The following is a 116,978-nucleotide window of genomic DNA, read 5'->3' as shown; positions in this document are numbered from 1 at the left end:
GTTCTTTGCATCTCAGAGAGTAAAGTTTGAGAACCTGCAGGTGTGAGAAGCCAGGCCATGCAGATCCCGGTTGAATGGATAAACACAGCTGTGTAAGAATGAGCAGGGCTGTTGGGTGCTCCTGAGGAGAGACTCCAGGTCTTATTCACCTTTATTTACAATTCACTGGGAGCTAAGGGCAGAGTGGACGAACAGAGAACAGCAAAGAACTGCCTGGAAAAGAGTAAGAGGAGAGATCCTGGAAGTGGTCAAACCTCAAAGACAATATCATATGGGAAGCAGCCCGGTGCAGCCGAGTGAAGGACTTGGGGCTGCTGGTGGATGAGAAGGTGGACATGTCCTGGCCATGTGTGCTGGCATCCAGAGTCCTCTCCGTGTCCTGGGCTGATCCCCCAGTGTGGGCAGCAGGAGTGGGGGGCGGATTTGCCCCTCTACCCCACTCAGGGGAGACCCCACCTGCAGAGCGGCCTCCAGCCCTGGGGCCCAGCACAGGACAGATGTGGGGCTGTTGGAGCACATCTGCATCTCCTTTAGCGCCTCCCACAGGCTGACCTGGGGCCGCTGCTGTTCAGCCCCGTCAGTTGCAGCACCCATCCCGCAGGGAGGTGGATGGGAGAGGACCCTCCCTCGGGGACTGGAGTTTAAATATCATGAGGCTGGTGCAAGGGGCAACATCCACAGCTGCTCCAGCTGCCAGGACCAGCAGGGCAGCTGTTCTCACCTACACTCTGCTGGGAGCTGTGCTCCAGCTGGCTTCCAACGTCTTCCTCCAGTGGTCTGTTGGATCTGTCTCTCACACCAGCTCCTTTCCTGGACAGAGGATTCCCTGCAGGTGTAGGACAAGAACAACACAGTGAGCTGCCCTAAGTCAGGCAAGCCCTAAGTTTTTTCAGTGCCTTAACCCTTTTCTGCTGTGCAGCGCAAAGGAAGTAAAATGAGCTGAGGAACAGGAAGACACTGACCAGCCAAAGGACCATCAGCTCCTGCCTTTGCCTGGAGAACAAGTCTGATGGAATGCTCACGGTAAGGCACAATTTCCTGCACTGCTCAAAGCTTCCCTTAAAAACAAACTTTACAAATGCCTCCACCTCAAGTTTTTCTTCCCAGATGAGGAAGTTTAATCAAAGAACAAGAGATTCTACACAGGTAGGGCAAGGACAACCATGTTTCCTGTGTCACTATCCAGTGCTCTGTTCTCTAAACCAATCTTCCCCCTTTGTCCAGCCCCTCAGTCCCAACCAGCTGCTCTTCCACAGCTTGGATTAACCAGCTCAGAAGCCTGGGCAGGTACAAACACACCAGTAAACATGGGGAACACACATCACATTTGATACACCAGACATTAACACAGACAAATGAGATGGGAACAGAACATTCCTACAAGACACAACTTGAATTGATGTTTATTTTATATATATATTTATATATATATATATATATATATATACCTTTGTATAGATTAAACTGGGGGGGATTTTATCATATACATTTTTTTGGTATAATACATGAGAAACAGGGACAAGAACATAGCAAATATAAATCAGTACATTCCTTCAGTGAACTCCTTGACACACTGAGACTGAAAAATTGCATGCAATGGGGAGACAGAGAGAAGGGAAATCAATTTTATTAGAAAAAAAAAAAAAGCCAAGATAATCTAGGTACAATCGTCAACAGAGGAGCAGCACTATAGATGGCAAACCTGTATAAATTAAAAGAAAATTCCACTCTGACATCTACTATGCTTTAAAGTGCAATGAAGCCTGATTTATTTACCTACAGAATACAGGAAAGTTTCCCCCTCTCCCCATTCCAATCTATCCCTAAAAAAAACACAACCAACCAAACCCAAACAAACAAACCAATAAAACAAATCTAAAGGATATACATTATCCACAGTCCTACAGAGACGCCTACATCTACTCAGTAGCACCAAGAATCTGATATGGGTGTAATTAAAATCAATTAAAACTCGGGAGCAATGGTAACATCTGTTAGCTGCTTCTGCAGACCTCCTGCCCTTTATGAGTGCCTGGGGGAGAGGTGGCTCTCCCTGTGCTGGGGTGACCGTGGCCCAGCGGGTCTGGCAGCAGCAGAGCACACACAGCACAGCAAGAGCAGCGCGGGGACACGGGGACAGGGGGCCAGGCCCCACGTGGGGTCTGCACGGCTGGCTGGGGGTGTCACACACCTGGGCTGGCGCCTGGGGGCAGCGGGACTGACCTACACAGAGGGGAAGGGTTGTGCGAGTCCAACACACGCCATGAGCCTCTTTGGTGACAGGGTCATGGGGAGGGAGGGAGGGAGAGGAAGGGGGTCAGCACAGCCCCCCTCTTGTGAGCCTCTGGCTGTGTTGTCTTCTGAGGCCAGGGGCCTCTGTGCCACAGTTCATCTGTCTCCACATGCCAACTCTCAGCAGCCCTCAGAAGCCAAAGGTCTCCTGGGAAGCATAGACCATGTAGAGGAAGCCATCCTCGTCCTTCTCCTGCTCGTAGATCTCCGAGATGGGGGTGGACACGCTGACCATGCTGTGCTGGTTCACCAGCAGGAAGAACGCCTGGGTGGGATTCAGCTGCAAGCGGCGCCTGTGGGGGAAAGGGCAGGAGAGGCAGGGTCAGCCCAGCTGGGGTGGGTGTCCTGACAGCCAGTTCCTCCTCCCCAGCAACGCTATTCCCTCGGGCCAGGCCTGCACAGCCAGGGCCTCCTCCCACCACTTAGGACATGGTATCCATGAGTCCAGCTGAGCGCCTCCAGGGCCTCCTGAGCCAGGATTCTGCAAAGCCCTCTTTTTCCAAGTGCTACCGGCAAGGGCAAAGCAGAGGGGCCTCTTCCCTCTGAGCAGAAGAATAAAAAGAGGGGATGGGACCCCTTCACTGCTCATGAGTGTCCCCTTGAGGGAGAGACCCCAGCCCTCCACAAGGTGCTAAGAACCTGCCCTCCCCTGCCCCCCACAATAGTTTGTACCACACACAAGGATGCTGCTGCTGCCACATCCCCATCCCTGCCCTCAGCAGCTGCCTCTGCCTCACCCTCACCCCACCACCCTGCAGTGAGTGGCCTGTGGGTGAGCACAGGCTCTCAACATGCCAGCTGATACCACCCCACTCACCGGATTATTTTGACCAATTCACTCATGTTGACATGGTCTGGGACAAGGAACTTGGTCTTATCCAGCACCGGCAGCTGTTTCTCCCCTTTGTAGCGTTCAATGATGACCTGGGGGGAAAGCCAAGGGTAAGGTTAGTCATGTTCATAGTGCCCCACACACTGGTCCCAAGGTCAGATACAAATCCAACTAGCATCGGTAGAAAAGCTGAGGTACAGCCTCACTTTGCTTCACCCTCACAGGAAACAAAACAAAAAAAGGACAGGAGCAGTGACCACCAGGCTGGCTGCAGGTGGCTCTTCATCAGTCATCTGTGCTTGAGCCAGGCAATGAACAGTGTCCAAAACAATGAACTAAAGCACCAAGTGCTCTGGCTGGCAGAGAAACAATGGGCACCCCTGGACTGATATAGATTCTTGTCCTCTGGCATGCAGGACATCTGAAGAGGAGTGAAGTATTTAACAACACTTTCTGACTGACCAAACCCACAGGTTTTGCTGGCTTGAGCTACAGACAGCTCATGATGGAGTTTCCTTCCTGCTGCCATTCAGCATCCCTCTGCCTGCTCAGGAACAGCTGTGGATATTCCCAAGCAAGCAGTTTTCAGAAGTCCCAGTGAAGCCATCCAGGCATTCCTTCAGAAAGGGGGCGTTTGGATTTCACTAGTCCCACTCCTTATGTTAAGAGGCAGACACACTGACTCTGAGAAGGATCAGAAACCCAGGGCCACTCCAGCTGTCACTGAGCTTCCCAGGCATTCCTGCATGGTGTCACCACATGGACAACCCAGCCCATCCTCCTCTGCCAGACATCTTGCTTGGAAAAGTTCTTACCATCCCTACATTCTGAAATGGCTGAATGATGATTTCTGATCCATTTTCCTGCTATTACAGTTAATGATTTTCTTCTGTGAAGCTGTTTGCTGACAGCTACAATTGCTGTTCTAAACCAGCCTGGAAATGCACCTTTTGTATTCTGAGAAACAAAGTGGCAGGAAGTTAAAGTATGGAATGTACTTTTAAGAAAAATGAAAATAAGTGAAAAATATACAGCTTAGTATGTACCCATTGCAGTGATGCTTTCTCACATCTCTCCGGCAACCTGCTGATTTCCCCACAGAGAGACTCCTGGATACTCATCAGCCCATTATCCTCTCCCACCTGAGACTGAACACTATTTTTCACTACAAGGCAATTTTTACAATTGCCGTAATTTTTATTTTCCCAAGTCCTTTCCAAAAATACTCGAGACTGCAAGTGGCTTTTGGCAGCAGAGGGACGGAGCAGCGTGCAGAGAGGAGGATCCCCAGGAGATGGCTCTGTGGAGCCAGAAGGACCAGGGAACCTCTGGGAACGCGGATTTCCCTTCCCTTTGATCCTTCCTTGACACATCAGGCCTCCGGCAGCAGCAGCAGTGGAACTCCTGCCAGCCTCCCCCAGAGGTGGATCAGACACACGGCTGGAACACTGTGGAGTCACCAGTGAGCTGGGAATGTCTGAGGAGCACCCCAGGCCGTGGGGCTGATCTGACAGGGCTGGGCTGCAGGCACTTCCCAGAGGAGCAGGGGGTGAGGTGCCTTGCTGGGGCTCTGTACCAAAACGGCCTCTGCAGAGCCCACCCTGGAAAAATCACACCCAAGGGGAGCCCAGCACCTGGGCAAGCAGCATGCGAACACTAGGTAGCTCTCTTTGGCAAAGGAGAATCTGATTAAAGAACCACTTTCTGCAACAGACTAAATAATGCATTGGGACATCCCCCACCAACCTGTTAATGGCCCTTCATCCCTCCAAGGAGGGCACAGGGAGGACAAGATGAGCAGAACCATCCTACTGCATTTAACTTGAATCTTACAAGGAGAGGCGAGTATTTTGACTCTGGGGAGAGGAGTAGTCTTGAGGGGCTGAGCACTCACAGCAGCCACATACAAGGATGCTGCTGGGAAACACACGGGCAACAGTGGCCCTTCAGCTTTTTGGTTTGCACAGAGAAGCAGCTACACAGCTGGTGTTTGTACCTTTACCTGCAGAGAGGGCCCTGCACACCTGGATGATGCCTCAGTTTTCACAAGAGCAGGACCAGAGGCCAGCATCTCTCATTACCAGCCAGGTCCATCCCAAGAAGAACCACCTTCAGATTAATCCAAGAATGGGATACAATGGCTGTGCTGGCTCTTGGAGCAGCAGCTGCCTTGTGCCCTGAGCAGACACAGAGCCTCTCATGTAGAACAACTCCAAGAGTTTCTGTTCCCAGAACATGAGCTGCTATTTGGGTAACCCAGCTATGAGAACAGGTGGCCAGTGGACAAAACGTTCTTGTGTAGCTCTGGAGGGAAAAGCATGATCAAATGCTAAAGTTACATCCCTGCGGGTGTACACAGCCACCTCCCATTCCATATCCTCTTCCAAGCTGCTGCCTTGAGCCAGGGGCTCCTCAGCATGGGACACCTGCTCTTGCAGAAGGAACAGATCTCTGCAGAAATCATGAGTGGGCACAGGTGGGGAGGGGAAACACTCAGGGCAGAGCCTGAAGTCCCAGTCCCGCTGCAAAGGGGGCTTGGACAGCACTTATGAATACAGCCTTTGTTCTGGGGCCAGTCTGGAGAGATGGAAAGTTTGGTAGGGAATATGGCCAGATGTGGTGGTCAACAGAGGCAAGGAGTGAGGTTGGGAACCAGGAGTGAGGTTGGGAATGTATTCCTAGCAGGCACAGAGGCTCAAATGTGTGTATGTAACACCTCCCTGGCATCCATGGCCAGGCACAGAGACACAGACACACACAGACCTCACACGAGCACAGACTGCACCAGCCTCACCCTGTCCCCCTCTGGCAGAGCAGGGTGCAGGTGCTTTAGTCACAGCAGACACAGGAGCCCTCAGTCAAAAAGGTGCTCTGGGGTTGATCCATCCAGAGTCATGTCAGTGCTGGACACTGGATTTGCAACTCCCCAGAAGAGCCCTCCCAGGAGCCCAGAGAAGGCTGTCCCTTCCTCTGAATCCGTAATTTGGGTTTCCATCCACGCCTGTGCCAGGGCTGGGCATTATGTGGGATCTCCCACCTGCCACTGTCTCTCCATGCTCCTCTGGGGGTGCTCAGATGAACCCAGCAGAGCCCTCTCTGCATAGCCCAAATACCCCCTCAGCCCTCCCTGCCAGCACCAGGGGTGGCCCTGCCTTCAGCCCCCTCTACAGCCCACAGCTCACCAGGCCTGCCTGAATTTAGCACTGCAGGGCTTTGGGAAGTAGTTTGCTCCCACTGCTGCCCAGCACAAGCTGCTCCCCAGCAATTTCAGACTCGAGGGTTCAGTCATCTCCAGAAAGGTCCCTGGGGCTGAGAGCAGGCAGGGACAGTGCAGGGGGGACAGCTCCCTGTCCTCTAACAAGACAGAAGATGATTTTGAAAACATATATTGAGGCTGTGGATGGGGGTCCCAGTGAAAAGGCTGGAAGTTCTCTGCTTGCTCTGACTGCCCAAAGAGGAACTGCCCTGCGAGGAGCAGCTGGGGATTTCTTCCCAACACAGCTGAGCATGAGCAGCCCCTGCTACCAGCACAACAATCTCACCTTCTCAGCAGGTGTGCCTGTGGTCAGCATCTTCTGCCAGAGCAGGCAGCTCAGGGAAATGCAGAGACAGCAAAGGAGCCCCTGGCATGAGGTGGACAGGGGACCTGGCTCCTGCCTGTGTCCTTATTACATGTGCCAGGGGGGCAACCTGGGATGTGACATCCCATGAAAGAGAAGCCAAGAACTCCACATCAGTCCCTTCCTCAGCTTTCCCTGCAAGTACACTCATGGAAACAGGAGAGACGTGCTCTTCCCTGGGCACACAGCCAGGCCGTGCCTTCTGCAAATCCTCCTGGCCCCCTCTCAAGGCAAAAGGGACTCGCCCAAGGACTCTGGCTGGAAACTGGAGATGCAGGAGGGCAGCAGGTGCTGCACAGCTTTGCCGTGGTTTCCATCAGCAGTAAGGGTGTGACCTTGGATCTCCCTAACTCCCCTGGGCTGGGCACTCAAACCCCTCTTCTGATTCCAAGTGCCTCTCCAGGGAAGCCAGTCACTTGGAAAACACAGCTCCTGTCTTTCACAGATGACCAAGACCTTCCTACAGCTGATGAGCCTATAGTGCTTGGACCCATGACAGTGTTCACACCACACTCCTGCACGAGGCTCTGGTCACTGCCCAGCACTGAAACCTGCCCTGGGAGAGAAGAGAGACAGCACCAAGCTGCTCTTGGGGTCTAACAGGAACCAGGCCTTTAGAGACAGCAGTGACACAAACACAGCTGGACCCCACAAGCCTTCATGACCCTTCTCACCTCCTGATTATTTTTACCCCTCCAGCAAAACTTGCAAAACTTGTGGTGTTGACTCCAACACAAAGAGCACTCCAGCCATGGGAGCTCTCCCACCATGTCTCAGTAATGCCATAGAACTCTGCCTGTGGATGCACAGCTGTGGCTCCTTCTGTCCATTCCCCAAGCAGCACACATTTGTATGCAGGCACCTGATACATGCACACGTGACCATTTTATGTACAACTTATTTCGAGCCTGGCTTTACTGCCAGAGCCTGAATGCACTGCAATTAGCTCTGCCACAGCTCTGGAGAAATGCAGAGCCAGTCTAAGCCATTAATACCACATTAAAAGCAGAGGTCTATCAAGATGTTGACGACCTGGAGGACTGGTACCCAGGGTACTGTGAGGGGCAGGCCCTGCTCTGCTGGGCTGGAAACACGTGAACATCACGTGAACACCACAGTGGTGGCGGGAGGAGAGGAGAAGAAAGAATTCTTCTGGCTAGAAGACACTGTGCTAAAAACTAAACAAGAGTGAGGCAGAAGTGGACTAAGATGGGCCAAGAGCAGTTTGAGTCTTGAAGGCCAAATGCTGATAGCCTACAATTTTAAGACAAGGTTGATGTTCATCCAACACTAAGAGGGAGCTGAACTAGGAATCCTGTATTTTTGGTCACAGATTCTGTGATATAGCAAACAGTAAGATGAGCAAGCCCCAAGTACATAATTTCATAGAATCATGGAATGGTTTGGGTTGGAAGGGACCTTAAAGGTGAGGAGGGACACCTTCCACTAGACAAGGCTGCTCCAAGCCCTGTCCAACCTAGTCTTGAACACTTCCAGAGATGGGATGTTCCTCCAAGTTCTCCAACTTCTCAGGAAGAGCAGCAAATACTAAGGTGGGAACTCAAAAGCACACTCATAGCCAAAGAGCAACTCAGCATATTAGGTGTGACATGGGCAGGAAGAACTGCAAGTTCATGGTGTCTCACCTGTGCCTGTCAACTACAGATGCTGGGACAGCACAGAATGGGTATGAATGATCCTGGAAGAGACTCTGTGCTTTCAGTGCAGCAAAGATCAGCCCACACGTCTTTCTCTGGGCACAGAAATCCTTACCAGGCTATCCAAGAAAAATTAGGTAGCTACTACAGCCAAAACAAAAGCCATTTCAGAGTTTTCTCCTACTGCACTCGCTTGGAAATAGATTTGAGATTAAATCAGTCCCCTCCCTCCAGGGCAGCATGGAGCTTTAGAGCCAGACTGTCCTTTGCACTGCAGAGAACACGTCTGCTATTGAGCAGCTGGCACACACAAGGCACTGGAGGCTCATGGGGACCATCCTGTGTTGATTCCAGGTAGCAAAGTTTTGCAAGCTCTATGGAGGCCACCCAGGAGCACAGAGGGGTCCTGAGAACAAAGCCTGACACAGAAGAGTGAGAACAATTCACTTACTGGGATTTTGTTTGGATGCTGCTCTCGGATCTGCTGCACTTCTTTACAACGATCCGCTGCAGAGAAAGAGGTAAAGAAATCAAGTTAGAAACACTTGTGTGTGGTAGGGCAGGCAGAACTGGGGTACCCATCCTTCAAGCCACAGCCTGACCCAGAGAGAGGGACATTTCCCAAGGAATGCACATTCTCCTCACCAGGCCTTTTCTGAGCATGGTCTGCCAGATGTCACCTCCAGTGACCAGCCCTTCACGGCTTCCTACTGCCCCAGCCACCCCCCAGGCTGGGACACGCCACTCTGCCTGGTGAAACTGGGCAGCACACCTGGAAATCAGGACAGTGAAAGGAGACCATAAAGCTAACAAAATTAACTTTATTCCACCCTAAGCACATGCAGCTCCTGGCAATGGGTGCAGGGCAGCAGCACAGCTTTAGGGGCTGTGCTCTGCAAGTTCAGGCTCGATGTGTCTCCTGGATGCTTCCCCCAGGGAGACAATTCTCCAGCTGGGGTGGGTTTTAGCCATTTCCTCCTGCCTGTTGCGCACTTCCAGGCACTCTCTGGCACAGTGCCTGGTTCCACAAGAGCTGCATCTCGCCAAGGAGGACTCCTTTCCTAGCACAGAGCTATGGAGCAGCTACAACAGCTCTTGGCCTGACAGAAAGCATTTCTAGGCCTGGAGGCAGGAAGAAAACCTTAAGCAAGGAGATGACCCACATACAGATGGACTTTTCCTGCAGTTGTTCTCACACTTTCTATTTCTATTCCATTTTCCTCCAGAGTTTATTGACACACACAACAGGCAGCACAAAGCTTGTGCACTCTTCCAGTTTACAGGAGAATTCCTATACCCCTCACTGCTTTACTAGAGGGCTCTCCTCTTTCTGCCACCCAAAGCAGCAGAAAGCAGAGGCAGAAGCAGTACCAGAGCCAGGGAGGGCTCTGTGTTTGCTCTTCCAGGGACACTACAGACCTGCCCTCCTCCTGGAACTGCCACTACTCTGGGAAGTGCTTCACAGCCTACAGCTGAAATGCCCAAAAACTACCCCAGGGGGTGAAGGTCAGTGACTACACACTGCCTAGAAAAGAGAACTGGGTATTGAAGGATCTTCACGGGATCATCATGGCAACAGCTCCAGCCCGACTCCCCTCACCAGCTGACACAGCCCCAGCTCCCCATGGCCCACTGGGATAATGGAGGGCAGGATAAATGCATGTGGCTGAGTGCTTTCTCCTCAGAAACACTGATAATTTCTCCTCAGAGCACTCAATAAAACCTTACTGCTTATATGTTGAATTTGGCTAGATATGACTTCGGGAGGAAACTGGAGTTTCTTTAAAAGCCACAAGACTACAAAATCACCAGATCACAGAAAGTTTTGAGCACCATTTCTGCCTCCTCTGAGAGGAAAATATCGTTCTACTAGGAACTGTTGGATCTTTTATTCCGTAGGACTCCATAGGCAAGCAACACAGAGCAAGATTATTTGGATTTCATGAAAAATTCAGGCATGTTTGTTTTGGGTTTTATGACTGAAGATGCAACTTCTCATGTTTCCTTTTTATCCAATCCAGTGCTCCAGGGATCCAGAGTTATTCTTGTGATACAAACAATTTTCCCCTGAGGTACCACTCAGCCAGGGAGTCACACAGACATCAGCAGCACACGTGACACTGGTACAGAGACACCTCCCTGGTAATGCCGAAGGACATGGTTCCAGCAGCACCCAGCCCACATCACCCAGCTGGAGCAGAAGCAGCTGCCCCCTCCCACAGAGCCCCATTCCCACTTGTGTCCAGGATGGAGTATCCAAAAGACTGGAGATCCAGAGCTCAACTGGACAACACTGATCACCATGGAAATTCCAGCAGCTTGCTCAGACTTCTGGGTGTTAACAGAGCCTGCAGAGCTGTGTCCTCATGTTTGGCCAGTCATCCTGGCTTCAGTGTCCACCCTAGCCTGCTTCTCTCTCCATGTAACCGATGGCCATGTGGATGAGCTTCCCAAACACCATGTGCTGCCCTGCAAGGTCACAGGACTCTTTGTACAGGAAGCCCCAACAATGCAGGTAATTGTGAGAAGGTTCAGAGAAGGAATTTGCGGAAGGCATGTTATGAAGGCTAGTAAATGAAGATAATCTTGGAGCATCCAACTAGGCCAGGCTGCGTGTGCCAAAGGGCAGCCACATGCCAGACATCCCTTCCTGCTCCCTGGAAGCATCACCAACTACAGCACAAGATGACACAAGCCATCACCACCTCCATTTACACAGTGGGAACAGAGGTGCCTCCTGCTCATTACACTGAAAAAGGTGCCACACAGAGAGGAAGAGGGTCCATCATGACTCCAGCTGCACATCAGTGCCTCAGGATCCCACCCCTGGGACCACAGTCCTCTGTCCTCCACAGGGAACAGATGGGTGCCTTGAACAGAGGTGGCTGCTGCAGAAAGATCCTTCCAGGTCTTGCTGACTCCATGCTCAGGAGGAATCAAGGGCACGAGACACCAGTGACAGAGCTCCCAGCAACTCTCAAGTCTGGTGGGCCACAGTGGAAGCTCCCCTGTCCCACCCTTTAAAACCTGCCACATGCCCAGGACCTGTTCCCTCTGGCCAGCAGGATCCAGGGCATTCGCAGCCTTCCTGACCTCAGGGGACCCTGTGGCAGGAGGCTGATCTGCAGGTGACCACAGGGGAATGGCAGCAGGTGCTGCTTTACTCCAGGGGCTGCTGGATCTCTCCAGAACGTCCATGGATTGCAACTACAAACACCTCAAGCACTGCACTTCTTCCTCTGGCCTGGAATCACTCACTTCAGAAACTCCATTCAGGAAGGCAGTTGGCAGCAATCCCACCTAAGGTGCTCAGGCTCCTGAACCTACAGGCAGAAGTCTGCAGGACACCTGAAGCACTGCTAAAGAGCACACTCTGTCCCATCCTAGCCTTGGAGAGCCAAGGAAGCAGGCTTGGCAATCAGGAAAAGCTGCATCAATCCCTGGGGGATTTCTGTGCACACAGGAGTTCAGGCACAAGAGATCTCCAGCAAGAGATAGTGATGGTCACCCACACCCTCCTCAGCCTGGGGTGGGAGCCAGAGGCTGAGCCTGTGACTCATGAAAGCATCAACATCACACAGCAGGAACAGGTATAAATACCAGCCTTAATTCAGTGTCTATACAGTCTAATCTAAGTCACAGGAAAACAGAAAAAGGGGTTAAAGGGCACTTCAGAGAAACCTGGCTGGAGGTGCCAGCCCAGCACCCAAGCCCCCACAGTGCTGACGACAGGCAGGTTGCCCCCACCCCAGCAGGGTCTGCACACTCACATTCATACACCACAGGCCTGGTCTTACAAGCTTTGTTTTCCTCCTGCAGCTCTCCCAAACTGTGCTGAAGTTGAGACTTTCCCCATCCCTGCAGCACCTGGCCACAGTTAATGCTTAGCCAATGTGCAGAGCAAACCAGAGCTGTTCACACAGTCCTGTCCCCATCCATGTTCTCCTCCTCTGCTCCCTCCTCGCTGCCAGGGCAGCAGAACACCACACCTGACTGTAGCAGCTCAGAGGCTCCACACGAGAGGGGCTAGAAGGGCTCCAGCCTCCTGCTGCTCCAAGGAGCTGAGCAAAGAGTGATGACCTGCATGAGAGGGAAGAGCCCCACCCATGCTCCAGCTGTGGGCACCACATCTCTGCCTTGAGGGAAGCCAGACTTCTCCCTAGTGCCAGGATGTCAGGCCTCAAGATGGCAGCAAGACAAAAAACACACAATTTTATTGGTTATTCCCAGGGAAACTTCTCTGCTAGGGCCTACTGAAAGACAGGAGTATTTTTGTAACATTGCATATGTCGGGAAATTGCCTATTTCTCCTCCAACTGCTGTTTCAACTGTTAAGTACCAACAGCAAGGCTTGCAAATTGCCCAAAACACCAGAATCTTGGCTATTTTCTTGACTGAGGTCCTTCCCAAGCTGTGCTCCAAAAGATGTGAGCACACAGTGTATCCCATGGCAATGCAGGATGAGATCATTATGGCAGTTGAGAAGAGTGGAAAATTTTAAGCCACACTTTGCAAACATTAACCTTTTTTATCAGCTGTGCCCAGGAGCTCTGGCCACGGGAGCCAGGTCCCTGCTGTGCTGGGCGCTGTGCAGACACAGGATGAAAGGACAGTCCTGGATGCAAAACAGCCTCAGCAGACAAAAGATACAGATGGTGGGACAGAAGGAAAACACACGGCAAGTCCTCCAACAGTGCTGTTGCATAAGGGGCACCATTTTTCAGGAGATTCTAGACAAGCACTGCTCAGGCACTGGTGCTGCCCCAAGGCAGCAGATGGGCGATAGGGAGAGGCCCTGCTGCCTGTGACCAGCAGGAATGCTGCTAGGAAAACACCAGTAAGAACAAATACCACCTGGAAACCTCATCAGCTACCAGATCAACAGCTCCTGAGCTGGGCAAGGGCTGTGTGCAGAGAGCAGAGACCAGAAATGCAGCCGTGAGCTACTGCCTCTCCTGTGTCCCACAGCTCCGGAGTGTACAGACATCCCTGGCACCTCCAGCAGGCTGCTGGCCCTGTGGCTTCTCTCTGCCATCCACACAACACCCTGCCAGCCAGCCCGGAGAGGGATCTGCCTAAGATTTGAAGCAGATGCAAAAATGAACGTGTTTCTTCAAGAAGCTGCTGTGGTCAGTCCCAGGGCAGAGTGCTGCTAAAGCATGGACTTCTCTCCAAGAGATTTTCTGCCAGGAGAGGAGGAATTGGATGGTTTGAAGTCAGGATGTGTGTGGGATGAGCTGGCAAGTGCTGGAGACACAGGCCAGTTATGCAGGTCATTCCACATGAACATCAATGACTATTTCTGTAATATCACACCACGCTAAGGCCACGCACCTCTAACCACCAGGAAACACCCAAATTTGTGAGTGTGTCATGGCTCACCCAGCACCTGACCTGACCTGTCCTTGCCCAGTACTCCTCCTCAGGCCAGAGGTGCTGCAGGAGGAGTGAGAGACTCCCACATCCAGGAAGGAAGGAGGTTGTGCCCAGGCCAGGTGTCCTCAGCACCCCAGAGGGTGCTTGTCCCAGGCTCCATAGGACAGCAGCACTGCAGAGACCTGACAGTGCTTCTGATTGTCAGGTTTATTTTATTTGACTGTCTGCGAAGCTGGGTGCTCCGGACAGGACAAATGACTCAGGACCAAACCCACACTGCCCTGAACCTAAAAACTTTGAACTGATAAAAACATATCTCTGCATCATGGAATAGGTGGAGCCTAAAGCTCCACTGTCCCTGGAAGTTATTACCAGCATAAGCATGGAGCAGTGGATGCTCTGTCTTCATGACTCTCCATCCCACCACCACAGCTGCAATACCAGATGTGCAGTGTCTGGGAGGAGTTTGGAATGCCAGGTTCGTGGAGCCCTGTCACTGCAGAAGGATCTTAGCAGCCTTATTCATTTGCAAAAATTCCCAATCTTCCTGGCTCCAGAACAGAGCTTGAAAATGGATTGTAAAACACAAACAGGAAATACCTTCATTTTTCTTAGCAGTTTAAAAATGTAGCAGGAGTATGATTTTGAGCCTGGCTCCAGGAATGAGCATTTGCATATGGCAAATCACGATAAGGGCTCAGCTCGTGATCAAGCAGAGCCACACCACAACTGTGAACTCTAAATACATGTCAAGACACTTGTCCTCTGGTTGTACAGTATCACTGGAGTGACAGGACAAGGCAGAATGGCATTAAACTGCCACAGGGCAGGGACGGATGGATACTGGGAAGGAATTCTTCCCTATGAGGGTGGGGAGGCCCTGGCACAGGGTGCCCAGAGCAGCTGTGGCTGCCCCTGGATCCCTGGCAGTGTCCAAGGCCAGGCTGGATGGGGCTTGGAGCAGCCTGAGAAAGTGGAAGGTGTCCCTGCCATAGCAGGGGGTGGGATGGGATGGACTTTAAGGCCCATTCCAAACAAAACCATTCTGGGATTCTGTGATCCACCCCTGCCATGGACTGTGTAGGATGAGCACTGGACCTCCAATCATCCAAACAACTTAAAACTCACTGCACCCTCTGGGAATGAGGGGGAAACGGGCGGCACCTTCTGTGTCATGTCAGGACGGCAAAGGGAGTATTTACATCACAGTTTCAGATAAGGAACTGGTTTTTTGCTCAACATTCAATCACAGTTTCACTATCCTTGGTAAAGCAACACCAAGTTCCCTCTGTATCCTTGGGAGGCTGCCATGCCAGGGTTTCCCTCTGCCTGCTGCATGACCTTCCACCTGGACAACCTTCCCATCCATCTCCAAGACAGCACATTTCTCAGAACTACTCAGGACACTTCAAACTGCTCAAAGAAAGACCTGGCACTGCTGGCAGGACTATATTTTGGTGCAGCCCACTGTGCATCTGCATGCACCAAGAGCCTTTGCCCAGCACAGTTCACGGCTATTTGTGCACCAACAGGCCTGGACATGCACAGATGCTTTGAGGACACATGCCAGACACCAGTCTTGACTTCATTCCTGCATTTTCTCTCACAGCCTTAAACCACCTTCTGAGGACAAAAGGCAGCAAACAAGAGCATGACAGAGCTGGTAGTGTTTACACACTGCCAGTCAACCACAGAATGTCACCCGAGCAGGTGACACACTGTGAGACCTCCCAGGTGACTCTCCTGGCTGTGATCCCTGCTGGGACTGACCACAGAAGGAACACCAAAGCCAAGGGACATAACTTATCCATGGCTCATGGCTACTCAATGACAGAGGTGGCAAGGGCCTAGCACGCTGACAGCCTCTGGATTCACCAGTCTCCACCCTTCTGGCTCAAAGGAAGATCTGAAGTTTTCATAGTGGAAAAAGAAAAAATTAAGTCATGAACAAAACACACAAGTTTTATTATCCCTGGCTGCCAGTCAGGACCTTGTGTTATATGAAAGAATAATAATAAAAAAAATCAAAATTTGTGGTCTACATGTCAGTCTGGCTTTTGTTCTGGAAGCCTGTTCAGTTCTTCAACGCTGATAATTACCCCCACATCCAGTCAAGTCACAGAATGTCCTCAGTAATTAATCCAAGACGCAGGCAGCTAAGCAGCAACTTGGAGCAGCATCCTCCTCTCAAGGAATCCCAGCTCTCAAAGCACAACTGCCAGAACAGACACCCAAGAATCAGCCAAGGGCTGACCTCACATCAATATCCAGATGTTTTTCCAAGCCACCAATGAGCAGAACTGTTGTGATAAGCACAGGATGGTGTGTGAGGCAGACAATTCAGCCACTGCTGGTCTCTCAGTGGGTACAGGCAGGCTGGCTCGCACTGGATGAGTCCCCAGGGACGCCGCTCCCCAGAGCCAGCAGGGGTTTGCTCCACACCCACCACTGCCTTTCCTCTGAAGAGGAGTGGCTTCCCACAACCAAAGGCAGATCTCCCAGAGGATGGAACCTGGGATAGGATCACTCTGTCCACAGAGGCTGAGGTCAAACCTCTGTTTGTCACCAAGCCAGGGGCTCCAGCTGAGCCACCAGACACACGCAGGTGTGTTCCTGCCTCTGTTCTTGCCGGACACGGGGGCACGGGACCGAGGTGCTCTGGGTCATCCAGGCCGTGTCCATCACCACACTGGTTTTGTGCTGCACTGAAAACACAGCTGGCAGCTGCTGCCAGCCCCATGCAAACCCCGCTTCAGGAGCGGTGGGACAATGCTCCCAAGGACTCGTGTTCCTTTCGGGAAGTGCAACGGTGTCGTCAGGCTGCTGCATGCTCTCACTACTGCCAGGACAGCCTGTTCCTCTGACACAGACCACAGCTTTGTTCTGGGAATTGTTCTGGACTCCTGCAACAGATCTGAACATGCCTCAGCCTCTGGGTTCAGCAGATGGATGCAGAGGGTGGTGCCACATTTTACCCCCTGCACCCACAGCAAGGACATCCTGCTGCCAAGGACCTGCTCTCAGAGCTCAGCTGCCCACCAGGGACAGCACCTGAGCTCACGGGACGAGTCACTGCTCCATGCCCTCCACACACCTCGGATCAAACCCCTGGTGTTTCCCAGCCAGTCCCCTTCTCAAGTCCTCAACAATGATGAAGAGAAATCAGGAAATTTTACTCAGGAGAGACACAAGACCAAGCAGATGAACAAACATAAGGAATTCACAGAAAAATTGCAAAAATACAAGAAGGGGGAACACAAGCACTGAGGAAAGCAGAATCTTCACAGAGGAGCAGCAGCCCAAGACCTAAGGCAGCCACTTGCCATGAAACTGGAGCCTGGGTGCCTTTTGTAAACAGCCATAGCCCTGACTCTGCCTTTTCACTGCTTTTTTGGAACTGTTCCATTTCTGTAAAGTTTTGAAGCCTTAAAAATTAAGCCATTCTGAGGGTACAGAATCGCTGGAGATGTTTTCCACCAGCCCTCTCCAACTGCATTGTAAACAATCGCTTCCTGCTCCTGTTGTGTAATGATTCAAAGACAAAAACAAGCCGTATTTACTTTCTCCAACAGAGTAATTCCAGCCCTGACCCAAAGCAACTGCGGGGGCTGCCAGGCCTCCTCCTCCTCCCCTCCTCCTGGCTCAGCTCTGCAGCCCAGTCAGCTGAGAGAGCAAAAGGGCAGAGGAAAGTACAGAGAAACAAGGAGCACTTGCAGTTGCCGGCACCGAACTCCCTCACTCCCCTGTCCCTCCTGGGCTATTTTAATCCTGCTTTCTTTCAACTGCTCTGAGCCTCAGATTTTGTTTTCCTTCTGGCTCAAAGAAAGTCTGAGCAATCCACAAAGGCAAACCAGTCTCCTCTTAACCATAATAAGCTGATTCTCACCAGTGTAACAGTAGGTAGTTACTAAGGGGCTGATTTAGGACTTTGCTGGTTTTAAGACATAGCTTAGGAGAACACAGCAGGGTCCCAGCAAGGATCCCAAGCTCCCTGGCTTCGGCTGGTTCTTGTTTGTGCGTGTTCCCTTGGCTCGGTCCTGTGGCAGGCGAGGGCTGGGTAAGCATTCAAGGCCAGAAAGGTTGTGCCAATGAAATACCAAATATTTACAGTTTCCAAGAGAGAAGCAAGGGGCTGGATCAGCAGTTTTCAGCAGGCAAAAGCTCCAGTTTTAAAACTCATGTAGGAAACGCCCTCACCTGCGTTTGGACAGTCTCTGGCACAATATGAGGTTTTTTTATGCCATGAAAACACTGCTTTCAGCATTATACAGCGAGTAAAGCTCAAATGCTACCCCCTCCCCAGGAATTTAACCTGCCAGAAACACACACCTCTCTGCGCCAGCTGGCAAAGGTCAAGGGAAACAGCAGCTGGTGCTTCCTCGGATTCCGCTGTCGGGTCTGGAGATAAAAATATGGGACTTTCTACAGTCACCTCCTCACCTTTTGAGCGTCCCCACCAAGCACCTCTGACAAAGGGGTGGGGAGGATGTGAGCACTGACTGCCCTGTCTCCACAACCGTCACACAGGGCGTGCGACATCCTGGGACAACAACCGCCCCAACGCCGCCGAGATGGGGAGCGCGGAAGGCGGTTTTTGGGGAGGTCTTTGTGTTCTGACAGTGAAAAGGGACACCCGGCCACCGCCCTCGTCCCGGGCATTCCACGGCCCCTTGCGGCCGCCACCGCGCCCCAGCGACCCCGGTGCCCGGGAGAAGCGGAGACACAGCGGGGATAGCCCGGGGACATCGCCGCGCTCGGGCCGGGCGCGGTGCCGCCCCCGCGGTGCGGGGCCGGCCGGGATGACATCACCGCGCGGCGGCTGCGGCACCGCCGCCCCCGCCCTCCCTCCCTCCCGCGCGGCCGCTCCCGGCCGGCCCCGGCTCACCGAAGGTGCGGCGCTGCTTGAAGGGCCGGTCCGAGGGCATCGCGGCGGGACCGAGACGGCACCGGGACCGGGCGGCTCCGTCTGCGCTGGGGCTGCGGCGGAGCGGCGGTGACGTCATCGGGCACCGCCCATAGGGGGCGGGGATTGGCCCGTCCGGGGCCCCGCCCACCCCCGCGACCCCGGAGCTGCGCCCCGGCGGGCCCTGCAATGGCCCGGGGGCCGCGGAAAGCGCGGAGCCACCCCCGGGTTTGGGCTGGAAGGGGCAGTACAGCTCAGCCCGTGCCACCCTCTGCCGTGGCAGGGACACCTTCCACTATCCCAGAGTGCTCCAAACCGCGTCCCACCCGGCCTGGGACACTTAAAGGATGGGACAGCCACAGCTTCTCTTGGCACCCTCTGCCAAGCCTCACCACCCTCACAGGGAAGAATTCCTTCCCAACATCCAATCGAAATCTCACCTCTTTTAGTCTAATTCCCTCTTGTCCTGTTACTATCTGCCCCTCTCTTTTTTATAAGCCCCAACATGGGAGAGAGCAGCTGCTGACACGAGGATGGCTGTGCCATAGGAGCGCTGTGGCAGAGCATCCCCATTTCCTGATGGGACATAACGGTTTATTCAGAGGTGACCCCAAACACGAGCATTTTTTCCAGTTCTGATGGAGCAGAGTGCCTGAGGGCCTTGCTTAAGGCAGCAGAAGTACACCTGGGCTGGGATTTCCGGAGGTGCTCAAAGCACAGAGGTGTCCATGACTCTGGCCTGCAGTGGCGTCTGCTGGACATCTTCCAAGTGTCACTGCCAGCTTTGGGCAGCAAACGTGGCTGTTGTGAGCAGGGTGGAGGAGAAGGAAGGATTGTGGGGATGAAGCCACAACAGCTCAGACCACAGATTCCAGCCAACAAACCTGGGCATGAACTACTCTCTCACAGATGCTCCGACATTTGCAATTCCCACATCTACCCCAATCATCTCCCTGCTAATGGGCCCGTTGTTTTCCCTGCTGCATTAACAGCCATGGCTATGCTGAATATATTAAAGCCTGCAGCACAACTACAAATAGGGCAGCTATTTCTGGAGCTGGTAAATGAATCAAAAACAACTGCAAACAGAGCATCAGTGTTTCACCAGGTCTAATCTCCCTCCTCACTGCACGCCACAACAGGAGCTGTATCGTGCAGAGCACTGTCTCATTGTTACAGTGAATTGGCACAAAACAGGAATGAACACAAAATGTTAAAGGATTAAGTACAACCTTGGTAAAAAAAAAAATACATTAGAGATGTAGTTTTGAAAGAACTGCTCCAATTATTATGTCACCAATTTAAACAAATATATATTTAATGAGAATTGAAGAAATTCTTGTTTCCTTGTTGAGTTTACCCAAGAAAGAAAACACTTTCATGGCCAATATAATGGATTTTCCTTGACCAAGCAGTAGTTAAACAAGCACATACTGGTAAGGAAGTATAAACTCTTCAGATTCACTTTCATAATTAAGATACAAGTAGAGATATTAATCTCTGATATAGGTCCTGTTTGTCAGAGAATACTGAAGGGAAAGCAGTAATGTTGAATCAGACATGGCAAGTGATGACCCTTACAGACTTCATCTGTATGGGACTTGTTACTATTGCTATAAAGCATGAACCTCTTTTCAATGAGAGGAATGTGAAAGTCTTTCCAATTTAGTGATGTGACCCCTGGTTTTATCCATGCAGACCTCCTTGCAGGACTGGGGCCATAATTCCACAGAATACTATTCAGACACCTGGAAAGGGAGAAAAAACTCCATTTCATAGGAGCTCTGGAGCTTCTCAGCATGTTAGTGTACTTCCAGAAATGGGATGTGGATCAAATAAGTTTATTATTTCTTCAGCCCTCAGCTTCCTGAACAATTCTGCGCACATAAATGCCTCTCTTGCCTGGTCTTACTGATGTCACTGGCAAAAGTAACTCCTCATTGAAGGAGGTGCATTTCAGATCCAGCCCCCCTCTCCCCTGATCAGTCACAGGTTTAAGGCACCAGCAAGCTGTCCTAACATGACCTGGAATCAGCAAGGAGCTTCCCACATGTCAGCATTCCACGGTGTAGCACCACTGATAATGAGCTCTCCTGGGTCTCGTGAAACCACGGCAGTGAGGGAGATCTCCCTGAAGGAATTCTGTAATCCTGGTAAAGGAAGTGTATTTTTGCCAACAGAACTGCATTGATGCTCAGGCTCCTGCTGACCAGGGCAGTGTCCGAGCTCCTGCCCCTGCAGTCCCAGCTGCTTCGGCTTCTCCTGCAGCTGGTGGGTCCCAGGAGCTGCTGCAGCCTCTGCTCACTTCAGCCCAGCCTCTCTTGGTGTGAGATCTTTGCCTTTGTCCCCTAGAGAAGTAGCTAAAACAAGATCAAACCTAAATCACAGACTGGTTTGGCTTGGAAGGGACGTTAAATCAGTTTGGGAAGGGTGTTGAGACACTTGAGTGCGTCCAGAGGAGGCAACGAAGCTGGAGAGGGGCTGGGAACACAAACCCTGTGAGGAACCCCTGAGGGAGCTGGGGGTGCTCAGCCTGGAGAAAAGGAGACTCAGGGGTGCCCTCCTCACTCTGCACAGCTCCTGAAAGGTGCCTGTGCTCAGCTGGGGCTGGGCTCTGTCTCCAGGCAGCACTGACACAACCAGAGCACACAGTCTCAAGTTGCACCAAGGGAAATTCAGGTTGGATATTAAGAAAAAGTTTTTCACAGAAAGAGTCATGAATTTCTGAAATGGCTGCCCTGGGAAGTGGTGGAGTCACCATCCCTGGATGTGTTTAAAAAAAGACTGGATATGGCACTGGATGCCATGGTTTAGGGGAGGTGTTAGGGCATGAGTTGGACTTGATGATCTTGAAGGTCTCTTCCAACCTGGTCATTCTGTGAATTCTGTAAATCTCATCCAGTCCCACCCCTGACCACACTTTCCACCATCCCAGGTTGCTCCAAGCCCTGTCCAGCCTGGCCTTGGACACTTCCAGGGATGGGGCAGCCACAGCTTCTCTGCGTCCTGTATGTGAAGGACACTGTCATCAGCCGCCTTAGCCAGGGGAGGAGTTACCTGGAAGGGCTCTGGAGCCAACACAAATCCACAGAGGGTGTCTATGAGCTCAGCTTTTACGGTGTTACCTCCACTCCTCTGTCAGAGCCTTGTCTCAGCAGAGGCAGCACATCCTTGGGTCTCAAGTGCTGCCCTTCCCAGCCCACAGCCATGCCTCAAACGCCCTTTCATTACCTTGTTAATCCATCAGGGTTTGTTTTCCCAGCAGCAGATGTTTCCTCAGCCTTTGACAGGGATCCACCAAAACCGACTCCCAAGACAGCAAACCAGGCTAGTCTCCAGCTTCAGCACAGAGCAGCTCCAAGGTGCAGGTGGCACAGGCTGCTCAGACCTCCTGTGATCCTGGCTATAAAAAAGGACTGGAACCATAATGCTAATTTTTCTACTCTTCCTCACTTTGGCAGTAGCTTTACCATACAAATAACTAGGCTCAGACTCCCGAAGCACAGGACCAGAAACTGAGCTCCATCCATTCTTTTTTTTGACCCAGTTTATGATAAAGTAGGAAAGTGAAACCCTCCCCTTTCATACATGGAAATTGCTGCCAGCTCTGTGACCCTCTACTGCTCCTGATCCAAATAAACTTTAGTTTAGTTTATTAGTTTAGTTACTATTTGATTTAGTTACTTTGTTCCATAGTAACTAAATGGAAGTTGTTGTTCTTTAGCTTCCTTCACCTCTTGCCAGTTTTAAAAATAAATCTGAATTAATTTTGGGTGCTGGTGTAAAGGTGGCAGTACACGGCCTAAGTAAGGCCTTGCCAAGATAGATCTGACAAACTCCTTGACTCCAAACCCAGCTTAAGAGCTGGGTTTCATTCAAATTCCCAAATATATTCAATGCCAGGCTGCTCTCAATCCTTCAGAAAAAACACCCCAAACCAATCCCCAACCCCCCAACCAACCAGCACACAGCAGGAGCTCAGTCATTTCACTGCAAGTTTATCTCAACAGAAAATGGCCATAACCTTTTGTTTTGCAATAGGTTATTTATTACAGCTTGTTTTAAGTAAAACTAACACTCAACACTCCCTGTCCCAAGCTACTGTGACACAAAGCTACTGGTAGGACAGCTATCCTTAAGGAAGTGTCCAAATGAATGCAGGACACTGCAGATTTTCCAGATGTTCAGAGAAGTAGCACTGCCACCTACTTGGGAAAGCCAAAATCCATAAGCAGGTCACCCCCTCCAAGGAAATATTTCTCTGGATTACAAACAATAGAGAGATCACTGAGGTCACTTTTTTTCTTCCTTGCCTCACTGTTCAGTTATTGCCCAGACTTCAGCTTGCTGGAGGTAATTTTTTTGGGAGGCAGCATTCAACTATTGCAGATCACAAGCATTATGTAAACTGCTGTGTATCAGGAGCTGCTCCAAAGGCCAGGCAGGATTCCAGGCCCTATTCCCTGTTTTGATGGAATGGCTTAAACCAGACCTAGTGTAAAGGGAGAAGCAGCTCATGAACAGCAACAACCAAACTGAGTCACAGGGGCAGCTGGGACACCCAAAGCCCTGATGACACAGGGCTACAGACCCCACCAGGCATTTCTGACCTTCAGGGTCATGGCCACCACCTAGAAGATTAGACAGTCCGAAAATGCATGTCCAGGTCTGAAAATGCACAGAGAAAACCCTGAACATGCAGGTTACCCTGCCTGAGTCCTCACACACCCACCCATCCTGGGGCTCTGAAAGCCACAAGTGCCCAAGTCAACACCAACATTTTTACCAAAATCTCCACCACAGCTGCACTTACTGCAGCACTCCCCAGCCCTGCTTTTTTTTTTTTCTCTTTTTTTTTTTTCTTCTCTTCTGAAGAAAAAGTCCACCAAAATAACCAAATAACCCCTTGAGCATTTTGGAGTAATCATGTAGGTGTTTTTTTTTTTTGGTTTTTTTTTTGGTGTTTTTTTTTTTTTTTTTTTTGTTCTTTTTGTTTTTGTTTTTGTCTTTAATGGGATCAATTAAAAAGTACTAAAGGAAAACAGCAGATCAAACTGGCTGCTGAGCTATGACAGTGTGAGATCTCCCATGGGCAGGCTCAATGGCCTTCCTTAGCCACGAAAATTCTGTCTGGAGCAGAGAGAAAGTGGCAGGAAAACACTACAACACAAGAGCCAAATGTGAGTGCACTCCACATGCCCTTGGGCCAAATCCTTGTTGAGAGAAAGCAACAGACAAACAAAAACAGTCCTAGGAAGGTTCTGTTTTTTGAAGAAAAACTCAATCAATCACGAGAAAACTTAAAATCCTCAGAAGAAAAACACATAAGACAAAACCAGTTACTGGTGACACTTTTTAATTTCTTATGGTCAGACTTTTTTGAAGTAAAACCAACAGAGTAAGACAGAACTAGAGGACAGGCAGTCATATTTACAGCCATTCAAAACTAATTGTGTAAAAGCAGAGCTCAGTGGTGAAAGAAGCACAGGAGCATACAAAGAATAGTATTTTTGCGTTATTGTTAGAATTTTATTATATTATCTTAGCCATTAAAAGAATCTGTTGCATTTTATACTGCCCAATTCCAACTCACCAGCTCCCACTCAAAACGACTTGTGATACAAAAAGCGACATTTTTTCTGTTTGTAGACAACAAAACCACCTGCTTTAATTTTCCCCAACCTTACTGAAGAGTCACAGCACAGTTAACACTAATGCTCTATCCTTTACCATTAAATAAAAAATAAAACAGGGAAAATAAAACAGGCAAAGGGAAAAAACCAGACTGAGTCAGTGTAATCATTCAGTTGGATTCTGGATGACAATCAGGAAATAGTCTTTATCTGGAGAGGAAAAAAAAAAAGAAAATTATTCTTTCACTGCTGGTATTTGTTCACAGAAACAGTAAGTTCCAACATTTTTCAAATCTCTCTGATGCGCTGTGGGAACTCCAGAGCCTGCCATTAATTCTCAATGAGCAAAACATGCTCCCAAGTGTCAGATCATTTGTTTTATGGGTTTTACTGTGAAAAACTCTCAGCTTTAGAAATTGCACATTCCCAAGGCAGCTGAATTTAACCCAGTTTGTGCCTGGAAACTACAGTAACTGGCATGTGCCACACTGGTGCAAGGTGGCCACTGCCCTTCTCTCACAGGCACACTGGGGGCTGCAGCTATTTTTTCTGGAGCAATGCTTATTCCTCTTTCCATCCTTCCTGTGGAAATCTGAGGCTGCCTCAGCATGAACCAGAGCCTGTGTTAAGATCTGCCCTAACCATGCCTGCCATGGGGAACTGCCATCCTCTGCCTGGCCTCTCCACCAGCCCCATCCCAGCAGGGAGCACGCAGGGACAAGGCCGAATTCCTGCCACATGAGCGACCTGCACTCATCTCGCTGCTTCCCAGTTTGGAATTCAACAAAATACTGAGAATGTTTCCTGAAAAGAAAGCTGCTGCTGCTATATACCATGGCTCATGATTACAGCTCAGTGTGCTCTAACACATTTACCAGAACTGGAAAGTCAGGACTGTCTTGTTTTATCATTCAGTCCACACTTCTGAATGGAAATTGTTCCCAGAATGTATTTCTTTCCAAATCCTAGGGTTTTATACTGAAAAACAAAGCATCAGAGGGTGCAGCACCCTCTCAAGCATTATCTAATACTTTGTACTTTGATCTACACAAAATGAGTGAAGGGATCTGCCACATTCAAACATGACAAAGCAAACTTAGGTCAATGATAAAGCTTTCAACTCTCCAGAAAGTAGAACAGCTTCTTGGAGAGAAGGAATAATCCAATGTGAACACAAGCAGCAGGCAGACTCCTTCCAGGCTGACAGCATCAGTCTCAAGTCAAAACAATCCTACTGGATTCCCAGATTCCTGCTTTCGCCCTGCTCTCTCCTACCTGGAGCAACCATGATTTCGTTTTTCTTGGAGCGGATCCGCAGGAACGTGAGGTCGTTCTGGGGATCAATGTCCCGCACGGTGCTCCTGGCCTTCATGATGAAGCTGTGCATGAGGCCAGCGTACTGAATGGTGGTGGAGTTGTCTATGGTACTCTTGATGGGAATACCTGCAGGAGAGGGACAGCAAGGCTCAGTGCCAAACCTCCAGAACCAACCCTGCACTGGGCATCACCAGGTCCAGCCTTGGTTGCCACTGCACAAGGGGTCAGGAGTGTTCTCTCTGAAGGCAAGAGGAAAACGATGAAAAACAAGGTATGAAAAAGCTGAGATGTGGGACCACAGGTGTGGGTGAGAACTGTTTACCTCTAGTAGCACCAGTGCTTTACTTTTTCATTTTGAGAGTTAGAAATAGATTAAACAAAAATAATCATCTATAAAGGAGAGAAGAAATACCAGTGTTGGCAGTTTTTTCTCCTGACTGGGGACACTTTTTTTACTACAGAAAGGATCCCCAACACCAGTTAAATGATACTGAGCTACACCAGGCTGGGATCAGTGATTATGGAGGACATCAGCTGCTGTATCACACAGCTCCAAGGCTGAAGCTCCAACGTTCAGCCCTAAGAGGAGGTGCAGTCCTAGGAGGTCCCTGGTTCAGTGATAACCAGCCTGGAGGGCAGACACACTGTTCAGACAGAGCTTTACAGAGCTCCCTTACACTTTAGCCACCCATTAGATGTGTTTTCCCACCAAAAGCCAGTCAAACCCCAGCTCCTGGGTCAGAACACAGGACCCAAGTACCAAATTCTGCAGGGCAGAACCAGGTGTCTGTTCCAGTAACTGCAGCTGCAGCACAGAGAGCACAAACCACTCAACCATCATAGAAAAGCAGTGAGAAGGAGCCAAGCTGCATGATCTGATCCTCAGTATATTCACATGTAGCTGCTGTCACCTTTTCTAAGGATTACTTCTAGGAAATATTCAATTTTTGGGCTGCTCACAGTGTATTGAGAGTGCACTGAAGAAGCTTGCCTGTTGAACTCTTCAGACTCCACAAAGAGACAACTTGCTGATGAGTTCCATGAGACCACAAGCACCAGACAGTGCTAAAGAACTGGAGTCTGCCAGGCCAGCAGTGTTCTGGACAGGCCCAGCAGCAAGATTTCCATCTTGTGAGAGCCTCAGTGCTACTGATGAAAGTTTTCACACACCCAGTTTCAAACACTGCCACAACTCAAATATTTCAATGCTTTTGCAAATGATTTTAATTTATTTCCTAAAATAATAATGTAAGCTTCCAGAAATTGGAAGGCAATTTTCTTTTCTAGCCTGACTGCTGTCTGTCTCCTTGGGCTGCAGGAAAACCTCTCCCAAAACCCAAGTGTAAGCTAAGTGCAAGTGGTACAAGCAGCAGCCCTCAAAGTGGGTGGCTGGAGTAAGTGATAGGTCAGATAAGTGAGGCTGACACAGCACCTTCCGAATTAACCACGATGATTCCCTGCACTCCCTTCTGGCTCTGGATTCGCTTCAGTGTTTCCTCCACCTCAGCCTGCAAGACAAAGCACAAATCAATACAGGGTTACAGCTGCTCTTTGCCTCCCACCAAAGCTTTGGGATAGCATGGCTGAACACAAAGCTGCACAGGAATGATTATACAGCCACTGCCTGTACTGGTTTATACAGCCAAGTGTCTGTACTTTGGTGCCACCTTTTCTGCATGGCCTTTCCAGTTATTTTCCATCTGCCTGTTTTCTTCACTCATTTGTGATTATCATCCTGGAACTCCCCTCTCTCCTCCTCCCCAAGCCTCCTGCTAAAGGCTTGCCACTGGAAGCTGCAGTCAGACAGCTACAATTTAGGTGTCAAACAAAAATCATCTTTGAAAATGGACATGAAATTTATGAAAAAAGTAGGAAAAAAATACATGGTGGATGCAAGATGACCTTCCCTTTTAGCAAATTACAAATTACAAAAAGCAATTACAAATAAGAGAAGTGAGAGGGGAAAAACAATGAATGAACACTCCCTGTTTGTAATTCTGATTTGTGCTAGGATGGCTGCAAGGCTGTAACCACTGCCAATAATTTACAGCTTAAAAAGGGACAAATGTAAACACAGGCCAAGGCAATAGTCTGCTCTATAAAAACCATTAAAGGAGGTTTCAGTACCTTCTGCACAACTCTCCTGCTACAAGACACCCATCTAAATATAACTATGGCATCTGCAGTAGGGTGAGAAACCCTTGCACCTGAGCAGATTTCCACAGCTGGATGAGTATTTGGCATTTTTTATTCCCATTAAAGGAAACAAAAACAAGTAGCATCTTTCAGATCCTGCAAGGCACAGGCCCCCAGAAATGGTTTAGGAGGGGAGACCGGAATCACCTGAACCAGAACAGGTGAGATCTACAAGGGGCATTTGGCCAAGGCTGTGTTCCCTGGGCACCCTGAGCAACCCTCTCCACTTCCTGCCACAGCAAACGGGCACAAAGATGTCACACGCCCTGTTCCCTGGGAAGAGACCTTGTCCAACAACAAACACAACACAGCACAGCACCAGCTCAGCCCCAGCACCACCAGCACTTTTCTCAGAGTGCTGTTGGTAACACAGCCTGTGCCTCATAAGAGATGGGAGCCTCCAAGCTGGTCTTTATGAAGCAGAAGTTTTTCTATGTGACCCAGCACAGCAAAATTCAAGTATTTTCAACAAAACTCTTGGTTATTTCTGAATGCTGGACTGTTCTCAAATGAAAGACAAGGGAAATTAAACAAAGAACAAATGAAAGGGTGTACAAGTGCTGGGAAAATAGTGGCAAAAGGTTAAATCTATTAAGAAATTAAGATCTGATTTCCCGCCTTCTTACTAGCACTGTTTAAGTCCTGATTAAATACTTTCCTTCACAGGACCTTAACAAACCTTTTCAGATGCAAAGCAGCATCCATAAAGAAGGATACCAGTTCTTAATTTCCTCTTAACACCTTCAGCTGATCTAACTCACAGGTGGGTGATCTGCTCTGACACAGCTGCTGCTGTGGGAAGGTCCTGCTCCTACAATTCCTACCCTGGGGCTTGTCCAGCACCTCCACAAGCCAGTGCAGCTCACCGGACCAACAAAAATAGTACTGAGAATAAAATTACATATTTAATTCATGAAACACACAGTCCCCATTTTAATGAAGGGCTGAATAACTACAAGAGATAGCACATGGAGGAGGAGACATGCACTCTAAAAAAGGAGAATAAACACTCCCTCAACACCATTTTGCTGCTAAATACCCTTTGCTATATGTACAACAGCAGCCTTTATCTTCCTGTTTTCATCTGGAATAACTGAACTCCTAGGTTTGCCTAAAAAATACATCTTATTAGAGAATTTCAATTTTCCCTCTGCAACTTTGGTCAGCATTTATTTCTTTACAAATTTGACATACATTTGATCCTCAGTTTCATCGACATGCAATAGCCAGCACCACATCTGAGCAGGGAGAAGCCTCCAATAGAATCACAACAGAACAAATACAGCCCCGGTTATTAAACATCCAAAACCAGTCTCTTTTTCCTGATTGCTTCCAGCTTTACAGATGTGCCCTGGCAGCCGTAGGAAACGCAGATTTCGCTGCCCCAGCACGGGGCTGGGCTGGATCGGGTGATGGTTCGGCCTCTCGCCGCGGTGACCCGGGGCCGGGCCGAGCCAGGGAAGGCCCTCGGAGGCAGCGCCGGGACCCGCAGCGCTCCCGGCCCGCTGCTGGGGGAGACGGGTGGGACCGCCGGGCCCGCCCCGCACAAACACGACCCCGCCCGGGGGCCTGACACAGAACTCGACACACAACCCAACACGAACCGAACCGAACGGGGCCGGGCCGGGCGCTCCCAGCCCCCGCGGCCCGCAGCGGGGTCTCGCCTTCAGCCGGGCCCGCCCGCGGGGCAGCGCCTGTGCCTGAGGGGAGCCAGGAGCGGCACCGGGACCGCCCCGCCCTGCGCCGGCCGCTGGAGCCGCCGAGGGCCGGGGACGCACAGAGACCCCCGAGGGCGGCACAGGGGCCCCGCCCGGACTCCGGACCGGCCTCACCCACCATGATCAAGCCGCCGCCGCCCCGTCTCGGCCCCGGCGCTGCCCCGGAAGCGCTTGGAGCGCGGGGCGGGACCGCTCCGGAGACACCGCCCCGAAGCCTCAAACCCTTCGGAGCCCACGCAAGTTGCTCCCAAGCTCCCGAGGACGCTCTCGGGGGCGCGTGGGTCCCTAATTCCGCTTTAGGGACATCAGCGTGAAATCCCATCCTTTCAGTACCTGAAAGGGACTTACAGGAAAGGTGGGACGAGTCTGTGTACAAGAGCCTGGAGTGACCGGACAAGTCGGGATTGGTTCACATTGAAAGAGAGGAGGTTTAGATTCGAGATTAAGAAGAAATCCTTCCCTGTGAGGGTGGGTGGGGAGGCCCTGGCACAGAGTGCCCAGAGAAGCTTTGGAAGCTTCTCTGGAAGTGTCCAGGGCGGGGTTGGATGGGGCTTGGAGCGATCTGGGCTAGTGGAAGGTGTCCCTGCCATGGCAGGGGCTGAAATGAGATGGCCTTTAAAGGTCCCTTCTCACCCGAACCATTCTGTGATTCCACGATAAAGGGTGTGGGGAGTTCCTTTCCCCCCAAATGGCCACAACCCCTCAGCTGCTGCCGGAGCCCCCCGGGACAGGGGCAGAGCCACTCCAAGGCATGGTGCACCCTAAAGCCCTGGGACCTCCCTGCCACAGCCCCGGGAATCCGTCTCCTGAGGGTAAAGGTGTGTGCTGCCCCTGCCAGTGGGAAAGGGAGAGCTCTCAGCTCCCTTGGGGGAAGGACTGGGAATGACCTACAGTCCGATGGCAAAACAAAATAACACATCCAAGAACTGCATCCCCATAACCCCAGCTCTGTTCTACGTACACACAACAGCAGCAGTTGGACTTTCCCTCTGACCTCAGGCGCTGCTAGAAGTGAAACAGTGTCCCAGAATGGTTTAGGACCTTTAAAGGCCATCTCATGCCACCCCCCTGCCACGGGCAGGGACACCAGGTTGCTCCAAGCCCCATCCAAGCTGGCCTTGGACACTTCCAGGGATCCAGGGGCAGCCATAGGTGGGCAATTTGTGCCAGAGCTCATGACCCTTACAGGGAAGAATTTCTTCCTAATATCCAATCTAAACCTACTCCTTATCAGTTTGAATGCTCCTTCTTTTGGGACCACAACCCTTGAATCAGCAAACACACACTGGGCTCACACTGAGCTCCCACAGCAGTCACAGAGAGCTGGTATTGGGTGAAATGTAAAACACATCCTCTTAGTGCTTTTAGATTTTTGTTCCCCTCTGAAAGTCAGGATTTGACACAGCAGGTAAGCTCACTGGTCTCTCCAATTTGTCTGTCTGCATTTTCCTTGGAGAAAACGAGATTTCTCCAATGAGCCCTGTCATTTGTGCACTGCTGGGCTGACAGGCTGAGAATCAAAATTGGATCAGGCATTGCCAGAGATCAGGAAAAAATCCTTCTTTAGGATCCAAGAGATAAGGCAATTTCCTCTTCTAGGGGCTGTTTACAACTTTGCAACCTAATTCCAGTTGAATTCCAATCTCTCTTAGCAGTCCAGCAGTGTTTTACAGCTTGGCTACAAGAAGTCATTTTGCCGTGGATTGATTTAATTTTTGGTCTGTGCAATGGTAAGATTTGGGCAGTAGTAAGGTTGTGGTGGATAATATGGGCAATAATAAGCAGCACACAGCTGCCATCAGACACCCAAACAAACATGGGTTTGTTTAAACAATCATTCCCATCCTGCCATGAACAAAACCTTCAACACTCCCACCCAGGGCTGCTGCTGACATTAGCACCCTCATCATTAAGGCAAATAGAAAAAAAATTGGCACAACTGAGATGTACATTTATCATACACTGCATTGTGATTAATTTTTGCCTTTTAAAAATAAACTTCAGATGTATGTGAAATACCCTTGTAGCTGTACTCATATAAAGTTGCTCAAAGCAGTGTCAAATTTTGGGTTTACAGAACTTATTAGGATGCTTTTAAGTGGTTCCATTCAAAGCTTGGAGGAAGTGTCTCCACACCAACCTCCCTGCTGCAGAAAAAGGCAGTTGTCATTGCATGTATTTGCCTGGCACAGAAAATCATCCTCGGGATTTGCTGCCCCTGACAAAATTGAGTTAATTCAGCCTGTGGGAGCACCTGGGAAAGTCAGCAGAGAGAGAACACAGTGGGAAGGTCTGCAGCAGTCATCCTCAGGGAAGGATGACCACTTTAGGGACCATTTGGCCAAACTGGACAGAATTAAGTCCCTGAGATAGGTTAATTTTGGTTGGAAGAGACCTTTGAGATCACCAGTATTCTATGACCCTGACGGGACATCCCTGTGAGCACTGAGGGAACTGGAACCTCACTGCAAAGCCCATCTCCATTATTTGGGAATGCTTGTGGCCATGAGGAGAGGTTCTCATGACAGGAAGAATTTAAATGCCACCTCCCCCTTCAAGGAGGATCAGGGACACTACAAGGCTGGTTGGTCTCACTGGAGCTTTTCCCCGCTCCTTCGTGGCATTTTGCCAATCCAAACCACTTGCAGGGTCATTCCTCATTGTCAGTATCCCTGCACCAGTGCTGCAATGGGATGTTACAGCTGCAGCTCCTGCAGAACCTCCCTCCACCCCATCTCCCTCAGGCCTCAGCAGCCTCACAAGCCCTCACTGGCTCCTCAGGGCAGCATCCACAAGCACTAAAAATCCACGAATTGTGTGCAAAATCTCCTCTTCAATATCCAATACAATCAACAAGGGTGGATGAGGTCTTGGGAAAGAACTATTCCTGAAGAATCCCGGTGGAAGGACAAGTCCAGGCAGCCTGACCCTCACCCCAGGAGCACACAGACAATTCATTTCCACCTGGATATTCTGTCACACATAAGGAATAAGGACCAGACCACCAGCTCTTTAAGTAGTTTTATAAAAGTATTTGACTTACTGAGATACTGTTACAGTTACCTGAGTATTTGAAATTACAATGCAAGGAAATATCGACAATGAATTTCAGTACAGTATTTTACAATCCAGTGCTGCTGATCCCAGTTTCTACACGAGTTCACTAGAGCACATATACACAAACAGTGATTCTTGGAGAAAATTAAAAGACACCACAAAAAAGGGGGCTGGAGATACCAATATAACAGAGTTGAGATTACAAATCCAGTGCAGCATGTACTAAAATAAAATTTTTTAAAAACCCCAAAAAAACCAAAACCCCTAACCCCCCCCCAAACAATTTTTTTATTTTTCTCAAAATAATACAAAAGGGTTTTTTTTGTAACACAAGCAACTGGATTTAAAAACCCCCAAACTTCCATACTAGATCAGATAAAGAACGTATTTACTGTGCATGTCATTAGTAAATGAACAGTTCCTGAGCTACTTGTAACAATAAGGCTTTGTTAATTCTCAGTATTTAATTTTCTCATGTCATTCTCATGAAGGAAAATTCTAAATAAAATTTCTTTTAATACTTGGTAATTAGGATCAACTGACAGTTGCATATGAATGTACATTTGTGACATACTATGAATTTATGCAGCTCAGGTTGCTAAAAGAGTTGAAGCAAATTAATTAATCTCTGCTGAAAATCTCACTTGTAAATCCAATCCACAAAAACCTGTTATCTGGGATAGCAGCTGCTCTGGGCTCATCCCTGTATTGCTTCACCAGATCCCCAGAAAGAACTGAAAAGTGCACCAGTGGCTTGTATAATTCCTTTGAACTTATACACAATATGCTGTAAAAATTTAACAGATTTGTTAGCATTCACAAATCAAATGCCTAAGGAATCTGAACTTATGCCTTCAGAAATATTTTCAATGTGATGCTGTGAAGTTGCTTTAAACTTTTTCTATTTGGCCAAATTTGATGTTTCACTGATTATTTTCCCCCTCAATGAATTCTTTATTTGCAATATTTTTAAATAATATCTGGTGCTTGGAATATCCAGCCCCCTTTCTCCCATCCTGGTACAGCAGAAAAGACATATAAACATGCTATTTAAATTAAAGAAACAATGGAATAAGTGGAATCCTGGACATCAAAAATATATACAAGTAGGTATGTTTTTCCTGAACTAAACATTTCAACCATAAAAATATTCAACAGCCAAACCCTATAGAACTAGGGCTAAGGCTATTTCAATTATAACTACTCTTTATTTTAAAAATATAGGGCTGACAGCCTTTTGGGTGATATTTATACATGAACAATAGTTCTAGGTTCCCTACACGAATTGTAAAGCAATATGCAGAACATAGACTATTTTTCATACCTTAACCTTGCATTATCTTGCTTAATTTAATCTCTCTTGTAAATATGTTAGATAATTACAGTTCACTGTAAGAATTAATATAAACAGAAAATATATATAAGGCTTTTTTTTTTTTCTCATGAGCTGTATACTGTCATAGATCCAAATATTGTGGAAGTTGGCAATTCTCCTCCCAGTCACACTTGAAAGTGAATTCTCATCATCAATGAAACTTGAAATGAGGGGCATTTCTGTATCACCAGTACCTCTCCTCAGGCCTTCCTTCAATTAAGCCTGACAAGTCCCACCCTCCTGCCTTCCTGAAGCATTTATCACTGAGCCCTGACACACTTGTGAAGTCAGTTAAAACCTGTAGTGTCTTGGTTCTTCTTAGACCTGAATCAGTTTTTTCCTCTCGCAGTTTAGATGGATACAACAGCAGGAAAGAAATACTCTTTTCCAGACTGAATGTTCAGTTTTATACTTTCCCACTGTCCTGTTTCAGCTCTGTCATCTGAGAGAGTCTTAAATGCAGCTCCTACCCCAGTGCTCTGAGCTGCAGGTTTGCTTTAGTATGTGCTACATGTTATTTCAAGTGTCACGTCTCTCACTGTGGCTACAGCTCATTTCACTGGTGTCTGACTTCTTCCCTTCGGGGGAAGGGAAAGGGCTGACCAGACCCAAAAAGTGCATTCAGTCTAAAGGAGCAGTAAAATGCAAAATGTTATTGTAAACCAGAAAAGAATTAACAGATTCTAACAGGAAATAACAGATGTTAATTCAACAGGAACTCGCTACAAAAGTTACTAGCTGTAAGCAGCTTAGGGTGAATTAGCTTAGAAACCTCCCCAAAAACTATAGTTTCAAACTTTGTAGAACTATTTACTGATGCTCCAGTTTCCCAAAAACCTGTAATCCGTGTCTGAACTCTCTAATCCTCTTGGCCTCAGCCAGTCTCACACATCAGTTCATCCACAGAAATGATGAGTAGGATAATTTTTTGAATCCAGTTGTTTTGTGCTTCTTCCTGAGAGCCAAACGAACTCTTCAGAGCAAACTGACTGCAACATGTAGGAAAAACACTGAGAGCAATGTCCATTAACACTGCTGACAAACACCCTGCAAACAGGAACCTCAATGGAATCAGTGCAATCCCAGCTGGGCTTGTCTTTTGCAAAACAAGTGAAGTACCACAGTGTTAATATTGATTTCAAAGTTAAAACGTGTTACACAGCAAAAGCTCAGAACCCTTCAGAGGGCACAGAGCAGTGCTCCAACAACTTTGGGCAGGTGTCTCTTTTGCTGACAGGAACAGGATTGGGATAAACCAAAGCGAAGCTATGCCTTGGATTTGTGCCACAGTTTGACATCCCCTGAACAGCAACTTCAGTCCAGCTGGCACGTGAGCAGACTCCAGGCAAGGAAAAACAGTCTGGCCACACTTGAGTTAGAAAAAGGAGCTTAAGGATTGGAGCTGCTCATGGCACAGAGGTGGATCCAGGCTGGTTCTGACGCAGCTGTTAGGAGGCTTAGGATGCTGCTGCAGCATTGCAGCTACCAATGAACTTCCCAGTGCATCAGTAGCAAAAATGCTACTAAAAAGGAAAGACAAAACTACTGTTAAAAATCTGTCAGTCATTAAGGACGCATTCTAATTAATGAATGGTAAAACAAAGCAGAGCCCAAAGCTGTATTAAACCTCTACTTCAGTCATTAGTTGCTTGTAGCCATATCGGATTGTGCATTTGATTTCTGAAAGTGCTCAGTAGAAATCCAGAGTTAAGGTGGGTAACCTCAGGATAACATCCATTTATTTACACATTAGTACTGTTAAATAAATCCAAGTCATGTCTACTTTACAATGAAGTGTGCAACAAGCAGAAGAAGTGAAGCACATACATTGTGTTGGGTTCACATTCTTCAAGGTGCAAATTTCAGCTACTCTTGCCCAAATCCTTCTGTTTCTTCAATTGCAAATAACAGCTTTTCCTTCAACTGCTCATAATTTTTATATGGTGGAAGGTCTAAGCGATTGAAACTGCAAAATAAAATTAAGTACTGATGAAGAATTCAATAGGAACAAAAAATCCATTATGAGTATGGGTATTTGGAATTTTTGCTGTGGAGATGGATACTGGGATTTATACTGCCATAAAAGCTGACTACTGATATAAATGTATTTCTGAGGGCAAAGGTTAGTATTCAAGTGCTCATATAGTGATAGTTTTCATTAACTTTTCCCAGCTGGAGGAAAACCAATCTCTAGGTGGTTAATTAGAGTCATCATTCAGATACAAAATTTTCAATTTGTGTGGTATTGCCTACCTGAAGAAAAGAGTAGAAGTGATCTTTTCTCTGGAAATGTGTGAATGTGGCTGTTTTACTAAGGAGTGCAGTGAAAACAAAAGATAGTCCCAACCTTGTTAGACACTACTGGTAATGCCTTTATTTGTTCAGTAATATGTTACACAAATCCATGGAATTCCCAATGGAATCTATTCCATGCCAGAAGAGCTTTTCAAAAGTTCAGCTATCATTCAACAGCATAGTTCATTGGTGTAATTTGTGTTTGCTTTCACAGAGTCTCAACCATTTCAGCATATTACCCATTTACTAAAATATCACAGCAGACTGGTCACCAAAACCAGAGCAACAGCAATATTCTGATTTGTTACCAGGTATGATACTCACCAGGTATGACTTCTGGGTAACCAGTTTTCCTTTCCAACTTTTTCAATACAGAATTTTTGGGGTCCATTGCTCCCTGTAACAAATTCCAATAGACAAGGCATAGTCCAGCTACCTTTCTATCACTGTAACACACCTGAAGCATGCAAGGCTTAAATAAAGACAGGATCACTATTATTTGTACAGAGAAGGGACATTTGTCTCACTCTAAAGCTCTGCCTAGATCAAAGTATGCATGTGGAGAAATGCATCAATCTGAAGTGATTTTAAAGCTCAATAAATAGGTGTAAACATTGCTTCCATCTTTTTCCATCATAGCTCAAGTATATGCATGGCTTACAAAACAACATTTAATATAAAACTCATTAAAAATGCCATAAATATATAATTAGGTTCTTTTTAGAAGTATCTCCTGCATTAGAAGCATTATTAATACATACCCATCAGGTCAGCAAATCCTCCCACTGGCAATCTGCATGTTCCAGTCACAAACTGCAAGAGTCTCATCCTCTTCTCATTATCTATTTCTTTCACAAACTGAAAAACAGTAATTGAAATAAACATTTAGGGATAGATTCAATCTTTAGATTTTTACGTCATCACTATCCACAGATGAACAGATCCACAGTAATGTGGCTGTTGGGAACAGCTGAATTATCAGTAATAGTTTCTATCTGAACTCTGCAGGTGTGCTCAGTGTTCTGACCACTGTTCAATGAGCTGTGCTCTGTAACTTCTGCTGGTCTGAGAATAAAGCAAAATCTGCAAACCTGCCAGAACCACACAATCTGCCTGCTGGTCCTGGTGTAGTGCCTGTAGATGGTGTGTCTCTGCCAGTCATTCAGGTCAATTTCTTGCATCCCACAGAGAAGCACCTTTGGGGCAGAAAAAGGGAAATAAGCAGAGGAGTACAAATTTCCACTTTCCTTCTGTGACCTCGCACACAGCAAAAGAGAACAACTGGACCCCCACTTAGCAGCACCTGCAATAATAGTGCACTTGGTTTTAATTTTAAACTTCATCCAAAACTTCTATAAACAAAGACTGATTATGAAGTGGTTCAAAGACTGGTTCATGAAGCGTATTTGGAGAGGCCTCAAATTAGACAGCATCTCTGTTGTGAAAAATGGAGTAAATCATCTGCAATGTTAGGAATAAATTCTCCCCTGCGAGGGTGGGGAGGCCCTGGCACAGGGTTCCCAGAGAAGCTGTGGCTGCCCCTGGATCCCTGGAAGTGTCCAAGGTCAGGTTGGACAGGGCTTGGAGCAACCTGGGTTAGTGGAAGGTGTCTCTCCATATGGAAGGGGGCTGGAACAAGATTATTTAAGATCCCTGTTGATAACTCTCCATGTGTGGAGACACGAGGCTTGACTCCATTTTCTCAGAAGTTTGATTTATTACCTTATGATATATATTATATTAAAATACTACATTAAAACTATACTAAAAGAACAGAGTTGAAAAGAGTGATTAGAAGGTTAGAAAGAACAGGAATAGAATAGAACAAAATCCTGTGACTGCTCACAGCCTCGACACAGGTGGCTGTGATTGGTCATCAATGGAAAACAATCCACATGGACCAGTGGAAGATGCACCTGTTGCATTCCACAGCAGCAGATAGTCATTGTTGACATTTCTCTCCTGAGGCTCCTCAGCTCCTCAGGAGGGGAAAAATCCTAGCAAAGGATTTTTCAAAAAATATCATAGCTACAGATCCCAATCCAAACCATTCTGGGATTCTGTGTAGACATTCAAGACAGTTTATCTTTGCCCAGCCATACAATTCTTCACTAGGGATGGGATGTTTTGTTTTGATGGTTTTACTCTTCAAATTGAACAGATGATTCAGAAAACGTAATTTAGAGAGATCAAACCCAAACCAAGAACTTGGCCCAATCTATATGCAACCATCCATTGCATATCTGGCTTTATCTCTCATTCTGTCACGTTACTCATTGTTTGAACAGTGGCAAACCAAAGAATCGCAAAAACAAAGTAAGAAATTTCTGCTGACAGAATCTTGGCATTTAGAAACATCTAAGCTGGTTGCAAAGAAGAAAGTTAAGGAAAACACATTAATCTAACACTATTCCATGAAGTTTTCCCCCATATTTCCCATAAAACAGAGCTGTCACCCTCAGTGAGTTCTGCTCTTCAGATGTACTGACTGGAGTTTATTTTATGTGTAATGACCTGGAATATCAGCAATAGCCAAGCAATCCTTTACCTCCAGTTCTTTTGCATCAAAATACTGCAAATACTGTTGTGGCAGTATTTCATTGAAGCCTTCAAAGAAAGCCTGTGTCTGCTCCTCAACACCTCGGGACAGTCTCCATTCTGCCACTAGCCTGGAAAAGAAGACACATCAAGATCATTTAAATGGCTCATGCTAACCCAAGTCCACATCTTTACCTATTTTGAGATGAACTGTAAGCTAAGTTAAAAAAAACCATGGAAAGTCTGGAAAGTTCTGGGGATAGAGCACCATATAATTTTATCAGCAGCCTTTATTCTGTGCAAATGATTGCATTTTTTATCTAAATTACCCTAAGTGTTCAACCATTCTGCTACAGAAGTATTTTGGACTCAAAGAGGAGGCAGCATCTCTTCACTGATTACATTAATGAGAGCACAGCAGTCCTGAGGTGTTTGAAGATTTTGTCTGACATTCTCCCCAGAAATCTCAGTTGTTATCCATGACAAGGTAAAAAACAAGTCAAGTTGTACTGGTGAAGAGCAGCAGGACTGCCAGCTTACCAAGCAGTGACTATGTCCATTTGGAAAGTTCCATATTTGTTTCTGTTAATCATGAAACTTTGCTCTGTGGCAGAAACTCCACTCTCCATTAATAAAAGGGTGAAAAGCAGGCAGGAGACCCGGAGAACCTGAACCCAGGGAGAAGCAGATATTATGCTGAATTCAAGCCTAACCTGTCAGGAGCACTGGAGTCTAAAGAAGGGGTGGCAATTTCTCATTTCAGTCCTAGAAACTTGGGGGACTTAAAGCAGGACTTGGAGTAAGGCAAAAAAAATCTGAATGAAACCGTAATCCAAGCTCTCCCTGGGTTCCTAGAACTAGAGAAGAATGATTTTCTGCAGATCCTCCCTCCTGCCAAATGCCAGTATGTTTCTGGTGCAAACACCACCTCTTTTGTGAATCACTGAAAGGTCGGCAGATTTCTCATGCAATGAAAACAGAGGCCACTCCCAACTCCCTCTCCCCTGCCCATGGAAAAAGCCTTCACAGAACACATTGTAACAAAGAGAAAAATTCTCAGTGATTCGGTTTAGTTTGTGCCTGCAATGTGTGATGACTTTTTTGCAAGCATGTCCTCCAAGCTTTTATGCTGAAGTTCACACCTTAAATCAGAGCTGCTGTACTGCTGCACACTGAGGAAGGAGGGGATATTTCAGGACAAAGCAGGTCACTGTTCACATGTTTATTCCTAATCACTCTTAGGCCCCTTCGGTCTTAATCTATTGCTTTAGAACATTTGGGTGCTGCAAATATGATCCTTACTTAATGACAATACAACCTATGACATCATTCAAAACACTATCACAACTACAAGACAGTGCAGATAAAACTAATAGCAATTCCAAGTATCTTTAAAAAATAAGATTCTTTGCAAAAACATCCAAAAATGTTCTCAAAAAAACCCCAACAAAAAACAATCTCTCAAAACCCCACATGAACCATAAATGGCTGGCTAGAACATCAGCAGGCTATAAAGCAATATAATTACAGTAATAAACAGATGTAACATTTCATTAAATATATGACAATCACAATTCTTATCATGGTATTCTGCTACACTGAGAAAACTCCAGGAAAAAAGTTGACTTTCTTCCAGCCATGATCTTTTGGAAAAGTGGATTTTAGAAACTTATTTCTATCAATATTCCTCTTTCCAATATGAAATCCAAACACTTGCCACTTGTTGCCATCATCAGCAATTGCTCAGCAATGCTTTAGATGACAGACAGTCTTTTGTTGCTAGAACTCAAAGAAAGAAAATTACAGAGTATTTTAAAGTCTTCACTTATTCTTACCTGATGTAGTCTTCTTTATTTTCTTCTGTGACCAGAATGTTGCTACCATTTGGCTTCAAATCATGGCTTTTGATTTCACCTAGTATTTCTTTATCAACAGAAAAAAACATTTCCAAGCCACATTCTTCAATATCATTCTCTCTGGAAGGAAAAAAATACAGTTTTAAGTAACTGTTGAGAACTTGCACACAGCAAAGGAGATGAGTATGAAGAATCTTAAGGTAGAAGGTTTGGAGTTGAATAGTCAAGATAAAGAAATGTTCCTTACACAGTAATTATGGCCTTGCCAGAAGTCCTGGAGTTTATATGTTGATTTATGCTTTTGGAAAGTGAAGAACTGCCTGTTTATACAGAGGTTTTGATGCTGGTTTTCCTCCAACATCCAGTGCAAAATCCAGATATTTATCCTGACCCAACACAGCAATGCCAGTCTTGAAAACATGGCTATGGTTTATTGATGCAACTGCACTTCTGAACTTCGTCTTTCCAAAACATATGGTACTGCATGAAACTTTGGGTGAGGAGGGAAGGCTTCAGATGAAAGGCTGATTTTATTTCATCATCCATCCCTTTTAAAATGAAAGCTACACGCTCCAGCTCAGTTTGGGCACCGAGGTTTGGCAGATGACCTCTCTAAGTCCCCTTCCAAACTCAGTCAATCTGTGAAATCCTCAAACTTGTGGGAACGAGAAAAACAGCCCCCTAATACAAGTGGCAAGGAATGCTTCCTGCAAAGTTATAAAATTTGCTTTTTTGTGAGGAACAAAATTATGTCTGTCCTGACAGACATGGCTCTTCTCCCCTGTAAATGGGCAGTCCTTTCCTCAGGGGTACCTCCAGCAGCACTGCAGAAAAGCAGGCCCAGCTACACTGAATTTGGGTCTGGACTGAGAGGACTCTGCAGCCCTTGGAGGTCTGAAGACTTTTCTCCAATTTTCACATCCTTAAGTGATTTTTCAAAGGGGCAAAGCCTTTTCTGCACTCCAGCCTAGAAGATTTCTATCACTACAGAAATTGCTTTGAATTAAAATGAAGGCACAAGAGCAGCAGCACATCCATGGAGTGCAGAACATACTACTCTGAAAACCAAACAAAATTCCTATCTCAATTCTCAAACATCTCATGCTGCTTTCTCTGCTCCTCAGTATTTAATATGAACCTTCCAAGAATCACTACTACAGATGAAAATCTTGGCTTTTATATTTAGTTTTGCATTTCAAAACCCAATCTGTTCTCATACCTTCTACAAATTTTTTCAAACCATGTTTAAAACTATTCTTAGTGTGATTCGTAAGTGAAATGTTTTGTCTTGAGTCACAAGAAAGACTAATTTTTCTGCAAAATTGTTTTTATTATAGCTGAAGAAAAGAAATTTACTCAGTTTGTCTTTCTTTTTCTTCTAATATATTTGTTAACATTTTTAACTGAAAGAAAAAAAATCTGTGTTACTGAAATAAATGGTGCACATCAACCACAGATTAAAACATGTGGCATCCTCCTATGACAAAATCAGTACAAAATTACAATGCTTTAGATCGAAGGGGCTTTGAAAAAATTATTTCTTAAAATATCTGTAATACACAATTCCAAAATAATTGTGGTCTAGAAACTCCACATCTTTTTTACTTGCTAGTCTCTGGAGAGGAATTTGCAAAAAAGTGGAAGAGGAGGACTCCACAAGAGCATGGACAGAGAGGTGCCTGACCATGCAGACATGGCAGGCTGCAGGTAGGAATGGTCTGAAATCATTAAGCTTGGGTCAAAAATACCAGGACAGCTAGAACTTCTTTAAAGCATTAAATCTTCAATACCAACCTTGAAGTCAAATTGCAAGTGTGACTAACAGAAGAATTGTGTGGTAGTAAATAATAAACTACATTTGTTAACTTCATGTTCTTGTAACACCAAACATTTTGTTTTCTAACTAAACCAGTACTAGAGAAACATTAAACAGGTTTTTGCTGATTTCTTTTAATCAGTTATCTGAGAAGTCTCAGTCGAATTTACTCAAGCCATTTTATTTGTAACCATGTTCAACACTGCCACATCTGTATGTCTAACTAGAATTAATAACAGCCAATAAAAACACAACACAAGATGCTGCACGGAATATTCAATTAATCAGAAAGGCTCTGCATGAACAAATCATTCTTTTTGGATCTAAAGTCCCAGTAAAAATTCCATACTGCTCTGCAATGTTAGATTATGTTTTTCTGTGGGGTAGTTAGTAATAGATTTACACCTACTTCCTCGCAGAAGTGAAAACCAAAAACATAATATTGCTATTTCAAGAACAAATTAAGTCAAACTCACTTTACCCAGATGAGAGAGTTGTAAAACTCTGGGTCAACAGATTCTAAATCCTTGAGTCCTACTGCCTTGTTTAGGATACGTTTATAGAATGGCAGAGAGAAACCAGTGTCAATGAACTTCCCATGGAACAAAGCCTGAGGAACACAAAAACAGACAAAATAATGCAAAGGATGCTTCAGTACTTAATATGACAACATTCCGTTCTCTGTGCCCATGAAATCTGACAGCCAAAGAATTAAACCATCCTGAGTACCATCACTGCCAATATGCTGAAGTAGCTTATACCAACAGGAGTTATAGACAAAACACCTGATATTGTCAGCTCAAAAATGGATTTTTTCATTATCCATCTGATGGCATGGTATTTACTTATAGGAAAATTGCAGGACAGACCTGCTTCCTGCTTTAGGACTTACCATGGCAATGAACCTCCCGATGAATCTGAAGTATTTCAGGTGGTCTGGGTTGATGTAAGAGGCTGGATTTATCTGTAAGCAGTAGTTATCTTTCCCTGCATATTCAAACAGGCAATACATGGGGTTCAAGACTTCGTGTGACAACAGAAAGAACCACTCCCTGAAATCACACAAACAATAAAAACACATTTCAAAATAAATCACAGCAGGAATTACTGTAGCTAACTCATGTAGACTCAGGCCCTTGTTGGGCCTCCTTCCCCAGAGAGCAGCTGGCCCACACTGACACCAAAGGGAAACTACAGCAAATTACAAACTAAAATGCAAAGTTGCAATGATACACAACTGATATACAAGCTTGGATAAAGCCCACTCTTATCTAAATGAGCACATTACAAGTCTACCACTGATCTAAACATCCAGGGCTAGGCAATGCCAATTAACATATGCACTTCTCAGTTACATTCCAGTCAAGACTTTGGATTTAAATGTAGATTTCTGTTCAGTTTTTCAATAAACTCTACTTTGACATTAACAGTTGGGTCAAAGGCTCACTATAGTTCAGTAAACTGCATCTCTTTAATCATAGAGATGATTAAAGTAACTCCTAATGCAAACTGAAAATCATTTTACACAGTTTTAAGACATGCAAACATCTTACAGAACTGCCTTCCTCAGATGTTCCAAGCTAACGAATAAACTTCACTCCTATTGTGAAAGCACTGCAGTTAAGCACTTTGGGGAAGCCTTCACATCACCACTAGCAGAACAAGTTATTATCTGCCATTTCAGTGTAGTTTACCTTGCCACACCTCCATAATCTAAACCTTCTTCACCAGGGAAAATAACCCATAAACGTCTCCGGAGATCCTGAGGGCTGAAGCTCATTATCTTAGTTAAAGAAAAACAATCAATTATTTTTAAGGAAACAGCTATAAGGACTGGTTAGAATTATTACTATTTTCTAACAAGCACTAGAGCATTTAGTAACTTGGAAAAATTTTAATCAGGGTCTACAGACCTTAAGAAAACCTTAACATTTTAATCTCAGGTGTACAGAGATTAATAAGAAACTTCACTCCTAATAATGCAAATAGAATTAATAATTTTTGTTTTTTAAAAAAACTTACTCATTTTAAGACAACCAGACTAAGATCAATTTATTATATGTTTTTCCTCACACATTGTGAAGAAAAATACACAAACATAAGCCCAACACAAAAACATCCTGAGAATGGAGTGCTGCTCTGCCCCAGCAGTCTCCTCAAAATCAACTCAGATTTTAAATCATTCTGAGGGGAAAAAAAAAAATCACCTTTGTCAGATAAATCAGTGCCAGAACTACATATTTTAGCATTATCTTGTAAGTGTGAATGCAGCCTAACTATTAAATTATTATTTTTTTTGTTAGCCTGACTTAAAGTAACATTAGCAAGATATCAAAGGTTCAAAAATTACATGTGAGAATAAATTTAGTAACACTACTTTTCATGCCCATTACTCCCATGTTTTGACACAATACCTGCTGAAATGAGTCTTCAAATAATGTTTTCCTGCTCACTGTGATCTTTATGTGCTGTGGCATTGCCAGTTGCTGAAAGGAAATTTTTTAGATGTGAAGGGTACAATCACTTAAAGTTTCCATACTCAGTTTGGACTGCTATTTGTTGCATATATTAAAGGGTACAGTTGAATTTCACCAACAGATATAAAACAAACCCAGCAATCAAGGTATCTAAATTGTACTTTAATCCAAGAAGAAATTGGTTCCAATACTGCTATCTACAGAGACATGAACACACCTCCAGTTGCTGCTCAGAACAGATTAAATATTGCACTCCCACAAGATACTGGAAAACATGAAGATCAGTAACATATTTCAGCTAAGGAAGGCTTTCTAGCCCAGAATTGATGAGACACATGAAGAACCTCTCCTATGAGAAAAGGCTGAAAGAATTGGGATTGTTCAGCCTGGAGAAAGTTCAGGGTGACCTAACTGTGGCCTTCCAGTACCTGGAAGGGACCAACAAGAAAGATGGAGAGAGACTATTGACAAAGGCCTGGACAGGACACAGGGAACAGCTTCCCACTGCCAGAGGCAGGGTTAGGAGGGATACTGAGAAAGAATTCCCAGCACCTGTGAGGGTGGGCAGGCCCTGGCACAGGGTGCCCAGAGAAGCTGTGGCTGCCGCGGATCCCTGGAAGTGTCCAAGGCCAGGCTGGACAGGGCTTGGAGCAACCTGGGCTAGTGGAAGGTGTCCTGCCCATGGCAGAGGGTTGGAATGAGATGATCTTTAAGGTCCTTTACAATTCAAACCATTCTGTGATTCTACGAATTTAATAAAAAATTAGAATATTCAGGCTATACTGCACGAAATTCTAAGTGAAAAACAAGGCTAGTCTCTCCACTATTTTCAAAGGATAATTCAGTGACTCTTGAAAACTGGAACATTTAAACCAAAGACTTTTTCCTAAACATCAAGTTACTTCATCTCTTGATATAAGGAGCTTAGAGGACCAAGACTAACACACTGGAATTTGATATTATGTTAGAGCACCCTATGTGCACCACAGTATATCCCTCAGTGCCTAGATATGTCTGTTGTGTTGCAAATGCCCTGCATTTTCTGCCTGAAGTGGGTATACATATAGAAAGTAAATCTTGTATTAACTCTAAAAAAACTGTGCCTCCATATATTTCTGTATTAACAGCAGCAAGAAAACACTATTCAGAAATCCACCACTTCAAAAAAAGTAGGGAAAGTGATGTTTTCCTTTATTCTAAAACATTTAAAGCCAAAACTTACATCACTTTAAAGCGTACATGAGATTATACATTTCCTGCATTTACTCCTCCTAATTTAACTCACCTTTAACCTTAGAGTAGTTTGACTCCCTTTATTGGAAGGCATTGAAGAAGGCATTGAAAGCATGTAAGCAAAACCAAAAATGCAAGCAAATATTGCCAAAAAATGATTCCATACCTGACACCAGAATCTGAAATAATGGACCTTGGCCTTGAAATCACGCACATAAGCTATCTGGGGTCCATTGTCTCTGCAACCAAAAGCAAGAAAAGAATGAATTTCCAAGTGTTTTTGTAACTGAAGTAAAAGCCTGCAAATGTATTAGCTATACAGCTGTATGGTTTAGCTGGCTATCTAGTCACATTTTTTGATTTTGGGGTGTAATTTCTTGTTTTTAAACTAAGAAAAATCTTCCTTTGTGAACTGTGGAATGCTTAACAGTACATTTAAAACACTTCCTGAACATTGACTGTAAAAAAAGATTCTAACAATAAAGAAGGGGTGACATTCAATTAACTTGGGAGGTAAATTCTGGTTTCAACCTCATTCTAGTTCCTAAAAAAAAAAAAAAAATCAGAAAAAGAAAGGGTTGGGTCTCTTTCAAAGAGAGAGACTAGTAACTCCAAGGAAGGGATCTGGTCATCAACAAGACAGATGCAGCTCCTCCATTACTCTCAAATCTCATACACTATGTAGCAAAAAGGATTCTGCAGTATTCAGAACTCTGCCTTCTTCAGGGACTTTCAGTGAATGAAAAATCCCAGGTAATTAAGAAGCATTGCTCCATGTAAACCTTCCTGCCTAATAATGTAGTAAGAGGAAAAAAAAAATGATGTGTGCTAAACTTCACCTTTGGAAACCTCAGTAAAATGTTAAGAACACTTACAGAGCAGACTTGCCCGTGCGGGGATCTATGTATGTAGTGGTTCTTCTATTGTGATCCACAAAATAGGGAATTCCATCCACTGTAAACCGCATTTCCCAGCCCTCTGGCAAGGGCTTCTCATTTAACTGACTATGGATACAAGAAAATACACTGTAATAGATCAACTGAATCCATTATGTCAATTGAGTAATTCCTGAGACAGTAAGCATCTTAGAAAATCTAGAAAGTCTACAGATTGAGAAACTTTCCGCTTGGATTTGTTTTAGCTTCCCCCGCCACCCCTCCTAAATTTGCAGTCAGCTCCCAATTAGCCCAAAATGACTGGTGAAGTAAACATTAGATCATTTGCTTGCAAAAGCTTAAATAAAGGCAAGGAAAAAACCTTAAGGGAAAAGTGTAAGCAAGGTTTATTGTTTCCTTCACAAATAACAGAATTTTATCTTCTAACTATGAGGCTTTTACTCACAAACTGATAAAATTTTAATAAGCAGCTTTTGGTACCTCATGCATAATCCCAGCAGCTTTTGGTACCTCATGCGTAATCCCAGCCAAAAATGGTTCAGAGTGACAAAAAATAAAAGAAAATGCAAATATTGATCATGTGGGTTTTTTTGCCAATTTCCAACTCAGTTTTGTTATACACAAAAGTAGATCTCAATACATCTGGAAGACCTGAGTAGTATCGCTGTGAAGTGCTCCCCAGTGGCTTCTCTCCAAAAATACCATGTCCTGACTGTGCAGCCCAAACATTCTGTTGCTAGGCTGCTCCAAGAGTAAGTGCTCTCCACAGCTGGCTGCTGCAGAGGTGAGTGGCTGCAGCTGTGACCCCTCACACAGCCTTGGCTGTCGCACTTCCCCTCCTCCATAGAGGACAGGTGAAGCTGCTTCACCAAACAGACATTTTCAGCTCAAACAGCAGTTGGGATGAACACACTTCACCCTCACCTTCCTGCCTCCATTGCTTACCTCCAAGACTTTGCATTTACAGAGCCCAAAATAAACAGAACTCTAGTGTTTCTAGTAGTGCCTCAAGTTCTCTGTCTCCTTTATTCCTCCTTTAAGAAGTGTGAGGAAAGGTGCTACAGTTTTTTAGGTCTGTCTTTTTTCGGTCTCCTACCCATCCCTGGATGTGTCCAAGGCCAGGTTGGACAGGGCTTGCAGCAACCTGGGATAGGGAAAGGTGTCCCTGCCCATGGCAGGACGGTGGAACGAGATGCTTTAAAGTCCCTTCCAACCCAAACCATCCTGTCATTCTATGCCTCTGTGGGAAACAACCGAAGTCTTACTCAAGACTCTGCACCATCCTATCATCATACAAAGGAAAACTCTTCTTCCTCCAATGACACAAATGTTTAGACAAATGTAACTGATTACTTATGAAAAGTAGAAGCTGTCCTGGGGAATGAGTTTATTGCTTACTGTTGACCTAGGCTTTCTTGGTTATTGTAGGATGACACAGTAATATTGTGACAGTTTCCATTTTGGCCAATATCTCAAATTTTTATTGAGCTTTCTGATGTTTGTATAGCACAATCCATGCCACACCTGTGGGCAGCAATTCCTGGCTCACTCCACTCTCACTTACTTTGTTACATTTTAATTTCATTTATATTTTCATCATACAAGCAGCTTCAACTGATGTCTTACCCCTGACTCCTGGGGTCTTCCCACTGAGTGATTCGTGTGTTGTGATTGACAAAATACACTCTGCCATTGCTGTCAGTTCTCTTTTCTGAAAAGACGTAAAAGGAGAAGAAATTCAATTCCTTCTTTAATTCATTGCTGAGACTACATCAAATATACAGCATCAACCATCAGACTCAGCCTTTCCTGCTCTCAGGTTTCTCTGTACCTCCTCTAGCCCAATATATTTTCACTTTCATTGACACTACTCCTTACTATGTAATTTATTTTTCATTTGTAGGAGGAATTATTTGGAAACAGGGAAAAGTGTGAGCTGTTTTGTCCGCAGGAAACTTCAGCTGTATCAAATACTGTGATGTGCCTGACAAGCAACACAGAAAGCAAACACAGAGGAGGGAACAGAGGTATACAGAAGTATAAAGAAGATACAAGGGGGCTTCAAGTTCAAATTATAGCAGGGAATAAAACACAGTCAATGCAGTTTCCAAGAAAATCCATTTATATTTTCTCTTAGATGAACCATGGGCATACACTGACCTAACACTGCCTATGAGAAATGCCCTGACTTGCTCCTCTGTACCATTCTGCAGCTCTTCATACCATTTTTACTTAGTGTTGCAAGACAAACAAATTACAAAAATGGATCAAAATCTGACTAGCACAGCTCAAAAGCTTCAGTTTCCAAAAGAAGTCTGTAATTAGGCATTTGCCTATGAGCCTGACAGCAGAAATCCTGGAGATTCAGTCTGCCATTTCCTGGACACTGCCAGCCTAAAGATCTTTCTGTGAAATGTTATATGTAATGTACCTAATCACAAGTGTGGGGAACAACAACTTCATGGCACGACGTTGCAGCAATACCAGGACTAAAAATCCAAATAGTTTTGTCTGAAAAGCAGATGAATCCAAAAACTCAGGTCTGACTCTGCCAATTAATTACATGCTCCAAATGCCACAACAGCATTCTGAGAGCTTTGCCTACGTATCATAAAACTTGAATTTTTATATCTGCTTGATAGTCATACCAGAAAGCAGTTTTACACTTCTATTTTTTATTATACCCTGCCAAAATTTGTATTAATTGTAAATTCTCAACCATGTAAAGTACAGGAACAAATTTATTCCATGGAGAGGGCCCAATCAAGAAGCAGTTAGCTGTCACTACAAAAAAACATTTTCAGGCCAACAAAACTCTTTAAGAGTTGTCTTGGAGAGAGAATTTAGCAGTTTGATTGATTTAGAGAGGATTTGGAGCCTGATTTAGCAGGAACAGGATGGTAGGGGGGAATAAAAAAGTCTCAAAAGCATGACAGTGTTACAGCTATTACACTTGTTACCAGTGGAGTAAACCAGAACACTTTATAGTTTCTATCCACTTTGAAATGGCATAGCCTAGTCAGGATTCTGTTTTAATAGCACATTTGATTAGATCTGATTTTTAAACATTTTAAATGTAGATTTTAATTTTTAAAAACTAGCTTAGAACAGCTGACAAATAATTTGGCATAAGTATGCTTTAATGTTTAATTACATTGCATTATGAAACACATTCAAGTTAGTCTTACCCCATCCATGTGGCAGAGGGCCAAGAGGATCAAACTCTTTGTTCTGTGTGGATGAAAAATCCTGGTTCTGCAAGTCACATGAACAAATGAGGCATTAATGACTAGTCATGTGCTTTCCAGATGTTCTACCATAGCCATCCTGAATTATTGAAGTAAATGCATTTTTGTTAATGTTACACATAAGAAAAGATGCCACTATTTCTTTTCCTCCACAGAGAAGGTCCATTTTACTGACCTTGGCATGCTTAATTAACTACAGTGCCAAGAAATAATTATTCTTTGTTTAGTAACCCTGACTACATAGGAGGAAATTAGTACAGTAGCACCCAGAGCAATCAGAAACTTCATTCCTGTACTCAGTACAGTTCTCCCTACCACCACAGGCTCCATTTTATTTTCACACATACAGCAAATCAGAACCTACATCATTTTTGATGAGCCTGAGTAGCATGAGTTGGAGTGATCTAATGTCTGCTATTCATCAGAGACAAACAATGGAGTAAAAATGCTGGAAGGATTATTTTCAATTTCCCTGCTCTCCTAACATTCATTGTGCATAATTCATTTTACCCAGAGCAGAAATGCATTGCTTACCTCCCATGTGTTTGGCCAGGGTAACACAAGATACAATACAAATAACCCAGCTTATTACTATGCTGCAGATTGTTTTGAGCCAAAGGCTTTATCAATACTGTACAAAAATTTTATCCAAGAAGCCCTATATTGAGGTGACAACTAAACCCCATGTACTGACTGGAAGAAGATGAAATAACATTTTAATGAGCCCTCCCTGCCACGCTACACACAGAGATACATTATCATAAACCATAAGAGAGTCTGCTGCCTTCATGGAGAAAGGTCACCCACAGGCATGCCCAAACCCCAAAACCACCCTAAGCCTCAGTCACCCAGGTATTCCTTACCCCGTATATGAACCTCTGGTTGAACTGCTGCATGGCTCCCTGGAGCTGGCTGCGCTGGAGCTGCCACTGCTCATAATTCCGGACAGACTCCAGCGTCGGCCTCTGCCACGTCGTAGTTCTGGTGAAGTGGTCGACGTAATAAATCCTCCCCATGTTGTCAACTCGGCGCTCCCAGCTTTGGGGGAAAAGACAAGCCACAGTTGTCAATAGCTGGCAATTTAAGGGCTCAGAGGCACTTGGAGGCCAATGTGGTGGAGGGGAACAGAAAGCATGGGCTCATCAGCAGCTTTCTTCTCCTTGCACCCTCTGCAAAAATTATGCAAGAGCTAGACTTTTTTTATGAGAATCACTTCTGTTTGTTGTATACTATATAAAGTTGGACCCATTCAATTTATTGTATTTTCAGGGTTTTTTGAAATAGCTGTCAAGAGCTGTCTAGACCACTGTCCATAATGTGCTGGCATCACTGCAGTTCTCACCCAGCCCGTAACACAAGCCTGCTGGTTTTGCCTAAAACACAGCAAACCCATTGACATTTTAAGCTATTCAACACAAGACTTCCTCACACTCTGATCTGGCAGAAAAGAAAGGTTTGGGCATGGGTTTGGGCATAGCATTTTGTTTTGATTTTCTTTGGTTCAGTTTTTTTTCCCCTAATTTTCAGTTCATATGAGATCAGTACTACTTATAAAACTTGGAAGAAAACATTTCTATTCTAAGTAAGCTTAAGCAACATACAAGTTCATCTGCTCAAAAAGTTCAAAATAACTTGAAACATGACAGGTGGGCTCCATTTATGAGACTGCCAGTTTTTGTTCTTTAATAACAAGCTCTCTTTACCATCCCATGTTTTCACTTTGTAATTTTTTATAGTCTGTGAACCATTTGACGATGAAAAAGTGCAACACAACAACTCTTATGTTTTCTTATATTGTTACAAAATAAGAAACAGCAACTGTGAACTAACATCACTGGCTGTTCTGATGCCAAGACCTGGAGAAATTTAATAACGAACGTTAGTTTCTATGTGCATAATAAATTGGCAGCTGGGAGCCCTGAGACAAGATCAAAGGCCAGCAAACAGTACCTCGAGATAAGAGGTAACCAAGAGCATTCCTGCTCAAGCTGATAGCTACCTCAATGCTAAAATATTTTTCTTTGTTTTTTGATCTCTTTTACTCTTGGGGGTGTCTACTGTCTTTAAGTGAAATCTGTTTCTCAATCAGTAAATATGCACTTGCCTAGTCTTTGACAGGAAATTCAGATTTGGTTCTTTTTGACATTCAACTCTTTTCCATATGCATTCCTTGGAGACAGTCCGGAGCAACTGGGTTCACATTTCTGTTTTCAAATATTTATTCCAGCTTTAGCAAACTGTCAGGCAATTAATTCCTGAAAAACCCAGACATCTGAGATGATTGTATGGCTGATCCTGGCTCACCTTGGAGGAAGAGGCTCTGGCCGATCCCACGTTGTTCTTTTTTCAACATGATCCACGTAGTACACTCGACCATGCTGGTCTACTCTTTGCTCCCAACTGAAAATAGATAAAAAAGTTTAATCTTCCTCCACATCAAACTATTCCAACCATTCATCTACAGCATAAAGATGAGAAACATCTGTTTTCATAAAATGCTTAAAAGTAACCCTTGGCTCATGAGATGCACCAGAACAGTGTGCAGCACACAGTGGTACCATTCATATTAACAGTGATTCTATGCCAACTAAAATTAAAAAAGCATTGTACATGATTACCTTTCTGGGAAACAGAAGCTCAAATTCATGCCTAGATGTAAAATTTTAGCAAAATTTTGTATTCAGTATCAAGTGTATCAATAACCTGTTGAACAGAAGCAACTACAGATCATAATCCCCTTTTTTAGAGTAGCATTAATCCAACATAGGCATGTTTTTCAGTCATCAAGTATATGCAGCGATCACCATAAGGGCATTGGTCACATTTTCTGCATATGCAGTATTTGGGATAATGACTTACCCCTGTATTTGCATCAGATGTAACATCACAGGGGAAATAAAAAGCTATTTACCATTTCTGTTGAAATCAAAATGATAAAGCAACAACTGCTGTTTTCAAGACCACTTCTTTATTTCCGTTATCCTGTGAGGTAATTCAGACCACTCCTACCTTTTGCTTCCACTACCTGCAAATCAAGAAAGGTAATTCACCAGTTTCACCATTCACATTGGGAAGCTTTTTTTTTTCCCCTCGCGCAGAGAGTCCAGAAATGTTTTTGCTGCTGTTTTTTTGAAGTTGAGAGCTTTGAGGCTAGTGGTCAACCATCTGACAAGTTCCACATGCACCGGAAGTAAAGCAGCAGGTCCACACTACTCTCAGGAGCTGCAGTATGAAATCCAAACCTTCAGGACTGCAATAGCAGCTTTTCCTCTACTTATCTGTACCAATATTTTCCTACCTGACTTTATTTTAATTTGAAGACAACAAGCTGTCACACTATTTTATACCTACGTTTCACTGACATGGGAACGTATGATAAGTATCAGAAGTAATTCTTTCCTTGAATGCTTGAAGATCGACCATACAAAACAATTATAAACCCTCCAAACTCATATTGGGGGATTTTTGTCAGGCAGCAGAAGGCAGATGTTATCTATGGTTTCTTACACCTACTGTAAGTAAAATAAAGCAAAACCAGAAAAGTCAGCACACACAGGGAGAAAGAAGTTATTAAACCCATACCCAGGTGGAAGAGGCCCTTGGCTGACTGTAGTAAGAGCCTGAGGTGAAGGATTTACTGGCTGGACTTGTCTTGACACTGGAGGAGTGGTGAGTGCAGGAGTGGCAGGAGCTGTGGTTGCGGCTGTTGCCCCCTCAGGGCTCTGCTCTGAAGGTGTATTTGAGGCTGTACCTGCCAGTGATCCTGCACTGGCCCCATCGCTTTCTGTGGATGTGGATGAAGGACCATTTGCACTTGCTATGATGTCAGAGAGAGAAGAGAAAAAGCCTTTAACTGACTTTTATCACCAATCCATTGTAGAAGTTACACATTACAAAAGCAAACCTGCCAGAACTGCTGTTTCCACAGCTACATTTTGTAGCTTAAACAAAAACTGAACAGCAATTCTGTCTCACTGTAAAAATGCTTTAATCCAAGAACTGCCATCAACAGCATTTTGGTATTTCTGATAAATATTTACCTAGTCCGCATTCTGTAAACATTAAATTAGGATAAAAAACTACTTCTTTGTACTAATGAATTAATTATTTTCCATTTATTATTTGGAATAATAATATAAGTGATGATAAGCATAAAATTTTCAAGAAGAGATATGATATTGCATGGCAAGTAACAATCACAATGGGAGGGGAACACAGACATTCTTTAAATGTTTTCAGTTTTATCTTAATGCCATTTGGTGGGTGGGGTTAGAAGTTGAACACAGGTCACGTCTCATTAACTAACTGCACTGCATTAATCTTTTAAAGTAATTACTGTATTGCAGGGTATATCCAGACCCAGCATTTATCAGTTGTAATAATGAGACTACAGAAACACTGCATTGTATGGGAGTAAAGGAATTACCCCAAAAAGATCAAGTAACTTTTCAGAATTAGTGGCCTTCAGGTAGTTTTTAAATAACTAGATTAAAAAAAAATCTATCCATTTCAGCAGAGAAGAATAATGAATGTTTTAAGTGCTGCAGCTTCACAGAATCCAACTGCAGTTGTAGAAACCAATAACTCATATCTCAGAACACGGTATTTTCAACTTGAGGCAATTCTGTGAGCCTTCAGTGGATTTCATGTCACCCTCAGTGGATGCCTTAGTGCTGCAGCAGCACTCACTGGTGTTCTCCTGGTCCCAGCTCCACTCTCTGTAGCACCATCACTGACTGCCACCACCCCTGAGCAGACGTGGAAACAGGAAATTTCCAGTAACAGGAACAATGACTAAACAACTTGTACAGAATGCAAGCTAAAAAATACTCCTTCAGAAATGACCTGCCAAAGAATTTACCATCCAAAGTGTAGTTAAACATCAGGAGCAGAAACGGTTATGGTCACTCAAGGAGTGCCCAGCCCCATGGACGTACCGGCGACCGACGGGGGTCTGCGGGGAGTGGGGGGCGGGGGCCTGGCAGGCCTGGGAGGTCTGGCAGGTTTGCAGTTTCCATTTGTGAGCAACGGGGAGTCACTGTCATTAACAGTCTTGTTTTCACTGGAAGCAGCATCCTCACAGTTTTCAAGGCCATTGGAGTTAGTCCTTTTGCAGGAAAAGACACAGAGAACTGTTCTAGTAGTGCACAGGTGAAACTTTGCAAATCACAGAATCATGGAAGAGTTTGGGTTGGGACAGGCCTTAAAGATCATCTCGTTCCAGCCCCCTTCCACTAGACCAGGTTGTTCCAAGCCCCATCCAGCCTGGCCTGGGACACTTTCAGGGGGGTTGAGAAGACACATGAAAGACACTAGAATGCAATAGTTACAACTAGGTGAGATTTATAACACTCATAATAATTCCAAGTATCTATACATCTGTATAAACACACTCAGAGTTTATCTCCTGAGGTACTTGAAACCTCAGTTGATGGAAAGGTGGTGAAATAGATGTACACAACATCTGTCATCAAAATCTCCTCTTTCCTTTCCCAATTTGATACAGCTGCCCTTAGGTCCAGGCTCTGGATTTTGCTGCTCAGCTATTTCTGCCCATGAGTTCCTAATGAGATGAGAAGCTAACACCTGAGAACAGCCTGTACGCCTTTACTCCACAGGGCTGGCATATGCTCAGAACACACAAAATGCTACAAATTTTAGAAATCTTACTTATGCATACATTTTTTTCCTCTAAACTAAATTTTGGAACAGGCTGGAGAATTTAGCATTAAGGTTTTAACCCGCAGCTATGAATATAAATTGCACAACCTTACAAGAATTAAGAAGCTACACAGCAGTACTGACCCATGCTGTGCTGTTCACTTACACCTAGCAGAGTATTATTCTGATATATTTGTAGCTCCTTAAGCAGAGTTAGAGGTATCTGCATCTTTAGTCTAAAGCATTTTATTTTCAGAACATGTTGGGCAAAACAAAAAGGTTGTTAACAAAAATTCTAGTGGATTTACAGGTCAAGCACATAAGCCATCACAAATGAAGGAAGAGGTTACAGTTTCAACCCAGTACCTTGAAAATTACATTCCTTCAAATGTACACAAACTAAAACCCAGTAGATAAGGCTAAGTAAACCCCAAGTCATAAAGGACCAAGTAAAATCATGTTGATTTACCCTCATATCATGGTCAAACACGCTTTTGCTCTACACCAGGTGCGGTGCATGTAATTCATACTACACCAACCGCAAAATAAATGGGTCCAAATCATTAGTGACCTCAAATCTGTAGGAGGTTTAACCCCAGTTTTTCAGCCATTCCCCCTCCCCTTGTTCTTTCACGTCATGCCCTTGTAGAAAGTCACTTTCCTGACCATTTACATGATCCTCACAATGACTACCAGAAGCCCCCTGGTTGATACCAAAACTGAATCATTATAATTATTATTGTTATTATTCTATAATATTCAGGTATTCTGAATATCAAGGCATCTAAAAATTCATTCAAATACAAAAAGAAAACAGAAAAAACCCAAACTTTCAAGGGAAGACTTCAGATAACACAGCCAAGAATACAAACTACTGAAAAAAAGTGAAATTTAGCTTGGTTACTCCAGACGTCCCCCAGAGTACTGTGCCTTGTACAGATCCTTAAAATACTTGTAGTACTGGGAACTAATTAAAGTAACATGGTGCTGGGCACATCTTATCCTACCGGCAGCAAGATTCATAATCCGATATCAGCGCATGGCAAGTGCCAGACAGATTTTGGGATCTTAACAAAGCTAAATATAATTCTGATACCTTCATACTATAAAACAAACCAGTGTAAAAGCAACCAGTGCCTTTTTTTTTTTGGGGGGGGGGAGGTGTTTAAATATATATTTTACTTTGGGTATTCACTGGGAGAAGGATGAGGAACACAAAGGGAAAACACAAAAAGATCAGTCAGGTATGGAGGCAAAACTGTGGCCAGACAATGGAGCTGAGCAACAGTTCCGTATTTTTGTTTAGGGCATACTCAGATCTTAACAGATACTGCTGCCAGGCATATTCATAAATTTTTAATTGTCTACTTTACAAAACACACAATTCCTCTCTTTCAAAACTGTGAATACTAGAAGACAGAATTAAAAAAAAAAAAAAAAAAAAAAAAAAAAAAAAAAAAAAGAAAGGAAAAAGGTCTTACCGTGTATCACTCCTTACTCTGGAGTTTTCACTCTGTGTAGGACCTTAAATACCAGGAAGAAAAATAAAACAGAAGCATAAGCAATACTCTGAATCATTTCCAAGGAAAGCAGCAGCCTTTAATGCTCACACTTCTTTCAAGTGTAGAGGTGAGACACTATGTGTTGCTTTTCTACAGGGTTTCAAAGCTGTACATATTTTGCATGTCTCTATTTGTGTGTGTGAATACAATTTTTTTAAACCACTGCCACTGTAATACTTCCACCTTACGGAAGATGTAACAGGACATCATTTGACTGTGTGAATATTCCCAAACACACACACTGTTTTTCTAGCAGTATAAAGCCCTGTTCATTCTTTTAAGTGAAGCTGGCTTTTCATACGCTCTCAGTGATGGCAGGCAGAGCAGAAAGGGCAAAAAGTTGACTGAAATCTCTCTGGTTGGCTGGGGGCTTCGTTTTCTGGGCCTCTCTAGCCCAGACCCTTCCCCTTCTCAGTAAATTATTTAACATAAAGGCATTGAAGCAGGTACAAAATATGGCTGCACTCCAAAAGCACTACAGCAGTTCAACCTAGATTTGCAAATGTTTTGCAACTGCTTATTCAGCCAGCTTGCAAATATCTGCCTTTTGTGCCAGCATTTGCAAACCTTGAATATGCAGCACACAACTGCTCATTCATGTAGGTAGCACCAATACTTTATTTCCATAGAGTAAAACAAATGTCATTAAATAAAGAAATCAGTTTTCAGTTCTGATGGGAACTGTAGACAGATCTAGGCCAAAGACAAGGATGTAGTCACAGAAAGGTTTAGGATAATGAGCTGTTGGTGGACTGTGCATGGAAGGAATTAAATCCCAGCAAGAGAAATCTTAACTTAAAAGCAACTCCATAAACAATGTATTTGCCTGAAGTGCCTTTAGCCTATACAATGTGCTAGGCTACTTTAACATTTAACTCCTTCCTTATGTGCTCCAGTCCCCTGCTTGTCCGGGAACCTTCTGCTGAGCTTGGGGCTTGCTGTGTTGAGCCCAACCCTGTAAATAGAACTCAATTCCACTACCTGCATGACTTTTCCCACCTTTTTCTCAGCATGTGAACTTTGGGAAATTCAAGAAAGCAAAGATGAAAACTGAGTACTGTATAAAAGGAAAATTTGGTACTTGTACTAGATATTTCCATCCCTGTACCTCAGCCGTGCTCTGTCAGTCCCACAAAATCCCAGCATCTAGCTTTTACTTACAAACAAAATTCCACACAATCAGTCTGTGCAATTGATCCTTTTAACAAAATGCAAAGAAAATGGAGTAAAAGCTCTAAGAAATAATGGTTACAGAATTTGTGTATTAATTCCATTTTTGTACGATATTCAGATGAAATTTCAAAGCCTCTAGGACTTTAACAGCCTCCCCCCCCACCCAGACACCTAGAGCTTGCCAATTAAATGTCTAGCTGGTCACTACCGCAGACGTGTCTCTTGTTGCTTTCTAGGAAAATAACTCTTACCTAGTTCTACTTCTCAATGTACAGTATTTCAGAAATGCTCCACTGTCCTGCTCCAAAGGAATTAAAATTACCTTTTTATTTTACTGTAATTAGATATTTTACATGCATTCAAGTTTTCAGTTTAAAAAACTGTACACACCAACTAAAGAGAAAGTGGATCCCCCTCTGCAGCTCTCCACAGGGAAATAAATCTATGAATACATTTAAATGAGCTATTTTAAGAAAAATTAATATAAACCCACGTCTCCTAGTAAGCAGAATATTTATTACTAGCACGGTGATGAGATCAAACCAACTTTGCATTTCTTCAGTTTATGATGCTATTAAAATTCAGGGAAGCTAGAGGCTTTCATTAACATTTGGGATCTCTAGATAAAAGTTTGCAAAGTCCAGAAAATAAAGATGCTGATCGGGTTTTTGTTGCAATAAGGCTGAAGGTCTGCCCTGTGAACTATGACTCCACCTCAAAAATGCATACGATTTCTGATCTCTATAGACAGAAAGTTACAGAAATTGCTGTTATTGTGCTTATTTAAAGACTGTGTTAAAGCTTCTCCAAAAATGGCTTTGCATAGCAGATATATGTAGATTTGGACTTAAAATTACTCACTTCTTGTACTTGAGGCTTCCCCATTGGTCAGGAGCTCGGGGTCGACCTGCATCCCATCCAGACAGACTGACAGATCTCCCACCACTTCCGCTGGCTCCCTGTCACCAACGAGGTGCAACGTCACCACTACCTGCTCCACTGGAAAAGAACAAAGGGACCTTATCTTACTGCATGAGGAAAAAGGGCCTTTTATTCAAGAAGCCAATTGCAAACCTCAGTGATCAAAGGGGGAAAAAACCTCAAACACTCCCCAGACCTACAGCTCTAGCTCTCCATTATTTTTTTTTTGTGTGGTAAAACTGAGCATTTTCATACATCATTAGAAAGTTATTGTTTCTACAAAAAGAGCAAAACTGGAGCATAATCCTGTTGCTGCCTAGAAAAGATTATCATGACAGTAGAGATTGACTCTCACATTTCTATAGCAATTAATGCACCTGCCCTCAATATAGAGTTAGGAAGTGTAATTCACTTTATCCTTGATTAAGAGCAGATACAATTTCTGTCTTCTGACTAAAAAGGTTCACATTTACCTAATGACATCCAGATTCACATTCAGTATGTGAACATTTTCCATCATATCCCCATACCAATGGTATATTCAGAGTTTTCAGTGAAACAGAACTGTAAATAAACATTCTTGCCTAAAGGGTTGCCTAAACAAACCCTAGTGAGCTCCAACAGGTGCCTGGTGTCAGACAGCAAGAACACTGACCCATGGGGATTTTCACCCAGATTCAGCAGGACAGCACTGCCAGGAGAGCAGCTCTCACTGCTGTCAGCGTTCTCTATCTGCAACACCCATGTGACAGTTGGGAAGCCAACACTTCCTTAAAGGACAGAACAAAAGCAGGACAGCACAGAGCTCTGTGCTGCAGCCCCGAGTGCTGGCATGGGTCTGTACAATCCTGTACTGCTCCTTCAAGTTGCTCAGGATGCACATACTGCCCAAAGCCTAACCAGACCCTAGATTAATGAAATAATACAACATACCCCATAGCACTATTTAGAACAAAAATAACTTTACACATTTCCAGTCTAGCACCAAAATTCAAACCATAGCTTGAATTTTTAAGCTTATAAAAGAAACTCTTCTCTTTCATTCAATCTTGCACACACTAGCAAAGCAAGAAACATCTTGTTTCCAGCGACACCATGGCAGGCTGTCTATAACCAAAAAAGACAAAAGTAACTGAAAAAGTAGTAGGAAGCTCATAAAAGCAACTAGTCACACTAAAAGGAACCCTTAAGGGCCATTTCCAGAGGTGCACGCAGCATTCACGTTCACTAACAGACAACTCAGAGGCACTCTCCAGCTCAGACTTACATTTCATACTGTTGGATTTCAATGTCTCGTGAATATCTAGAGCAGCACTTCCCAGAAGGACGTCAGACTTTAATGTTTGATGGCTCCAGACTCGAAAGTTTAATTTACTTACAGGAGTGACAATTCTGAAAAGAAAAAGTTGAGCACTGTAAGGGCACTTGTTGGTAGGGAGGGGGGTGAACTGAGCCATTTACTACCACTGTCACTAGAAGTAATTTAAAAACAAAGAAATAATGGTGGTAACATCAAACAATTTCCAATTATCACATTCTCATGTCACCTGGATATGTCATGTCAATCAAGATTGTCGCAAGACTGTTCATCGACCAAATACATATTTTATTTTTACTATTTTAAGGGAAATATAGAAAAACTACCAGCATATACAACACAGTAATACACAGTAAGTTCCATCACAACAACTTTGAAGTAATTTTTAATGCTAATATTCTTTTTCTATAAGGAATATTCTAACATTTATATAGTTTTAAATTCTTTTCATTGTGAGAAATGGGTACAAATGACTGCTTATTTTCTCAGTGGATAATTTTAGCTGTATACGATTGATAAGTCCAGACTTTCACAGTCAGCCAATCCCTTCAGAAGATCCACCTAACAAATTCCATGGAGAGGAACCCCAATAGGGCCTACCCTCATTTGCAAAAGCCACCACACTTTTCCTTTTTATCCTGAATCTGAATATAGGCAGCTGTGCCAATATATTTCCTAAAAACCAATTTACTTCACTAAGCTCCATGCAGCTTTAGTGTAATTTCCAATGAAGTTGATATACAGGGGGTGTCTGTGCTCAGCTCTTACTCAACAAGAGTAAAAATGGCACATGTATTATTGTGTGGATTCCCATTAAAAAATGAAAGAGAAAAAGGAAAGCTTTAGAAGGTAAAAGAAAATTCTGCTCAGCTACACTTAAATGCATATAAAGTGCAAGATTTTCTTTTTCTTAATATATCTCAGTGCAAAGTAAGGTAGTAAATAGTAGTAACTACAACTTCACAATAATCTAAAGTACAATAAAGGTACAGCTACAAAAACAGTTTTCCTCAGGCAATGTTCCAGATTCAAGAAGAATAATCTACAATTTAAGCACAAGCAAATCACAGAATCACTGAATGGTTTGCATTGAAGGGACATTACAGCCCATCTCATTCCACCCCACTTTCTGCTATCCCAGGTTGCTCCAAGCCACATCCAGCCTGGACTTGAACACTCCCAGGGATGGGGTAGCCACAGCTTCTCTGGGCAACCTGTGCCAGAGCCTCAGCACCCTCCCAGGGAAGAATTTCTTCCCATCCAGCATGCCCTTGTGAAAAGTGCCTGTCCAGTGTGCAAGCACAGACTGATCTTTATCCCAGAGTTCCATGTGGCATTAAGAGAAAACTAAATTTTATAGAACTCGTGTATCTTCTTTATTCACAACACAAATACAGAATCATCTTGATTCTGATGTTAGTTTTGTATTAACTATTTGCATAAATTAATTGGCAATTTTAGATTTGTACTTGAATCCAGAGGTGTACAAGAGAGAGCCAATTACCTGTGTTCTGGCATGGTACACCACAGTGAGACACAAAGAACAGCTACACTTTTAGCAACAGAACTTCTGAAAGCTGTAACTTTAAATATGACCACAAAAATGTGCATAGGACCATCAATTTTAATATCAAATTACTGTCCTTATTACTCACAGAATTAGAGCTCCTTTAATATGCCACACATAACAATACAAAATACAAGGAGTGTAACAGTTCGTAAATATCTGTTTCAGACTGTACTATATTTACTCTAAAAATTATACATGTCACCATCTCATGCAACATTTGACTCCTTGCTTAAAATAAAAACACAGTCTTCAAGCCCACTGTCAATTGCTTTAATTTAGCTCAAATAAACTGGAAAATAAAACCAAACCTACACTGTAAGATGCTGTTTCCACTTTGGACTATTTGTATTGTTGCATTTTTCTGTCTTCTTTGACTGTCCATCTACTGAGACTTCCACATAAGGGCTAGGTCCAAACCATTTATTCTTTTCTTTTAGTTTTGCTGAAATAACTGTTAAGAAAGAGAAAAACCAGTAATTTACTCAGGAAGATTTCAATTACAAATAGTATTTTTTCAGTTGGGAGCTTCAGTATTCAAGTGTCAGATCACTGATGCTTGACAGTAACACTCAAGTAAAAAAAACACATTAGATGGATAAAAACCCTCTTGCATTCCAGCTCATTTATACAATGCCACAGCTCACACAAACGCCTAAAACATGCAACAATACTTTTGCAACATCAGATACTCTTATTAATCATAATTAGTACAAGATCCACAGAGAAAATATCCTCTACAATCGTCTCCTGTCTATCACCAGCCAAGAGAATTCCTGGAGTTTATTACACTGCTTGTTAATAAGCTCAAAACATGATCTGCCTCTCACCAAGGCACTGTGGAAAATTGCCACAACTTCTCATGGACAGAACATCACTAAGAAAATGAATTTTGTGTAAAGTTTTCTGTAGCTAAACAAACTTACTGAAAAGCTGAATCCAAACTCTGGGTTCCAGTAGCTACCTCCTGTTCTAGCAACAACAAATCTGGACAAGACTTGCAGCTCTAGAGCTTTAATTTTGGTGGGGAGGGGGTGTGGTGGGTGGGGTGTTTTTTGGTGTTTGGATTTTTTTTAAGCATTCAGCATTACTGACTGCAGCATTCCCATCTTTCCAAACAAAACTGCTATGCTGCCTCCTTTATGATGTGTGTCTACCCTGATATTTGAGTCCCGGGTGTTCTTGGATTCAGTGGCAACACTGAACTCACAAAACAGTACTGAAGAAAAAGATATTATCATTTCCAGTTGGCCCCTGAATTCACTGTTCTGCAAAAAACAACTTGCTCCTCTGTGTGTTTGTCACCCACCTCAGCCTCAGTACATCCTTAAAAAGAAATGACTAATTCAGGCCCATCTGGCTAATCTCCCCAGCTTCCCTTTATAGCCTATGCTCCTTTAGAGATTTAGAGAAGTAGCTTAGTATAAACTGCTCTGAACTGCTCCCAAGGAAAACTCTTTCCCTGTGTATTACAAAGATCTCACAGAATTCAACTCATTAATTTTCACAAACAGCTCCCCATCCTTTCCCTCCTGTCCCCAGTACTTCTATGCTGTAGCACCTCATACCTGAACATCTCTAATTACCTCAAAGACCTGCCTGGGAGCAGCAGAAATCAGCAGATTTGTACCTACTTTCTAAGTTTGTTCTTACCTAGACACCCTGGAACTCCATTTAAAACTAACGAGGGAAGCAGAATGGAGTTCTGAGGGTAGGGCAGGTGGGAGGTAACACCAGCAACAGTTTGCTTAAGATGATGGCTGAACATCTACAGAAATTCAGACCTGAAATTCAAATACCTCAGTAATCCCAATTCTAAACACAGAAGCATTTATTCACTGTCTTTGTGTGAGTCTCAGGCCTTTAGTGGGGAAAGCCTTGGACAGCAGTCACCACTTCAATCCTTGGCTCTGCTCTCCATTCATGTGTGGAGGAGGTACCTCTGTAAAAACCTCTTCCAATTTCTCCCCAATATCAACTTGTAGGGACAAGATTTCTCTACAGCCTCACAGACTACTGACGAAACACTAGCTTGTGACCTCAGAGGGACAGCTACAGCCTGTGTAATAGTGAGATCCAATCTCCTTCCTAGTCTAAAGCTTTCTATCTATTTTTGACCATTCTTTTCATCACCACAATATCCCTTTTCTGAAACTACTGCATATACCCACAGGTCTTCACACTGAGGGTGCAAAATTTACTCCTGATGCTTCTAAACTGAGACCTGCATACACCCACGGACCTCCCATTCAGTTTTGATGCCTCAGTTAAATTTCCAGTAAACAAAAGTGAGGAAACCTTGATAATTAAGTTTCAATTGCTGCTCTGTTGGTAAGGCACTACAAAAAGTAAAGGCTGTAATGTAAATCCATCTCCAAACAATCAAGAGGTGTTCAATTACAGTGATATTCTCACCAACACTTTCATTAAATTCATCCCCTTTTTAATCCACTTCAATGGTAGTCATAAAAACATGTAACAAGGGATAAGCCATAAGTCAACTTCAATGAACAGCAGTATCAAGAAAAAGTGTCAGATTTGATATTATGCCAAGCTTCAGTAAGTGCAAGCAGTATCATAATGCACTATTACATTTCCAGGACTGCCTGTACAATTAACTTAACAGCAACCAAAAAGAATTATTCCTTTCTTATTTCTTTTATACCAATATGTATCATTTCAAAATGCATTTTAGATAAAACCCAGAATAAAGTAGTTGCTAAGTAATGATGGCCTAACACCAATCCTGACTTCTCTTGGATGTTTCACAATGCAAAACTTCCTGAAATGCAACACAGTAAACCCTGTTTAATTGTGGAAAAACACTGCCACATTTCTAAGCAGAAAAGACAGATAATTTCAGAAGGCTCACCAGTGATCTGAAGCTGTGATTTCATGGACAACCCACTGGCTGGTCCTGATCTGGACCCACTGCCAGCCATAATATGGGCTGGATCTTGAATCTGCATGAAGAGAGAATGCAAACATTTCAATACTCAGAAGCTCAAAAATTCGTCTGGCTTTTGACATGTGGATACATTATAGTGCAAACAAACCCACCATACTTGGTTTTTGTCTAGTTCCTTTCCATTTCCCAAAGTACAGAAAATCCTTTACAAAGGGCTCAGTCTCTATTACATGACCTGTAACTATTTAGGTCCTAGGCAAAAGAGGTCTTTTGATTTTGTCACTTCAATCTGTGAATAAATGAGTAAATAATGTTCTAATTCCAAAGTTTGCTGTGCTTCTTATGCTTAAAACATCTGCTTGTCTTGATGTCATAAATCCTGGGTAGGTTTATCTTTCCGTGTCAAGTACTACTTGGTTTTAAAAATAAACAAACACCACAAGCATAAACAATCCACAAGCATAGCAAAAAGACTGAAAATAAATTATTAAATTAAAAAGGGAAGTTCAAATTTAGAGAAACCTGCTTTTGTATCTTTTTTGGTTTTACTTGGTCAGAGCAAGTCTACAGACAGGGGCTGTAACACTACAAAGGACTTAAATAAAAAAGGAAATACATCACTTTTGAAAGAGAACAAGACAATTTTCAGTTACTGCACAACTTTTCTTCTTGACGCACCTCAACCCCCACACCAAAGCTGGTCTGATCCTCCCAGCCCAAGGCAGCACATGTTCCTCCTTGCAGTATTTCGTTTTGGAGGGGCAGACAAAGTGGACAACGTGCATCATAGAGCTTCCAAAGAAATTAAATAGTGTACTATTAAATTAAACACAGTCATCACTCTGGAAATACCCTGATACCCCTGTCACCTATTCATTTTTCAAACACTTTTCACCTCAGCATCTCTTACCAACTGAACTCCATTGCAAAATGAACAATCTGCTGGATACAACTTCCAAAGCACTTGCTGCATCCCTGTCATGCCCTGTTCCCTCCTTCCACACCGTCTCCCTGCTCAGAACCTACTGCAAACCATTTGTGCACCTCTCTGGGTGACCCCCGCTCATGGGGCTCAGCTGCTGTGGCCAGGGAGCTCCTCTTCAGCCCTGAGCCCCCACTGATGCTCTGCTTTGGGCAGCCACCAGACGGGATCCCAACGCAGAGCAAACATCCCGTGCCAGCTCTCAAGCATTTTTCTGCACATATTACTTCCAGCAAGGAAAGGAAAGTGTTAGCTTAGACTGCTGCTGTCTGTATCCTGAGTCACAAGACTCCATTTACAAACCCACAGTTGATAACACCACAAGCAGTTTATCTAACCCCAAACATGCTCAGCCACACCAAGTGTGAAAAACACCATTCACTTGTGTTAAAATTTTAGAAGTTTAATAGTAATAAAATAGTAATAAAAATTAGGACAATAAGAATTTGGACAATCAAAGTTAGGAAAATAAAAGACAACAAAAAGGCAAAGAATTACGGACGTCCGGGAGCTTTTGCATTCTGCCACAAAAGCACACCTTGCTAACAAAGGATTAACCCTTAAAAGCCTGTTACATATTCATATATCTCATATATGATTCAAACATTCCTTTCAAACTACAGGTATTTCTGCTTAACTTCAACTCCCTCCCCCCCATCTTGTAAATCAATCACTGAGGTTCCTCGAAGTCTGGGTTTTCCTGATAAGGAGGTAATAATTCTTCTCTTGGGATTTTGGGGTCTTGTTGCTGTTATCTCTATGTGAAGAATTTCTTGATTATCTTACCCATTCCTTGAGCTAGTTACAAAAAGTATCTTACATCACATAATTTCTATTTTAATACTATGCTATAGCCAAAAAACTATATTTACCACACTACTTTAAAAGACATCAATACAGCACTACTTAAAAGAGATTAATACACATAACTTTCCAACATAACACATACAGTATTCATTTTAATATTTGCAAAGAGCCAATCATATAATATGCATTTTTTACACCAAGGAAATCAGAATTTGTACAAGGAGATCAGGTCTCGATATGGCAATTTTCTTTTTGGAGGCTGCGATTTGAAGCAGATGTCTGTGACAGTGACTGTGGAAACTGTAATCCCACAGGTGTTTGAAAGTTGTGAAATGGGTAATTCTTGCATCCTGCAGCTTGCTGATGCCAGTGTTTCCTACTGCAAAATGTGACACCACCAAAAAGGGTGCTAATGACTTACTCAAATAGTATTTGGTGTTATTAGTATAGTTCAATGCTGTTACTAAATTTCAGATGTGACTCACACAAATTTAAATCATGTTAGGGTGAAAAAGATTTTAACGTAAGTTTTTAAAAAGTAGCCTAAATTTAAATGATTTAGAGGGCAATTCTTAATTCTGCTCCTGTGACTGGTTGTACCAACCTCCCGGGTATGCTTTATGCTGTATGAAAGCAACCAGATTACATCTAGATCAGCACAGACACACTGAATAGTCTGAAGGAGTTTGGATTTACAAAAGAGCTGCCAGTTCCCACCTGGAGAAATAACACTGCACAAAATACACCCGGGATCCCTGAAGGGGATCACTCTCTACTGAACTCCCACACTAAGCATTTACACCATACAACACTCATTCAGAAGCATGTGTTAAAGCCAACTTTGATTTCTAACCCAGCAAATACACTCAATAAAATTATTTTAGTAACATTTGATAATTTCCATTGAGAAGATGCAAAGAAAATCTAGCAGCTTAACCACATCTGAAATGAGTGTCCTGCAAACACCTGCTGAGTTAACACTTGTGGAAGTATAAATGATGAGACACATGACCTTCACCAACAACCAGCTTAAGGAAAATTCCAGGAATACACTGCCAGCCAAAACTTCTAAAAAAAGACACTGTACTTCATATTGTTTAGTTCTCTCAGCTGCTAGAAAGTTTCTAATTATTTTTGAACAATAAAACTCAAGAGACTTATTTTATTGTACTCTTGCTCAAATCTAGAGGCTGTACAGGTAAGCCCCATTAATTAACCAGGAAAAGCAGAGTTCCAGAGGAAAAAGAAGGAAGCAACAATTTACCTCTGCCCTGCACTTCCACGTCCCTGCCTCTCTTTCCATGTTTTCCAATACCTTGACTCCAGTGCCTCTTCTACTCCCGCTAAGTGCCTGCTGGGAAAGACTCCACAAGCAGAATACTGGTTCCATGCCAAGCTTCCAGCAAAGAATAATCACAGAAAACACACTGCAGCTTTTCTCTCAGCTGGGCACTAATTTAAGTCCCTTCCCTACCATGCATGTATATACTTGATCTGGACTTTTCACAACTCATAGAAATTTCATCAACTTCTCCACCTCCGTCAGTTTTTAGCTGGAATGGATTAGTAATTTAGAAAGTCTGTAGTGCAACACAGGAAAACGGGAAGAGAAAAGGTGGAATTATGTACACCTAATTCTGTTAGGAAACTAAGCTAAAATATACTGATTAGCCAAAGAAGAATCTGTGGTGATTAATGAAGTAGACTTAGAAGGAAGCAAAAGAGAGTGCAAAAGGCAGTGACACCGTCAGTCACACATATTCAGCTACTGTCTATTTACACTTAATTTTAAACATTTTACTCCTCTTTACTTATGTAACAAATACACCAAACAGATTTTGCTTATGTGTAAAAAGCTACTCTATTAAAAGCTGCAGATGATTTCAACTCAGAATCGGCCTAGGGCTACTTGTAAGCCTAATCACAAAATTCAACAACCGCTCCTCAATCATTATGAAAGTACTTCCATCTAGTTTTATTATAACAGAAATGGTACTTAGGAATGTGAAAAGCAAATGTCTTTATAAATTCAACGTAATGCTACACGCACTTTCTCAAGTTGAAACTGTCATTCCAAAGGTTGGAATGTATGTTCAGGTTTTTTTCTGCAGTAGAAAATCAAACACATCTTCATGGATATTTAGGGATTTTGTGTAGTTTGGGCTAGGTTTTGAGGGGTTTTTTTTGTTGGTTGGTGTTTTGCTGTTCTGGTTTTGTTTTGTTTTAAATTAAGCAAACTCCTATTGCCATTTTTCTCCCAGATGCTGCAACTCACTTCCAAGAAACTGTCAGAATCTGAAATTTAGGAACATCAGCTGAAAGGTTTGAGAGCTGTGACAGAATGACTGGGTGTTCAGAGCATGATCAGGTAAGTATGATTTTCTCATAAATGAGGAAGACAAATTGTTTGGCATATAAAAAGATAGAACGGAGACAGAGTATCTTCTTGCAACTAAAAATAAACCATTGAAATAGTTGTATGAACTTCCTCGGTGGCTGCATACCTGCTCCAAGGGAGGTTTGGTTCTATAACATCCTACCATAATATGTAAATTATTATATAAATTATACTCAGCTTCATAATTGCATGCACCATTGTTGGTACTAAGGCAGGTTTGAACAAACACTGCTTAAAATAACTCTGCTTCACAGCAGGAAACTCGGACCACGCGTTCTTTTGGTCCTGTTCTCTGAATTCCACCTGTAGTGCTTTCCCAGCAGCTTCCCCCTTGGCCTGACCCAGTGCTGCTGGGGTATTTTCACCCAAGACAACAAATGTCCACCACAATTTACTGTGCGAGGGGTAAAAGAAGGAGGAGAGTGCAACCCAAATGCTACACTGGGAAAAAGGAAGGCAGCAAAGGAGGATCTGTTATTTTTCTAAGAAATCACAAGAAAGCTGCTTTTATCCCCACCCTTTTTAGTGCTTTGTGGTTAAACCAAAGAAAGGGAAGAGCTGGGCAGGAGCTCCTCAACCCACAAAAATCAGGGAGTATCAACAAAAAAAGAATGCTATCAGTGGACTGAGAGACTTTCAGTGTAACACCAATTTACCTTGGATGACTATATTCAGCACTGAAATTTATCTGGTAAGGAACCAGCTTACTGAAGAAGGTAATTTTGTTTTGTATTTATTTGAAAGGAGGCACCGAGGTGAGAATGAAACCCTGTGACTGTATTACACACGCATAGCTTTGGAAATACGTTGGCACATGCTCTTTATAATTTAAAAAAATATTGAAATAATTGCACATTGTTGGCTGCTTTAAGTCTTATGTTTAGTAATTAATTTTAAGAATAGGTTAAGCTGCTCTTTGCAGGTGTTCCTATTCAAAGTGCTTTTGCAATTTCAACAATGGAGAAAAAAACCTGCATAATGAAAAAAATTCTTTTAACATACCCAGTAATTTTAAAAATGGTTTTGAGAATCTCACTCAGGTTCAGGAATGTAACAGGAATACAGAGTTTTGGAAAAAAAACATAAAATATAAAGAATTTTGTTCAAAAAACTGCATGTAAAATGTAATATGTCCCTTTTATCAACAGGTATGTGATAAATACATGCACTTTTTTGTGTGTGAGAAATGTAGAAATACTTCTTCTCCTTCTACCCAAACACTGAACCCTCTCTTTAACTGAAGGCATGCATACTGTGGAAAAGGTTTTTCTCTTTAATGTTAGCTATAACTACACAGTGAGCCCGGACACAGACAGGGAGTTTGGCAACTTACTTGCTTAGCAAATTTGCAGTTACTTTAACTGTTCAAGTTTCATCTTAAAGTAAAATGTGGTTTGACAAAGCTGGTTTTAGTGGTTTACACATTTTTTTCCCCCCTAAAATAAGTTTTAAGGACGTGGTCAAGTTTGCTCAAACAAGTCAAAAGACAGAAAGAAACTGCTGAGTAATCAACCAGGGAGAAAAGAATAGACACAGATTATAAGGGTGTTGAGTACATATTGGAAAGGGAAGCAATTATGAGGTTTGCATCACGGGATATTTATATAAGGAATGGATCAGAGAGGTTTAACACAGAGTGCAGCTTGGCTCCCTTTGGCCATTACTTTTTGAGCAGTAGTACATCCATTCACCAAGAAGTCTGGAAAATCCACGCAGTCTGTGCCAGAATACAATTGCTGGAATTTAAAATGCCCAAATTGGTTTTTGCACAAATGTCAGATACATGATGGGTCTGAAAAGAGGCTGGATTACTGAGCTGTGTGGTCCTGTCTCCCCTGCTATCAGAGCCAGCACAGGCACAGCTCCCTGCAGCCTCCATGCTCAGGTTGTCCAGGTACAAGCCAATGTCCACACAGCTGCTCTGAGAGAAACAAGAGTGATCCTGGCTGAAAGATAAGACTGGAGCCAATTCAATACACAGGCTAAAAATATGTTTGTGGGGAATACAGTTTAATCGGTTTGGGAAGCAAACCAAGTGACATGACCTTCAGAGGCTGCAAGGAGCGACAAGCAAGATATATAAACCACAAAACAAATGAAAAAGAGGTGCCCAACTCCTGTCCTGGCCCTACAGTAGACTTACTAATGAGAAATTCTTAATGCTGAAGTAGAAGCTTCATCTACTATCCTGCCTTAAAATTGTGTATTTTTTTTCGTATCTGAACTATATATACAATATATATGATCTATTGTGCTCCTGGCTCAACATAGGAATCACTTTCTTTTTACAGCTCCTTACAGATGATCATTTCTGCACCCTTTCCAAGGACAGTGGTATACCAAGAGTCAGAAGTTACATCTTCTCTAAATCAACAGATCTAATTCTACAAGTGAGATTTTCTGAATCTGTTCTCCAGAGCCACCATCCTAAACTTTTTTAGTGAATCTTTTACTGCTATGAGGAAACAAACCTTATAGAGAATGGAGATGCTAAATTGAGATGAACAAAGTAGGGATGAAAATGTGCATAAATCAGCTAAACAAGAGCTAAAATGGCTTTGACTGATAACAAACTTTGCACTTCTTGCAAGAATAAAACAGGAATGTTTGTGTCAAGGCCAGGATGCCTTCACTCTGATAAGACTCCAGCACAGATGCCTGACCAGCAAAACAGCCTGTGCTTCAAAGAGGAGAGTGCCAACAGGGTTATGTCACATCACATATGTCATTCCATTTCCTGTCAGCCCAACAGGAAAACAGACCGTAGCTTTAAAGAGATGGATATTCCAAATAAGGAAAAAACCAAGCAGCATTAGCTTCCACTAAAGATTTACGGAAGCTGAAGTAAGCCAGATTCTGAAGCAAAGGACGAGCAAAAAACAACTCTTGACTCCCAGAGGATATAAAACATCCATATGTGAAGTAGTTTGTTATCACCAACAGGAACCTGAAGCACAATAAACAGTGACAGACACCATTAGTTCCATCCTCTGCAAAGCACGAAAGAGACACTGGATATCCCCCCTCAACACACGGAAATGTTCTGGTGTCTGAGTACACAAGTGAGAGGGTGAGTTAATGAAATGTGTGAGAGGGTACAAGTAACGCGAGATTTTAAAGGTAACTATCACATTCTCTGTGGTAAAGAGAGTGAGACTCTTTACCCTGTAAACTCATACTGAATTTTGTTTAACTAACTTCCCGTGACCTCAATGCAGCATGAATGATGAGCGTGACACTATACTGATATACAACAATGGCATCAAAAAATGATTGTCCCAAACAGACCTTAAATTACAGCAGCAAACACTAAGCAGTGACATACTATCAATCTTAAACACCTTTTCTAGAAACAATTATTTATGCAACAGTAATCCTCAGTGCTGATTTCTTGTTCCTAAATACCTACCACTTCAAGAGACAACTGAGCATGGGAAACTCTTCTGAATCGGAAGTTTTTTTAGTTGGAAATGTTGAAAAACATTCATACTGCCTACCAAAGCAAAGACATTGCCCAAGGAAAGGCACAATAGCTCTGGAAACATTGTAGGCAGACACCCAGTGATATTCACTTTAACTTTTCCCTGAATACCTGGGATCACCAGGTAGTGCTCCTTGTGCAAATGGCACAGGTTAGAAAAACTGGTCGATCAGCTTCAGCCTGAGGAGAAAAACACTTCCAACACTGCTTGCAGTTCAAATTAAACTGTTTTCAGGCCTCCCAGACTGGAGACTTACAGCAAAATTATAGCAAATTCAGTCATTAGCATTGCTCTGGAACAAGAAGCCTGCTTGTAAAACCTGCATCTCAGCAGAAATAGGTCACATGACTTTTTCCTACACACATGTAGCACTTGATTCTGAATAATAGAATGGGAAAAAGACATGTAAAGAAACAGAACTGCAATATAAAAAATTCCAAGACAGACAAGCATAATTTGACAGTTTCTCACACTTTCAGTAGTACATCAGAAATTCCCCAACCACAAGCTGTTTTTAGACTAAAACTGTGGCAGGCAGGACAAAAGGAATAAAACTGGCATTGCCACCAACTCAGACAACTTCCCTATGGACTTCCTTCCTCATTAGGAGGATGTTAGCTTTTACTAACTTTTAAGAAATGCTCAAAGAATGTACATGAACATCATATGCCTTTTGCTTCATTTCCAAAAGCTGGCAAGAGCAGGCACTGCAGAGAGCTGCACAGGGTAATTAAAACCATTTGTAAAAACAAAGAGATGGTCTATTTTTGTTTCAGCCATTTCCTTCTCATGGTACTATCCATTTCAAAGAGGACAACAATTCATATATGCAAACCACTAAGCTAAAACTGGTTCACTGCTGTAATCTTCGAAATACAGCAATACTTAAAATGGCTGGTTCTTAAACGCTGTCACTGGAAAACATCCATGAAACTTGGCATGCATGGTCACCCCCAGTACAGAGAACTAAACTAGTATCAGGATGACAGAGCAGAAGGCAACTGGAATAGTTGTAAGTCACAACCACATACTCAAAAAGATTTTTGAATTACTGGATTTACCCGTATTCACTGGACATTAACTGGATTAATTCCTGTGTTTTACAAACCCCTGCTTTCAGAAATTAATTTTGGCCTTTAAAATTCTTCACAAAAAAATCTTGGTAATCACATAATTTCAACACAATACTGCACTGACTAAAACTGTTTCATTCTAATACTTCTGTGATGAGGTTTCAGGAAAATTTCCCAGTGGGAGTTCATGACCAGAACAAAGTTACAATCTGTGGAGTGGAAAGGTAAGTATTTACTTTGCTACCTGCACAAGACAAATTGCTTTTCATTCAAGAAACCAGATATTCAAGCCTGTTCCTTTATAGATGAGAGTTCCCAGGTGTTATCATGGGCTGGCAACACACAAAGCAAAAGCTCATTTATAGGGGTATGTACTCTTTTATCTAGTTCATGATGGGCAAAACTCTTTCCTAGGCCCTCTTTTCTGGAAGGTCAAGAGTTTTAACTCACTGCTGGCTGCCTTTTCTCAATGGACACCCCTAAAGGTGTGAGCACACAACAGTTTTACTTATCAAACACACCTGAACATATTTGGTTGAGGAGGCAGAGTGAACACCTAGCAGCCAGCCGTGATTAACCTATTACACTGCTCTGCTGTGACCGTCACATTTCTTAGAGAATGGTTTAAATGAAATTCAGCTTGCAAAACAAATCCACAATCTGAAACCGACCAGGTGACAGCATTGGGAGCAGAGAGTTTATGTCCTTAAAAGGTGAAAGTCCTAGAATTGGGAATGATTTGACTATACAGTGAACCAACTTCTCAGAATGAGCAATACTCTTCTTCCATAGGGAAATACCCTTTTAGCATCTCCAAAATCCCTCTGACCTTGAATATTCCTGTTACTAGGACTGTTAGATTGTTATTCTAGATCTCTAATAAAAAAAGGCATCAAGTTCTAGCAACCAGAGCTCTCATATCTTGTAGAAATAAATTACAGCTTCCCCTCTTAATTCTTCTACTTCCTTGCACTGTGAACCATATCCTACATGGACTTTTGAGGAAACAGAGGTTAAAGAAATATTCTGTGCTGTAACTTTAGGGATATCCTTCCCCAGAAATAAGTCAGACTGAAGCAATGTAATCAACAGCATGTATTTCCCTAACAGGCAATAAAACATTTTATATTTCACTTTTAAAAAAAACCCCACAACTGTTACATTTTGAGAATAAAAAAAAAATAGAAAAAAAGAATAAAGTACCTAGAAAGTATAAACAGTATTTTTTCAGTGGTAACCTTGGAGGAGAATTTTATCCAGGGAAAAGCACGCAGTGTGGCCAGACACTTCCAAGCAGTCAGTGTTAAACTGCTCTGACATTAACCTGACCAGGTATCGGAGAACATTTAGTGCTTTCTAGAAACTGCAGCTGCTTGATAAACACAATACCCAACAGCACACAGCCTCAGTTATGGCTCACCGAAGTAACATCCCACCCTGGCTGTAGAAATACATGTATCTGTTTTGTAATTCAGAGATCAGGTTTCCCAATTCACATTTTATCAGAAAGGATGACTTTGAGCCCAAAGAAGCACTGAAGAGAAGTACCACGAGGTAGTTAACAAAACAGTTACCCAAAACAATAATGTTTTGTTTCATCTGCCCTGTCAAAGCTTATTTAGCCCTATAGCCATGTTTAGCTTCAGTTGGCTCAGAGGCAGAGAGGCTCCCACAAAGCAAAAATCCCAGTCTTGAGCATCTGAGTCAAATATTCATGGTGCTGTTCCCAACAGGTTATTTCAGACCTTACCATGACAGCATGCAAAGGAATCTTCTGAAGAACTTTATCCAAACTCCCTTCCTGCCTGTTGCTATGGGAAGGGGAATGAAAGAAGTTATCTGGAGGCCTCTGCTTATTACTGCTTCAGCTGCATGACACAGCAGTGAGAAGAGATAGTCACATAAATCCACAAGCTATAAGCTACTTATTAATGTTATTTAATTAATTTTTGATTAGGGCAATGAAATAATCTTAATGTGATCACTCAGAGGAAAAACTCAAGTCAAAATTTTACATTATTTCACATCCTTTAGGCAATTTTCTTATAATCTATTAACTGATGATTGCCTGGAAGAAGTATTTCAACAGTTTCCCTGCAATCCAAGAAGTTAATAGAAGCAGTGCGGAAAAACACAAATTAACACTTATGTATTTAAAACAAAGGCATTCATGGATTAAAACCATGAAACATGTAACATATGAACAAAACTTGAAAAGATGAAAAGACACCAGAAAAAAAAAATTTGCCTGTTATGAAGCGCCCAGAAAATTAAGGACAAGGAGACAAAATACACAGAATAGTCACTGACTTTGAAGTCAGGGTACCTAATCTTATGAAAATTTTCACTGAGGATGAGAAAAGCACGCTTGGTTTAACTCTTTCTGAAATTTCTGAGATTTCTGAAAACAGTCTTAGCAAGTGCCAAACTACGTTTATATATTTACCTCTCAGACCCTTTCCATGTATTTCTGCTCTTCCCTATGTTTTGTACTTAAGCAAAACACAATCTAAGAATGATCTGAAAATAACATAAACGCATTACTAAAAGAGCATACAAGGATATCTTCAAACAAGAACACATTTCCAGAAATTGCTTTTAATTTGTTCCTTTTTTTTTTTTTTTTTTTTTTTTTTAAATAGAAACAAACAATAATTTGGGCTGGAAATGGTTTCTGGGGGTCATCTCTCCAACAGGGAGAGATCAACCCTCCAAAACAAGGAACATCAGTGTTAACCCAAGCTGTTCAATTGACTTGTAGAAATGTTCACTACACTCAACGATGAGCAAAATACAAATTATAATAAAGGCATCTGAACGATATTCATGCTTGTAGATACAATGACAACAAAGTGAGTGGCTCTGAGGCTTTACACAAACACATACCATTTCACTAGGGCATGTAGTGCATAAATGTGCATAATGCCTTCCATCCTTAACATGCCAGCCTTTCACAACTCCCTGCCACACTGCTGCTGAAACCTACCAAGGAAACTAAAACATATTAAAAATAAAATTACAAAAAGATGCATTCATTGGAAATTTTATTCCTCTTGATATTGGCAATAATATGGTAAGAGATTACTCACAGTCAAGATTGCTTATTTCTATCAAAACTTCATACCACAAACCAAACAGCTTCACTAAAACCACAGGAAAAATCTAACAGTTAAAACAAATAACCCAAACATTGTAGATGACAAGATTTATTTTGTTACATGACTTATTTATTAGAAGTGCAATAATTTTTTCAGTGTATGCTTGTACATTCATTTCAGGTGGCTTTCAACTGAAAGACTGAGAAGAGTTTCCAAGCTAACTCCTTTGGAAGGATTCTCCTGCTCAGTTTTTCAGCTACTCCTTTAACACCTTAGGATGTGTATTTCCCTGCACCTTTTATTAATAACAGTCTATATAAATGCTTCACTTGTTCTCAATTTAGGTGGAGTTTTTTTGTTTGTTTCTTCTTGAAGACTTTCACTGCTGCTTCATTTCCAAAACTTGTTCATATAGTACACATTCAGAGAAAATTAAAAGAATAATAAAACCTGTATTTAAGACTAAGACTACTTCAGCTTATACCAGCTAATTGCATTGTCTTCTATATGGCTTCTAAGCTTCACTGTGGGAATTACTTGCCAAAACAGATTCCCATTTTCTTACAGACCCATTTTCACCTCCTGTACTGTAATCTTGCTAAAAACTCTGTCCGCCCACACCTTTCACAATTACTGTAGTCAACCTGTCTCTTTTATGCTGCAGCCCCTTTCACAATGGCACAGCCTTTTCCAGTGATGGTCTCTGAACTCCCCCATGAGGATTTGCTGTGCCCACACCCACAAGCAGTGCAGTACAACAGGAATGGGACCAGGCAGGAAGGTCTGCAGACCTGAAACCCACATGGGATATGTTCTTGGAGTTTTAGTTTGGAATAGCTCCACTGGGATCCCACAGTCCAACATGAGCAGGACCACAGCTTCCAGTTTAGTTCCATCCAAAAGCAACTCAGCTTCCTTGATCCAAGCTGATTTCACAAGTCAAATCAAGGGCAGTCTGTGAGAACATTCAGTGGATTAATTTCCAAAGTGCACTCCTTCTCCAAATTAAAACAATTAAACGACTAATGAAGATTGCTTCTTTTCCTGTTCTCTCTGCTATGCATTCTGGCCATGAGGAAAACCTCCACAGGTCTCTCACATTCAGTGACTCAAGTTCACTCTTTTTGCCTTACTTCTGTTCTCCTTTAATTCCCTGCACACAGACAAGAGTATTTTCATGTGTGACCTTGCTGGGCCACTTTGTTTCTGAAATGCCACCTTTCATTCCATTCTGACAGTTTCAGAAGAGATTCTTTTTCAGAATATTTTCCTTTATAAAATTATAAAAATGAAAACCCAAAGTTTCTCACTCTCCATCAAGTGGAACAGGTATGCTTTTTCTTTTCTTCTGTGCAAAATCAAGGCTAGAAAATTGCTTCTACAAAACTACTAGGAAGTTTTAACTGCTGTGCTCTGGTTTAAGAAAAAAGAGTATTTTTAGTCAAATAGATTAAGATTACATTTAGACTATATGTCTATTTAATATGAATGATGAATGCTGTAGGTAAAAAAAAAGTCTGTCATAAAGCACAACGTATTTGTGTCATCAAACAGGGTAACAGATTGTCTCCCTGAGGCCTAAGTGATGAACCAGACCACAGAACTGCTTGTTTCATGTGGAAGGAAGAGCAGCCACTGAGTACCACTATCTGTGTAAGCACAAAAGTTCTTTATCACAAGGAGTATAAATTTCCAGAAGTATTAGCCATCTACAAACATGGTGAAAAACTGAAGTTTGTTTTCCTGTTCATTTTATACGTTAATCAGTGAAGCCCACTCTGTGCCACATTGAAGTGAAAAGTCCAACTCCTGTGAGTGACTCTCCACATTCCTGGTACTGAAAAAAAAATGACACTCCTTTCTTCGAAAGAACAAGGATGATCCAAGAAGCTACAGACTGTGCACTGTCATCTCAGCCTTAGGGAGGTCAGGGAGCAAATTCTCATAGGAGCCATTTCCAAACATAATGTGGACAAAAAGTGATTTGTATTAGTCAGCATGGGTATATAAAAAGGAAATAATGATGTCTGACAGACCTGACAGCATTCTTTGAGAAGATGACTTGTAGCTGGGACAACACCATGACCTACAACATCCTCACACAAGGGGATGAAGCAGGGGCCAGGCACAACAAGGGGGTAGACTGCAAGCCTGGATGAAGGGCAAGGTTCCTGGGGCTGGGATCAGAGGTGCACTGCCCAATTAGAACCCAGGCATCAGTGCTGTAAGCCCAGAGGTACAGACTTCATCAGCACTGTTTAAGTTCCCCATTTATGATCTGGACCCAGCTCATCCTCAGCAAATATGCTGATGGAACAAAAATTGCACAAGGGGAAGTGCAAAGTTCTGTACATGGGGAGGAATAAACCCATGGACCAGTAAAGGCTGGGGGGCAGCTGGACAGAAAACAACTCTGCAGAAGACACTGATGCTGTTGTACATGAACTAGCAATGCTTCCTCACAATAACAACAAATAAAAGGGTTGGCAGCATCCTGGATTAGGAAAAAGCACCACTTGCAGCATGAGAAAGGTGATCCTTCTCTTTCATTCTAATTCTAGAATTAGAATTTGGCTCCCCAAATCAAGAGTGACACAGATGGAGTATGTGACACCAGCAAAGGGCTATAGAGACAATAAAGTGATTGGGAAGAGGCTGAGAAAGCTGGGATTGTTAAGCCTGGAAAGGGGAATGATCAGGAGGATCTTATCAGTGTGTATAAATACTCAAAGGGTTAAAAGGCTTAAGGCAGACTCTCCCTAGCAGTACTGAGGGATGGGACAATAGGCAGCAGGCACAAATTAAAATACAGGAAATTTAACTTAAAAACAGGGGATGGAGTTATTTATTTTTCTGTGGGGTGGTGGAAGAGCAGAGAACTTGTCAAGAGAGGTTAAATCACCATTCTCAGAACCATTCCAAACCCAACTGAACACATTACTGATCGCTGTAACTAGCCTTGCTCTAAGAAGATGAATTTGGATCAGGCCATGTCCAAAAGTCTCCTCCAACTTCAGGTATTCTGTGTATTCTGGGATTCTTTGAGCTTCCTAAAACAACCTCAGTAATTCCTGTTGTACCTGTCCTGTTTTTCTTTTTGAGTCTCTGTCCTGTAGCAGATTCCTCCTCTTAAGAGACATCTACCAAGCTGGTTATAGAGGCTATTTTTTTTTTTTTTTCCAAACTGAGGATCCCTTTCAGTGTTCAGTTATTAATATAGCTTAAGTTTTACTAGTTTGAACAGAAAGGCACAGATCGCATATATCAGTATTACATTTTCTTCAGGTTCAGTAATGTTCATCTTGAACATCAAGATTTTCATTTCTACAGTTTTTTCTATCTCCTACACTAAAATTCAATGCACAAGTCTGCACCAGGTATTTCTTCTCACTTAACAACTACTTCCATTTCCCTTATTGCTGCTGTGTATGATAATGAACAGAGCAATATAGCTTGAGTGAATTTCCTACAAGTCCAGCACTACACAGACCCAAGTGTCAGCTAGCTCCAATTAATGACAATCAGGTTACATGAAACTGAAAAACATGCAAAAGTCTACTGCTTCAACTGTCCCAACATAAAGTTGTTACTGGACACTTCATATGCACACTGGTTTCCTGGCTTATTTTCATTTTCCTTCGCCCTAATAAGAAACCTCACCAAAAATTCACGTATCACTGCATTGGAACCTGTGGTATCCCATTGTTATAAAAACATAAGAGGTGAGAAAGTCATTAAATATCATGGGTGATACTCTGTTTATTCAAAAAGGTATCAATTTGTTAATGTTTTCACCTATTTCCTTCATATTAACTTACATGGTTATTATTTACCCAAGCAAATCTGGACAGTACCTGTATGTTGTTCCATATCTCTCTCATGCTTCTTTAAAGCCGCTGTCCTGGTACTTTCAATCAAACTAATTACTCTTTTACCTAAAAAATATCCCATCTGTGACAAATTTAGGCTAGAGAGTTGCTTAAAGGATCCTCTAACAGTTTCTAAAAGCTTCTCCTAAGTGTCTATATAAATTAGTCCAAACCTCAGTGGGAAAAATTGGCACTGAAGTTCCACTTATGATACCAAAGCTAAACAAACATGATGCTGTCAAAAATCCCCACAATGTCTACACAGGTAACTTGATTTTGGAGGTAGAATATAGCTGCACAGCATAACACAGCTGCCTTTCTCATCCATGTGTTTTTCTACCACTTTAGCCTGATGATTTTCACATACCCACTGACTTTCTCTCATTTCCCAGTGCCTACATTTATCTTCCCTATCTCATTAGTACAGACTTACCCACACAGCATCACAGCTCACACTACTGCTTTAAGTTATTTTCCAATTAAAAAGGTGGAAAGAGTCAATCTTCAAGAGCAAATTTCAGAAACTGCAGAACTTAATTTCATACTTATGGGAAGAGATAAAAGACTGGTATCACTGGATATGTTAAGAGAACCACTTGAACTTTGACTAATTCGACACATTATTTTGTGACTTGTCATCAGACAAAAATCCATGGTGTGTGTATTACAGCTATTTTTAAAAGTACTTCAAGGGCATTACTTTTGAAGTGTGTTCTGCGAATTGATGGGGCAATTTAAAGGACAGACACCAGTGAAAAGAATGGTCTTATTTGACTATGAATATTAAGGCAACACAAAAGTAAAATAATACATTCAATAAAACTACATGCTTGGCTTTAGCAAACAAGGTAATGCACCTAATAATTGCTATATGAGAGACGGGATAATGATTGAGAAGGATATATCACCAATTGCCTAAATACTCCACCATCATCCAGAGCCCACAGTCACTGGGGAGCCCTGTTTTGCAGGGAGGACCTGGAGAAACCTTCCTGGCAATTGGGAAGATCCCATACGGTGCATCCACCTACAGATGAGGTCTCCAAATTCCCTGAAAATGGGTCTAGCTTTTATAGGCCCAAATGAGCAAGTCAAAGTGACCTAATAATATTTTTAGCACAGAAACTCCTCCATCTGATGGCACACTTCTCAACCAGCAGGGGCCAGAGCTTGGCCAAAGCCCAGGCCTTGGCTGGGAGGGTTTTCCCCTAAAACACACTACAAACAAACCTCTATTCATGTCAGTTGGGAAAGTTTCTTAAAATGATACATTTATTGCAGATAACTACACAAGGTTATACAGAGCTAGCATAAGCATCTGTGTCATTTATTTTTAGCTAAAAAATACTGATGGTGTTAGTCACATAATGCCCAGGGTTCATCTTTTAAGTCAACTCTGGCTGAGACGTGCTGCTCAGGCCTAAGCACATCAAAGTGTCAATAAGAATCATTTTCTCTGCTGTAAAATAGCAAAGTAAAACAAAATATGAGGCCACCACCTTCTGTTTCACCACCCACCTTGCAGCTTTGGAACAAGTCCTTTCAGAAGCAGTTACACATTCAGTTATTAACAGAGGGCAGCACCTACAGAGGATTTCATAATCTCCGGCCAGTAGTTTTACTTCTTATTTACAGCTCAGTGCTTGCTTCACATTATTTCCCCATTCCTTTCTCAGAGCTACATTTCATTATCAATGGTTCGTACACACACCTAAACAAACCTGCAAAAAGCTTTTAACTCTGGGGAATGAAAAACACCAGAAAGCTTGACCATTCAATTACCCAATTACCTGTAGTCATTACTAAGAATGACAACTTCAGCAGCCATTACAGCTGTTGTACATGTTTATACGGTTTTAAAATTGTACAGCTGTAATGTTTTTTAAAGTAGCTTCTGGAATGACTGCTGTCTACCAGCAAAATGTCAACCCTGATCATCTCACCTGGAAGCTTCAAATGGAGCAGATACAATTCCAAAAGTGCAGTGCTGGTGTCTACATGAACCTCGACAAGATTTTTCAGGATGTTCTGTGCAGGACAGTCCAACACACAATGCACCTTGTTTTAAGTGTCCAACAGCACCAACAAAGGTTTAATGAGCACAAATGTACCTCCCTCTGTGGGTATGGTAATGAAGAGAGCCCCAGACACAATTCCACTCCTTTGCTCCCAAGAACACAGATGAAAAGGCCTGTGGAGCTTTCAGGAGCTATTGCCTATAAAAACTTGCTAAACAGATCGTCACTGTAGGTACCTGAGTAATAAACGAAATCGAAACAGACTGCACAGCTCTGCAATTCAGCCTGGCAAGGCTCATCAAAGAAATGATGAATCATTCCCTACTACCAGCAACAACCACATATCTGAAATGTGCTGATGACTTCAAATATCTTGAAAAAGAAAGCTCTTTGTTGCTTGCTGCTTGTACCTGCTTCAGCAAATTAGATGGTGTAAGACAGTTCCTGTTGATTGACTCAGCTGTGGGAACGAGAACTGCTGTAGACAACTCACTGAAATTCTGACAGGTAAGGTTTGACTACACATACACCGGCCCCTAAGAAAAATGAGTTGCTACTCTGAGCATTCTTAAACAGTAGAATCAAAGAAATTAGAAGTGGAAAGACAGTACTTGGAACAAAATGAAGTAATATTGCTGTGTGGAAAATTCAGCGTCAGCTGAAAATAAACGTTGCATTTTTCCAAGCTAAATTATTTATCACTGAAGTAAATCTAAAAGATGAAATCAAAATTACCATTTCAGGGAGGGGAGAAAGCACTAGACTATTTAAGTCAACCCTGAGGTATCTAAAAGTCTGCTACAGGTCATTGTCTTTTCCAAAACTGAAAACTGCCGCAAGCAAAACCTTCAGTTCCAGAGGAGTCGTCTTCATGTTTTCTAACTTCAACAGAAGTCCATTACCTGCTTCCTAGGAATTTTTTACAAGTGACCAGATGGCAACGTCAAAGTACAGCCATGGGTGGGCAACAAAGCCATCCCAACCCTGCAAAATCTGACTTCTTGCTACATTCCAGCTCATGCCTCTCTGTAAAATAAAACAAACTATAGGAGAAAGGTGGCCTAGAATTGTACCACTATTCCAATATTTCAACACTTCCATTAAACCTGGGTTTTCTGAGGCTGCCCTAAGACTCCTTTGACTTTTATAAAAAGATAAAGCAGATGTCAGAAATCTTAATTCTTCCAACTAAGGTAATAAGTAAATTCCTTAAACAAAAGGTTCAGTCTTTACATCCTAGATCTTCTGTGTGAAAAACTGACAACTGCACATTAAATAAAAACAAAAGAATAAGATCATCTTCTAACAACAAACATTGACTGTATCCTTCAATTTCAAGGGACTTGCCTTACTGCTGGGATACAACCAGAAGCCCACAGGTTGGTGAAGAAGCACAGGACTGGCTCCTAAACCAAAACTTGGGAGTGAACCAGAGGTAACTGCACCACCACAAGCATCAGCAGTGCAGCTATAGAGCAGTGCAGATGGGTAATTATCCTCCTGCAGCTGGATACTGCCCAAGGAGTGGGCCCCCTTCACCTTGGCACTCCCCTGTCTCACAGTCCTTCCCTACCTTCATGTCAATTCTAGTCATAAACTGACATTTGAGGACCTGTTTAATCCAGGAAATCTTCAGGAAAAAAAAGCCCAGGGCCCCTGATAACTGTGAAACTGTCTCTATTTTAAAAACAAAACAGGCACACTTTGCATGCCCTGGCAAAATATTCTATGCAAGGAGAGTAATTTATGAACACTCTATACCATATATCCACCCCTTCATGGCTTCCCTGGCAATACATCATATGGAACATCAAAATGAAGCCCACATACTGGAGCAAAAGAACAGGCCCATATAACACTGTGCAATGACCACCTCAATCAACAAAACATCCTTGTAGATACAAACCTTGAGTCTGAACCATGTGAGGCGTTTGGACAATTTTTTTCTAAATTCTGTTCAGACACTTTACCTAGTTTGCATTACTGTGTGTGAGACTAGAAGTCATGAAGGCAGAAATACAGAATATGAAGGATAGAGTTTACTATTTTTAAAACAGGCAGTGTAATTCCAAAAAGCAAAGAAATCCCAGCTGTGACACAGACTCTCTTAGAATAAATCTTATCCCTATTATTACTGTCTGTAAGTCCCCTCCTCTCTCACCTCCCACATCAGCCACCCGTAACTATGAAGTTCACTTCATTGGTGTCTTCTCCACTCAAACACAGAGTGCTCTGGGCAGCTTCCAGCCTTGAAATGAACAGGCATTAGTCTGAAAATATTTTCACCTCTAACATCCCCCTCAGGACAGTATTACTTTGTTCACATCACAGATGTGAAAGCAAAATGTTGCTTAAATGTTATTTTTTTTCTTTAATAACTCAAGCTCTCACTAGCGCCTTAAGTCTTGTAGTTCTGAGAGCCTCATGAGTGGAAAAGAAAGGAAAGCAGAAAAAAGCCATGATATGCCACGCCACACCTCACAGGCTGTTTAAAGTTTAAGACGTTTAAACCATGGAGAATATCAAATAAACCACCAGCAATGTCAACAGGTCTCCACACAGACCAAATCCACCTGCCCAAACCAGATTTCAGAACAGGAGTTAAACAGCCTGATTCAACGGGTGCACAGAAGAACAAGGAGAACACCGCTGCCTCACGACAGCTTTTTCATTGACCTGAACTCAATTTGGTTCAGGCAGATGTTTAATAAATGCAGCGTTGCTCTGGAAATTGGCCTTTTAATATTCACAAATGTCTCATTGGTATAAGGCAAAAACAAGATATTCTAAAATCTTACTGGTAAACTCAATTTAATGTGCACAAAGCGGAACTTGCCAATTACAGGCAGGATTACTGCCTGTGGATCCTAAGTTTTCCTCTGTACCTTTAGGTGATGAGCACTCAAACAGAATTAGAAATGTTACACGTGGTGAGTATCCACCTGAAAACAAAGGTGAGAGCTGTTTAGTTTGGGTAGCTATGGAAAATTCTTTCAGGTAGAGTGAGGTGATCTAAGTGTCTTCCTTCAGCATTTCCCTTCCCTTTCCCATTACCATTATACACATTATTCCCCTTCAAACAGCTGGAACAAGAAACTGCTCTGAAGGCTTCATCATTGACGACATCCCATACACTGGGTCAATCACAGACATTTAAGAACCAAAGCAGCTTTACGATCTTTGAACTGGCGTCTTTAATGATCCTTCCAACCCAAACCATGCTGTGATCCTGATACAAAAAGCAAGTCAGTGCCACAAGCCTCACTTTTTATCTTCTAAGCTCACAAATTCTCTTTTCTCTCATTTCCTTTAAAAAGTGCCCTTCACATGCAGGATCGCCCAGGAAGTTTTAATCTGAATAGACAGGAAAGGGTGTTGAGGTAAAATCTGGTGAAAATATGTAGCTCACCACTTTCAGAGAAGTTAGCAAGCCTGGTTAAAGATTAGGCCAAATACATTACCATTTTATGAACATTTTTATATATTGGTTATCCAGTCTCTGAAATTTTATACTTACAGCAGTAGGAAATACACATGTATATATACAAGGCACATACACTTGTAGAGACGAGCCTTATTAAGAGGAGTTAATCAGAGTGATCCACAGATCACTTAATTCAGGCTCTGACAAGCCAAAGTAAAAAAAAAAAAAACCAAAACAAAAAACAAAAAAACAAAACAAAACAAAAAAAACCCCCAAAACTTTAAAGATGAGGAATCTTTACACAGAACAAACTTGCTCCATCTATCTGCTCTGCAAATAGATGAAAAGAGCAGCACTGACAGAGCAAAAACTGCAGGATGTTAGAAAAGTTGGAGTATTCAGAATAACAAGTCTTAATACATTAAAGTGTTTATGAAGCCAGCAATGAATAAAATAAAAATCTGGATATCTGAGCATTCTAACTGTTAAGCAAGACTAGTGATTATTAATACATAATTAAAAGTTAGCTAGCACTGGGGACTGGGGAGGCACTAAGCATGGATACTGACCAAAAGCATGTTAAAAATTAACACAACCCACTCTTCTCTGTCTCAGTCCATCTCTTCAGCTTGCTCAGCACTGAGATTTCCTTCACTTTGTCCACTGAATGAGGCAAAGCTGAAAAGGGTAGTAAGTTATGAATAACTTGCTTAGGCAAAAGTTCCATCCCAATCACATGAAACTGAAGGGATCAAAGAGCCTATTTTATTTTGCTGAAAATTAACATGCTTCCAGTCACAAATTTTATATTCCTAATAGATATTTCATTGCAAATGGCTATTTATTTGATGAATTAATAAATAAATCAGAAGCATATTGCAGACCTGTCTTTTTCTGTTCTTTTTCTGTTTCAAGATCATCTTAATCTTTCACCTGATCTTTCTTTTCCTTAGTAATAAACTTCACAAAGATTACTAGGCACCCAGTTAATACTTAGAAAGAAAAAATTTGTGTAAAGGCTACCACTGAAAGAAAAATATACCGATAAAGCATAGAAAACAGAGAACATGAAGATTTTATACTGGCTGATAGCAACACAATCCTCCAGAAAGCTCCAGCTTCCGCATCATGGGCTAACAAATCCAGAACCTGAGACCTGCACATTTCAGGTAAAGAAAGGTAAGCCACCTTTCACTTCCTGATTAGAAACAAGTTTCCACACAATCAAATTGGAACAATCCCCCTGAAGAGAACTGGCCTTTTCTTGCTGAGCAACAACACCATTTGAGTCTGAGCTCCAGCTTCAGAACCAATGATGTAGATGTAAACATGACAGGAGTTCTGTGCCTGACTGAAACAATAGGCCTCTCCCAGCAGCAGGGCTGAGAATAGCTCGGGCAGGTGGGTGGAAGGCAGGAATTATTGGTTCCTAAACAGGAGGACTAAAAGAAAACTTATAAAAAAAAAAAAAAAAAGAATAACATACTGCCAAGTTTGAAAAACTATTTGAATAACCAGTGCAACAAGATGTGGTATCGTGTTTCCTCAGAGAGGAGAAAAAAACCTGCTGTGCTTTGGTATAGTAAAAGCAGAAATTCCAGGCATAACTTGAGAGCTGGTCATATGAAACAGGGCCTTGGCTTCTTCAAAACACTCTTTCCCAGTTTGTTGCAATACTTTCATTTCTATTATGTGCAATTTGCAATTCTTATGAAGAAAAATATCAATCGTTCAGTTCCAGCAACTGCACTACAGTAAAACCTGAGTGTCAGTCTTTAGAGAAACTGACCAGTCTCTATTGCTTTAGTCTTCTGAGAGAAGGATGAAGAACCTTTTGTCTCACCAATCAGAATTAGCTCAGCTAACAGTCCAGCCAAGACCAAGAAGGACTGCCTACAGTCTTTAAAAACACTCAAGTTATGAGACAGTAAAACTAAATATCTAGAATACTCCCAAGCTAGACTATAATCATGGCTTGTCTACTTCCTCTTCTGAGGCAAGCACTCACTTCAAAATGCTTCTGCAGCTGGGCAAAGTGCAGTTCCAGTAAGGAACTGTGGCCAGCACTCTTCTGGGCTATGCATACACCTTCACTTTCCTCCGTTGTAGGGCACAAAGAAGCTCCTGCAATTACATGTAAGTACAGCAGAATGACAAAAACTAGAACATTACATTGACATAACTGGACACCCAAACAGAAAAGCTTAAAAATAAACTCCTATAATCATCATCATTACCATGTGCAAGGGGTTTTTCTTCTACTCTCACCCTGCCAGACTCTTTTCCTTGCTTTTAAGAAGATATCAAATTGGTTTTATTGCTTGAAAAGTACTTCACTATGGTTGAATATATTTATCGCTTTGTTTAAACAGCTTAAACTCACAAAAGATGTTTATTTAGATGCTGTCATTAACTGATACTGATAATGCTGCTGACAAGCATCTTATCTCTTTCACATGTTGTAAAATAGAATAAAATCACTTTGTAAAATGAAACATTTTTCAAGCAGTCTACAACAAGCTCTCTTTAAAAAATTATAAATTTAATCTCCTCAAGACAAACACCGTGACACTTTACTGCCTTTCTTCCTGTTACCTTATTCTGTAGTTTTCTCCAAACAATTTCAAAACTTAAAGAAATAAGATAACTCATGTTTCAAGTCTGTTTCACAACAGAAGGAACAGAACTTTGAGAAGAGAGAGAAAATTGAGGGAAGAAAAAGAGGTGATGCTGCTTAACTAATAAATTAATATAAATAATCTTCTCTCAATCTCTCTTAAGCCCCAAAATAACTTTAATCTGTAAGAAGCTTTCAAAGTTAGCACTCAGAAGTCTCAGTTATTTTCCACTCCAAAATTACCTCTCACATCTACTGTTGTTGCTTTAAAGACAAGAAAACTCACTTTGGGTCTGAATGCTACATATTATTCCAAAGATCATTTGGAGGTGAATGCATTCAGTGCAGTGATTAAATGTCAGCTAAATCACAACCAAAAATGCACACTAGACACAGTTCACATTTAAACAGCTGTAGCGAATAGCAAGGTGATTGTAATTAAATTACAACTGCTTTGGACTTTCACTTCAAGAAAACAGAAAAGAATTTACTGTTTTCTCAAACAATACATTTTTAAACATTAAAATCCTCACAACCAAAGATGGCCTGTGATTCATGTTTCACTCTTAAACGCCTGTGTCTTTTCGCAGGTAAATGCAAACAATTGTTGGATCTACTGTCACTCCCTCACCACAGAATGCCTTCTTTCAAATACCAGTCCAGATTTCTCTTCACTTCTCTTTGAAAAGGCTGACAGGCAGGGTAGGAGAGACCAAGCAAAACAACGAGAAACTCACCACAATAAGCAGCAATACATTGGGAAAAGACAGTCTAAAATACCCTGGTTTCTGACTTCTTCAATTCTAACTAAGCTACAAAGGTAAGTTTTGCTGGGGATATTTCCTGAAGCATCAAGGGTAAAGGCTGCCACAACACAGGTACACCCGTACCCCAAATGCTACACCTGCCCCTTTCTCTGCATCACGCACAGATCAGAAGGTCTTCTGACAATTTAACATCACAAATTACAGCAATTAAAACAAACTGAATTCTCGAATATCAGAGAAACCCATCCTCGAACACCTTTGTCTGCTTTTGTCTCGACAGCATTGGCACACAAGGTCAAAGACAACCGGCGAGGGAGCAGAAGAGTTAACAGCCACAACTTGTCCGTGTTTCCAAAATAGAGCGGTGGCACCAACGTTGCCTTTCTGCCGTGTTTACAAGAGGGAACACAGTTCGGGATAAACCTCTGGCTGTAGTCACGCTTTATCGCTAGGACACATTCCTTCAGTGTCCGGCTGTACCCGGCCGAACCCCCGTACACCTGGAAGGAGCCCCGGGACAGGGGGGACACACACGGGAGAAGGAGGCTGTGCTGGAGGGGCCGCGGAAAGCACAGCCCTGAAGGAAGCGTGCCTCCGAGAGGGCGAAGGTTTAGGGGCAGATCCTGGCGACCAGGAACACGGAGAGGCTGGCGGGGTCGGGCCGGGCAGGGGCGCAACACTGCGGGGACGGCTGAGGAAAGGACTCGGAACTGGAAGCACCGGGGTGCGGGCAGGTACCCCCGGCAGCCGCGGAGGGGCAGCGGGGCCGGACAGCGCGGGGTTCCCGGGACCGCCGCCCACGCCCCGGGGAGGGAGCGGTGCTGCCCCGCTCCTGGAGCTGCCCCGTGGGGCCCGGGGGTACAGAGCGGCGGGTCCGCCCTTAGCGAGTCCCTCTCGGGGCGAGCGGCCCCTCCGGATCCAGGCCCGACCGCGGGATTCCCGCGCCTCCCGTGTCTCCCCGCCGCCCTCAGGGTCCCATCCCCGGCGCTATCCCCGTGCCCCCGCTCCGCTCACCAGCCGCGGCTCTCCCGTCCCTCAGGTCCAAGATGGCAGCGCGGCCCGCCCGGCCTCCGGCAGCGACTTAGCAAAGTCGGGCGCGACGTGCGCAGGCGCCGAGTCCTACGGCTGCCGAGCAAGGACTACAGCTCCCACTGTGCCCCGCGCCAGGCACTGCGCATGCGGGCCACGGTGTCGGGGGCAGGCCGTGAGGGGCCGTGAGATCCGCGGTGGCCGGCAGAGTTCCGTATCTTGTGGGGCCAGGCTTGGAGAGTTGGGGGTGTTCATCCGGGAAAGAGAAGGCTCCAAGTACAACTTAGGGCGCCTTCCAGTGCTTAAAGAGGTTCCGAGGGAGCTGAAGAGGGACTTTGAACAAGGACCTGGAATGACAGGACAAGGAGCAATGGCTTCCCACTGCCAGAGGGCAGAGTTAGATGGAATATTGACAAGAAATTCTTCCCTGTGAGGGAGCTGAGGCCCTGGCACAGGGTGCCCAGAGCAGCTGTGGCTGCTCCTGGATCTCTGGAAGTGTCCAATGCAAGCTTGGACAGGGCTTGGAACAGCCTGGGACAGTGGGATATGTCCCTGCCCATGGCAGGGGGTGGAATGAGATCTTTAAGGTTCCTTCCAGCCCAAATCATTCCATGAATCTGTGATTCTGTAAACAGAGTATATATGCATGTGTGTGTGTATACACACACTACAGTAAAAATCTTGGATAATCAAAGCAGCCCCGAGGGCTCAGCTGGTTCAGGAACACCTTGAGGAAGCCACGGCCGTCCCTGGCCCCACGTTACTGCAGTGACACCAGTAACAGGAAATCTCTGAGAGCACAAAGGGACATCCTGGCTAACATGAGTCTGTACCAGTCAAGCAGCTGGGACATCACTGCTGTCACTGTGGGCTTTGGGACACAAAGCCCTTTGAAAATAAAATTACTTTTGTGATTTTAAAGAATCTGTTGGAGGTGCTTAAGCCATTGATATTATTTAACCTTTACATAAAATCTTTCCTGTTTCAAGTGCATTTTTTCTTAACCTGAACGCACTATTGCATAAGTGAATGCATAGAAATTACAATACACTTCCCCTTTTGACAGTGAGGAATGAGAGAGTCTATGCTCTGAAATCAGAGGAAAGAATACCCAATGTTGAGAGAGTAGGAGAATATCCTCAGTAATTCTTCAGGAAAATGATACACTTTGCAAGTGCAAAGTTTAGCATTTTCTTACAGCTGGTAGGGATGTGAAAATCCTTCTTGTATTTTGTTTGGCCTTTTATTTGTGATTGGATAATTGGGCAAACATAACATCTTCCATGCATAAACTCCAATAAGATCTCACAGCCACAATTAAGTGACTGTTTCTGTTGATAAGGCCTAAGCAAGAAAACAGCTCCAACTGTTTCCCTGACAGATCAACACACATGCTTCAATGCCAATCAGCCATCTGTGGTTCTGACTGACCAAGGCACACGTGCACATCACTTCAGGCACAGAAATCACTTTAATTCCAGCACAGAACAATGTGTGCTGCTCAGCTAGAGGCTGAGTATGGAAAAATCAGGAGCATGCAGCTTTGTCAGAGAGGTGGGAATTCATGGGAAGCAAGTTTGGAGCCAAGGTTACAGCCCAGTATAAGGACAAGCAAATTGATCAGCTAAAATAAGGTCTGGAGGGGTTTTATTTTCTTTAAACCTTTTCTATGCACCTTTAAGTCTTTATGTTCCTGTAGAGATATTTGACCATGCACACATACATTTAAAGTTCCATAGTTAATGTTCTATTCAAATTAGTAATGATAAAAATGAGTTCTACAAGCCTTGCTTAACAGAGATTTCTGTCTCATGCATCACCTACATGAACAGTGGTGTCCCGTCCAGTTCCTGTCCTGGCCAGTGACGCTCTGGCTGACTGCAGCGGGAGTTGCACATCTGCCCAGCTGGGCATCCTTTGCGGTGGGTTTGTTGTCTCCCAGCTGGCACATAACACTGTTTGCTTTTGAGGATTGCCTGTAGTTTGATTCCCAACGGTGGGAACACTGCACTGTACCCTTAGCCCCCGCCGCCTGGGTTAATTTTACCTTTAGCAGAGTTGAGTGTTTGCAGGAAGAAGCCGGATGCTGCCCCAAGGACACATCCCTGTAGCCCCTGTGGAATCCAGCAGGTGAGCATACGCCCATCCCTAGGGCAGTGTGGCCATTTGCAGTCTCTTTTTGTCGTACTGGGTTTTGGTAGGTAAAGGTTGCTAAAGCAGATGTGACTAACACTCAGTGTCTCTTTTTAAGAACATCACATCAGTCCTCTGAGTTACTGTCTTCCCCCTCCTTTTTCCAACGGGCATTTCTGACAAAGTGCTTTTTTTCAACATCAGCAGCCCTAATCTCTTTGTTTTCCAACTTCTGATGCTTCCAGTCAAGTTCCATTTGTTCCATCTGCTCTGTAAAATTCACGATAAAAAGAAAGTATTCCAGGTGCAGACTACTTATCAGTTTGTGCTTGCCAGGACAAGAGGACCGCAGAACAGTCCTCACATTCACACTCTTTCAGATATCATTTCCCCTGGTAAAAATCATGGCCTGTCAGTGAATTGGAAGAACAAATAAATAATTAACACGGAATACATTATGAGTGAAGATGAATATAATTGAGTGGCAGAACTATGTATCCCAGATTTTACCTTTGGGGAGAGGAGTAGAATGCTTAATTATTGTCTTTTTTTCCCCTATGCTTTTTGTAACAACAAGATACTCAGGCAGGATGGAATTTTCTTGCTATTCCCTGTCATAGCTTTGTTTTGACGAGTACAAACCCCAACAGATAGGAAACCTTCCCACAACAGTGCAGGATGATCTTGTCAAAGGCTTTTCAGGAAAACTGAATGCTCTAGTAGTTTTCCACATTTGCTGGGTTTGATATGGTGAAGCTGTGCTTCTGGGAGATAATTTCTGAAAAATAATATTTAATAATTTTCATAATATTTTTGTTTTATTTCACAGTGCAATCCAGACTGGTCAGTGGGATTTGTGCTTGTAGGAAAATATGTGTAGCATTTATTCTGGGTTGGGCTATTGTAAGTAATAATATTCACATCCCTAATGGAAACTCATACTGTTGTAACAGAACTGCCACAATCAGTGAGTGCTGCTGGTACTGAGAGTTGACTGGGAAGCCACTGAGCATAAGGGTCTGTGTGGCAGAGTGATGTAAATTATTTCCATGTTTGAATCTTTCGTGTGGTAATAAAAATAATCCTCAAAGTTCATTAAAATATTGGGATTCTCTTTGATTTTTGAGCATAAGTCTGCAAATGGACATTGCTCTCTGATACCTCTGGGCCCTGGGTTCCCTCAGCTAAAGGGCTGGGACAAGACTGTGTGATGGAAGAACTGAACACTTATTATTCTCCTATCCTTAGAGTATGGGATTCCCTCTCCTGAAATAGACTCTGTCTTCATTCCCTCAGTTTTTCCACTCTCAACCAACTCCACAGACCTGACACAAGACAAACCTTTCCAACATTACATAATTTCCTAAAATTGCACAGCAAGTCTCTTGTCAAACCTGGAAACAGGGCTGGGCTTCTTAGCTCCTTGACAAGTGTTTAATGATTTTTTAGTTTAGTGGTATGGGGGGTTTTGTTGTTGTTGGTGTTGTTGTTGTTTTGGCATTTGGTTTGGTTTGTTTGGTTTTTGTGTGAGGCACACAAAAATCCTGCCAGAATCACTTAAATACAAAATAATTCAGGTAGGAAGGAACCTCTGGAGACCTCTAGGTCCACCCCATGCTTGAACCAGAACCAACTTAGGTAATGTAGAATAGGTAAGAGATAAATACCTTCAAGGCTGGAGATCGCACAGCCCCTTCGTGCCCTAGTCCAGTGTTTGATGCCCCGTAGTCCATTTTATTTCCTTATATTTTTTGTGATTTCACAGCTCTGCAAGGAGTATAGCTTGTCCTCCTTACACCTTCCCAGCAAGCAGTTTTAGGCAGCAGTAAGGTGCCTCTTCGCCTTCTCTTCTCCAGGCTGAACAGATTCAGCTCTCTCAGCAGCTGCTCATGTGTCCTGTGCTCCGTCCCTGATAGCTTGGTGGCCTCCTCTGGACTCTGGTTCATAAGTGCCTAGATAGGTTGCTTCTCACCCTGACCTAAGGATGTTCACTAGGGAGAGGACCCAAAGTGTTGAACCAAAAAGGTAGAATCTGCTAATCTCTCGTGAGGACGCAGTCCCCAGCTCTGCCTGCAGACCAGCGGACAAAACTGCATCATCATTCTCCTTCGTGCCTCCCCTGGGAGCAGCGGCGGCGTGGGCGCGACCCGTCGATTTCCCCCCACCTGAGCTGAATCTCTTTAATAAAGGCATTAAAAAGGAGAAAGATCTCCTGTCCATTCATTTCGGAAAGGGGCCAGGGAGCTTGGGCTGGTCCCAGCACGCACAGGTGAGTTCTTATCACGCAGAGTAAAAGGTGAGGTTCCTCACCCTGCTGGCTGCACTCTTGGTGACACAGTCCTGAATGTCCTTTGTCACAGGACGCTCAGTTGGGGTCCTACTCAACTTATTGAGACCACAGCACCTCTTCCACCAAATTGCTTTCAAGGCAGCACCCCATGTCCTGCTGAATTTGAGTTACTCCCTCCCAGACCCAGAACTATCTTTGACCACCTGCATTTGTCTTCGCTGAGTTTCCTGAGGGTTTTTTCCACCTTCCTGTAGGACCTCAGTCCCTATTGCTGATTATTAACTTGACAACATGAAGCTGCTGCTTGTACTGGGGAGACCACAGTGACCATGTCTCCATGGAGGCAGTTTTGGTAGTGTGGATGTTTACCTGTTTTGGGATAGACACAGCCCCGAGCAAGTATCACACAATGACTGTGGAACAGTCATCAGGTGTCATCAGCACCAATTAGCGCCTAAGCAATTGTCAGTCTTTAACTATGGCTTAACGCTGCTGTCTGACTTAAGGTTGTGTAAAGTTGGTGATTTATAAATGCAGGAGTACTTTGTTTTCACATCATTTTTCTGCACTGGTGTTAAAGCACTTTGTAAGTACTATGATATCAATCTTACTCTTCTGGAGCATTTTGTTAGTTGGGTAATTATCCCAGGAATGCTTTATCTTTTAAAATCTGACTTCTTGTCTTGACATTGTCATCCCTAGAAGGAGAAACTTGGTTGGGCTGCCTTGTGAGGAGAGTCTGAATTTATTGCACTCATGAAGATAATGGTGTAGTGTCAGAGTGTATTTATTTCTAATTAACTTTAAAATCAGAATTGATTCATTTGATTTAAAATTTAGAAAAAATACCAGTAGGAAAAGATAGATTACTTCCTGTTATCTGCAGAGGGAATTAATGAACCCTTCAGGTTAGTGAGAAACTATTATTATTTCCAAGTAATCTAATTAAAGGGTATAAAAAAAGACATGCGGCTATTTAATTGTTTTATTACTCAATTGCTCTACAGTGCATAATCAGAGAAGTGGGAGGGAGTGATTAGGTGTCTTGAGAACGGAAATGACACAACCAAGATATGTAGATGTTTTAAAGGAAGGAGAAGCTACTGGGAAAATTGAACCTCTCTTACCCACGCAAAAGATTGAAGATTATTTTTCCCTGAGAGTGAAGAACATGACACTATAAATGTGCTGTGGGGTTTTCAGAAGCAAACATGAGATGTTGGTGCTGGGAAAGGTAAAACACACCAGGCAGTGCTTAACTGGTGGCTGTGTCCAGCTCTTGTCTCCACAGGGGCCTGGCAAGCAGGGTCAGCTGGGCCCGTGGGAGGCACCACAGCAAATATGCAGGGTGTCCCCAGGCGCCACTTGGATCCCAGTTACAGCTTTGCCCTCTGGATGATGCACTGAGGACCCACGATGGGAGCAGATGCTCAGTGTCAGTGCGAATTGGATGCCTGCTTCTGCTAGGCTCTTTGAGAAGAGTTTTTGACATGCAGATGCTTGTAGAGACAGAACATTTTGTTTAGACCCGGGTTTATTTAGTCCCACCCAGATCACCTCCCTCATTTATACAGTTGTGAATTATCTACATCTGAAAGGCTGACGCATCTCCTGAGTGGTTTGCCTCCTTGCAAATTGCTCTGGTACAAATCAGCTTGTGTTTCAGAGCAGAACAGTTACTGAAAAAAAGCCGTGTAACATCAAAATTAATACAAAGGGAGGAGGTATGACTTAAATACCTGGAGCTTGTTCCAAAGCCAAATAAAGCTAATGAACTGGTTTCCATTTATCAGCTTTAGGGGTCTGCACCTTACCTTATGTAGCACCTTGTAACATGATACCTGAATGTTCTTCACTAAAAATTAAAACCCCACACAAGCTATCAATTCTGATGAGTGAGAGGTGGAGTTATTTCACTACATCCCTCTGTCCCTTGGAGCTGCAGCATTACACTTGTGAACTCTGAACAAAGCCTCTGGTCTTGGACTGACAGTCCAGGTTTGGGAGATTCCTGGCTGAGCAGAAATCATTCTCATTCACTCGATTTCTTTTATCCAGCCTTTCTTATGCTCAGTGTGCAGTGAGTAACTGGGCACTGAATTGCAATCTGAGGGTGAGTAACAGTAGGGGCAGGAAGGTTGCTGTACCAGTCCCATCACATGCCATTAACATACCAGGTGCAGTGCTCATGATTTCCCAGACTGGATCAGGGGAGAATTCACTTGGTTAAACTTGCTCTGCAAGGCCCAGGGTTTGGTCCTCAGCCGATGTTCTGCGCATGCTTGCTACAACTGGAGAGGGAGGAGAAGATGATGCACTTGACTTACCGCCAACCTAGAGCCTGGGGCTCTCAGGGACTGAACCAGCCTCTTGTGTAACAGGCTGGCTCCAGGATTCCCATAAGGAACAAAATGTTCTGGTTTTCCTCTTGTTGAGGATATGAGGAAAATAAGAGGCAAGAGGTAATAAAATTAGTCAAGCTTCCCTTTGCATCAGTTCATTTGTTGTCTTCTGGGTCTTGCTTCAGTTTCTGCCTGCACTGGTGTACACACAGCATGTTCATGAGTAAATAATTTCTACTGTTCTTGAAACAAAAACACAGCCACCTTTTAACCCTTGGACTAACTATGCTCCTCCCAAAAGGCATCAGCTCAATCATACCCAGCTTTTGAATGCTGCTCATCCTCATTCCCAGGGAAGCAAAATGAAGGCTCTCTCTGCCCTCTGTTGGGCAGTTCTTGGTGGGAGGGGATGGTACCATTACAGCATTAGGACCTGGCATGGTCTAAAGGCAGAAGCCTTTACTGAGGATAGGGTGGGAGAAAGTCAGATGCAGTAAAACTGGAATGTGTAAAAATTAGTATCATGGGGCAAGTGGTATAATCATAATAATGCAAATACTTGCTACAGTAATAGAAACATTTCTGTTGATGAAGGCTGTATTAACTGAACTGGATCCCAGCCATTCTGTACTGCTGGCAGGGGCCCTCACAAGAGTGAGGCTAGAGACTTTGCTTAGAAGACATCACTGGTGTCTTCACTAGGCACCTTGTGACACTTGCCATGGTGTGATCTAACTGGATCATCAAACACTCCATGTGTCCCTCTGCACAGGACAGCTGTGCTGGCTGGAACAGCAGTTAGACACCTCCTCTTTCATCTGCATCAATCATCATGGGGATTCTTCTTCACTCCTCACCAAACCACTATGCAGGGCAGAACAACACTGATTTCCTAACCAGGTTCTCCTGAAGACCACAACCACCACAATATTGTAGTGCCTAAAACGCAGAACTGAATTTGTGTTTGCAAATGTGCATCTGAGTTTGTGGAAGAGTGAAATCATTGCAGTTTGCATGCAAGGGCAACCTGATGTACAGAATATAACATAAAGTGATTTTTTTCTCTGTGGGTACCAGTTTGAGACATGCAGGGAGTATTTTTCAGAGTATTTAGCATTGTGCTGCATTTATTAAGGTCAGTGATATACTCTGGACTTTGGTTCATGCAGCCTGACAGACATGGATCAGGAAATAGGAAAGAGCAGACGATACTTGTCATGGACACTTAGAAAATGAGTATGAAATTAAGGATCACTGTGAAGCCTGTCCTAGGAGCTGAGGCAGCACCACAAGGGGATGATGTGCTGCAGGGGGAAAGAACCCTGTTCTCCATGCTCACACAGCACTGTGTTTTCAGACCATCCTTGCCACTCTTTGGTGTCCATCTTCTACCTGCTGTGAGAAATGAAATCCTGTGAACAACAGCCTCATTTTCTGTGTTTCTGATTCACACTCATACAGATCCTCCCAGTGTCCTGTCAAGTGAAAATCCTGTTGGACAAATTATTCTTTTTATAATAAAAAAATCAGATTGCACAAAGTCCTTCTCATAATGTTTATAGCATATAAATCATCCCAGTCATGCCACTAGGTGGCTTTGCATGGAGCACCTGTGTCAGTATCACCTGCATTACAGAGGCTCAACTGATGTTTTCCTCTTGGTCTTGACGTCTACAGCACTTCCTAGCCATACCAGTAAGCCCAGTTTTTTGTTTTTTTTTTTTTTTTTTTTTTTTAATATACTTCTGAAGAAATGTCATATTTTTAATTTTAAAGCAGTAGGACTTTTTCCCCTGAATTCCACAGCATTTCAGTGACTGTGAAATATGTAAATTTACATCCCAGAACTTCCCTGCTTGAACTCCTACAGTAAATGACACAGTCACAGGATATACAACATGAATAACATTCTGTTATTGTGTCATGGATTCTCTTGGGTAATAGGGTTTTGTACTCTTCGTTTTCCTGTCCTTCTTTTTCACTACATCATATTCTCTTCCTTTCATGACTATCTTGTGCCATCTGGTGTCCAAAATTCACCAGTGACAGCAAAAATGAAAGGACCAGGGTGCATAGGAGCAGAAAGTCATGAGATACATGAAAATGTAGTAAAATACTATGTGCTGTGAGGTATTAATCTCTTAAATTAGAGGGTCAGGATGAACCACGCAGCTAGAGTGGCTTCTCCTTAAGCATTCCTTATGCACCCAGAAACCACTGAGAATGTTTTGCACAGGAGCACCTTCACACCATGTAGAGCTGATCTGTCCTCATTTAATAAAACAAGTGATTGTGAATGTAAGAGAAAGAACCTGTAAATGCCAAAGGAGAGCATGACCCAACAGCACTGTTGGCAAAAAGATCATTTGCTGTACTTCTTCCACTGCCTTTCCACTGCCAGTGGGATCTGAGGAGCTGGCAGGGCCCCAGATCCCCTGTTCCCTGCGCACTGTAGAGCACATACCCCACTAGTTACAGCTACCTGTGCAGCACAGAGCTCCAGCAGCCTCCTTAAAACACAGACTACCTTGTCTGTCCAATACTATTGCTGTGGTTTTTAAACATACCCAGAAAATTCTTGCAAACGTTTCTCTATTTCAGATACTTCCATGTTTGTACCAAAGCTGCAAAATTAACAATGCTCTGAGCCACAAAGGAGACAAGGGGAGACTGTGCTGATGAGCAAGAGCAAGGACAAATAACTTCTGCTGTGCTTTTGTCTCTACAACAAACTTTAATACTCTGGAATTACACATTCTACCCACAGAGGTGCTACAGGTACTTTGGGAAAGCTTCAAAGCAGAAGAGTTGCTATAAATCCCTTTTGTTCTGCTAACTTGACAACAACCCCTCTCCCCCCAAATATTTTTGACCTTTATCTCCTTAGAAAAGGGATTTACACATAACACAGGAATTACTCAGGGATCCAGATGTGTGCAAAAGAAGATGTCATGCTTTGATTATTTTTCAGCTGGGGTTTCACCATGTCCTCAAAGAAAATAGTCCAGTGCAGGGTGGTAAGGTCTCCCATCAGTCTGTGACAGGACAGACATCATCCCTTGCAGCTCAAAGAACAGTGCTAAAAATGCCCATTTATTTTCAGTGCCTAAATCAAACACTTGGAGAATTGATCTGTTAGAAAGAGTAATAAAAATTAACATATTTCCTTCCAGTAGCTGTGGAAGAGTGCAAAAGAGTCTAGCATTCATAATTTTTCTAGAATTTATAATTTTTTCCCAAATCCTCTGCCCTGTATCTACAAATTCCCAAATTCTCCTGACTGTCAGACCTGTGCCTTCAGCCTTCAGCACCAGACATCCTGAGCATCTCACACAGGTGGGAAACAAAAGCCCACCATGTCTCATTCATCACTTTCTTCAGGCTTTCTCCAAGCAAAGTCAAGGGCAAACAGGAGCACAAAACACAGAGAAGGACAAGAATTCTGACAGAAAATTGCATCTTTAACTGAGGTATGGGCAAGGCAGGAGGAGTTATCCACTGTGTTCTCATTAGATTCATCCCCATTCATCTGCTGGGTACCACCTGGACAAGTAGAAGCTGTTCAGTGGAAAGAGGCTTTGGGGACCACCAAAGAAAAACCAAAGACAGGCAAAGAAAACCCACAGTTCTGTGGGAATAAACCAGGAGTGTCTCACTGAAGACACAACTGGCTGCTTCCCCTGTAGACAACAATTTGGATTTTATTTTCTCTTTCAGATCCAGAGCCAGGACATGGCAGGAAAAAACCCCACCAGAAGTGGTGCTGAAAACCACACTCCAGGAGAAGACTCTCTCAGGAAGAGCACAGTGACACAACATCCCACCCATCCTCACACAATGGGGCCAGCTCCATGGGATGACCCCACACTGCATTTACCCAGAGTAGTATCCAGCCTGCCAAGGCTTTATCCCTTCTCTGAGCAGCTTCATTATATTTGGTGAGCAGTGCGGTAGCCCTGAAGAAGCTGTTTTTCGGCTGTTTCCAGTGAGCTCCCTGCTGAACATGTCAGGCTGAGGAGAGAGGGCTGTACTCCAGCTGTGTGGGGACTAGGACAGGCTGCGCCATGCCCCTCTGTGTGGTGGGGGAGGACCAGAACAGGCACTGCACCTGTTTTCATTTTTGGCTGTTGATTATGGGAGGCCTAGATGCTACCATAGTCCCCAAAACCTGCTGTAGGTGCTGCTCTGGAACAGGGAGTGCACCCAGACCCTGGCAGGTTCTGTGTCCTGAACACATCTGAAAGTCACAACACAGATTAATTCACAGTTGAAGTCCCTTTTTTGTAGGTACAAACACAGAAAATAAAATGGCAGGAGCTCAAATCGTACCAAATGCCACAAAAACCTCTCCAAAATAAAAATTTCCCGAAGGGATGTATAAGGCTCTGTGCCACACTTGCCACTAACCTTCCACTGTGACTTCTCTCTAACAGAGTATCTCATATCTGAAAGGTAAATCTTGGAAGCAATGCATGCCCTGACACCTGACACTAGAGAAAGGCAGGGAGCAGCCACAGGCAGCAGCCCAAGACCTAGCACCGTGTCACAAAGGGCCCTTGCACACCCTGCCACCTGCCCTGGGGCTGCCCCCAGCCCCCACCAAAGTGGCCTAGGTTGGAAGGAAAGCCTTGCCCCCAGTGTCTAAGACAGCCCAACAGGATCTTTGGGAATGACTCAAACTATAAGAAAACGCTGCCCTGCTCTGCAGGCTCAGGGCAGCCAAAGGAGCCCCCGTGACTGCCGACGCAGCCGCAGCGGGAAGGGCACGGGGCCTTCCACAGAAGCTGGCACGGCCTCCTCGGGACGTGTCCCGCGTGGTGGCCACGCTAAGCGCAGCCGTGTGACACAGACGAGGAACGTGTGGGCCGGGGCACAAATGCTCCTCTGAGCCCTGGGGCCCGGGGAGCACCGACATCAGCAGGTTTGGCAGAGTCCCCACCGAAGCAGAGTCTCCCCGAGCCCTTGCAGCGCTGGTGCCCATCTCCTGCCCCAGAGACCGGTGCCTCGAGAGGGCTTCTCTGCCAGAGGGCAGCCAAAGCTGGTGTGCATTGGGGGCCGTGCTCCATCCTATAGGGGCTCTTGGTAGGAGCACCTGGAGCAACTGGTGGCAACACTTGGTATGTGCCAGATGATGTTGCTCCTTCCTGGAATGATTCTTTTCATGGAAGGGATTAGCAGTAGCACAGAAACACCAACAGCTCCTGAATTTCACAGGACAAAGAGACTCCACCAAAACACTGTCATGTTTCGCTGTGCTTTTGTGTCTTTCTGGCACTCTGAAGAGAAAGAATTGGCCAAGCCTGTGCTATTCTATGCTCCACTTGCTATGTGTCTTCGGGTGGCAGCTTGCGTGCAAACACAACGGGCTGCCGGCTGAGCACGGCAATGGATGGCCACAAATTAGGAAGTCCCCCGTGAACATCAAGGCAGACACCTGGGGAAGTGCAGAGGATAGGGATAACTCTGTGACGAGAAGCTGTTCTGTGTCTCTGATGATGGTGCCAGCCCCCTGAAGGAGCAGCCAAGACAATTTTCATGGAAGGGATTAGCAGTAGCACAGAAACACCAACAGCTCCTGAATTTCACAGGACAAAGAGACTCCACCAAAACACTGTCATGTTTCGCTGTGCTTTTGTGTCTTTCTGGCACTCTGAAGAGAAAGAATTGGCCAAGCCTGTGCTATTCTATGCTCCACTTGCTATGTGTCTTCGGGTGGCAGCTTGCGTGCAAACACAACGGGCTGCCGGCTGAGCACGGCAATGGATGGCCACAAATTAGGAAGTCCCCCGTGAACATCAAGGCAGACACCTGGGGAAGTGCAGAGGATAGGGATAACTCTGTGACGAGAAGCTGTTCTGTGTCTCTGATGATGGTGCCAGCCCCCTGAAGGAGCAGCCAAGACAAGTGCTGGAAGCAGCCATGTCCTGCTCTTTTCTGTTGTCAGATGCACACGGGACAGACTTGCTGCCCACAGGTCCACCAGACTTGATCCAGGAAGAGTGGAAGGCCATGCATTGGCTCCAGCAAGAGCCAAGCAGCATCTTCTACCAGCAAAGCCTGAGCTTGTGAAGCGAGCCGTCTTCAGCAGACATCAAAGTGTTTCCCTCCAACTGTAAATGTTGGTCACAAGTGCCTGATTTTCTTCAGTGCGTGCTGCTTCTTCCTTTGCTCCGAGCCAGTCCAGGATTTAGGTTGGAAGCTCATGCACGTGTTTTTAAGGTGCCCGCACAGAGGAGGGGGAGGGCAGCTGCAGTGTAGGGCTCGTGCTGCCTCTAACAATGCAACCAATGCTGCCACCTGGGAATGCCTGCCAGTGGAAGGCGAGTCTGCCCTCAAGCACGGCCATTGAAGTCAGTCAGAGGTACAGGCTGCAGCTGCAGCTGCCAAGCATTGCTGTGAGGCTGGCAAGTCAGGAGAAAGCCATTGTCGCCAAGTATGCTTGAAGCCTTTTGCCAAAGCACGTGCAATGGTGCCCACAGTATCCCCCATTTTGGCATGGCGGCTGGTGCAGATGCCTCGTTGAGCAGGTGCCAGCGTTCGGGGTGCTGCTGTTCCCGTGCGTGCTCCGCCGCTGTTTCTGTGGCTTCCAGAGCCGCTTTGGCAGCAGCAACTCAGCAGCCCTGCTCGAGGAGACATCGCCGCCCCTGCCACGGAGGCAGAAGCTCTGCAGGCCCAGAGGTCTCTGTTGGGAGGGCCTCATCCTCAGCACCATGGCCTGGGCAGCCGCAGGGGCCCGGGCTGCCTGCCAGCCCTGCTCTGCCCACTGCCCTGGCGGCACCCAGTGACTGTGGCTTGGCAGGGCCCCCTTGCCCTCCTTGTCCCCAGCCAGCGCAGTCTGGGCACTGTGGGAGTGTCCCCAGCCTCCTGCTGAGGCCCAGCCTCCAGGCCTTCTGCCCCAGGCGGGGGAGCCTCCCTGGGGAAGCGCCAGAGCACCCGGCTGTCAGGAACAAAGCAGCAGCCTGGGGGCTGCTTATGGCCTCTGACACCCAATTCCTCAGGGCTTCCCACCAGCCCGGCTCCCCAGGGCCCTCCTGTCCCCTTGGAGCCTCCTGCCACCCACTCCCTCCCACAGGGCCCTCGTGCCTTCCCATCACCTTGTCCCGTCAGGGCCTCCGCAGCACCTCATCCCTTCACGGCCTCCCACCGCCCCGTCATCCCCTCAGGGTCTCCCCCAGCCCGGCCAACCTGCCCGGCAGCGGCACAGCCCCAAGGGAGATCCAGAGGAGCCGGATCGAGAGGCACCTCGGAGCCCTCAGCAATCCAGACAGCAACACACGGGCAGGAGGACACAGATGGCGCTGCCTGGCTGGGCAGGAGGGCTTGTGGCCATCTCCGGGCACCAGTCTGGCAGGGATCCCCGCAGCTCTGGCCCCTGCCCAGCCGCTCTGTCCTCAACAGAAAGGCTTTAGCAGAACCACCAAAGGCCAAGGGCTTCTAGCCATTTCCCTTCCCCACTGCATACTGGGCCACTTGCTTGGCACAAGGACCCGTTTTCTCCTCTTCCCCCGTGCCCTGCAGATGCTGGGCACCAAAGGAAGCTCCTGGGAGTCCAGCTATTAGAACACATTCTATATTTATATCCTACAGAAGAAAGAAAAAGAAGGAAAAAAACCAATCTAAAAGAAAAATCCCCCCTGGCTTAGATGGCCGCAGCAGACAGATCTCCTCTCAAATCAGCTCTCCTCAGAGCCCCAGCAGCACAGCCAGCGGTGGCCCCAGAGACAAGGCCATTTCTTGCGTGCCCTGCAGAACTGATCTTGCAGCTTCTGCAAGATGGAGCCCGGAGCTCTCTCCACAGCCCAGAAGACAAAGGCTGTTTTGAGAGCCAAGCTTCTGGTGGCAGGGCTGATATCCTCTGCCTTGTCTTCAAGGGCTGCGAGAGAGGGTAACAGAGCCACGGTCAGATCCCGGATCTGCAGGGACCCGAGGAGACCCCTGTGCCAGGGCCATGCCAGCCGGCTCTGGCCATGGCCAGGAGGGAGCAGGGAGCGAGGGGATCCGCCCGAAGCGACCGGACACTATTGCCCCTCGTGGGCCTGAAATCAGTGCTCCCTCCCGCACAGGGAGCAGAGCCCTCGGCAGCGGGGCAGGGATTGCAGCTCCCCCCGGCAGCCGGGGCTGGCAGCCCTCTGCCCTCACTCACCCTGACAGATGTGCCGCAGCTGTCGCTTGTGGCCCCTGAGGTGCCGCCCGGCCATCCCTGAGAACACAGAGCCTGTCACGGCGCCGGCGGCACAGCTCCCTGCCAGCGGCGCTGCCAGCCCTGTGGCCACACGCCCTCCTGGCCCCGGCAGGGCTCGGGCCGGGCCCTTGCCGCATGCTGCCGCCCAAGGGCACGGCTGCGACAGGGCGGCAGCAGCGCCGAGGCTGGGGGAGCTCCGCGCACCGGGCCCGGATGGCGCTGCCGGGGCAGCAGCCGGGGCTGGGGCCGAGCTGCGGCGGGGCGGGGCGGGGAAGGGCAGCCCGGGCTCGTGGCTCACCGATGAACCTGATGGCCGCCTGTCGCAGGGACTCCTGCGGGCTGTCCAGGTACTGCAGGGCGTGGCGCAGGTGCTCGGCCGCTCGGCTCTTGTCCTCTGCCAGCTGGAGAGAGCGCCAGGAGGGTGCACTTGGTGCAGGCCCAGCCCCTGTGCCGGGCGCTCCGTGCGGCCAGCACTGGCCTCCCCTGCCCGCACAGCCCTGCGAGGCGGCCAGCAGCCGCTGGCACCGGGCTCTGGAGGGTGCAGCGGGCCGGCTGCTGCCCAAGGAGCCATGATTCTGCCCCACCCCACAGCCCAGCTGGGCCCGGCCTCCATCAGCACCTGGTCGGGGCCACAGGAGCCTGGAGCAGAGCCTGTGGTGAAAGGAGTTGATGAAGAGGTAACTCATGTATGCATGATTTAAGTATTAACGGTCAGCAAATACCAAGCAGAAACCTAAGAAAAAATATGAGCTTTAGGCATTTTAAGATAACAGAAACAGAATGCACCATGCTACGAGGAACAGAACGTGTTGAAACTCCTGAACGAGGCAATGAAGGATTGCACGTGCTTCAGAAAGGAAGGTGATAAGTGCAGCCTGAATGAGACTGCTGGCCTTCATCGGAATGACCCCGCGTAAGACTCGGAGCCTTCCTCAGTGGGACCGCCAGAGTACACTGAACGTGCTGTCACATAGGCTAATGATATTAATGACTAAGAAATATGCTTGAAATGTAACCATATATTGTGCTGTGCAAAGTGCTGAGTGTGCCTGTTAGGAGGAGTGTTGGGAGATCCCAGCTCTACAGAGACGGGGCAACTGAGAGGCATTTTAAATTATTTTATTCCATTGCCACTCTCATAGAAGGGTGAGACACAAGAGATGTAAAACTTAACACCATTCTATCAGAAGCCACCCTATTTCCTGGTTACAATACCATATAAATATTTTTCAGCCTGCTAGCTTTGGCCACACAGTGCTGCTAATATTTCTAACACCAATCACCTATGGTCTTGCTACAATGCATTTTTCACAGTTCTAATTCTCCAAAATTCTTTTTGCAGGGCCATCTTTTGAAACTTGTTTTTAGTTCAGTCTCTCAACAGGGTGTTGACACTGGTTTGGAGCTGTATTTTCTGTGGCTTGATTGTTTGTTCTGTCATCCTCCACCCTAAATATTTCCAGGGTGGTATTTCTTGTATTTTTGATGTAGAAATTTCTAATCCAGTGTTTTGAACTTCAGTGACGTCCTGTCTCGAGTCTGTTCCATTTCCTTTTTAGTTGGTGCTGCAATGAGTAAATCACCCATGTAATGTAAAATCCTTGACCGTGGCTGTTTTTGTTGGGCTGGAGACAAAGCTCGTGCCACAAAATATTGCCAAATTGTAGGAGAATTTTTCATCCTTTGTGGTAAAAATGCCCAGTGATATCTTTGCAGTGATTGTTCTCTATTGATGGCTGCAACCGAAAAGGCAAATTGAGGAGCATCTTCTGGAAGCAGTGGAATGTTGAAAAAACAGTCTTTTAAGTCGATGATAACAAGAGGCCAGTCTCTTGGAATCATCGAAAGAGAAGGCAGTCCAGGTTGCAGGGGTCCTGTGTCTTCTATCACTTTGCTGATCTTTCTCAAGTTGTGGAGTAATCTCCAGGAATCAGAAGTTTTCTTGTGAATGACAAACACTGGGGAATTCCAAGGGCTATTTGTGGGCTTGATGTGACCTTTTTGTAATTGTTCATTTACTAATTTTCTGAGGGCATTTAGTTTTTTCTCTGCTAGAGGCCACTGACTCACCCAAAGAGGGTTTTCAGTTTTCCATGAGAACTTTAGAGTGGCAGGTGCTGCCGTGGCACTCATCAAAAACTCACTTCTGTTTTGGTTCCCCACTGGGACAGTACGTCTCTCCCCATACCCTGATGGGTCTCTGCACCACGAAGGGACAGATGATCGCTGTCTTCCCTTCAGGACCTCTAACAGTAACCATGAGTTCACTTTGCAGACACAGTGTGACTCCTCCAATTCCTCTGAGAGCGCCCATGGGTGCCACAAAATTCCAATCGCTTGGCCAAAACACATGAGAAATTACAGTGACATCTGTGCCAGTGTCCAGCATGGCTGTAAGGTGAACTCTTTTACCACCAGGACTGCAAGTCAGCTGTGGCCGCTCATTGCTGACACGTTGTAGCCAAAGGACATCAGGTGCCAGGCTGAAGCTCTGAAGTGGCATTTCTTGGTATACAGCTCGCTCAGTTAAAAGTGGAGTCTCTCCATATATGTCTTGCTTAGCTATAGTCACTGGCAGTGCAATAGCAATAGCTGTTAGTGGTTTTGGTTGAATTACCACTGGAGCGCTAGAAGCAAGAGCTAAAACCATCAGCTCTTCATTACAATTTACTGAAACAACAGCTGGAAAAGTGGAAAATCCAAGAAATATGTTCCTGTCTTTGCCTATAATTAAAAAGTTTTGTCTCTGTTGTGAAGTACCAGTAACTCCTGTGGGTATGAATTAATTGCAAAAGTCTTTTAAAAAGTATGTTAATTTAGGAGTTGCCAGTTCACATCGTGCCCTGGGGGTAATAAGTGGGGAGGATCACTTGGGAGGTGACTGGCGATTACACAAATTGGTTTGGGTTGCCTAAATTTTCTTGAGATTGAGCTGCCATTATTTGTTTTTTTCACGTCATGGTGCTGTGTGCTCTTTTTGAAGTTTCCCGACAGAGGCTTCCCTTCTATATCAAATTTGGAGTGACAGTGGTTGGAATAATGCCTCCCTTTTCTGCACCAAGGGCAAATATTAGGTAATTTTACATTTTTCACTGCCTCATAAAAGTCCTTTTTCAAATGACCGGGTTTTCCACAGTTAAAGCATGGCCCTTTAATGGGTTCCACTTGTGAAGCAGTGAGGGTTTTCTCAATAGTTTTTGTCTGAGCCTCAATAGGTCTTTGTAATTTACCATGTACCACTGGGACTTTATCTCGTCCTACTATATGCAGGGACTCAGACTGGGCAGGACCTGCTCGGTTGGTGGAACCTCGGGTGTTAACTAACCAGGTGGCCTTTGCTAAATGCTGCTTCCAATTTTCGAAAGATCCCCCACCCAGTGCTTTCAACTGGGTTTTAAATAGTTCATTGTGTATCTCCACTTTGCCTGAAGCTGCTGCATGGTAGGGGATATGGTACACCCACACAATGCCATGTTCCCTCGCCCAGGTGTTTATAAGGCTGTTCTTGAAATGACTCCGTTGTCTGACTCAGTCCTCTCAGGGGTATTGTATTTGTGGGGTGCCCCGAAGAAGGGAGGAATGATGAATCTGACTCCATGTTCTCAGAAGGTTAATTTATTATTTTATGATACTGTATTATATTAAAGAATATTAAATTATACTATATTAAAGAATACAGAAAGGATACTTACAGAAGGCTAAAAAGATAATAATGAAAAATCCGTGACTCTCTCTAGAATCCTGACACAGCTTGGCACTAGTTGGCCAATGAGTCAAAATAATTCACAGCAGAAACCGAGGAAGCAATCACCTGTTGGATAAACAATCACCAACCACATTCCAAAGCAGCAAAACATAGGAGAAGCAAATGAGATAAAACTGTTTTCCTTTTTCTTTGAGAGTTCTCAGCTTCCCAGGAGAAAAATCCTGGGCGAAAGGATTTTTCCAGAAAACGTGAATGCCACATGGGTACCAATAGTGGAGCTCCCGCGTGTCCGGCACAGCAGCGCTCAGCGGTGGAGTCACTTCATTCAAGGCACAATTGTCCACAGTCAATCTCCATTCTCCATCAGACTTATGCACAGGCCAAATGGGGCTGTTAAAGGGTGAGTGGGTTTTGCTGATGAACCCTTGGCTCTCCAGCTCTCGGATCATCTTGTGGATGGGAATCACATCATCTCGAGTTGTTCTATACTGTTGGTGATGGAATGTTGAAGTGGCTATTGGTATCTGTTGCTCTTCCACCTTTGTAAGTCCTACTGTAGATGGATTCTCGGACAGTCCAGGCAAGGTGTTCAATTGCTTGATGACCTCTGTCACTACAGCTGCTATCCCAAAAGCCCACCTGAGTCCTTTTGCGTCTTTGAAATACCCACTACAGAGGAAATCAGTGCCCAAAATGCATGGCGCCTCTGGCCCAGTCACAATAAGATGTTTCTTCCACTCATGTCCAGTCAGGCTCACATGTGCTTCCACCAAAGTAAAATTCTGTGGTCTTCCTCTCACACTAGAAATAGAAACAGATTCTGCTCCCACGTGTCTTGATGGGATTAATGTGCATTGTGTACCAGTATCGACTAAAGCTTTATATTTTTGTGGTTCAGATGTGCCAGGCCAATGAATCCACACAGTCCAAAAAACACAGTTTTCCCTAGCCTCTACCTGGCTAGAGGCAGGGCCCTTCTAAGCCTGATTATCCTTCTTTCCTTGGGCATATGTCCTGGAGGTTCCTTCAAGGAGATTGGACATGTCATCATCATCATCATCATCATCATCATCATCATACCTGGAAGTTTGGTTACAGGCCACTGGAACTGCTTTCCTTTTGGTGAACTTCCTCTCTGAGCCTTGTCTTCCTTCAATTCACGCACCCAGAACACCAGCAGATTTTCCATCCCATCTCCTCATGTTTTCTCCACAATCGCGCAGGAAGAACCACAGCTCAGCTCGTGGGATGTACCTTCTCTCTCCATCTGGGGAACGTCTGCGTTGGGTACCAGAACCTGATCTGTACTGCTGAGATTTGGAGAAGGTCCTCTTTAATCTCCTCCCTGAGTTTCTTATGATTCTCTTCTATCTTCTCTTCTAATTTCTGCAGATGTGTGTGTGATTCTGGCATGTGTTGGGCCATGTACAGCATCTGCATATGCTGGGAGCTTCTTTGCCATATCAAGCATAGTCTCCTCACTGTCATCCCGCTTCAAGATGGCTAAAGCAGAAGTGTATTCTTGTGGCCCAAGTCATACAAGTTTTTGCCACATCACAGACGTGCATGGTACCAATTCTGGATTTACAGTGTTTATGTCATCTGAGAAGACAATCTCTGCCGCTGCCATTTCTCTGAGGCATTGGATCCCTTGTTTTATGGTCTTCCACTGGGTTTGCTACATATAGAGATCATCTGCACACAGATATCTTTGTGCTACACTTTCCAGGACCCGTGCCCAGAGGCTGTGAGGGTTAACTCCCCTCATGATTCCTTGGTCGATGATGGGGTCATGTGACAGGGATCCCAAATGCCTCGCTTCAGTGCCGTCCAGAATTGTAGCTTTGCCTGCAGCATCCCAAAGATGGACTAACCAAGTAATTATAGATTAATCAGGTTGTCGAGTGTAATCCTTTCTTAGGCCATGAAGGTCCTTCAGGGAGTAGGACTCAATGGTGGCTCCTGATCTCTTTGACTCCTGATTTTATGTTAGGAAGTGTTGAGGGTCCTTCTCCTGCATCATCGTCATCATCACCATCCACTGGTGGATCAGTCTTGTCTGTGCACTTTCTGCTTCTCGTGCTAGTAGCAACAGCCATTGGTTGACGCTCAGTGTCTGGTTTAGCTACTAGCTTCGTAACTGGGGTGTTGGCTGCAGCCTGAGTGACTGGGATAGCTGCTGATTTATCGCCCTGCCCCTTCCTCTATCTGCTGCCCTACAGTATCTAGCAGTGTGCGATAACCATAGGCCAGGGCTCAGCTTACTGCAATAAGATTTCTCTCCTTAGAGTCATCATGGCACTTCTCTTTCAGGTATTTCCCCACCTCAGCTGGATTCTGAATTTGTTCACGTGGAAAATGCCAGTCTACAGGATCGGAGAATTCCTTCAGGGTTTGGCCCATATCCTTCCATTTTCCACACCTGGGTCTACTGGGTCAGCGGTCTCATCAGCCCCTCTAGAAATCTCAGCCCTCATTCTAGAGGAGCTGCAGACTGTACAGAGGAAGCTTACCAGATTAAATACCAGAAAGATGGTCTATTTAGCATTCAGGGGAAACTGAACATTCTTCAATACTGATGTAACAGATTCAGAGGAAACGAAGGAAAGCAAAGGCTAAAAAGCCTTATCCCCTGTTCCTCCTCCAACAAACTGGGTGCATAACCATAACCATGACCCATACACACCTGGAACAGACCCCAGCACCTTTATAAACATCCCAGAAGTCATTATCACCAAGCCCAGCCCAATAGCTATTCTAGTCCATGCCCCTCTACTGCAAAAACTACATATTAAGGACAATACCTGCCGCTCCTCCTGGCTAGCTGATGACAAGGGTGGGGGGGCGGCTGGCAGATCCCCCCTTGAGCCCTGTTGAATCCCAGCTACAGTGACGGCGCAGCGTAAAACACAGAGCAGCACATCGGTCCCGGGGTAACTTTATTTGATGGTAAAACTTCCCTCTTCTGTGTCCCGGAACCCCGAACGGGGGCAGACAGGAGCTTATATGGGGGGGGCAGGTCTCAGGGGAGGGTACAATCTTTAACAAATCAGGAGAATTGGGAGTAAAAAACCAGGTGGGGAATACAATGTATAAACCAATAAAAATCACAAGGTAGGAGAACAGTTTTAGTGAACTAATAAAGTCTGGAGAAAAACAAAACTGACAGGGAAGTTTCTTGAAAGAAGGCAGGTTCAAAAAGAAACTGGCATCTAATAACAAAAAGTGATGAAAGTTCTGGGAAAAGGGCAGAAACAAAAAGGAAACAACATAAGGACTACAAAATTACAAATCAAACAATAAGCCTACTAATAAAACAAAAAACACACCACAACAAATACCATGATGGTTTTCTCCTTGAGCCAGGTCTTATGAGCTCTCAGAGAACCTATTACACTTTAGATAGCTCAGCTACCTCAAATGGCATAAAATCAGCAGGATGACTTCTGAGGTAGTGTTGGAAACAGAAAAGTTTTAATAAAAGGCAAAATAACAAAGCTCTTACAGAGAAAAACTGAGCCAGGGGCAAGAGGTTCTTGCTCCTGCTAAAACACCCCACAAAAGCAATTATTTCCTTTGTTCTCTTCTTTTTCTGGTGAATTACCTACATGGGACCTTTTGACCTCTGTCCAGTTGGGTAGCCCTAGGTTTGAGATGAAGTCCCAAAGGTCTTATGACATGTCTCTTTACCAAACTGAGGAGAGAAACTTCTGGGCTTTTTGCCTTTTTAAGGAGACAAAGGATGATTTGGTCACTCCATCAACAGGGGGCACATTCCTACAATACTGGAGCTATTTCTGAATAAGAAAATAAACCTAGAGACCACAGAGATGTTAAGACCTCAAAAAAACCTTGGGACCAGAAACACATTCCAGCATACACCCCAAGAGACATCATGAATTCAAACAACATGGCTACTAACTGCTTTATCCCAATACAGAGTAATTGCAACCAAAATGCAATCAGAACAGGGTTTTTTTCCACTCTCTTGAGCCACACGTTGGTCGCCAAAAATTTGTCCGGGTTTAAGGTAAATTTGGGAGAAAACCTCCAAAAGGGGGGCCCCCCAGAATGCAAACCCACACAGCCCCTCCCCCCAACCGGTTCAGGAAAAATTTCCTCAGAGAGAAGTGGAAAAAACCTCTTTATTTAACAGGCAAAGCACTCCCCAGCACAAAAAATGAACAATACCAGATGACAAAACTTATTCACTGCTCTGAAGAGATGACAAATTCAGAAAGTCTCTCCTGTGGGTGGTGGCTCTGTTATTAATCCCTCTGGCCCTGGGAAAGGCCGCTGCCCAGAGCAGGCCCCAGTGGGCCACAACGTGTGAGCTCTTGGTGCTACCCAGGTCCCAGTTCGGAGGAGGTTCAAACAGTTCCCAGAAAAGGGAAAGAAAAAAAACAGTCCAGGGAGAACTCTGCCTCAGCTAGCTAAACTAGCTAAAAAGCAAAGGAGCGCTCTGTTCTACTCTGTTCATGCCCAGACAACACAGTTCCAGGGCAGAATGTGGAGGAGTGAGTGATAACAAACTCCGTGCTTCTTCTTGTCCCTGCCTTTGCTCTCAGAACCAGTCTTGAAGGTACAGAATATAATATCCAACATAAACAGAACACACGATTGGTGATACAGCATCATAACGTCACACTAGGACAGAAAGTTAAACAGTGCAATGGACTAATTAAGGCTACCTTGAAGGCACTTGGCAGTGGAACCTTCAGAAATTAAGAAATGAACTTAACAAAAACCACCTGGTCAACACCTGAGAGTCCACCAGTCAAACTGGTCCTGCCCAGTCTGAACCCTTGCAAACAGTAGATTAAGTCCCTGTGGTACACATGAAAGGTGTTTCAGGAAAGACTGTTTGGATTAGTCCTACCTCAGGCAAAGGCAAACCCATCCGCGGGATTGTTTTTGCTCAAAGACCTGGTTACACTTGGTAGGTAATGCAGAAAGATAGAGAAGCCCATTGTGTACCACATTGAAACCTAGTCTTAAGTGAGAACTGTGTGTAAAGTTTAATCCTATAGAGTTTATTGATTTGGGTATGATACAAATAGCAATAGAATAAAGGGTGAATAATATCTTAGGTTGGAAATGCAAGATGTGGATGGGGGTGTATATTCTATTGCCATCTGTTAGATGTGGGGCAGTTATCTTCTGTTAATTAGGCCACCTGTTAAAACCAGGTGGGGCAGTTTACTTTATCTCTTCCACAACCAATCCTCCCTCCAGAAAATATCTTCTGTTAATGGGCCAGTGAGTGTCACTTCATGACTGATAAAATTACAGCATCCCATTGTGAGATGCTCAACCCAAGAGGAGGAGCCAAACATTCCTACCTAGATAGAATCTGAAACTTGGATCACCACAGCAGCCTCTTCCCACTGAATTCCCAGAGGACCAGCTCACTTCTCCACTGGGCACATAGAGGAAGACCAGGCCCATCTACACCACCACTAGACCTTCAGAGGAAAACTCCACCCTTCAACAGGATCACTGCTCCAACAGAACCACACCTGCCATTCCAGGAGGGCTGCAGCCACCATTTAATCAGACTGCTACAAACACCCTGACTAACAGGGTGTCAGGCTGTATTCTGGTTCTCTCAGTGTTGTTTTGTATGACTGCATTTTTATTTTTACATTTTCTTTTAATTTTTTATTTTTTCCTAAAAAAGAACTGTTATTCCCACTCCCATATCTTTGCCTGAGAGCCCCTTAATTTCAAAATTATAATAATTTGGAGGAAGGAGGTTTGCATTTTCCATTTCAGGAAGGCTCCTGCCTTCCTTAGCAGACACCTGTCTTTTCAAACCAGACAAGTAGCTATATTATAGCTAGCAAAGAAATAGTATAGATTACGAGTCAATGTAATTTACCACCAAATAATGATGGTGTTCACAGAGTTCTTTCACTCAGCCCTCAAAGGAGTAACTGCAAGGCAGCATCCCAAATCTGGGTAGAGACCCCCACATATTTCCAGGGAATATGCAGAAAACTTCTGCTTTGTGCAAGTTTGATGAAGCTTTCATAGTTTGTAAAACAGAGTCAGTCACTAATTGCAGCTTATCTTTCCACAGCAAGAAGTTTACTGTCAGCTACAAGTGTCAGTTCCATGGTGCCTGATGAGACAAGCGGTCTTTAGAGAGTTATCCCACCAATTAGCAAGAAGAAACAGTAGATAAACTCTCGTGGCAGGGGAGATGCCCTGCCACAACAGGGCACTCTGCTGTGCCTTGCCTGGTCTCTTACGGGCAGAGCCCAGCAGGTGCACAGCCTGGGCTCTGCTCCAGCTCTCAGGCAGCCCTGCTGTTAAGGAAACTTGCCTGTCTGAGCATCCCCGAGGCACTCTGGCTGTCACACTCCCACCACCAGACTGTTCCTGATGGGACCAAATCCCCTTTGCAGTGGGTGGCTCAGGTGAGCTGAAGAGTGCCCCCATTGACTCCCCACACTCCCCCCACTCTCACACAGTCAGACCGGGTTTCCCACAGCAGAGTCTCACGTGTCTTGTTCCACAAAACAATTTGTTTGCAGCGCAGGAACACAGATACAGCTCGAGCCGGTGCCTCCAGGGAGGGACCTTGAACCCCTGGGCTGTTACGCCTTCACAGTCCGAGCACAGCAAAGTCTCAGCTCTTCCTCCCGAGGCCTGGCATCTGCCCTGTCTCTGAGTGGCCACTGACCTGGCTGTGCCACAGGTTTTCGGGCTCTTTGTCCTGCCCAGAGTCAGCAGGTCATGGGCTTTTTCCTCGGGCTCCGGCCAGCCAGGGCTCAGCCTGGAGCTGGCAGTGCAGCTGCACCCTGAGCTGCCTGCACCAGGTGTATTCCTCAGCACCTGTGCTTTGCAGCTGCCGAGGAGTTGCACGCAGGGTCTCCTACTCGGCCTCCGGGGCCGCACGCTGGAGCTGCCGGCGCTGCCCAAGCGCTGCCCCAGGTGCGGGTGCGTGTGAACGCGCCGTGGGGCTCACGGCCCTCGTGGCTGAGCAGGACATGTGCACAGGGAAGCTGGGGCACAGCCGATGCTGCTCCTCCCCTGGCCGAGACGGAGATGAGCTGCAGCTGGAGCGTGTGCCAGAAACGGCTTTGGGAGCAGAGGAACACCGTCCCTGGGCTGCGCCTCTCGCTGCTCCCCAGAGCCCCGTGGTGATCAATCACTGCACCTGCAACAGATTGCTCTGCCTGTCTCTTGCCTTTGTGCAAAAAGCGAGGCTGCCAGGGCTCTGCAGTGTAAAAGCTGCCCCAAGGAACCAGACAGGCTGGAGGAATGGGCACCAGAGACCTCACCAAATCCAGCCAACAAGGGGTAGGAA

The 116,978-nt window shown here is 44.3% G+C and overlaps 4 protein-coding genes across 12 annotated transcripts; all 4 read right to left on the bottom strand.

Annotated features, from left to right (window-relative positions):
- Positions 1 to 1,391: 1,391 nt before the first annotated feature.
- MAP1LC3A (microtubule associated protein 1 light chain 3 alpha) lies at positions 1,392 to 18,807 on the bottom strand. Of its 2 annotated transcripts, XM_041474487.1 has the most exons (5): positions 18,664 to 18,782; positions 18,108 to 18,176; positions 8,854 to 8,909; positions 3,110 to 3,216; positions 1,392 to 2,585 (listed from the first exon to the last, which is right to left on the bottom strand). In XM_041474487.1, exons 1-5 carry the CDS (start codon positions 18,779 to 18,781, stop codon positions 2,423 to 2,425), a joined length of 513 nt encoding a protein of 170 aa, XP_041330421.1. In that variant the 5' UTR covers position 18,782; the 3' UTR covers positions 1,392 to 2,422. The 2 variants fall into 2 exon arrangements, with proteins under 2 accessions (XP_041330421.1, XP_041330422.1); XM_041474488.1 differs by lacking the exon at positions 18,108 to 18,176 and having other exon boundaries at positions 18,664 to 18,807.
- Positions 18,808 to 24,020: 5,213 nt separating this feature from the next.
- DYNLRB1 (dynein light chain roadblock-type 1) lies at positions 24,021 to 29,882 on the bottom strand. Its single transcript, XM_041474485.1, has 4 exons — positions 29,664 to 29,882; positions 27,064 to 27,139; positions 25,590 to 25,757; positions 24,021 to 24,524 (listed from the first exon to the last, which is right to left on the bottom strand). The coding sequence occupies exons 1-4, from the start codon at positions 29,865 to 29,867 to the stop codon at positions 24,481 to 24,483; spliced, it is 492 nt and encodes a 163-aa protein (XP_041330419.1). The 5' UTR covers positions 29,868 to 29,882; the 3' UTR covers positions 24,021 to 24,480.
- Positions 29,883 to 32,554: 2,672 nt separating this feature from the next.
- Positions 32,555 to 91,402, bottom strand: ITCH (itchy E3 ubiquitin protein ligase). Of its 8 annotated transcripts, none has more exons than XM_041474476.1 (25): positions 66,125 to 66,228; positions 65,411 to 65,501; positions 62,854 to 62,992; positions 60,921 to 61,045; positions 59,594 to 59,731; positions 57,479 to 57,521; positions 55,274 to 55,443; positions 53,919 to 54,153; positions 52,641 to 52,736; positions 51,200 to 51,374; positions 50,277 to 50,343; positions 48,715 to 48,799; positions 47,068 to 47,196; positions 46,359 to 46,431; positions 44,897 to 44,968; positions 44,177 to 44,265; positions 43,375 to 43,534; positions 42,959 to 43,092; positions 40,646 to 40,786; positions 38,821 to 38,941; positions 37,364 to 37,468; positions 37,034 to 37,130; positions 36,597 to 36,669; positions 35,805 to 35,943; positions 32,555 to 35,500 (listed from the first exon to the last, which is right to left on the bottom strand). In XM_041474476.1, the coding sequence occupies exons 2-24, from the start codon at positions 65,478 to 65,480 to the stop codon at positions 35,844 to 35,846; spliced, it is 2,637 nt and encodes an 878-aa protein (XP_041330410.1). In that variant the 5' UTR covers positions 65,481 to 65,501; positions 66,125 to 66,228; the 3' UTR covers positions 32,555 to 35,500; positions 35,805 to 35,843. The 8 variants fall into 8 exon arrangements, with proteins under 8 accessions (XP_041330410.1, XP_041330411.1, XP_041330409.1 ...); XM_041474477.1 differs by having other exon boundaries at positions 32,555 to 35,024; XM_041474475.1 differs by having other exon boundaries at positions 32,555 to 34,966.
- A 14,046-nt stretch (positions 91,403 to 105,448) lies between these two features.
- LOC121357314 lies at positions 105,449 to 106,675 on the bottom strand. Its single transcript, XM_041474486.1, has 3 exons — positions 106,256 to 106,675; positions 105,919 to 105,975; positions 105,449 to 105,648 (listed from the first exon to the last, which is right to left on the bottom strand). The coding sequence occupies exons 1-3, from the start codon at positions 106,641 to 106,643 to the stop codon at positions 105,449 to 105,451; spliced, it is 645 nt and encodes a 214-aa protein (XP_041330420.1). The 5' UTR covers positions 106,644 to 106,675.
- Positions 106,676 to 116,978: the final 10,303 nt, after the last annotated feature.

The sequence above is a fragment of the Pyrgilauda ruficollis genome, unplaced genomic scaffold (assembly GCF_017590135.1).
Source record: "Pyrgilauda ruficollis isolate IOZ18807 unplaced genomic scaffold, ASM1759013v1 scaffold323, whole genome shotgun sequence".
Classification (NCBI taxonomy): Eukaryota; Metazoa; Chordata; class Aves; order Passeriformes; family Passeridae; genus Pyrgilauda; species Pyrgilauda ruficollis.
This window is presented reverse-complemented; position numbering and strand designations above follow the sequence as displayed.

Bases quoted from the DNA above. Each gene is read 5' to 3' on its own strand.
- MAP1LC3A (XM_041474487.1), bottom strand. From the start codon at position 18,781: ATGACGTCACCGCCGCTCCGCCGCAGCCCCAGCGCAGACGGAGCCGCC. The intron at 8,910-18,107 runs GTGTGTGTTTCT...CTTTCTCTGCAG, and splicing joins TTGCCAGCTGGCGCAGAGAG to CGGATCGTTGTAAAGAAGTG. The intron at 3,217-8,853 runs GTAAGTGAATTG...CTTTCCCCCCAG, and splicing joins AGCATCCAAACAAAATCCCA to GTCATCATTGAACGCTACAA.
- DYNLRB1 (XM_041474485.1), bottom strand. From the start codon at position 29,867: ATGGGATTTCACGCTGATGTCCCTAAAGCGGAATTAGGGACCCACGCG. The intron at 27,140-29,663 runs GTGGGTGAGGCC...TTTGTCTTGCAG, and splicing joins GCGGCGGCGGCTTGATCATG to GCTGAGGTGGAGGAAACACT. The intron at 25,758-27,063 runs GTGCTGTGTCAG...CCTCTCCTGCAG, and splicing joins CATCGTGGTTAATTCGGAAG to GTATTCCCATCAAGAGTACC.
- ITCH (XM_041474478.1), bottom strand. From the start codon at position 65,480: ATGGCTGGCAGTGGGTCCAGATCAGGACCAGCCAGTGGGTTGTCCATG. The intron at 61,046-62,853 runs GTAGGTTTGGTT...TTTTCTTTTCAG, and splicing joins TGGAAACAGCATCTTACAGT to AATTGTCACTCCTGTAAGTA. The intron at 44,969-46,358 runs GTATGGAATCAT...ATTTCCTTTCAG, and splicing joins ATTTCAGATTCTGGTGTCAG to CAACTGGCAATGCCACAGCA.
- LOC121357314 (XM_041474486.1), bottom strand. From the start codon at position 106,643: ATGAGTTACCTCTTCATCAACTCCTTTCACCACAGGCTCTGCTCCAGG. The intron at 105,976-106,255 runs GTGAGCCACGAG...CTGTGTTCTCAG, and splicing joins GGCGGCCATCAGGTTCATCG to GGATGGCCGGGCGGCACCTC. The intron at 105,649-105,918 runs GTGAGTGAGGGC...CCTCTCTCGCAG, and splicing joins GCTGCGGCACATCTGTCAGG to CCCTTGAAGACAAGGCAGAG.